This window comes from Chlorocebus sabaeus, chromosome 4 (genome assembly GCF_047675955.1).
Source record: "Chlorocebus sabaeus isolate Y175 chromosome 4, mChlSab1.0.hap1, whole genome shotgun sequence".
Classification (NCBI taxonomy): domain Eukaryota; kingdom Metazoa; phylum Chordata; class Mammalia; order Primates; family Cercopithecidae; genus Chlorocebus; species Chlorocebus sabaeus.
Window position 1 is genome coordinate 93,994,383 of NC_132907.1, and position 143,295 is coordinate 94,137,677.

General features: G+C 50.9%; 2 protein-coding genes across 2 annotated transcripts; both read right to left on the bottom strand.

The window, feature by feature from the left end:
* Window positions 1-3,268: 3,268 nt before the first annotated feature.
* On the bottom strand, window positions 3,269-8,466 carry LRRC14B (leucine rich repeat containing 14B). The gene is made up of 2 exons (XM_007961053.3): window positions 7,368-8,466; window positions 3,269-4,889 (listed from the first exon to the last, which is right to left on the bottom strand). Exons 1-2 carry the CDS (start codon window positions 8,393-8,395, stop codon window positions 4,244-4,246), a joined length of 1,674 nt encoding a protein of 557 aa, XP_007959244.3. The 5' UTR covers window positions 8,396-8,466; the 3' UTR covers window positions 3,269-4,243.
* Window positions 8,467-16,093: 7,627 nt separating this feature from the next.
* On the bottom strand, window positions 16,094-104,677 carry PLEKHG4B (pleckstrin homology and RhoGEF domain containing G4B). Its single transcript, XM_007961049.3, has 20 exons — window positions 104,389-104,677; window positions 83,510-83,707; window positions 56,597-57,830; window positions 54,215-54,424; window positions 53,946-54,069; window positions 52,165-52,258; window positions 45,547-45,633; window positions 42,572-42,688; window positions 42,132-42,230; window positions 41,330-41,469; window positions 40,635-40,773; window positions 35,878-36,039; window positions 34,334-35,145; window positions 30,566-30,818; window positions 28,534-28,623; window positions 28,225-28,455; window positions 27,304-27,474; window positions 26,373-26,553; window positions 19,666-19,797; window positions 16,094-19,471 (listed from the first exon to the last, which is right to left on the bottom strand). The coding sequence occupies exons 1-20, from the start codon at window positions 104,431-104,433 to the stop codon at window positions 19,209-19,211; spliced, it is 4,782 nt and encodes a 1,593-aa protein (XP_007959240.3). The 5' UTR covers window positions 104,434-104,677; the 3' UTR covers window positions 16,094-19,208.
* Between the last annotated feature and the right edge of the window lie 38,618 nt (window positions 104,678-143,295).

The window sequence follows — 143,295 nt, forward strand, 5'->3', positions numbered from 1 at the left end:
GGTGTTTGGGGAGGCAGCTGCTCTAGACGCTGGCTGGCTGTGATGGGGGCAGCCCGCTGTGTAGACAGCGCTGGGCTTGCTCCATCTGCCTTGACCTGTGTGAGTAACTGCGCTGGGTTTTATAGGTTGAGGCTGAAAAGGCTCCTGTCGCTGTATTTCTCTGTTAATTTAGGATTCCAGTTGTAAGCAGCAGAGGTTTCGCGCCTAGAAAGTTAAAGAGGGATTTAAGGCTGTCTCACGAAACTTCAGGGCAAGAATGGAGAATGCAGGTTAGATGTCAGAGAAGAACCAAAAAGGCAAATAAGGGATTCTCAGGGGCTTCGGAGTACTTGTCACTCTGTGTCATATCTCTGCATAGCCGCGCCAATCCCCAAACCAGCTTCTCTGGCCATGTGGTGGGACATGGCGGTTCCCACAGATCCTGAGCCTACCCCTGCCTGTCCTGCTCCAGCTGGGGCCGAGCTGGGGAAGCGCTGGGCTCCACCATCCTGCAGCGTTCTAACGGAGTGGGATGAGCCTGCCCCTGCCTGTCCTGCTCCAGCGGGGCCCGAGCTGGGGAAGCACTGGGCTTCACCATGCCGCGGTGTTCTAAAGGAGGGGGAAGAGTGAAGATCAGGGTTGCCGAGCTTGTTACTTTTGCTAGCTTCATGGGAAATCTTGAAAAGAGAAAACAAAGGGCTTCAGTCAGCCAACCATCGACAGCAGGCATGTGGTGGAAGCCGACGGGCTTCTGTGGCAGCTTCGCAGGCCGCTCATCTTCTGTGGACCCCCTGACAGGCCAAGGGTCTTGCTGTCGGGTAGCAGGACCAGACGAGCCTGAATGTGGCTCTGCGGCTCACAGCACAAGTGCCCCTTGAGAGCCGCTGCCGCCGCCTGGATGTTTGCTGGGTGAGCTCCAGATTCACAGGAGCCCTTTGTGCCAGCACAGCCACCCCCAGCCCATGGGGAAAGCAGATCTCCCTCACCTGGGGATCTGGCAGAGCCCTCGGGCAGTGCCCCGCCTTTCAGGACCTGCCTGGTCCAGCTGGAGGAGTCAAGTCCTGCTCCAGGGGCAGGTGCAGGGCCTGGCTTGGGTATCGGGAGTGGGGTGAGGAGGATTAACGAAGAAAGGCAGTTGGGCAGAAGGTGCCACACTGGGGCACTCAGATGGCTCTGTTCAGTGTTCCAGCAGGGACACTGGGACCGAGCCCATCCCTGCTGGGAGAGCTTCTCGAAGCTGGTTGGTGGCTGACAGGCAGGGAGGGGGCTGCTGGGGCCTCCTCTGGAGGTGGGGGTGCTGGGGCTCTGCTCTTGACAGCACCATGCCATAGCTCCGAGGTGGCTGCTCCCCGTGGGCCAGGGCTGGTGGTGCCAGAGAATGGGATCTGGGCTGAGAAGCTCTGGGTTGACAGAGGTGGGTGGGTGGGGTGACTGACAGGCTTCGAGATGGGGGCGTCAAGCATGGTGCCCCCACCCACGGGGCTGTGTGGGGCTGACAGATAGCGGGACTCCAGGATGCAGAGATGACAGCTGATGGAGCCTTGCTCCACTCCAAAGAGGGAGAGCAGGAGAGCGCTGGTGGACGACAGCAACCCTGACGTTCCAGGGCCCTTGGCCACGTCCACCACACAGAGGCGCCACTGGGCCTGCATATATCTCCTTGGCCTGTGAGAGGATCATCGTTTCCTGACCTGCGGAACAAGTCATTAAAGCAGAAAGGACTTGAGTCAGAGCCCCTAAAATGGCCCCCACTCCTTGCCAGGATGGTGGACAGGAAGCACTGTCATGTTCTGAAGGAGCTGCACCAGCCCACGCTGCTGTGGAAGACCCAAGGGAGGCAGAGATGGCTCCAGATGGCGGCCCCCGTTGGGACCCTACTGACTTCACCCACTGGCCCTGGAAAGCCGGAGAGGGTCTGGGCAGGTGAACCCTGAGGCTCCACCAGGGGCACCCCAGCTATAGCTGCCATGGATGTTTGCTGGGTCGGATCAGCACTCTCATCTGCTTAATGGTTTCGCCTGATTCCCCCCAGCTTGCCTTGTGTGGGAGGCCGTGTTTTCTGCGGTAGAGAAGTGCTCTCCATAAAAACCCAGCAGGCGTGCTCCTGGGCCCAGCACACGCTGGATGTGTGGCCATGCGACCCAGAACTGGAGTCACAAGATCGGGCAAGGACAAAGACCCAGCGAATACTGAACGGCCATGCAGGAGGGGGCCGATCAGTGCAGTGGAAGCAAGTGCGAGACGTGCACAGGACGGGCGAGGGAGGCGTTGATCCCGCCCGTGCTGCTCCTTAGCCCTGCTGGCCTTATCAGAGTGGGCTGTTGGTAGGGAAGCCCCTGGGAGTCTGTGGAGCCGGATATGTTGGGAGCTTGTATCTCAGCACTGTCCACTGACACCAGTGGGCTCCTGTGTGCCCCACCCAATCCCAGGCCTCAGGACACCCAGCACCCTGGGCCCTTCTCCACTGCCACAGGCCTTCAGGTTGGTCACCATGCCGCCCAGAGACTGAGTCTTACAATAAAAATCCAGACATAAAGCAGTGGCAGCCACTCTGTGCTTTACAGTTAGAAGTCATTACAAATGTTGGCCCAGCACCTTCCCCGCCCCTTTCCAAGAGCTGGCCGCAACATCAAGCCATGTCCCTGGACGAGGCTCCAGTAGCGCTGCCTGCAGTGTGCAGAGGGGACTTCGGTAGTTGCAGGGCAGGCAGAGACGAATGTGGGGAGGCGGAAGTCACCATATCTGTTCACTCGGCGGGGGACCATCCATTCCTGACATGCCCCTGGGAGGCAGGCACTCGTGCTGGGTACCCAACTCCTAGGCAAACCCCTACCCTGGGCAGAGAAGGATCTGGACACACCTGGGGCAGAAGCACAAAGGGGATGAGGACAAGCCTGGGTGGGGGTGATGTGGGGGCGGCTGGGGTGAAGACACCTGGGGTAGGGTGACACGGGGGCCATTGGGGTGGGGACACACTCTGGGAGGAGGTGACACGGGGCAGCAGGGGTGGGGACACACTCGGGGTGACACCTGACGAGAGGGTGACACGGGGCCCCTGGGGTGGGGACACACCTGGGAAGGGGGTGACATGGGGGCCCTGGGGTGGAAACACATGGGGAGGGGGTGACACAGGAGGGGGTGACACGGGACCCTGGGGTGGGGACACACCCGTGGTGGGCGCTGTCATGGGGTGTGACTTTTGAGCAGAGCCATGGGCACACAGTGACTCAGATCCCTGGTTTTGGGTCTGAGGAGGACTTAACCACACCAAGCACTCGCCTGTCTGAACTGCACTGAAATCACATTTTCTTTGCGTTTAGTTATTCCAGTGCTCAGCCGTTTCTTTGCACAAAGTCATTCTCGGTGGACACCAAGTCCAAATGTGTCTTAGGTGGTTGTAGCTTCTCCAGGGGCTGGTCAAGTGCTAGGCCTTCAGGTAAACACCTGGCATAGCTCCCGTCAGTCTGAGCCTGGAGCCCTGCGGGACACAGTGAATGCTGGCGAGAAACAGTGGAGCAGTGGGGCGGAGGCCTCCCCACAGCGCTGAACGCCCTGGTCCGGGCGGCTCTTCAGGGGACGCCTGTGCTCACCCACTCGGATGCCCCTCACAGTTCTGGGGGGCTACACAAAGCGAGAAGAAAAGTCGCTAACAGCAACCAAAAACCCGGCATTCCCTGCAGGCCCACTGCGTCCCGTGAGCGGCAGGTGCAGAAAGCAGGATGTGACCAGCAGCAGGTGGGAGCCTCCTGCTGGAGGAAGCAGGGTCCGGTTTGCTGTTCGTTTTTCACCTCTTTTTCTCGGTTGTTTTTCATGGGCTGCTTGTTTTGTGCAGTTTGTGTGATGCTCTCTGTTCCCCTCCCCCTCCCTGCTGTGGCGCCCAGTCACATCTGTCCCCTGAGGCTTCATCTTGCGGCCAGTGCCCGGATGCGCCGAGGTCAGGTCGGCCGCTCCTCACACCTCCCGGACTTCTCTGCCCTTTGCCATGTGGCGTCTGCCCCCACTGACCCTCAGTCACTCTCTCGGTGGCTTCCCCTGCCTCCAGGACCTTGCTTTGCTGCCACTAAAGGGCACCGCATGGCACCTCTCCTGGAAGGCTTCCTCTTCTACAGCGCTTAACAGGCACGCCTACAATTTTCACTAAGAACTGCTTTTGGTGGTGGTGGTGGTGGGGATGAATGCCGGGCCCAAGCCTCGGATCCAGGACCGAAGCCCAGGGCACCTGCAGGCTGAAATGCAAGACCTGTCGCTGGTGCGAGTGGAGGAACTACTCTATTTGTCTGAGTGCTCTGGAGAAGTTTTCTAGAGCGTTTTTGAAAGCTTGCAGCAAGAAAGTGCCAAGCTCATTGCTTGTTTCTTGAATGTCTGGGTCGAAACTTCCAAAGAGGGGCGTGGAGACCTGGATGTCCTCTCGGTCCGCCCGCAGCAGCACGGCACGCAGTTCCTCGGCGATCTCGTCATATTTCTGCTGGTCGAACTTGGACATGGCCAGCTCGTCCTGGGGGTAGGCGGCACCCTCGGGGTAGCAGTCCTTGGGCACCGGAAACTCGATGCAGCGCAGCTCGGGGAGCTCACAGAGCGCTGTGAAGAGGCGCCGGAGGGCGCGGGCCGACAGCGGGTTCCCGAGGAACTTGAGCTGGCGCAGCCGGTGGCAGGGGCTCAGGCCCAGGATCAGCATGCCAACGTGGCTGTCTACGATGCCACACTCCTCCAGCGTCAGGATCCTCAGTGTCCGGGCAGCCTGGCCGAGCAGCCTGAAGAAGGTCGAGGGGAACAGGCTGACCAGGTTGTGTCCACTCAGGTCCAGCACCTCCAGGTGAGCAGCGTGGGCACAGTCTGCCAAGAAGGCCATGTCTGCGTGGTTCAGGGCACAGTTGGCCAGGTCCAGCACTCGCAGCGGGGTCTGCAGGGGGCTGCAGAACACGGGGAAAAGAGCACAGGTGAGAGGAGGGTCCCATTCGCCTGAGCTGGGAACATTCGCCTGAGATGGACAACCCGTTTGTCCATCACGGGGTCAACACACTGCCATGTCCAGCCACCACCTAATTTCATACAGTCTACGAGCTAGGAGTGGTTGTTATGTTTATATAATAGTTTGTGAAACGTGAAAGTTACATGAAATTCAAACTCGGTGTCCACAAATAACATTTTACCGGAGCACAACCACGTGCCTTCGCTTAGTGTGGGCCATGACTGCCGGCTGCCGCGTGGTGAAGTCAGCTGTACCCAGAGGTCTGGCTTTTGTCCTCAGCACCTAAATGGTAAGTTTGTTTTGTCAACAACTGCTTTTGTGTTGTCTGAGAAAAGTGGTGCATGTGGCCATGAGAATGTCCGCTCAGAAAGCAGACAGCGGGGGCGGTGAGGCCACAGAACAGCACCGCTCCACTCCGACAAAGATGAAGCCCACACAGTTTCAGAGCTGGGAAGGGCCATGGAGGCTTCCAGTCCAGCCTCTGACTCACCTGCTAACCCTAAAACCCCCCCTTGCCCCACATCCCATATTCTGACTTGGTTGGTAGCCCAGCTCCAACACAGGGCAGCTGGAGGGAGACCTGCTCTGGTCCTGAGCTCTCCAAGGGAGATCTCCAGAGCAGTACTGCATTGGGACATGGCCTCACTGTCCTCGCTGAGCAGGGGGACACCGCTGGGGTCCGCCCCATCCCCACCCTCTCCTTCGGAGACTGCCTCACCCTCCACCCACCTGCACCTGCACCCACCTGAATGTCCTGCACCCTCCCCTCCCAGGCCTGGGACCCACCGCCAGGCGCCCCTGCCCCACCTGAGAAACCACCACCAGGCACGCCCCCTGCCCGAGGTCCCACCACGGGGCACCCCCATCCCTCAGGTCCCACCACAGGGCACCCCCATCCCTCAGGACCCACCGCAGGGACCCCCGGCCCTCAGGACCCACCACGGGGCACCCCCATCCCTCAGGACCCACCACAGGTCCCCCCATCCCTCAGGTCCCACCACGGGGCACCCCCATCCCTCAGGTCCCACCACGGGGCCCCCCCATCCCTCAGGTCCCACCACGGGGCCCCCCCATCCCTCAGGTCCCACCACGGGGCCCCCCATCCCTCAGGTCCCACCACGGGGCCCCCCCATCCCTCAGGTCCCACCACGGGGCCCCCCATCCCTCAGGTCCCATCACGGGGCACCCCCATCCCTCAGGTCCCACCACGGGTCCCCCCATCCCTCAGGTCCCACCACAGGGCACCCCCATCCCTCAGGTCCCACCACAGGGCCCCCCCATCCCTCAGGTCCCACCATGGGGCACCCCCATCCCTCAGGTCCCACCACGGGGCACCCCCATCCCTCAGGACCCACTGCAGGCCCCCCCTCGTCCCTCAGGACCCACCGCCAGGCATCCCCCACCAGGATCTACTGCCTGGTGCCGCCCCAGGACCCACAGCCAGCCACCCCCCATCCCAGGACTCACCACCAGGCACCTCCACCACCACCAGCCACTTCCCCCCAAAACCCACTGCCAAGTGCCCCACCAGGACCCACTGCAGGTGCCCCCAGACCCCAGAACCCACCGCTAGGTGCTTCCCCAGTACCTACCAGGCGCCCCTTCCCCCTAGATCCACTGCCAGGTCCCACCCCCAGGATGCAAAACTGGGTGCCCCCCAGGCCCACCGCTAGGTTGCCCCACCAGGAGCCATCACCCGGTGACCCCCCCAATACCCACCGCCAAGTGCCCATCCTTCAGGACCCACCACCAGTCTCCCTCCCAGGACCCACTGCTGGGCACCCCCATTGGACCCACTGCTGGGCATCCCCCTCACCACTGCCTGAGGCTGCCTTGGCCTGGAACCTTCCTGGCTGCTGCCCTCTCTGCCCGCTTCACGCAGAACTGCTGAGAGGATCCTGCATGAGCCTCCTGTCCCACCATGGGGAGGTCCATGCAGCGTGGAGCCCAGGCCTCCCTCGAGGGAGAATGGGAGGATCCCGCCTTCGGATGAGCTGGCACCCTTGGCCGACAGCAGCCCTGAGCCGCGGGCACCGATGGGCTCAGATTTCTGAGCTGAAACCGTGTTTGCTGTTTGAAGCTCCCAGGTATTGGGGTGATTCGTTAATCCACAACAGACAACTCCCCACACCATGTAGGGACTTCCGTTTTGTCTCTTTGGTAATTTGCATATTCTTTTTTTAACTGGCATTCTCTCCATATCCCTTGGTCACACATGGCACCCCGGTTCTTTCCTGGTGGCTCTGACTTTCAGTGCCCTTGCCCCTTGGCGGGGCACTGTCCTGTTGCTCTGGCCACACCCGGAGTAAGAGGCTGGGGGCCACGCAGCCTCATGGTCTTGGAGGTGAGCAGTCCCAGGACTATCTCTGGTTGCCTCTGCAGCCACCAGCCCGCCCTCAGTCCTGTCCCTGAGACTCACCCAAGCAGCGTCGGGATCTTCCCGGTCAGCCTGGAGAAGGCCACGCTGAGCTCGGTGAGCTGCGTCATCTTGCTGAGCTCCAGGGCGATGGAGGCGAGGAGGCGGTCCTCACCGTCGGGAGTGGAGGCGCAGGCGGGGGGTGCATCAAAGGCCTTGGTGGGCAGGGTGAGCGAGGCCAGCCGGGGGAAGCCCACCTGGGCCAGCAGCTGCTGCACGTGGCCCGCATGCAGCCGCACATTGTGCACCACCTCCAGCTTGCGCAGGGCACCCGGGCCGGCGAGACGCAGCACGTGCAGGAGCTGGCTGGGGCTCAGGCTGTCCGCCCGGAACGAGGGGCAGTGCACCCGCAGAGGGGCCGGGCCCGCTGGCCTCAGGGCCTGCACCACCGCCTCGAAGTTGCCCTCAGTGACGAAGAGGTCGGCGAGGACCTCAACGGGGCGCCCGGCTGCGAGGGGCTCTGCCTGCAGCTCGCAGCAGGTCCTGGCCAGCAGCCGGGTGCGGCCCCACTTGCCCAGCGCCCTCCCACACGGGCACCGCTGCACCTGCACGTCTCGGATGCCCGTGAGATCGGCCACCCGCAGCCGCCGGCGGCTCGGGTCCTGCAGCACGTGGTCGGCCAGGCCGCGCACCAGCGCCTCCAGGCAGGCCCGGCAGGCTCGGTCGCGCAGGTCCTGGGGGTGGTCGGCACTGGGACCCAGCAGCGCTCCCAGCCGGAACTCCTCCAGGGGCCAGCGCCCCAGCACAGCGCGCGTCACCGCCGCCTGCTCCAGCAGGTAGCTGGCTTTGAACAGGAGCGGGTAGAGGTTGTGGGCCACACTGTCCAGGCTCTGCCGGGCCACCTGGGGGTGGGACACCAGGGCTTCTGCAGAAATGAAGCGCAGTGACCTCATTGTGCCCATGGCCCGAGACAGGAGGGTGCTCGCTCCCCACGACTTTTCCCCAAGACGTGTGCCCTTCTCGTCTATCTTTAGTTGCAGCAGCTGTGAGCAGCCTGCCCTGGGGGCCCTGCCATGGGGCCTTGTGATCATCTGACTGCTATTTTGGTCCTGGGACGCCTGTGTCTGCCCTGCCTCGGGGCACCCAACCGTTGGGAGTTGCTTGGCTCAGGCACCCAGCCGACACAGAAGGGCAGCCCGAGCCCATGGCAAGGCTGGGCAGAGAGGCCTGTGCTCCATGCCGCAGAAAGCCAGTCTTGGTAGGTGTTTGCGCTGGTGGCCGGTGAGGCCAGTGGGCAGGTCCTGTTTACCATCCAAGCGGGGCTGCTGCCCAGCCCTGGGCCCCCCACAGTCAACCAGGCAGAGAACAGGCCAGGCCCCTGCACCTCCTCACTCGGTAAGGAGCTCCCTTTCCACAGTGACCTCTGGGGCCGCTCCCACACTTTGCCTTGCATCTGGGGTGAGACAAGTGGCCAGGAATGGAGCTGCTGTTTTGCCCCTTCTCGGTGCCTTTCATTCTCCCCAAGGACCCGGTGGGGATGCTTCCCTGCTTTCCATGGAGTGAGTGGCTGGGAGAGGTGGAGCCTCCCTGATGGGCTTGGAAGAGCCCCCGGCTCTCTCTGAGCTGCAGTGTCCTGTCTGCAACCTGTGTGGCAGGGAATGCTGCAGGGAATGGGATACACCTGTGAGCGCTGCCTGTTTGGGGGCAGTGCCTGATGGTTCACTCCCAGCACTGACTGTATTGGATGGCTGTTGGGTGCCTGCACTCACCTCTCCCTGTGACACTGCCACTTGGGGCAGGGTCAGCACACATCGCTGCACACATCATCGCTGCACACCTCACTGCACACATCGCTGCACACATCATCGCTGCACACCTCACTGCACACATCGCTGCACACATCATCGCTGCACACATCATCGCTGCACACATCATCGCTGCACACATCACTGCACACATCACTGCACACATCGCTGCACACCTCACTGCACACATCGCTGCACACATCATCGCTGCACACATCGCTGCACACATCATCGCTGCACACCTCACTGCACACCTCACTGCACACCTCACTGCACACATCACTGCACACCTCGCTGCACACATCGCTGCACACATCGCTGCACACATCGCTGCACACCTCACTGCACACATCGCTGCACACATCATCGCTGCACACATCATCGCTGCACACATCGCTGCACACATCATCGCTGCACACCTCACTGCACACCTCACTGCACACATCGCTGCACACCTCACTGCACACATCGCTGCACACCTCGCTGCACACATCGCTGCACACATCACTGCACACATCGCTGCACACCTCACTGCACACATCGCTGCACACATCATCGCTGCACACCTCACTGCACACATCGCTGCACACATCGCTGCACACATCATCACTGCACACCTCACTGCACACCTCACTGCACACATCATCACTGCACACCTCACTGCACACATCGCTGCACACATCATCGCTGCACACCTCACTGCACACATCGCTGCACACATCATCGCTGCACACATCGCTGCACACATCACTGCACACATCGCTGCACACATCATCACTGCACACCTCACTGCACACATCGCTGCACACATCATCGCTGCACACATCGCTGCACACCTCACTGCACACATCGCTGCACACATCATCGCTGCACACATCACTGCACACATCACTGCACACATCGCTGCACACATCATCACTGCACACCTCACTGCACACATCGCTGCACACATCATCGCTGCACACATCGCTGCACACATCATCGCTGCACACCTCACTGCACACCTCACTGCACACATCGCTGCACACCTCACTGCACACCTCGCTGCACACATCGCTGCACACATCACTGCACACATCGCTGCACACCTCACTGCACACATCGCTGCACACATCATCGCTGCACACCTCACTGCACACATCGCTGCACACATCGCTGCACACATCATCACTGCACACCTCACTGCACACATCACTGCACACATCATCGCTGCACACATCGCTGCACACATCATCGCTGCACACCTCACTGCACACCTCACTGCACACATCGCTGCACACCTCACTGCACACATCGCTGCACACATCGCTGCACACATCATCGCTGCACACCTCACTGCACAACTCACTGCACACATCGCTGCACACATCGCTGCAGGGCACCACATATCCTCGGGCTTTGGAGGGTCATGGCCATGAGAGACAGAGGCTGAGGAAGACTGACAGGAGTGAGTGGAGACAGAGACAAAGGGACAGAAACTGAGAGGGAGAGGGACAGAGAGGGAGATGGAAAGAAAAAGGGAAACAGAAAGAGACAGCCTGAAAGACAGAGAGGGAGAGACAAGAGACTAAGAGAGAGAGAGACTGGTAGGCAGAGACAGAGACCGAGAGAGACAGAAAGGGGGAGACAGAAAGAGACAGAAATGGCAGTGGGAGGGGAAGGCTGCTGAGCAAGCCTGGAGGGTGTTGGTCATGGGTCCCCCACCAGCCTCCCTGTCTGACGCTCCCCGATTTGTTCCCTGAGCCTGAGCAGTGCCTCTCCCTGGGAGCTGACCCATGCGGAAGAGACTGTACTCCGTGGTGGGGCCCAGGGGCCCAGGCACTGTCCGGCAGGCGGACGGGTGTGTGAAGAGGTGGGTAGGCCCCAACCCCACCCTTCAGGGTGGCCACCGTCAGCCGGCCGATGTGGGCCCCGGGGCTCCCCTCAGGAGGTGTGCAAGAGGTTTCCCCAGACACACAGCCCCTTTCCAAGACAAGAGAAGAGAATCTTGGAGGACACAGTAGAAAAACATGTTCCACTGATTTTTCTGATTAAAATTTTTAACAATTCATTATTGATACAGAGTAAACAGTTTACAACAGCAGCAGGTAACACCATTTCCCAGACACCTTTTGGGTTCTGAAAAGTGGTTTCCAGAACCTTCCTTTACCTACTCGGGCTCTGTGTAGCCCAACACCCTGGTGTTGCTGTGGGGCCTCTGGGTCTTGGAGGGCGGAGGCCATGGCTGAGAAGGTTGGCCAAGGTCTGGGGCCCTGCAGCCTCCCTCTCTCTTACTGTTTTCCCTTCTTTTGGAGAGGGGTGGTCCTCTTGGGGTTCCCATTCCAGCAGCACAGGTTGGATCAGTCTCAGGCCCAGCTCTGGCGCTGCTGTCCCAACCTGGGGCCACGGCTTTGGGCTCCTTACAGGAAATGCCACGACTCAGACCTAACTCAAGTGCTGTCCTGCTAACTACACGGGACCTGCTAAAACCGAAATGAACCGAGATTCCAGTTCTGTGCAGAGATGGCCAGACCTGCGTGGGGGACACGCCTGGACCATCGCGCCCACTGGCCCTCACTGGTCTGAAAGGTCATGGGTACACTGGTCCTAGGATGGCTCACCCCGGCTCTGAGACACTCTGAGCCCAGCCATGGGTGGTGGACACGGAGCAGGGGGGTCTGGTGTTCCCACCCTGGGTCACCCCATGACCTTTGCAGGACAGGAGAGTTCCAGGCTGCAGGAGCATGGGGGTCTACAGCTGGCAGGCAGTGCTGGGTCCCTGCTGGACCAGGGGTAGAGGAACCATCCAGGAGGGAAGCAGAGGCCAGGCCTAGGGGGCAAGGCCCAGTACGGGTGACTGCAGGCCCCGGGCAGCAGTGCTGACCATCGGTGTGAACAGTCCCTGCCTGAGAGCTTCATTTCCAGGCCTGTGCACAAGTCTGGCTCTCGAGGACCGGGCTCTCCCTGGAGGACCCACCTCCATCCCAGCTGTCAAAAGAAAAACGTCTGTTACTCACGTTGCACAGGCTTCTCCCCAGGACCCTCTGCCCCTCAAAGCGGTGACAGCACAGACGTGGCCTGGCACCCAGCAAGGCCTCTGACATCACACACACGGTGCGGCCCGGCAGGACCCAGAGCTTCGCTGCACCTGCCTCCGCTCCAGAGCTCGGGCGGCTCCTCTGCGAGGCCACCTTGTGGTGCAGGGCGGATCTGCAGCTTGAGGGGAGCTCCCCGGGGGCCGCACCACCCAGCCGGTGTCAGGGGCCTTCCGTGGGCAACAGGGTTTGGACCCTAAAACATGCCAGTTCTGTCTGCTGCTCCGATCTGGAACAAGAGCGTCAGTCTCATAGCAGCTACACGTTTGACACAAAAGCTCTCGCGTCATTTCACAGGCGGTGTGGAAAACAGTCTCTTTATGTCACAGGCACACAGAACCCACGTTCACCCATCGTTTTGTAATTAAATCTGGGACCGATGCCCCAGGTGGTCAGTTCAGGCTCAGCCAAGGTGCCGATCCCCCAGGGATGGTGGCAGCAGCCTGGGCCCTGGCCGTTTTCTTCTCCTGGGTCTCAGGGTGGGTCCTCTGTGAGCCCCGCCAGGACGTCCAGCAGTGTGAAAACTCTAGCAGTCTGGGAGGCATGAGTAACAAAGCCCCCATGTGGGTGACCTTGGGAGAGGGGTGTTCCCAGGACGGAGCCTTGTCTGAATGGGAGGCCAGAGCTTTCTCCTTATGGGGGCTGCTGAAGGCCCAGGGCAGGCACCAGCGCCGCCAGCCCCAGGACCTCTGGTTGGCAGCAGAATCCGTCCTCTGGCAGTGGCCCTGAGAGCTCCTGTTTCCTGTGGTCAGAGCACCTGGCAGGGGGCACCTGAGAGCAGGGTGGGGGCAGGGGGTGCCAGGGATGCCTGGGTGCCGGGGGAGCCGCTCCTGACAGAGATTCGAATGCTCGAGGGAACCCGGGGAGATGGGGTGGCCTCCTGCTGCCCTCTGACCTGCCAGGCGGGCCTCCTGGGAAGACAACCACCCCGGGACCATGGGCCCCCTGCCGCCGTGTGACCCTGCCAGCCCTCTGGTGCACTTGGTTACCGGGGCACCGGGCCTTGAGACCGTTGGGAGCTACAGGCGGGATGGGGAGTGAGGCTGCCCAGCAGATGTCTGATGGGGTGGGGCCAGGCAAGCGTCGCTTCAGAAGCATCTGGAACAAGGTGGTGAGCTGGTCAGGCAGCCTGGTGGTGGTGGCAGGCCAGGCAATGTGAGGTCCCCTCGGCTACTTTGGGGTCAGTCAGGAAAGGTCTTTCCTTATGTAAGGAGCATTTTGCCTGTTGGGAAAACCAGCCTGAGGCTTGGGGGGTTTGTTCTGACCACAGGGAAGAAACCGTTGGCTGGAATCGTGTTGGCGCGAGGGGTCTGGGGACGTGGACTCTCCAGGGCGTGCCGTGCTCTAAGGCCTGCTCCCCCAGCTTCTCAGGGCTCCCCCAAAACCCAAACCTCCACTGCTGCTGCCGCCCAGGAGGGGCCTGGGTGTCTCCCCAGAACTGGGGATGGACGCAGACCCAGCTGAACCCACAGCCCTCACGACACCTGACAAAAGAGACCTTCTCTGGAAGGTGACAGGGACGCGGTCCTGTCTTATCAGCCTCTCCTGAGTTGCCTCCCTGCTGTCCCCGAGGTGATGACATCTGTACCTGCCTGGTTGTCTGGGGCAGATGCTGGCGCCCCTTCCTTGCCTCTGAATGTAAAAACACTCTTGCTGGGCACTGGGGAGCCGTGTAGACCCACCCACGAATGGGGCCAATCCGAAAGCTGGCACCCTGGGGCCGTGGGAGGGTCCCGGGGAGGGCTAGAGCTCACTGCGGGAGCCCCAGCCTTGTCCACAGCAGAGTCCCAGGATGGCTCCTCCCAGGACTTGGTTTAGAAACCACCTCGCTGACCACCAGCCCTGGGCACTCAGGATAGTGGGACCGACCCCACACCTTCTAGGGGGTTCCCAGTACTGAGGTGGGGGAGAAAATCACACACCTTCCCAGCTCCCAGAGTTGATGCGTGGGCTGAGGATGGGAATCCCACACCCTCCCTGGGGGTCCAGTGCTGAGACGTGGGCCGGGGGTGGGGGTCCCAGTGCTGAGGTGTGGGCCGGGGGTGGGAATCCTCATACCCTCCCTGGGGGTCCAGTGCTGAGACGTGGGCCGGGGGTGGGGGTCCCAGTGCTGAGGTGTGGACTGGGGGCGGGGAGGATCCACACCCTCCCTGGGGGTCCCAGTAGTGAGGTGTGGGCCGGGGGTGGGGGTCCCAGTGCTGAGGTGTGGGCTGGGGGTGGGGTCCCAGTGCTGAGGCATGGGCTGGGGGTGGGGTCCCAGTGCTGAGGTGTGGGCTGGGGGCAGGGAGGATCCACACCCTCCCTGGGGGTCCTGGTGCTCAGGTGTAGGTGGGAGCCCTGGAGCTCACCGCCCAGGACAGCTCAGGCAGCTTGGAAGGAGGCAATGGCAGTGGAGGCGAGGGGGCCGCTGTGGCCCCTCCTGGGCAGGGCTGGGGAGGCATCAGGAAGCGACTCTGGGAGAAGCTGGGTCGGGCCAGGGCTCCAGGGCTGTCCCTCCATGTGCTCGGCGATGACTCCAGGCTGGTGTCACTGTGGATGGGGATGCATTGGGGCTGCCTCCCACGTCCCCTGTGGGGCTCTCAGCTCCCAGCACCCCCAGTGCTGAGCGGGAATGGCCTCATGTGGCGGGGCGAGTGACCCTGAGGGACACAGTGGCCACCTCTCCTTCTCAACACCCACTTCAGCTCATGGGCCCGGAAGTCTGGAGAAATGAGAACTCGTGTTCTCCGTCCAAATGAAACCTTTGTGTCTGTTGGTGAAGCCCATGAGGCCTGATTCAGACAGAAGCATCACGCTGCCTGGGAACAGGTGTTTCCTAACCCTGCCTTCTGGAAATCAGAGCCAAACCCCAGTGTGGACAGAAGGCCAGAGAGAGAGGTGCCCAGGTCCAGCTGGTGTGGATGTAACTCGGCGGGCCTCTTCTGGCAGCAGGAAGCCTCTGTTTCCCAACGGGGCTGGCTCCAGGATGGTCTGGCTGTGCATGTGAAACTCAAAAAACAGAAAATGAGGCCAACGAGCCCCATGGGTTAAATAAAAAGCAGGAGCAAAATGGCCTCCCAGGGCTGGGCGCCTCCTTTCCCACAGGCACCTCAGCCCTGCAGGGTGGCCTTTGCATCTGCCCAGACCAAGCCGCAGGCTGCAGGGTCCCGGCCGTGGGGATGCATCCCACAGCTCGACGGGTCGTGAGGCTCCCATGGGGCTCCCGTGGGGCTGCTGTGGCTCCATTCCCACATCCAGGCTCCATGCTGTCAGGAAAGAGAGAGACCCATCTTTTGACTGGAGGCTTGTGCCAGCCCAGATGGGAGGCACCAAGGTCCTGGGAGGCCCAAGGACATGTTCAGGATGGTACAGTCACTCCTGCTGGCCCTGCTGGACTGGGTGTATCCCCAGCCTTGCTCCCCAGTGGGTTGACCACAGGCATAAACTGTGCCCCTGCACCTGGGCCCTGCCCCCTGCACACCTGGGCCCCCAGCAGCCTCCTCGTCCACAGCCTCTGACCAGGCACAGACGCCTTCTGATTTGAGGCAACACTCTCAAAGTGGCTTTCACGGGGGAAATGGCATTTGGGTTCCTGAGGGACCTGTCCCTGGCAGTGCCAGAGTGAGGCTAGAGCCTGGGCAGCCTCTGGGGCTGTGTGATGGTGGCTGTCCACACTCAGGACGCAGAGGTAATCGACTTCTGTGGGCACAGCCCCTGCCTCCGCGGGGAAGTGCTGTGTGCATGATTGTACTTTATTATTATTTTTATTTATTTATTTATTTATTTTTTTTGAGACGGAGTCTCGCTCTGTCGCCCAGGCTGGAGTGCAGTGGCCGGATCTCAGCTCACTGCAAGCTCCGCCTCCCGGGTTTACGCCATTCTCCTGCCTCAGCCTCCCAAGTAGCTGGGATGGGACCACAGGCGCCCGCCACCTCGCCCGGCTAGTTTTTTGTATTTTTTTTTTAGTAGAGACGGGGTTTCACCATGTTAGCCAGGATGGTCTCGATCTCCTGACCTCGTGATCCGCCCGTCTCGGCCCCCCAAAGTGCTGGGATTACAGGCTTGAGCCACCGCGCCTGGCCGATTGTACTTTAAAAAAGTACTGCTTTGTTGGGATTTAAGTGACATACGATCCACTGCACATCTTTAAATCATGCAGTTTGACAACTCTGGACACAGAACAGACCTCTGAAGTGACTCATGCGGTCACCAATCCAGAGAGCAGGCCTGTCTGTGACTCACATCCTGCGGCCCCATTTGCTGCGACGGCTGCTGCTGCTTTAGTCTCGCCACTTGTTTTCTGTGTCACCCCCAAGTTCGTTCTTCCCTTTCCCTCTTTCTCTACATATTTTTGGACTGGACTTCTAAAAATTCCATTTTATCTCCTCTGTTAGTCTATTAAGCTGTAATTCTTTGTTAGTGGTTGTTTCAAGGGTTTATAAGTACATTTTAGCTTACCACAATCTACCTTCAAGTGATACCACCTCACTTCACATATCACATCCAACGTCTCCCAGCCTTCAGGCCACTGTGGTCACACAGTTCACCTATACGTATAGTACAAACTGCAGATACGTTAATATTTGTGTTTAAACAGTCAGTTAACTTTATTTTTAATAGAGGTGCAGTCTTGCCATGTTTCCCAGGATGATCCCCAATTCCTGGGCTCAAGTGATCCTCCGGCCTCAGTCTCCCAAAGTGCTGGGATTAGAGACATGAGCCACCGCACCCGGCCAAGCCACTCGTCTTTTAACCCATTTTCCGTTCAGAAACAAACGGACAAAAAAACCTGCAGCTCACTGCCAGCGCTCATTTCTTGGGGCAAATGGAAGATGGGTTAAAGGGATTTAAATAACAAGAGGAGAATTTTGAATGGTGCCCATGCTCTTCATTCTTCTTTTCCCTGAAGCACATCCTTTAATGTTTCTTGTAGTGCAGGTCTGCTGGTGACAAAATTATGTTAGCTTCTGTGTGTATGAAAATGTCTTTATGTCACCATTGTTTTGGAAAGATTTTGTCAGGTACAGAATGTGAATTTGGCAGTTTTCTCCTTAGTACATTCCACTGTCTCTCACCCGTGCTGCTTCTGAGGAGTCGGCCATCCTCACCAGCTTTGTGCCTCCCAACAGAACATGCCCTTGTCCTCTGACTGCTTTTAGGATTTTCTGTTTGTCACCGGTTTTATGCAATTGGATTATGATGTGCACTCGTATCTCTTGTGTTTGGAGTTCACTGGGTCTAGGGGACTCCAGATTTACACCAGTGGCCGCCGGGTTCTCAGGCCTTTGGCCTCTGGCTGAGAATTATACCATTGGCTTCCCTGGCTCTGAGGCTTCAGGACTTGGACTGGGCTACACTAGCAGCTTCCTTGGGTCTCCAGCTTGTGGGTGGCCTATTGTGGGGCTCTTGACCTGCCAAAATTGTGTCAGCCAATGCCCCTAAGGCCCCTCTCATCTGTCAGTCTGTCTGTCTGTCTATCAATCATCATCTATCTCCTACTGGTTCCGTCTCTCTGGAGGCCCGACTAATGCAAATAGCTTCCACTGATGCATCTTCAAGGTGCCTCATGGTCTCTTCTGTGAAATCCAATCTGTTACCCCATCCAGGGTATTTCACCGTCAGTATTGTAGTTGCTCATCCCTGTAAGGTCGGTCTGGGTCTTCTTAATCTCTTCCTTGTTATTTCTTAACTTTCTGGACGTCTGGGCTGTGGTTTCAGCCACAGTTTGAGTTCTGTGACTCTAGCACCGATGCTGGCTCCGGGTGGTTGCCTTTGCCGGGCGACTCTCCTTGATGTGTCTGCACTTGGCTGCTCCTCTGCACGCCTGGCATTCAGAGGTCAGGCACTGAGAGTTTACCTCGCAGGGTGTGGACACTTTGGTAACCTATAGATCGTCTGGAGCTTTGTTCTGGGATGGAGTGAATTACCTGGGAATGGTCTGATCATTTCAGGTCTTGCTTTTATGATTTTGTAGGTGGGTGAGGAGCAGGGCTCAGTCCAGGGCTAATTATCCCCACTCCTGAGGCAAGATTTTCTGAGAACTCCACCTAATGCTCACAGATCGCGAGTTTTCCCAGTCTGGCTGGTGGGAGAGGGTCCTGTTCCCAGCCCACGAGTACCAGAAATGGATCTTAGGTCTTTTCAAAGGTTTCTCCCAGCCTTGGTAGCCTCCCTGTCTGAGTGTGAGAATGGCAGCACCACACCGGGTGCCGGAGGGGCTGATCTGGTGAGTCCTTCCCCATGCAGGCGTCTCTCTCTGGCACTCTGACCTGCAAAGTCCTGCTGACTTGGTCTCTCAACTCACGGAGGCTGCTGGGCTCTTCCTGGGCCCCTCCCTGCATGGAGGCCTGCAAACTCTCAAGGCGGAGGGAGGTCTGAGGCCACCACCAGGCTCACCTTCCGTTTTCCTGTCTCTCAGGGATCATGGTCCTTTGTTCCAAATGTCTTGTGTCTTGACATCTTTTGTTTCATGTTTAGTCTGTTTTTTGTCTTGTTTTAGGTCTGTTTCCTATGATGTTGTCTTGGGTGGGAGTGGAAGGTTTGTTTTTCAAATAAGACAACATTTTAAATTTGTTTGAAAGTGTTAGGGAGTGTCTAAAATCCTGGGAAATACCTGGACACCTGCTATGTTGCTCCCTCTGGATTGTTCCAGCCACACGATGGGCACCGCCACCCCCACAGTCGTCAGGCCTGGCATGCTGCTCCCTACGTATCATTCTAGCTACGCGATGGGCACCGCCCCTCCCACAGTGGTCAGGCCTGGCATGCTGCTCCCTACGTATCGTTCTAGCTACGCGATGGGCACCGCCACCCCCACAGTCATCAGGCCTGGCGTGCTGCTCCCTATGTATCGTTCTAGCTACACGATGGGCACCGCCCCTCCCACAGTAAGGCCTGGCATGCTGCTCCCTACGTATCGTTCTAGCTATGTGATGGGTACCGCCACCCCCACAGTGGTCAGGCCTGGCATGCTGCTCCCTATGTATCGTTCTAGCTATGCGATGGGCACCGCCACCCCCACAGTCATCAGGCCTGGCGTGCGTGGCTCACAACACAGCAGGAGCGCCCTCACGCACTGCGGCCTGGGTGCCCGTCTCCGGCTCATCTTCCTCGATGCAGGCTCTGATGTCAGACGACCAGGGGCTGTGGGCTGGGCTGGAGGACACAGGCAGGCCCAGCGACCCCAGGATGGAGGAGGACCGGCTGCTGGAAGAGGAGGTGCTGCTGTCCGAGATGGTGGAGTGTGGTCGCTTGAAGGGGGTGGCATGGTCAGAGGAGGACCCCGTGGTGGGCCCTCTCATTTGTGACTCTGGAAAGGGACAGAAAGCAGGTCAGGCTGGCTTCCTCTCCAGAAGTGCAGCCCAGGTTCAGAAACGGGATCAGAGCCGTCCGAAAGGCTGACCAGGCTGTGCCCCTGCAGTCATGCCCGTCCAACCCAACGTGTCAGCCACAGGCCCAGTGCGCTCTGCAGGGCGAGTGAGGGTGGGGGTGAGGCCACCGTACCTGTGCCCTTGATGATGCTGTTGCAGGCCCGGTCGCTTATCACTGTACCTTTGGGGGCCTGGTCGCTGGGCTTGACGTCCATGAATGGCTGGTTGCCTATCCCCATGGATGCCATTTCTTGGATTCTGAGTTCTAAGACAGAAGAAAGCATGACAGTTTCCAAAGCAACTCGGGGGCTAACGCCACCCCAAAGATGCCCAGTACCCCTAATGCCCTCAGCCCAAACCAGGAGGGTGTACAGGGCCTACCCACCCTGCCTCCCAAGAGGCATGGGGGTCCAGGATGCTGAGGCTTCCCGTTCCAGTTTTCGGCCGCATAGGGAGCTCTCCCAGGGAGCCCAAGGCAGTAACCAAGAATAAGAAAGCCATGAAGCCTTGGAAACGGCGTGTCCAACCTGGGGGTGAGGAAGGGTCCCTGTCTGCTGGTAAGCGGGAGAGGGCCCCACAGCAGGTCCCAATGAGAGCAGGGGTCAAAGGCCTGGGAGCTGTGTCCATGGGAAAGACAAAAGTGACAGGTTTCTAGGAGTTTGAATATTGAGAGGTGAGCTAAGCATAAGGTGAGAGTTTGGGAATGAATTTATTCTTGGTCAAATTAAGCAAAGAAAAAAAATGATATTAATTGTAAGTAAATATATGAGGATAGAAAACATAATTACATTTATGTAGTCCTAATGCATATGCTGAAGAATATTATAGTATGAATTATTTCCAGAGGTCTTGGGAGAACGGGAAGACGTGTAGTGTGTGTGTGCTGCAGGCACAGAGTTACTGATCACCTTCACCAACAGGTAACGTGCAAAGCTGGTTAATCAAGAGTGAGTGTCCCCTCTTGCAGGGAAGGGGCCGAGTGTGGCTGCCCGGGATGCAGGGCTTGGAGTTGGGCAGCGAACAGGACGTTGCTCTTCCCCTGACTCTGAAGCGCTGTTTTAGGGTTAGAGCTGTGCGTGTGGATGTGGGACAGCTTCCTCCTCTGGCTGCAGTGGGATTGCCTGTATACCTTACATCCAAGCCTGCGGCCGAGAACAACCAGAAAAGCTGGACACATGTTTTGAAGGTGTTTTGGAGGTGACGAGGCAATCCAGCCTCAAAGGGCTAACATCCTGGGCAGATGCAGAGCTCACAGACCACTGGACACCTGACACCTTTCTAACCCCTCAGGGCACTGCTGGTGGCCGATGAGCTCGGAGCTTGGAGGCTGAGAGCTTCGGACAACGCACAGGGTAGGGAGATAAAACCTGGAATTTGAGGATTGCCAGGGAGGAAGGGCCTGGGAAACTCCCAGACATTCAGTGGGGACCTGGAAAGGGAGCATGGACTTTGCCAGGAGTGGGACAAACAGAAGCTGGATCAGCTGCCCAAAGGTCTGAGGCGGACTTCACGCAGCCCCTCCCCTGAGTGCGTTCAGATGACCTACCCCTGCTCTTCCCACAAAAATAAATCCTCTGGAGGTGAAGACACCAGCCTGGGCCTCAGATGACCCTTGCACATTTCCTACATCATATCTACTGCTTAATAAAAAAATTATCAGGCACACCAGGAGAAAGGACAAAATGAGGAAAGGGTGAGGAAAACCCCAGATAATTAAACATCCGTGAGATAAAGGTTTGGATGTCTCAGGCTGTGGAGGTTACCAGGATTATGTGGCAGGAAGCAGATCACAGGACAGAGAGTCTCAAAAGGAAACTGAAATCCATCAAATAAAAGCAGGGAATACATGATCGAAACACAGAAATCACGCGAGAAACATAACAACATGGAAAAAGGTCACATGTGTAGTCAGAGTTCCAGGTGGAGCACAGAGAGCAGAGCAGAAGTGATCTAATGTTCCAGAACTAACCCCACGCTGGGACACAGGCAAGGACCGCCATCCTTGGCCATCAGAGCAAAGCTGGCCTGGGGGCAGCCAGACTGCTCTCATTCATGGCAGTGGCTGCCCAGGTCTCTCTGCCTGGGGGGTGTTCCCCCACTTCCTGTGGACGGGACAGAAGTGTCAGGTGGTTCACACCCCAGGAGGAGCCTCAACGATGAGGGACAGGAGTTGGCAGAGAACCACCCAGGTCCCTCAGCATGTGGGGGTCCCTCAGCATGTGGGACAGTGCCTGGGTGTGCCTGTCTTCTAGATGGTGTGTGCAAGGACCTGCCCATCAGTCACCCTCCATGGCCTTCCCCTCCTCTCTCACTTCCCTGTTCTCACCAAACAGGTAGAAAACAAAGAGTAAGATACTCTAGATTTATGCCCGCATTGCATTAAATATAAACACACTACTCCAATTTAAAGACAAGGACAGTCAAATTAGATAAAAAGATAAAAGTGAAATCAAACATATGCCTTTTACAAGAGACGTATCTCAAATATAAGAACACCGAAAGTTCCAAGTAAGAAGATGGACAAGTGTGTGTTGTGTAAACACAACTTTGCAAAAGGAAACTGGAATAGCTACATTAACAGGAAGCACAGTCGGCCTTCTGTATCTGTGGGTTCCATATCCACAGATCCCACCAAGGATCAAAACTATTGGAACAAAAAGCAATTACAACAAAAGTTAAAAATACAAACAAAAACCCAATATAACAGCTATTTATAAGCATTTTCATTGTACTATGGATTATAAGTAATGTACAGATGATTTGCAGTATATAGGAGCATGTGTGTAGGTTATGTGCAACTACTGTGCCATTTTATATCAGTGACTAGACCAACTGCAGATTTGGGTATCTGTGGGGGAGTCCTGGAACCCAGCCCCATGGACACAGAGGGACAGCTGTAGATCTAAGACAAAAGGCATTCCTAAAAATAAAGAGATGCATTTCATTATCATAAAAGAGGCTCTGTTTCTAGGAAGATATAGCAATTCTATATTACTATGCACTTAATAATTTAGCTCCAAAACACAGAAAGCAAAAATTGACAGAACAAAAAGAAAACTAGACAAATTCAAATCTACATCATCATGGGAGATTTTAACACACTTTTCCTAGTGATAGGCAGCCAAAAAGCCAATAAGGATATAACAAATCTGAACAACACAATTTTCAAAACGTGATCAGAACTCTGCAATAACAACTACAAAGCACACTTTCTCTTCATGTGGAAAATTTACCACAATGCCGGGACATACAACTTTTCAAATAACCGAAGCTGTTACAGGTGGCTAGACAGGCATGAGCGGGGCAGGAGAGGGCTCCCCACCCACTGGGAATGTCGGGTGGTGGCCTGGCATATACCACACTGCCTCTCTAAAACGGGTACCTTGGCAGCCAGTGCCAGGGAGAGGGCATTTCCTGATGGTCCACGCCTGCTGCACTCAAGTGTTAACTGAAGGCAGGTGCCAGGAGAAGCAACTGTGTGCATTAAGAGACGAAACGGTAGAATGTCACCTTTTGGGGGCGCCCCACCAGAAAAGGGAAGACAGCCTCAGAGGGGGATGCGTACAACTTCCTAAGCACACGGGGCGTCCTCACGTCCCCCAACGGAAAAGGGAAGACAGCCTCAGACACGGATGCGTACAACTTCCTAAGCACACAGGGTATCAGGGTATCCTCACATCCCAAGGGAAAGGCCCACACTGCGCATGCAGGCAGCCCAGCCTAAGGGGAGAATCACAGGAAATGGGCTGGCCCGGGAAGTTCTAGGATAAGGATAAACGGGGCCCTTGATCTCAGTGTCCACTTGGGTCTCTTCCAAGTGTGCTTTTCTTCCTCTCCTGTTCTAAAGCCTTTTCAAATGAACTTCCATTCCTGCTCTGAAACTTGCCTTAGTCTCTTTTTCTGCCTTATGTCCCTCAGTCAAATTCTTTCTTCTGAGGAGACAAGAATTGAGGTTGCTGCAGACCTGTACAGGTTCGCCACCAGTCACTTGGATACCTTCCATGGATAATAAACTCTAGTGTATATTATTTGACCAAAGCGGTCTTATACTCAAAACTGGTATCACAAAGTTAACTAGAAAATCTTGGAAATTAGGTAATGCATTTCTAAATAATCCATGATGAGTCCAAGAAGAAATTAAAGTGGAAGTTAGAAAATATACTGAACTGACGTTAATAAACATATGACATATACAAACTTGTGGGATGCAGCTAAAGCTTAGAGAAAAGTCTGTATAGTCTTAAATACTGCACAAAAACGAGAACAAAACAAAGGCTAAAATCAATGATCTAAGCATCCAGCTCAAGAAATTAGGTAGAAAGGAAAAGCAAATGAAACACTGAAAAAAGTAGACACAAGAAAATAACGAAGAGTAGGAATTAATTAAATAGAAACTAAGTGTGTAGATAATCCATTAAACCAAAATTCTGTTTTCTGGGAAGACTAATTTGGTAAATCCCTGGCAAAACTGGAGAAGTCAAGAGAGGGCTCAAGTGACCAACGAGGTGATGGGGAGGGGGTGCCAGGTCCTCGACACACCTGAGAAGCATCAGGTTCCACTTTCCAGGCAACCCAGCTGTACCTGCAGAGCCTGGACAGCTCTGTGGGCCACACTGCACATCCCCAGGCCAGGCAGAGTCCTGTGTGCATACCCTGTGCTCAGCCGTCCCCCGACCCTGTTGAGGAGGGCTGTGAAACTAAATAACTTGAACTCGACGCTGTGGGAACTGTAAGATATTCCGAACCCTGAGAGGAGCCCGGCAATGCCCTGAGTCGCGGAGCATCAGGTGCAACTTTCGCTTTTTCCGGTAAGTGGTCAGGGATGACCGGGAGGCACCAGAGATAAGAATCTCTCAGAACATGCCTCCTCCTCACAGAATGTAGCAACCTGGACTAATCGAGCTGCTGTCAAGTTGGCTGCAGCCGTTTCTGCCTCTGTAAGTGAAGCCTCGGCTTCCCCACTCGGGAGCACAGACCCCGTCCCTTTGGAGTCTGCATTCTGGGGTGGCCATTCCCATGCTTTGTGCTTGAATCAGCTTAGTTCTCTTTTCTGAATCTGATTATTCAAGGCTGGCAGGGCCTATTTCCTGCAGGCTCCCAGTGCTTGGAACACAGGAGGGGTTGAAATGGACAGATCATCCCCAGGGAGGCTTTGTGCACCACAGTCAGGTGGACCCCAAACAGGAAGCAGGACCAGTGGGTTACAAAGGAAGGAAAAAGGCCAGGAAGGCTCTTCAGGATGGTGGCATCTTGGAGATGAGGCCTCTGACCAAGTAGCTGCTGCCCATGGGGTGTGGAGTAGCCAGGAGGCTGGGGCCAGAGGGGGAGCTGGCAGGGAGACCATGGGGCCCCTGTACCCGACAGAGCTGGCTCCGAAGAGTTTCGGGGGCTGGTGGGGAGGCAGTGGCTGCACCTGGAGGGGGTCAAGGCTCAGGCGGGGTGTGGGTGTGCAGGATCCCTGGTTGTGTCTGTAGCTTGGGTGCCTCAGTTTCTCAGGTCTGAGAGGCCAGAGCTGCCAGGTGGGCTTGTAGGGTAGAGGTGGACAGCTGGGTTTACAGTGGCTTTGGCTATCTGTGAGGTGCGGGGGCAGGCCCTGGAGTTGGAGCTCAGTGTGGGAGAAGGTCTGGGGTAGGGGGTGGTCGCTGTGAAGGTGGTGTTCGCAGCCGCCAGGCTGGAGGAATAAGCACAGAGAGGCACACCCAGTGATGAAGTCGGGGGAGGGGGGAGCAAACGAGGGTGGACATTGAGGGAGGAGGGAGGAGGCCTGGGGGAGGGGTCCCAGGGTGGGGCATGAGTTCTCTGGGGAGGGCCCTCTCATGACTATGAGCTCAGCCTCCCAGGGCCATGGGGGCCAGACCAGCAGGGCAGGGACAGGAAGTCAACCAGAGGGTTAAATCTGGAGCCAGAGCTGCGGGGGACCCTCTCTGGGGTGGCCGCAGTGTCTTGTTTACGTTCGCTTGTGGACATGAGAGACACGTGTGTGAGTGCCACCAGGTCCGATCCAAGAAGTTTCTCGTAAAGTGCTGACCGAGGGCCCCCAGGTGCCCCAGACAGGGTGTGCCTCTTGGGTGCCCATGAGGAAGAAAATGGACGGTCCGGCTACTGGAGGATCCTCAGAGTGATTAGGCCCTTAAGGAGGTTGACTTTGGAGATCGAGTCACAGACCTCAGCCCCTTAATTTCTGACCTTTTGTTAGAGATTTCCTTGCCTCCTTGCCTCCCTGTTCCTGGCTCAGACCAGACAGTCCTGACACAGAAGACCCTTGACTATTCCGTCCCTAATGTGGAATGCAAAATATACCCTCACCCCTACCAAAAAAAAAATGCTGTCTGTAGTCAATCGAATTGCTGTAACTGTGCCCCAGCCCTGTATAGAAAATGATGTGATCCTGTTACATTTCCCCAGACTGTGCCTATACAAATGGCCCTTAAACCTCCCCACTTCGGGGCAATGACCCCATCCCTTTGAAGTCTGTGTCCTCCCAGGTGGCCATCCCCAGACTTTGTGCTCAAGTGAACTCAATATTTAATTATACCGCCTGAATCTCAGCATTAAGGTCGATAGCCCAGCTCCCAACCCACGCCTCCACTCCCGCCCCACTCCTAGCCTTGGCCTCCCACCCCTGGACTCAAGTCTCCAGCCCCTACTCCAGTCACAGCCCCCAGCCCCTGGACTCAGTCCCCAACCCCAGCCCCAGCCCCAGTCCCAGCCCTGGCCCCCGGCCCCCTGGCCCCCCGGCCCCTGGACTCAGCCCCCGGCTCTCACCCCAGCCCCAGCCCTGACCCCTGCCACTAGCTGTGCCCCTTAGCCGGGCAGGCCCTGCGGCCCCCATCTTCCCACCTCTGCTCTTCAGCGCCTGCCTCCACAGGATCCTCCCTATGACATCGGTCCACGCACGCTTGACCTCTGCCGAGCTTGCTTGGAGAATGTAGGTGTCCTGAGATTTCTGCCGCCTGCGAAACCAAATCTCAAACCTCGAGCCACTGTCCCCGACGTTCTCTGTCATCCCGATCTCAGCCGTCTGCAGTCAGCAAACACCCGTGGCGGCACCATCAGGAACACAGATCTCTGAACGACTGGCTACCCAAATTCCTCAGGGCTGGCAGCCACGTCACCCAGACACCAAATGACAAATGTGTGGGATGCCTCAGGGTGGGCAAAACCTCACTGCTCACTACTGTGTGAGGCTGCCTGTGAGCGTGCAAGGGAGAGCACGTGTGTGCAGGACAGCTGCCCATGAGTGTGCAAGGCTACGCACGAGTGTGGGAGGCTGCTTGTGTGTGAGCCCATGTACCCTCATGGCCTCTGTCAAGAAGGGAGGGACCTGGCCTCCCTCAGCACAGCCGAGTCACAAGCGGGAACCTGCCCACCATGGTGCGTCAGCGACGCCCTCTCTGTGCACCTCCCAGAGCCGGGGGAAGGCCCGTCCCGTGTTCACCCTCTCTGTGCACCTCCCAGAGCCAGGGGAAGGCCCGTCCCGTGTTCATCTCTGTACAGAATCCACAATGTAGTTTCTGACTGAGAATATACTTGTTTCTCAGCCCTTGGACTGGACATGGGACTGGAGAAGACACACGTCTCCTTGCCGATTTTGGAGGGCTAACGTTTTCAAGAATTTACCCAAGAACCACAGAAATCAAAACATCACAGTTCGGCTCCTCCCAGCTTCACTCCCTCCCAGTTCCTCTGCTTGCCTCAGGTGAGACAGGGTCCGAGACCCCCTTGGAGGGCCTGGCTCAGCCTGCGCCCGATCGGACCAGGCGGGTGCTACCTTGAAAGACTGCTTGTACAGGTAGACGTCGTGGCCGCCCTCCACCTTCTGGGTCTTGCTGAACAGGATGAGGTCTTCAAAGAGGAACACGTGCCTCAGATACTTCTTCCTCCCGCAGCAAATGATAAACTCGTCTCGGCATTTCAGCTGCCCCTGCTCCTTCAAATTCACCTGCAGAGGAACAGCCAAGGGGCTGGCCTTGGCTCATTCATACGGGCCCGCGGCCGCTCACACACACACTGCTGCCTGCGACCGGCCATGTGGGTCTCGCCAGACCCCGCCGTGGGGCTTGTGCAGCTCAGTGTAGTGAAGGCTGCCCCAGCTGCCCCCAACCCCAGATTCCCCAAAGGCCATGGGCGAGCTGAGAAATGGCTGGTGCGTGGGGGCGCTGGCTCCACTCCGGCAGGCTGCCGTGTCCCCTGGCCTGGGATGGGCAACACCCCAGTGGCGGAGCAGGGCGTGGAGGGTGGGCCCTCACATCAGCTGGAGAAGGCAGGCCCATCTCGGGCCCCAACACCCATGGAATCGGGGCTTGACCTTAGTGCCTTCCCACAGAGGGCTGGGGTGCAGCGCCCACATCCACCTGTTTTCAATGCAGCCCAGGTAAGCAGACTCCCAGTCACTCAGAGCCAGCCTGCTCTGCATGTCCTGTGCAACTGCAGCCAACACCTGCCAGCCATTGTCACACCCGGGGCTCCAGGGGCCTCAGGCCTTGCCGCTCCCTGACATTGCCCGGACAGGGAAGACCCTCCTCCCAGTGGCCTCCACTGCAGCCGTCAGAAGGCTGTGCTTTGAAGGGCTTCTCCGGGGCAAATCTGCCAGCACGTCACTAAGAAGATGCTGCTGCTGGGCCAGGACTTTCTCACCAGCGGCCTCCAATCCCCCCAGCTAGCCCGAGCTGCCAGCGCCTGGGGCACTTACGTCACAGCCGCGGATGGCGTCCATGGCCAGCAGGTCATTGCTGTGGCGCAGCTGGAAGCAGACCACGACCTCGGCGGCTCGGAGCTCGCCCAGCTCCTGTCCCTGGGCCGGGCCGCGGCTGCCCTCCTTGAGCAGGTCCTGGAGCAGCAGCGCGTACTTGGCCACGCGCTGCACGGGCCGCAGCAGGTAGGAGGCCAGGTCCATCTTGTCACCTAGCTCCCGCTGCTTGTCCTGCAAGGCCGGGGGAGAGGGTCAGCTCCGGCCTGGCTGAGGGCCGCGCAGCTGCGGGGGGTGGGCCGAGGGGATGACCTTGAAGAAGGCGTTGCCGTGGCTGCTGAGCAGGGCGTCCGACTGCGGCTTGTTCTTGCTGTAGACCACGTACATCCCAAACTGCTCTTCCTGGAAAAGCAGAGGCGACTGCTTGGCTGTGGGAGTGACAGGCCCGGAGACGGCAGGCTCTCACAGCCCGGGTCAGACTTGGAACTGCTCCCGTCCCAAGACCCTCCAGGTGCGGTTCGTACCATGACGAGGTGAAAGGGAGACTCAGCCCTTCATTACAGACTATCGCAGTGTCCCCAGCAAGGGGGCCCCAGAGGGGACCAGTTTACCAGCTGCAACCTCAATGCTGAGAATTCTGTAATTTGTCTTTAAAACACAGACTCCAGGAGGCTGAGGGGGGAAGAGGATACAGCTGGCAGTGGGCCTGGGAGGGCGTGGGGGGCAGTGGAACGATTTGGTCAATGGCCAAGAGCTAAAGCTGTCAAGACATTTAAAATTGCCACAATTACGGTCAATATGAATCTGTACTTTATGTCTAAAAGCACCTTTTAAGAAAATGCTGCCGGGCGCGGTGGCTCAAGCCTGTAATCCCAGCACTTTGGGAGGCCGAGACGGGCGGATCACGAGGTCAGGAGATCGAGACCATCCTGGCTAACTTGGTGAAACCCCGTCTCTACCAAAAAAAAAAAATACAAAAAACTAGCCGGGCGAGGTGGCGGGCGCCTGTAGTCCCAGCTACTCGGGAGGCTGAGGCAGGAGAATGGCGTAAACCCGGGAGGCGGAGCTTGCAGTGAGCTGAGATCCGGCCACTGCACTCCACGCTGGGCAAGAGAGCGAGACTCCGTCTCAAAAAAAAAAAAAAAAAAAAAAAAAAAGAAAATGCTGAGGCCGGGCACGGTGGCTCACGCCTGCAATCCTAGCACTTTGGGAGGCCAAGGCGGGCAGATCACAAGGTCTGGAGTTCAAGACCAGCCTGGCCAGCACGGTGAAACCCCATCTCTACTAAAAATACAAAAATTAGCCAGGCCCGGTGGCGTGCACCTGTAGTCCCAGTTACTAAAGAGGCTGAGGCAGGAGAATCACCTGAACGCGGGAGGCGGAGGCTGCTGTGAGCTGTGATTGTACCACAGCACTCCAGCCAGACAGAGCGAGACTCCATATCGAAGGGAAAAAAAAAGAAAGAACACTGAAAAGATGGAACATGAGCTTCTTTTGTCCACGGCTGTTTTCATTGTGATAATTTGTGCTCAATGGTCTGGGACACACGTCCCATCTGCCCACAGCACTCAGCACTCAGAAAGCCTGTCAGTTTCCTTCCAGAGTAAATTAAAAACTTTATTAAAGACTCTCACACAGAGAGATTCCACGTTCATCATTGAGAAGTGACTTACGAGGAGAGACCACTGAGTCTGTACATTCAACGTGCTTCCAGTTGAAAGCCTCACAGGGAATTCTCAGAACGGGACAGGCTGGTCCCTCTGGCAGGTAATGGGGTACCCAGGGGCAGGGGGCTTGCAAAGGGGTGAAGCCTGGCCCCTCCCCAGAAGGTGATTCTGGGAACCGCTTCTGGCCTCTCAGCCAGAAGTGGTAAAGGAGCAGGCTGCTGGCGGAACGGGTGTGATGGTGTCCGCGGAGCCCCCGCCTCCAGGGGCAGCAGGGATGCAGTTGGTCACACCACCTGCAAAGCACTGGGCACTGGAGACCCACAGGTTATCCGTGTGGGGTGTCTGTTTGTTGGCTGGTCGAATCATCCTGTCAGGACCAGCTCCCAGACCTGGGCTGAAGCTACTCCAACCGCCTGACACATGGGCGCTGTAGGCCTCGCCTCCCTGACAGCGGCTTCGCCCACCACGCCACCCGTCGTCCACGCCACCCGTCGTCCACGCCACCCGTCGTCCACGCCACCCGTCGTCCACGCCACCCGTCGTCCACGTCACCCGTCGTCCACGCCACCCGTCGTCCACGCCACCCGTCGTCCACGTCACCCGTCGTCCACGTCACCCGTCGTCCACGCCACCCGTCGTCCACGCCACCCGTCGTCCACGCCACGGCCTGTACTCACGTGTCTCAGGAAACTGCGGCCCACGGCCAAGGGGCAGTGTCGGCAGTGCTCCAGCTCCCGGAGGAAGTGCTGCTGGTGGAAGTCGTGGAGCTTCTCCAAGTTGCCGAAAATAACGTGGTGCTTCCCTCGAAGGCCCTGGGGCAGGTCCATTCTCTCCATTTCCGGAAAATAGTTGTCGATGACGTATCCTAAGCACCGGACGTACTCCCTCTCCGTGGCGATCATTTCGGCCATGATGTGCCTGAGTCGGCTGCTGGAAGACACAGAGATCCCGGGGGCACATGGCCCCCCACGGACGCGTTATTAAAAGCAATTCACGCCTGAGACAGAAACACATGAAGACCCAGAGGCATGAGCACGGTCACACGTGGACCAGAGGCACATGGGCACATGTGGGATTCACAATAAAGAAACTTCTGGCCGGGCGCGGTGGCTCACGCCTGTAATTCCAGCACTTTGGGAGACTGAGGTGGGTGGATCCCGAGGTCAAGAGATAGAGACAGCCTAGCCAACACGGTGAAACCTCGTCTCTACTAAAAATACAAAAATTAGCTGGGGGTGGCGGCGTGCACCTGTAGTCCCAGCTACTTGGGAAGCTGAGGCAGGAGAATCACTTGAACCCGGGAGGTGGAGGTTGCAGTGAGGCGAAACTGAGCCACTGCACTCCAGCCTGGACAACAGAGCGAGACTCTGTCTCAAAAAAGAAAAAAACCTTCCAGTCGACCACACGTCCTCAGCAGGGAGTGACTCACCTGCACCCCGGCTCATTCTCTCCCTGTTACCTGGAGCTGCTCCCCTGATACACAGTAACTTGAAAAGATAAGGACAATATTTCAAAAAGAAGCTTGTCACGTGGAACATTTCCATATTATTGATCGTGGCCTTTTCAGAGGACAGATCCCCTTGGAAACCAAGAAAGAGATTCCCAGGCTCCCTAACGGAAACTCTGAACGTAACGTTTCTCGTTCCAGCCGGTTTGATTTTAGCGGTAACATGACTCAAACACTTCCAGCAGCAGCGCTTCTGCAAGGAAGGCTGTGGTGGAAATTTCGTGAGAAAACAGCTTTCGGATCCACGCCCACTGCTGACCGACCAGGAGATTTTCCTGAGAGTCGGCTTCCGCGGCAGTCACTCCTGACCCAAGGGGCTCAGCACCTTACGCAGCAGCTTCAAGGGGACTCGGGGGCTGCAGCGGCCAGAGAACAAGGCTGGGGGCGCAGGACGGCCCAGAGGTGGACAACAGCAGGCGAGGCCCCAGGGACGGCCGTCGATGGAACCCTCTGCCCCACCCTCGGCTGGGGTCTCCCTGCCTTGAACGAGGGTCCTGAGGAGGGGCCGCCGAGCAGGCTTTGTAGGGGCACTGCTCCCGTGAGGGGTGAGCCTCCGATGCACTGCTGAGTCTTCGAAGAACCCTTCCTGACAACACACGTCTGCAGGAGATGTGGGCTCCTCCGCGGCTGCCCAGAGTCTCACCACCTCTGTATCCCCAGGGCTGGCAGGACCCGGAGGACCCACTCGTGTTGAGAGTGGAGAGGTGGGCTGGCCGGTGTGGTCAGCTTGGCCGGGTGGTTCCTCACATGCAAAACAGCGGTGCTGGGATCATAGAGGCCCAAACCGGGCTTCCCAAATCAGTGCTATTCTTTTGTGCATTTTCCTTTTTTTTTTTTTTTTTACCATTAAAAACATGCTAAGCATCCATTCACCATAAACAAATGCGGGGCGCTTAGGCTGGTGGCTCGGTTTCATGAGCTGGCTGGAGTGTGGCCACCTGGTCGCTCTCGGCAACTGAGCCTGGAGGGCAGGGCCCACACTCGGGCAGCGTGAATGCCAAAGCCTGGCCTGGGCTGTGGGACTCCCCGGGAGAAGGTTCTCTGGGTTCTGCTGGGGTGGGGTCTAGCGTGTCCCACAGCTCTGCAGCTCTGACCACCCATCAACTGCACTTTCAAAGGGCCACTGGTGACCCGGGGGCCCTTCCCTAATAAATAGTGAGGTACACGGCTTTTCTGCTCTACTCGATAGCATCTTACCCCCAACCTTCTTAAATAACTCGATCCTAATGATACCAATGGGAGTTGGAAGATTATTTTTCTACCATTATTTGTATTTACTTGTTTTTTAAGTTGGAAAAACTTAAAAGCAGCTAATGATGGGAAGCACAGCTGAGGGCAGACATGCTGCTGAACGCACATTCCATTCATAGCAGAGCTGCAGAACTTGTCCCCTGCACTCCCGCATCACAGATTTGACAGATTCTCACTGTTTCTGAGAACACAGCACCTCCTGGCTGGTCAGGAACTGGCCCTCACAGCACAGGCGGTAAGGCCGAGGCCCAATGTTGTGACCCACACAAAAGCCTCCTCAGTAAATATCCAGAAACAAAATCAGAACGAGGATGGTCTTGATTTGGTCTTGACCAAATGGACAATGCACTCACTAGGCAGCAACAGCTGGAAATCACACAGGGGTGGGTGGGGGTCCCCCCCTCCTGTGTTCTGCTGCCACCCAAACCTGAAACATGGGCTCAGTGGAGACAGAATCATCAGTGCAGCCACCTGCTGAGACTCAGGGACAGCACTTGGCGTTCCTCTTACCGATTCGGAAGGGCCAGCCTGTACTCAGGCCCAGCCGGCAGATATCCCTGGATCACTCACACCAATGGTAAAAACCAGAACTTCATGTTCTACCTGGAGTTTTACCCTTAACAAGGTAAATACTGAGGTTTGGCAACCTAAAGGTGTGTTTCAGAAGAGTGTTCTGTGGCCTTCTCCGTTCAGATTGAACCTGCGATCAGGGCATGAGGAGGAAATCCTTTCTATGGAGCTTAAGGCAGAGGCCCCCAATCCCCGGGGCCACCGACTGGTGCCCGTCTGTGGCCTGTCGGGAACCAGGCCGCCCAGCAGGAGGTGAGCGGCAGGCAGCGAGTTACCAGCTGAGCTCCGTCTCCTGTCAGATCAGTGGCGGCAGTGGAGTCTCGGAGGAGCACGGACGCTGCTGCGCGCGGGAGGGGTCTAGGTTTCGTGCTCCTTATGAGAACGTAAAGCCTGATGAGCTGAAGTGGAGCAGTTTCATCCCAAAACCATCCCCCCAACCCCTGCGGTCTGTGGAAAAATTGTCTTCCATGAAACCTGTCCCTGGTGCCAAAAAGGTTGGAGACTGTCGGCCCAAGACGCAGAAGCCAACCAAATGACAAAGCATCTCCTGAAATTCTCCACCTCCAGCCCTCACGGCCACACCACATGGGCAGAAGATGGAGGTTCAGACGGCATCCGGCCTACGCAGGGGCCGAGCCCGCCCACCCTTACCTGTGAGTGGAAGCGTCCTTTGCAGGCTCGACAAGTGAGAAGGGGCCTCTTCAGTGAGGCAATGGACGCACGGGTGCACCTTCTTACCCCTAACACTTAGAGACTTTCTAAAACGTATTTTTAAGGTAACTTCTTGGTATCGGGGGTTGATTTGCTGCCTGTAATTTTCTGTAAGTGGGCTGAAAATAACTACAGTTGGTCACACGGTTACTTAACCATCAGAGTGAGTGTGTGCGGGTTCACACACACCATCCAGGCAGTTTTCAGTGGTCCCTTCTGAACACGGGGGCAGGTAACTCATATCTACTTTAAAACTGTGTTTCTTCTTGGACCGGGCAGGTGGACCCAGAGGGATGTCTGTGGATTTACTTTCTACTTTGCAGAAGAGAGTTTAACGCCACAATGGCTTTGGGTTTCTAGATCCCCAAGGGCTGCTAGGACGAGAGGAGGGGGATGTCCACCTTACCTGCCCACCTGCCGCTTCCCGTCCTCCTCAGCAGGGTGGAGCCCCGAGGGAGAGGACAGACTCCGGCTCCCAGTGACCGGGGGGCTCCTGGCCTGAGGCCGCAGCAGGAGCTTCTTCTCTGTGGCCACAGTGCTGGTTACCTCCAGGCCCTTGCTGAAGACACCGGTATGGCCTGGCTGGCAGGAGTCCCTGGGGCCACTGTCGGGCTGAGGTATCTCGAAACTTTGCATTTTCTTTACCATTTTCTTCTGGGGATGTTTCCTGGGGCGGCTGGACGGGGTCTGGGTGGGCTCAGAGGAGCAGGCAGAGCTGTCCTCCGGGTGGGCCGTGGTGGCCGCTGCTCCTGAAAGGCCCCCGAGGGGGGACACTGGGTCCCACGGAGCACACAGCCCTGGGCCCAGGGGCTCCCCGTCCTGTCCACACAGAAGCGCTCGTCCAGGGAGGCCGGGTTTCCAGGCACCATCCTCAGTGTCCGTGCTGGGAACTGAGGGCAGCTTACGGGGCCTCCTCATGGCCTCCTGAGCACACTCATGCTTTGGGGGGCTCTGGGCAAGGGGCGGTAAGCTGGGGCCTGGGGTGGCCTCAGAAAGGGCCTCTTCCAGCCGGAGCCGGGTCTGAGGGCACTGCAGCCACAGGTCTTGCTGCGATGCCCACGGTCTCCCCAGGGTTTGAGGCTTCAGCACTGCCACACCTGCCCCGGGGAAGGCCTCTGCAGCCACCGAGGTAGCCTCCTGGTGACGGCTCCTCAAACACTCAGCCACAGGTGAGGAAGGATAAGCCTCCAGGTCCAGGGGCCCCATCCAGCTGCTCGCCTGTGGGACAAGGAGGGCTCTGCTCAGTGCAGTGGAGGAGGGACCGCCCCAGAGCCAGCTCAGGCACTGCTTTCCCAGGTCAGCCTAGTCAGGGACCAGGGGACCAGACAGCAGAGGGAGAGGCAGCCCCCCCAGCCAGTGGGGGCTGTGGCCGGGTTCAACCGAAGGGCAGGTGGGCTGTGTCTGACCCTACGGGGTCTGTTCTCTATGCCAGAGGGCACCATGGGGGATGTCCTAGGACCACGTGAAGACACCGTGTAGGTGCCACATCCTGTGAGCTGAGAGAGGCATGACGGGGCAGACGGCTCTACCCTGCGCTGGCCACCCCATGACCCCCTCAAATGCTGTCTTGACAGGTGAGCTCCTAATGGCGTGCGGTCCCAGGCGTGGGGGAGTTCACCGGCGTGCGGTCCCGGGCGCGGGGGAGCTTGCAGGCGTGCAATCTGCTGTAGCACTTGTTTGGGGTTTTGGGCAGTCAGTGGAATTTTGTAACTGAGCCACTAAACACACAGAGAAATGTCGGCTGGTCTGTTTGGTACAATATCGAATGCTTCACAGGTCAACTTAGAGCCTTCTCCAGAGAGCTGTGGGTGCAGTGGCCAGGGGCTCCATCGCAGGCACCCGGCCTGTCCCAGAGCCTGGCCCACCCTCTCCAACTTGTGCGGGGAGGCGTAAATGCCCACAGCCTAAGGAGCCGGGATCCCTGGGACGCACACCCACTGGGTCTCTTACCATCTCGCACAACTCGGATGGGCGGGGCCACCTGGCCAGGTCTCCCTCCCCGTACTCAGCCTGGCTGACCACGGCGCTCAGGCCCCTTCTGAAATCCTGGACCATTTCCTCTGTATCATGCGGGTTCTCCTTCACCAGCTGCAGTCCTTTCTGGCAGGAGTGCTGCACCCAAGGAACACATGATCAGTACAAGCCTGGCGCTTCCACCTTCGTGTCTCCAGGTGGGGGCTGGGTCTGCGTGTAGCCACCAACACCAAGGCTGGGACGGCCCACAGTGCTGCCTGCCACTGCCTCCCGTTCTCAAGAGCAGGCACCAAAGGACCGAGGAATTTCTCTAGTTCTTTTCCAAACCGTGATTTGATCTACACAGGGGAAGAACATTTATATTTAAACACATGAAGGAGTCACACTCTAGGATTTAGCAGGACCCAGGGACGGATGCGTCTTGGTCCTGTCCTGAGTACACGCTGCACAGGGCTGACGGCCTGGCTGCGTAACCCCCGTGAATGGACACGACTGATGAGAGGTGGTCACAGGCCTCTGAGGCTCAAGCTCTAGGCTATTTTCATTGTTTGGAAATGGACATTAAAATCATTGAACAATAGACCCAGGACTTTCCACTTTGAAACTGGTTAATATGGTAAACATATTCCAGAAATATTCTTCAGGCAAGTGGCTGCTTGGCCCCTTGAGGCTGCCTGGGAAAGACGGGGGAGCCCTTGGCTGAGCCCTGCTGGGCAGAGCACCTGTGGCTACACACCCTGGTGACAAGACCAAGGTTCTTATTTTGGAGGCGTTTACCACTGGACTCAGTGGAAATGTCAGAGGTAAGCCCTTCATGTTGTCATTAAACAGCAACACCAGGGGCGACTGGGGGTCAGATGCCCAGAGATGAGAGGCCTGTTGTGGAGAAGAGAACAGCTGGCTGGATCCATAACCATCAGAAAGGTACCCAATGACCCCAGACATGCAGCAGGGAAGAGACAGACCAGCGCGTACGCTGTCTTTAAACAGAGCCAGAGTCAAGAAGAGAATCACAGCACCTTGATTCTTAGGAGCATGGGCGGAGCCTTGGAGCTGCCAGGTGAGGGGCAGGTGCGGCATCGGCAGAGCCGAGTGGGGGTGGCGCAGAGCCAGAGCCCAGCCTCCAACCTTGCAGAAAAATCAGCTGTCACTGGTTTTAAGATTTAAATACAAAAATTCAAGTCGTAAAGGTTCTGTGATGAAATATACTAATAATTCTATAACCTTAGAGTGGAAAGGGTTGTTTAAAAGGTAAGCAAAGCTAGAGGACAAATGATAAACTGGGAAAACAAGTGGAACATGAAGGATCCGTATAACACAGACAGAAGTGACGATCAACCCTAGAAAAACTGTCTAAAGCATGAACAAGTGATTCACTACAGAAATAAAAATAATAAACGTGTGAAGAGAATGTCCAGCTGTAGCATAGAAAATCTGAGGGCACACTGCTGAGGGGCTCCATTTCCCCGCGGGGTGGCCGGCAGGAGGCAGGTGCGGCTGGAGTGCCACGGCCCATGCATGGAAACCTCCAAAGACGAATGGCCTGACCCAGCCATCCGAGCCTAGGAATGTATCCAGAGTCAACACCCACGGGCTGTGAAGGAAGCAGAGACACAGAGATGTTCAACATGGGGACGCTTCTAACGGCAGAGAGGGAGGAGCCCAGGACCATCAGTGCGAACACGGCTCGGGGACCCAGCTTGCAGCGCACGCCCACGCACAGGGTGCTGAGGCCACCACATGCATCATCCTGTGTGTGAAAATCTATTTGTTTCTGATTTTCCCACAGTGTGCACGCACTTCTTAGGTTAAATATACAGAGACAGACGTGCACCTATACATAGCTGGACCACCTATCCGGTCACGTGTAGAGTTTCTGTGTGAAGACTGCAGAGCGAGATATGTGTCCTCTTGAGACACCACTAAAGCCCTGCCGGCATCTTCCAAGGTGTGTAACCCTCAGCACAGTGGGCAGAGAGCAGCCAGGGCACAAACCTGGAGGCCAGGAAGGAGGCGGGACTGGCAGGGCCTGAGGAGAGCAGAGGCGAAGTCCCAAGACTCCACGGGACGGCGTGAGGGAGTGCGGGAGGGAAGGAGCCGGGGCGCCTGCTCCACAGGGCCTGGGGTTTGTTCCCGGGTTGGGGTGATCCAGGCAGTGCAGCAAGTGAACACTGAGCTGTGGCCAGGCACCCGCTTCAGGCCGAGATTAGAGGAGAAGAATCAGATCACCAGGGAGAAAATGCTACAGATGCGTGGGCCACAGGCTTCCTAACCAGGGGGGCCAGGAAAGCCTCCGGTGCCAGACCACACCCGCAGAAGCCACAGGCCGTGCACGCGTCATGATTAGTACAGAGAGGGGATCGTTCAGAAAACAAACAAGCCCATGGAGTTAAAAAGCAAGAGCAGAAACAAAAACTCAATAATAGAGTCAGAGGGTAAAGCTGAGAATGTCTGCCTTACAAGGACAGCACACAGCTGGCGGTGGGGAGAACTGAGGCGACAGGACAGAAAACTCCAGGACCAGATTGAAGGGTGGAGCCGTGGGAAACGCAAGCGCCACGAAGGACGAAGGACGTGTCACAGAAGTCCAAGAAGAGAGGGGTGCGGTGCAGATGCAAAGAGCACACCTGCCCTCAGCGAACCTGCCCTCAGCGCACCTGGGCGACCCTCAGATTCCAGAGCCCCGAGGACGACAGGAAAGTCTGCAGCTTCCAGCGAGAAGCAGGGCGCAGGTGGAAGGCCGGGAGTGGGACGGAGGCTAAGCTCGGGTGCAGGGCCTTCCAGCTGGCGAAGGGAAACTGAAGGGACTGCTGGCCGTGAAGGTGGAGTAGAGACACTTTTAGGTACCACGGCCTCAAAAATGCTCATCCCAAGATCCCGTTCTCTGGGAAGTCCTGGAAGTTATTCTGCATAAAACACCAAAGTAAATGAAAAAAGAGGAAGACGTGGGTACAGGAAATAGGAGACCCCACAGGACGGGGCAGAGTCGGGAGGGAGATGGAGGAGACCCCAGGACAGAGCAGAGGGAGGAGGGGAAATGGGGGAGACCCCCGAGGAAAGAGTAGAACGAGGAGGGGAAGACGAAGGAGACCCTCAGGACAGAGCAGAGGGAGGAGGAGAGATGGAGGAGACCCCCCAGGACAGGCAGAAGGAGGAGGGGGAGATGGGGGAGAACCCCCAGGACGAGCAGAGGGAGGAGGGGAAGATGAAGGAAACCCTCAGGACAGGCAGAGGGAGGAGGGGAGATGGGGGAGACCCCCAGGATGGGCAGAGGGAGGAGGAGAGATGGAGAAGACCCCCCAGGACAGGCAGAGGGAGGAGGGGAGATGGGGGAGACCCCCAGGATGGGCAGAGGGAGGAGGAGAGATGGAGAAGACCCCCCAGGACAGGCAGAGGGAGGAGGGGAAGATGGGGGAGACCCCCAGGACGAGCAGAGGGAGGAGGGGGAGACAGGGGAAGATCCCCAGTATGGGCAGAGGGAGGAGGGGGAGATGGGGGAGACCCCCAGGACAGAGGGCACAGAGACAGCCCGGACTGGCTGGTGGCTGCAGCTCTGCCTGACTCCACTTGCCTGGTGTGGGGTTCCTGCTCCCACCCCAGGGCTTGGACCAGCTGGGCCCCTGGCCAACGCCTGGGAGCTGGGGTCAGTAGTGGGGAGGCCAGGAGCGAGCACGTCGCCTCACGTCCTTGTCTGGAGGCTCCCGTGAGGGCGAGCGCGTGGACCTGAAGGCCGGGGGAGCTTGTCAGCAGACGGGATGCCTCCAGCCCCGCTGCACGCCTCTCCATGCTGCCGGCTTTCACCCGCACATTCATTGCAATAACAGTTGTTGATAAAATAATAAGGATTTAAATAAAAATGTGCAAGTTTTGAAGAGTTTATATGCAACAAAACAGAGAAACGTTTCATCTGAGCGTGCGCCCCTTAAACTGTCAGGCCCAGAAGAGCACCAGAGTGAGGCAGCAGCGCTGTCCGTGCCCCCGAGCTAAGCAATCATTTTGCTGGCACCCCCCGAGCTAAGCAATCATTTTGCTGGCACCCCCCGAGCTAAGCAATCATTTCAGAGCCGCTGCTATATGAACCGCAGATTCTGCAGTGTGTCCACCAAGGGCTATCACTAACCCCAGCCACGGCGCACACTGGACACCACAACTCACACCCTGTCGTCCAGCAGCGCGTGGCCAACCCACCAATGCCATTTCTGTGACCCAGAGAATCATGAAAAGCCACTTCTGTCGTCACCCCTCCCAACTCGTCCTCTTTTCTTTAAAACCTCGCGCCTCTCCGTGGCCTCCAGAGCCACTTCCCGAGGTCACCTGGAGGTTGTTTCCCGGCTGCCGTCCTCAGCCTCGGCCCAGACCCTCTACCTGTGCGGTTTCACCTCGGCTCCTCGGCCACCGTGTGCACACGCACGTGGAGAAAGCATCCGGAAGATGATACACCCAGCCGTTCACACGGGTCACATCAGAAGACACAGTGTGAAATTATTTTTCTCCTTGGCCTCCTCTGGATTAAACAAATTTTTTTCTCCACTGATCCAGTATCTCTCAGGTAAAAAATAAAATTTATTTCTTTTTACACAAGCAGCAAGGCATGCCCTATCCTGACGTAATTTCGTTCCAGATGGAAATCAGGTCAAGGCCCTAAAGACGCAGTGTGAAGGTGGGAGGGTCGCCTTGGCCAGCCTGGCCTGGAGGGGACGCTGACCAGGCTGCCTTCTTCCTGCAGCTCTGACCTGGTCATTCCCGTCCTGGAGCGATGCCAGCTCCCGGAGGCGCTCCAGCTGCTGGAGACGACTGTTCGAGGCGAGGACCAGCCTGTGCACCTCCTCATCCACTCGGTCGTACAGGCTGGTGGCAGCCTCCAGGGTGTCCCTGAGGAAGAGAAGGCAGTCCTCAGGCTCCCCGGCGGCCCCTGGAGGAATCTGCTCTTGGTGACAACCCCAGGTAAAAACCCTGCTCTTTCCGTTCCCTCATGCCAGAAGGCACCGGGAGCCCCAGGAGGAGGCCCACAGCCCAGGCGGGCCACAGACGTGCCGCATGCGTTCTGCCAACATCCTGGCCGGCCTGGGATGCAGGCGCCTGGAGGGGACCCATAGCCTAGGCTGGACTGGCTGCGTGCAGCTGAGATACACGGGGACTGCTGGGGGTGGGCACAGCTCCCCAGGAAGCACAGGTCAAGAATGAGCTCGTTCTGGCGCACTCTGGCCACCTCCCACCGAGCGTCCCCAGAAGCCGGCTCCTTGATCTTTGGAGCCCGTAAATGTGGAAAAGCTCAGACCCAGGCAAAGCGTGGCTGTCAGAACGGAGGTCTGGACCCAGCACAGGCAGGGCTCTCCTTGGAGCAGAGCGCTACGCCTCCTGGCTGCAAACTCCCCTGAGCAGCCCCCTTGATGGGCCAGGGCCCAGCGTGGCTCCCGTGAGCACTCACCGGCCATCTTCTGTGCCGAGTTCTTCTCTCCTCAGCCGTGCCAGGACGGTGCCCCCCTCCAGCCTGAGGGACACAAGCAGTGGGTTTTCCAGGACAAGCTTCATCATCGTCTCGTGCTGGTCAATTAACTCGGCAACTTCCTGCATGGGGTGGGGAGGAACACGCCTTTAACCCTCTCCTCCAAGGGGCAGGTCCTCCCAAGTGCAACAGTGGCAGGAATGTGGAGTGTGACCCACGTTCCTGCTTCCGTAAATCAAGCTGCAGGCCTGGTGGCATGACCGTGCCCACTCCTGAAGCTGATGGTCCAGACTGTCCCAGGGAGGGTTGGCCCCAGGGTAAGACCCCTGCGAGGGAGAAGAAGGGGGCTCAAAGCTCAACTGTAGGAGGTGAACCTGCCATTTAGACCAGGGACAGACATGCAGGCCTCACCCACAGACCCTGGGCCCCTCGGCCTGGCGGCTGGGCTGTCAAGAGCCCTGTGGTCAGCCCGCGTCTGTCTTGTTGGAGTGACTCATTCCTGGCAGCCGCCGCTGCTCACGCCGCTGCACACCGTCAAGTGCAGTGACACAGTTTTCCTTCTGGGTACGGTGAACGTTTTTGGTGACAAAGGGGAGGAAATGGTCTTTTGTGAATTGAGAGGGAATTTAAGAGTTCAAGCCTAAACAGGATAATGAAAAAGAATTTGAAAATCTCTGCTACAGATGACGGTGAACCAAATATTTATTTTCATGTTTGGCTAAACCTTTATGCCCCCACCTACCTGTCACATGAAGTGAACTTACCTGCCAGTGTGAGGACTTACCTGGGCTGTACTTGGGGTTCTGTGGGTGTTCAGGGAGCAGAACGAATTCTGTAGAAAAGTGATGGCCTCTTCGCAGTTTCCAGCGAAGTGTTCCAGCCTCTGTCGTGAGTTGAGAGGGAGATTATAAGGACCCGGTCTGTTAGATGCTAAAGTAAGCAGCTGTGAGTTCCAGTTCCTGCATTTAAACTGATCTCGGGTTGGGAAGCTCCCATGTGTGAAGGTCCCTGAGATCTACAGACACTTCCGGGGCAGCAGTGCCCTTCCCACCCAGGCTTGGCATCTCAGATGCACCACGACGTGGTTGTGGAGACACCAAGACCTGAATGGTGACTGTAATAAGCATGAGATCAGGGATGGTGATGTCTTTTCAAATTTGAGTGAAAACATCCACATGACAGAAAGTCCCCAGAGACTGTGGCATGTGCAGCAGCTGAGCCCACCTGACGGCAGCAGATCCAGTCACCGTGGCTGTAGGGAAAGGAGCCGTCGAGGTCTGTGGTCAGCTGGCAGCTGTCGACAAATTTGTGCAGGGCCTTCAGGGAGCTCACGACCTCACACTGCCAAGAAGAGGCACTCGTTGGTCATGGCTCCAGATGCATCTCTTGGGGGAAAACCCTGTAAATGGCTCATTCCTGGGTTCGGAGGATGGAGAGGCTGGCTCAGGGAGTATCGCCCCTGCTTTGCTGGAGGCACTGATAACAGCACCTGTCTGGTGCAGTAATGAAAGTGAGAAGACGGGAAAGCAGGGAGCAAAGAGGAATGAAGGAAAGGCCCTGGTGAAGAAAAATAAAAAAAAAAAAAAACAAAAAAAAAAAACCGGGGGGGGGAGAAAGAAGGAAAAGGGAATGAATGAGTCAAGGCTGTTCTCCTGGTGCGGCAGAGGTGGCCCTTCTCAGATAAAACCCACAAACTCTGGACAAAATATAAGGACAGTTTCCTGAAAGCCCCAGCAGCCGAGACAAGTCAGGCTTATTGGGCTTATTGTGGGGGCACCTAACGCTTGCATGCGGGGCCAGCAGGGGCGAGTTCCCGCTGTGCTCCGTCCTCAGGGCCACTGCCAGCAGGAAGTGGCTGAGCTCCAACAGAAAACAGGCATCCTTTTGACAGCAGGTGGCTTTGTAAAACAAAAGAAAAAGAAAAAAAAGAAAAAGAAAAAGAAAGGAAAGGAAAGGGGCTGGGCACGGTGGCTCACGCCTGTAATCCCAGCACTTTGCGGGGCTGAGGCGGGTGGATAACAAGGTCAGGAGATCGAGAATATCCTGGCCAACATGGTGAAACCCCATCTCTACTAAAAATGCAAAAATCAGCTGGGCATGGTGGCATGCGCCTGTGGTCCCAGCTACTCGGGAGGCTGAGGCAGGAGAATCGCTTGAACCCAGGAGGTGGAGGTTGCGGTGAGCCAAGATCATGCCACTGCACTCCAGCTTGGCAACACAGAACAAGACTCTGTCTCAAAAAAAAAAAAAAAAAAAAAAAAAAAGGAAAAGAGAGGGGCATCTGGCCGGCGTGGAGGCTCACACCTGTGATCCCAGCACTTTGGGAGGCCAAGACAGGCGGATTACTTGAGCCCAAGAGTTCAAGACCAGCCTGTGCAATAGGACAAAACTCCCATCTCTACAAAACAAACTACAAAAATTAGCAGAGCGTGCTAGCGCACACCTGTGACCCAGCTACTCAGGAGGCTGAGGTGCAAGGATCACCTGAGCCTGGGGAGGTCAAGGCTGCAAGTAGCCGTGATCACACCACTGCAATTCAGTCTCAGCAATGGAGCTCGATTTTATTTAAAAACATAAATAAAATATAAAAACAATAAGAAAACGGGCGTCTTTCTGGCCTGAAGAAACTTAGGAAACTTACAATCATGGCAGAAGGCAAAAGAGAAGCAAGGCACGTCTTCCATGGCACAGGTGAGAGAGACAGAGTAAGGAAGGGCCACACTTTAAAACCATCAGCTCTCATGAGAAATTCTCACTATCAGAACAGCATCTGCCCCCACGGTCCAGTCACCTCCCAGCAGGTCCCCCCCTCCACACGTGGGTATTAAAATTTGACAGGCGATTTGGGTGAGGACACAGAGCCAAGCCACATTAGTGAGCTTAACAGCTTAAGAGATGACAGAGTAAGGAACCAGTGACCCTAAGGACAGGATCAATAGAACAACCTGATCTGAAGACTAGAGAGGAAAAAAGTTAGAAAAAGACAGATTCTTAAGAGATCTGTGGGACAATATTAGTATACGCAATTGAAGTACTAGAAAGAGAGAAGAGAGAGAATAAAGCAGGAAAAAAAATTTTAAGAACTAGGCCAGGTACTGTGGCTCATGCCTACAATCCCAGAGCTTTGGGAGGCCAAGGTGGGAGGACTGCTTAAGGCCAGGACTTAGAGAACAGCCTGGGCAACACAGCAAGACCCTGTCTCTTAAAAAAAAAAAAGCAGCTTGGTGTGGGGGTGCACACCTTCAGTCCCAGTTACTCAGGAGGCTGAGGTGGGAGAATCACTTGAGCCCAGGAGTTGGAGATTACAGTAAGCTCTGATTGCACAACCACACTCCAGCCTGGGTGACAGAGCTAGATGCTGTCTCACGAAATGAAAAAAAAGAAAGAAAGAAGAAAGGAAAGAAAGAAAGAAAGGAAGAAAGAAAGAAAGAAAGAAAGAAAGAAAGAAAGAAAGAAAGAAAGAAAGAAAGAAAGAAAGAAAGAAAGAAAGAAGGAAGGAAGGAAGGAAGGAAGGAAGGAAGGAAGGAAGGAAGGAAGGAAGGAAGGAAGGAAGGAAGGAAGGAAGGAAGGAAGGAAGGAAGGAAGGAAGAAAGAAAGAAAGAAAGGCTAAAAAGGTCCTAAATGTGGTGATAGACATGAATTCACCAATTTAAGAGTTCAAGCCAGAACAGGATAATGAAGAAAACCAAGGCCACTCGCATGGCAGTCAGTTTGCTGTAAAGAAAGGAAGTACCTTGGAAACAGCCGAAGGAAAATTAACACACTTCATAGAGATGAACAGTGATCTGAATTATGATGAACTTTTCTTCTAAAATTATGGAGGCCAGAAGGCAACAGAGCAGTATCTTTAAAGTGCTGAGGGGAAAAGCAAAACTCCTCTCAAACCAGGATTCTAGATGTAACAAAAATATCCTTTCAGAATGAGGCCAAATGAAGATGTTTTCCGATAAAAGAGAACAATACACAGAAAGAGAAGGAAAGAAAACGTATGCGGTAGAGAAGAAGGTCACATTTTTAAGTTTTTCGTGGCATACTCTGCAGGGCTCCTGTGAGAACTTACGGGGTAGCAAGTAGGTTTCCAGGCTCCCACATGGATGCAATTAGAACTTATCTAAATTCTTTCATGTGTTTAATCTCATCTAGGTGCCTTAATGTTTAATTTTATCTATCACTCCAGATCCCACAGTCTAAACCATTACCTGAATTATTGCATCCTTGTCAGGCCTAAATGCAGATTCTTTATCTATCAACAGCAAGATACTATGAATTATAGGAGATGTGTTGTTCTGAAATAAATAAGAAATAAATATTACTGATTAGCTTTCTAATTTTTAACTTCATTAACAGAATTGCCCAATTTTGATTGGTACTGCTTCTGTCATAAGTTTCTCAGAGTAACTACAGTGCATAAAACACAGTTGACTTTGCCCTGAAATGTAAATTATTTGCCCTTATGAATTTTAATGTAATCAGGTTTATTGAGGTATAATTTACATACAATAAAATTCACCCTTTTCAGTGAATAGTTCTGTAAGTTTTGATGAAAGCATAGTCATGTAATCATCACGACCATCAAGACAAAGAACTACTAAGCAACCCCAAAATTCTCTCGTGCCTCTTTGTAGTCAAGCCCTCCCCATGCCCAGCCCCTGGCAACCGCTGATCTGCTTTCACCTCCACCGACTTGCCTTTTCTAGACATAAACAGACTAAGGCAGGAGTGGCCTCTCTCACTTAGCGCTGTGCATTAGGAACTCGTCCCTGTATGGAGACTAAGGGTTCGTTTCTCTGTTTTGCTGAGCAGTATTCCACGGTATGCCTCACCACAATCTGTTCATCCATTCACCGGCTGAAGGATAACTGGGTTGTTTCCAGCTTTTGGCAATCGTGGGTAAAGTGACTATAAATATTGTGTGAACACAAGTTTTCATTTATCTTGGATAAATAAATCTAGGAGTGGGATTTCTGGCTCATGTGATAAGCACGTGTTTTCCAGAGTGGCTGTACCATTTTGCATTTCCATCAGCAGTACCAAGCATTTGTTATTGTCAAGCTTCGTTGCTGTTTCTGTGTGTTTCACTTTGGTTTTCAGTTGCATCTCCCCAGTGATTAATGATGTTGGGCAAATTTTCAGGTGCTTATTTGCCATCTGTGTATCGTCTTCAGGGAAGAGTACTCAAGCCTTTCCCATATTTCATTGGGTTGTTTTCTTATTACTGAGTTTTGAGACTGTATATACTCTATATACAAGTCCTTTATCGGAGGTGTGTGTATTTTCAATTGTTTCATTGTGGCGAAACACTATTATCATCATTTTTCAGTGTACAGTTCAGTAGTCTTAGATACATTCATAATGTTGTGCAACCACCACCACCGTTCGTCTCCATAACTCTTTTCATCTTGTAAAACCAAAACCCTGCACCCGTTAAAGAAAAACTGTTCATTACCCCCTGCTCCTGGCACCAGGCAACCCCCATTTTACTTTCTGTCTCTGGGATCTGGGTTACTCTGAGTACTCTTAGAAGTGGAATGTGTGTCTTTTTGTGATTGGCTTATTTCACTCAACATGTCAAGATTCATACATGCTGTGGTATATGTCAGAATTTCCTTCCTTTTTAAGGCTGGATAATATTCCATTGTAAGGAGAGGCCACATTTTGCTTATCTATTCATCTGTTTATGGGTACTAAGGTTGCTTCTGTGTTTAGCTGTTACGAATAATGCTGCTATGAACATAGCTGTATAAGTATCTCTTTGAAACTCTGCTTTCAATTTCTTGGGTATATACCCAGATAGTGTTGCTGGATCATATGGTAATCCTATGTTACCTTTTTGAGGAATTGCCAAATTGTTTTCCACAATGAGTCACTATTTACTGTTCCCACCAACAGTGCGCAAGCGTTCCAATTTCTCCGTGTCTTTGCCAACACTTGTTGTTCTTTTACAATAGCCAACCTAACGCATGGGGAAGTGGTATTTAATTGAGGTTTTGATTTGAATTTCTCTAATCATTAATGACATTAAGCATCTTTTCATGTGCTCTTGGCCATGTATATATCTTCTTTGGAGAAATGTCTATTCAAGTCTTTTGTTCATTTTTGAATTGGGCAGTTTGGTTTTTGTTGTTGTTGAATTTTAGGAGTTATCTATATATTCTGGATATTAATCTCCTACCAGATACATAATTTGCCAAAATTTCCCCCCATTCTGTGGGTTGCCTTTTTACTCTGTTGATAGTGTCTTCTTATTTACTTGTTTTGAGACGGGGTCTCTCTGTCATCCATACTGGAGTGCAGTGGCATGCTCATGGCTCACTGCAGCCTTGACCTCCTTGGCTTAAGTGATCCTCCCACCTCAGCCCCTTAAGTAGCTGGGACTACAAGCATGCACCACCATGCTCAGCTAATTTTCTTTTTCATAGAGACAGAGTCTCACTATATTGCCCAGGCTGGTCCTGAACTCCTGGGCTCAAGTGATCCTCCTGCCTCAGTCTCCCAAAGTGCTGGGATTACAGGAAAGAGCCACCACACCTGGCTGGTAGTGTCTTTTGATACATAACATTTTTTAGTTTTTGAAAAGTCTGATTTGTCTTTTTTTTCTTTTGTTGCTGGTTCCGCTGACGTCATATCTAATAAATCGCTGCCAAATCCAATGTTAGAAAGTTTCTGCCCTATGTTGTCTTCTAAACATTTTTTAGTTTTAGGCCTTACAATTAGGTCTTTGATCCATTTAATTTTTTATATGGTGTTTAGGTAAGGATCTAACTTCATTCTTTTGCATGTGGATATCTAGTTTTTAAGCACCATTTGTTAAAAAAGATGGTCTTTTCTCCATTGTATGGTCTTGGTACCCTTTTCAAAACTCATTTATGTATATGATTGTTAGTTTCATGGCTTTCTCTTCTATTCGATTGTTCTATATGTCTGTTTTTAATGCCAGTGCCATACTTTTTTGATTACTGTTGCTTTGTAGTAAGTTCTGAAATCAGGAACTGTGAGTCCTCCAGCTTTGTTTTTAGTTTTTATAATTGTTTTGGCTAGTTGGAGTCCTTTGAGATTCCCTATGAATTTCAGGATAGGTTTTCCTATTTTGGCAAAAAATGTCAGTGGAATTTTGATAGGGATTGCACTGAATCTATATATCACTTTGTGTAGTATTGATATTTCAGTACAATATTAAGTCTTCCAATCCTTGAACATGAGATATCTTTCTATTTACATCTTCTTTCATTTCTTTCAGCTGTCTTGTAGTTTTCAGTGAAAAAGTCTTTCACTTCTTTGGTTAATTCCTAAGTACTTTATTCTTTTTGATGCTACTGTAAATGAACTGTTTTCTTAATTTCCTTTTCAGATTGCTCACTGTCAAGTATATAGAAGTGTGACTGATTTTTGTGTGTTGACTTTGTATCCTGCTACTTTGCTGAATTAACTTATTTTATTTCTTTTTTTGTGGAACTGTTAGGATTTTCTGCATACAAGATCACATCATCTGGGAATAGAGATAATTTTACTTCTTCCTTTCCAGTTTGGATGCCTCTTCCCCCCACCCCTTTTTCTTGTCCAATTGCTCTAGCTAGAACTTCCAGTAATATGTTGAATAGAACTGGGCATTATTGCCTTGTTCCTGATTTTAGACGAGAAGATTTCAGTTTTTTGCCATTGAGTATGATATTTCCTGTAGATTTTTCATATGACCTTTATTATGCTGAGGTAATTTCCTTCTATTTCTTGTTTATTGAGTGCTTTCATGAAAGATGTTGAATTTTGTCAAGTGCTTTTTTTTGGCATCAATTGAGATGATCATGTGTTTTACCCCCTTCATTCTATTTGTGTGGTATATTACACTGATCAGTTTTCATGTCCTGAACCATTCTTGCATTCCAGGAACAAATTGTACTTGGTCAGGGTGTATAATCCTTTCAACCTGCTACTGAATTTGATTTGCTATTATTTTGTTGATGATTTTTGCATCGACCTTCATAAGGGATATTGCTCTGCAGTTTTCTTTAGTTTTAGTGTCTTTGGTTGGCTTTAGTATCAGGGTTATGCTGGCATCATAGAATGAGTTAGGACGTATTTCCTACATGAATTTCTTTTGAAAAAGTCAATGAGGAACTTACATGCTTGTAAAATATTGTATGGAAACTGAGTTTTGGCACTTCACACTGCGTCTACCTTGTGTTAGAGAAGTTAACTGAGCTTCAGAGCAATGCACTGTGAACCTTTTTTGGTGAATGCTAATAATAAACATATGTATTCTTTTTTCCACCCTGATGTCACTACCTTAGGTTTGCTAAGCAGGTATGGGCTCTTCCAGATTCCTCTTGTGCCCAGGTAACCTCTGGGTCAGCTTTGTTTCCTCCCCTAGAATCTGTCCCTTGACTGCCATTTCTTTGTCTAGGTGAAGCACAGACCACTGCCCAGGTGCCCAACTATGGACAGCTCATGCTCATGCTGTGGTGCAGGGCCTCATGTTCCTTTCTTGGAGGCCTTGAGAATCTCTCAGAACCTCTCTGATCAATGACTCCCCTAGCCCTGGGCCTCCCTGAGGCTTTCCTGACAGTGTCTGTGCACTGGGGACTCCAGTCTAGCCTAGCTGGTGCAACCCAACTCGTGGCACTTCCTGTCTGGACCTCAGCCTGTGCTCTCTCCTCCCAGTGACCCCTTCCTGACCTCGGGGAGTCACCTCAGCCCCTTGCCCAGCCTAAGGTCCCTGTCACTTGCTCCCAGGCCAACCGATTTCTGCTGGCCCAGCCACTCTGCCAGGCAGTTCTGGAGGATGCCACCACAGGACCCAACCTGAGTGGATCCCACTCTGTAAGGCGGGTCATGACTGAGCCTGTCTCCTCCAAGTCTCAGGTAGGACACTGAGATTTTCTAAGAAGAGCCACGTACTGCAAAAGTAAGAAGAAACCACAGGCAGGACTGACAGTAAGGAGAGAGACAAGAGGCAGGTTCACTCTAAGGCGAGAAGAGGCAGGCTCCATGCAAGAGGAGAAGTGTGGGGGAGAGAAGTGGTGGCAGCAGGGTGGAGAGAGAAGAGGGGAGACTGTGGCGGGGGGTAGGAAGGAGGACTGCAGGGTTAGAGGAGGGAGGACCGCAGGGTGGGGGGAGAGGATGGGGGGGCCACAGGGTCAGGGGAGAGAAGGGAGGACTATGGGGGAGGACGGGGGGAGATGAGGGAGGACTCAAGGGAAGAGGAAGGAGGACCGCAGGGTGGGGGGAGAGGAGGGAGGACTATGGGGGAGGAGAGGAGGGAGGACTGCAAGGGAAAGAGGAGGGAGGACTTTAGGTTGGGGAAGAGGAGGGAGGTCCACAGTGGGGACAGGAGGGAGGACTGTGTGGGCGGGAGGAGACAGGATCACAGGGGTGAATAGAAGGGAGGGCTGCAGGGTTAGGGAAGAGGAGGGAGGACCATAGTGGGGAGAGGAGGGAGGGTTACAGCATATGAGAGAGGAGGAACCACCATGGGGGTAGAGGAGGGAGGACCATGGAGGTGGAGAGGATGGAGGACCACAGGGGTGGGGGAGGACGGAGGGTCACAGGGTGTGGGAGAGGAGGGAGGGCTGCAGGGTGGAAGAAGAGGAGGAACGACTGTGGGGGTGGAGAGGAGGGAGGACTGTGGAGAGGGAAAGAAAGGAGTACCATGGGAAGGAAGAGGAGGGAGGACTGCAGAATGCAGGAGAGGAGGGAGGCCCATGGAGGGGGAGAGGAAGGAGGACTCCACGGTGGAGTGAGTTCTGCCAGCACTGTCCCTGACTGACGTCTTTCCTGGCACAACCCGCCACCTGGTGTCCCTAAACTTGAGTTTCCTCAGTGAGTATAGGAGCCTCTGCCTCCATCTTCAGCAGGGACAGCAAGGGCGTAATGGGTTTAGCTTCGTGGAGTGCAGGTGGGGCATGGGAGAGGGCACCCCGGGTTCTGTCCCCGTCCCCTCCCTGTCCCTGTCCCTGGACCCCCCGTCCCTGGTCTCTCCCCATCTCTGGGCTCCCATCTGCCCCTGCTCAGGCAGTGGCATCTTCCCATCTGCAGTGCTTCCCATCTCCTCTGGATGTTGCTTATGGTTCAATGCAGGGCCCCTAGGCCATGCACGGTGGCTCATGCCTACAATCCCAGCACTCTAGGAGGCTAAGGTGGGTGGATCACTTGAGTCCAGGAATTCAAGACCAGCCTGGGAAACATGGCAAAACCCCATCTCTAGTAAACATATAAAAAATTAGCTGGGCATGGTGGCACACGCCTGTGGTCCTAGCTACTCGGGAGGCTGAGGCAGGAGCATGGCTTGAGCCTGGGAGTTTGAGGCTACAGGGTCCTGTAGCAATGGCACCGACCCTGTCTGGGGCTGCCAGGTTCGTCCCCACCCTGGTTTGTCCTTGCAGTGAGCCATGGCTGCCCCTTCCTCCTCTGTCCTTTGTCTGAAGGGCAATGCCGTGCCCTGCATCCTGGAGGGGCATAGCAGGGGCAGCCTACTGGGCAGGGATGGGGCTGTGCTGTCCTCCTGGGACAGGTGCCCCCCACCTGGGCCTGGCTGGCTTTGCTTTTTAGGTTTGCAGTTGCCCCCAGCATGGAGCTTCCCCAAGTCCCCAGTGGATGGGCCAAGCCCACCTTCCCGAGTGTTGTCTGTGTTCTGGCCCCGGAGAGCAAGAGCTGGACTCACTGGGAAGACCCCAAGAAGGAGGGGGCTCTGCACAGGGGCCTGTCTTGAATCTTCACACTAAGCCTATGGACTGGCTACTCCAGAACCACGATGTGGGCGGCCCCAGCGGCACACGGCCCCGAGATGCTCTGCACACCCAAGGGACGTGACGACCCTGCCGTACCTGCAATCCCGCGAGGGCCTGGGAGACGGCAGGGGCGGCTGGACTCCTGCGTGCGTCCACCAGGACGACCAGACCCAGGTCCCGGACCTCCTTCCTGGGGAGGGAAAGACAGCTGGTCTTAACCACCGAAGGTAAAATCTCTTACAAAAACGAGTTTCTCCACCTCCGAGACTAGTTGTTACTGGTTTCCTTTCAGCTCTAGAAGTTAGGGGTTCTCTATACACATCAGCCTTCCACTTCCTGAAGGTGCAGGCCCGTCGGCTGGAGGCACCACCGTTGTTCCTCTTGCTAACCCGCCAGTGACGTCAGTGTCTCGGCTGTGGGGCTGCGACTACTTTCCCCTAAACGCCCAGCCATGCTCCTGGATGGACGAAATGGGCTCTGCTCCATCAAGGGGGCAAGGACTTCAGGGCCTTCTTGCCCTCGTGTATTTGTTTGAGCTTTAACGTAAGCACAGAAGGTGATTCTGATGATTCTGATGGGATGTGGATGGCCTGTTCCCAAGACGGAAGCTTGAGATCAGTCATGAGGGTCTTTACTCTCCAGAGCCAAGCTAAGACTGTTAGAACACCTTTTAAAACTAAAAATACCATCACGTGGTTTTGAAAACTCCAATTTAAAAGTTTTGTCTCTGTGATTGTGACTGGAAACTTCATTCAAAATTTAATAGGAGAAAACAGTAGGTTGGGTGAGGTGATACATGCATTTTACAAAATTTTAGGGTTCGGCTGGTCTGAAGGGAGTGAGTTATCTCGTTTGATTGCTCACGCAGTTACAGATCAAACACCTTGTTCCACTCTTCCCCCCTTCTCACTACTACACTTGACTAGTCTTAAAAAATACATAGCCTGGGCCGGGCACAGTGACTCACGCCTGTAATCCCAGCACTTTGGGAGGCCGAGGCGGGTGGATCACCAGGTCAGGAGATCGAGACCATCCTGGCTAACACAGTGAAACCCCGCATCTACTAAAAATACAAAAAATTAGCCGGACGTGGTGACCGGCGCCTGTAGTCCCAGCTACTCAGGAGGGTGAGGCAGAAGAATGGCATGAACCCGGGAGGTGGAGCTTGTGGTGAGCCGAGATTGCGCCACTGCACCCAGCCTGGGCAACAGAGCAAGACTCCGTCTCAAAAAACAAAAAACAAAAAACAAAAAACAACTATATATATAGCCTGGCGCTGTGGCTACCTGGGAGGCTGAGGCGGGAGCAGGATTGCTTTAGCCCAGGAGGTTGAGGCTACAGTGAGCTGTGATTGCACCACTGTGCTCTAGCCTGGGCGACAGCAAGACCCTGTCTCAAAAAAATAAAATAAAATAAAATAAATTGTGTGTGTGTGTGTGTGTGTGTGTTCTCCGAGAAACTTCTTCAGCTCTAATTCCAGGATTAACTCCCATTCTAATTAAGCTGTGTGTCTGGACACTGATCTTACAGCACTCATGTAGCCAAGAACACAAGAGAACCCTGACTCAAAGCCGGGAGAAGCTGCACATCACACAGATGGCTGAGTCCTGGTCAAAAGAGTGAGTGTGCCCTCCCCGCCCCGTAGCCAGGTGTGTTTAATTTTGGGTGTCACTGGGAAGGATGCGTACAGAAGACAAGAAATGGTGTGTAGAAATCAAGGCTGGAAGAACGCGGGTGCTGACTGTTTTGAAAGATGAGGTTAGGAGAGGCAGAGTCTGGTCATGGAAGCTGGCACCTCCCCGTGCCCCCCACTTTGCCACGCACATGCAGCTGGGGTCCCACGGGTCTGCAGGGTGGGGCCTGGCCCCCCGTCCCACCTGGGGATGCTATGGAAGTACAGCAGCAGTCGGGTCAGCTCGGTGCAGGACGAGTGTTCCCTGGTCCAGAGCGGGCTCCTGGTGCGGACCTGCACCACCGCTCTGCCCTGACGGTCTCGGGTCCCTGTGGAGAGAGACAGGGCAGCTGCCAAGGGTTTGACTCCCACGAGGTGATGAGCTGGGTCTGTGCTGTTGGCTTAGAGGTGAGATCCGCCCTGACAGGAGAGCCTGGTGTGTGCTCACCTGGGCAAGCGGCAGCCCATGCTCACCTGGGAGGGTGATGACCCCGGACTGCAGCAGCTCCTGGTTGACGTCCAGCACCCGCTTGGGCACCTGGCTGGGGAAGTCCCCTGTGCCCAGCGGCCACCCTTCTTGCTCAGGGCGTGGCTGCTGGGCAGGCGCATCGGAAAGCCCGCTGGGGTTGTGGTAATGGAGGCTGCCGCCGTCTGTGCTGACGCAGGCTGAGGACGCAAGAACGTCTGGACAAAGGAAAGAGGCCGTGTCAAAGATGAAAGTTTTCCTGCGTGTTGAAGGCAGCTGCTCTGCTCAGCTTGCTACGCACCACGGGACAGAAACACGCATGAAAATAGGCGGTTCCATGAGAACTTGTCCCAGTTCACGTGGGAAGTGAAAGCGTGTTCCACTGCACAGGGCACGCGGCGTCATCACGGAGACGCGGTGTCATCACAGACAGAGACATATTCTCCAGCTCACAGACAGCTCCCTACCTGCAGACCCCTCAGGAAGAACGCGTCATCTCATCCCTACTCATCTGCTCAAAGTGCAGCGTGTGTGACTGCACGCGGTGTGTGATTGCGTGCGCGTGCGTGGTATGTGTAACTCGGGCACGTGTGATTGTGTGAGGCATGTGACTGTGTGGTGTGTTACTGTGTCTGGTATGTGGAACTCTGGTGTGTGTGTCAATCTGGAGAGTGTGATCATGTGAGGCATGTGACTGTAGTGTGACTGCGTGTGACTGTGTGTGGTGTGTATGTGCGTGTATCACGTGAGGCATGTGACTGTGTGTGGTGTGACTGCATGTGTGATATGTGTAACTCTGGAGAGTGTGATCATGTGAGGCATGTGACTGTGTGTGGTGTGTGATTGCGTGTACACGTGTGTGCTATGTGGAACTCGAGCGTGTGATCGTGTGAGGCATGTGACTGTGGTTGTTACGGTGTGTGTGTGACTGCGAGGGGTGCTGCACGATTGTGTGTCTTCTCTGCCCAGTACAAATGGAAGAAAATCAATACAAAGGAAAGGTGAGGGGCTGGAAACCACGGGGGGGGGGCTGGGACTTCTCACTTTAGCTGAATTGCAGTGAGGTGACAGAACACTTTCAGGAAGTGTTGCCCCAAGTGAGTACTTTTGTTACAAAAAAGCTCCTTCTGCAGTAGGTCCCGTGTGTGCGGCACTCTGGGAACGTCAGAAGTTCCAGGCACAGCAGCCTAACTTCGAAGGCGAAAGACCCTCGTGAGGTGGCTGGAACGGGCCGGGCCACACTTCTGTCTCCACGGGCCGTGGTGCCTCCGAGCCCCTGGTTAGGCCAGGCGGGTAGAGGGTGGGCGGCCAGGCAGCTGTCTCCAGGCACCGCAGCGGGCGGCCCACAGAGAGGAGGGCTCAGCCCGTCCATTTCCCGAGGTTGGGTGGCCCCGCTCGCTGGAGCCCACATCAGTATGTTCACATGTTTTCCTTCTTTCCAACATCACTGGTTGTGTTACTTACAGGCTATTTCTTTACTCAAAAAAAAAAAAAGAAAAAGAAAAAGAAAAAGAAAAAATATTTGAAATACTTGATTTAAGAAACATGTTGTCATTCTTTTCTTGCTTTATGCCCTACAAACAGTCTTTAAATCGTCCCATTTTCTCTCCTAACCCTTGGAAACTGTGAATGTGGCCTCCAGTTGGAAACCGAGTCTGGGGATCTGGATGTGAGGTCGCACTGGGTTTACAGGGGCCCCGAATCCAGTCATGGATGCCCAAGAGCAAGAAGAGGGAGATTCGAGTCAGAGGCAAAGGGGAGGACGGTCAGAGTGCTGCAGCAACAGCCCAGGACACCTGGAGTCCCGGAAGCCGGAAGAGGCGGGTGGGTGCCCCTGGACCTCGGAGCGGGGACTCTGCCCACAGCTTGACGTTGGACTTCTGGTCTCCAGAACATGAGCCCAACATGAATGTGGAGACTGGCTTCTTGTGGATCAAGTGACCAAACAAAACTGTTACAGGGTGGGAGGGGGACAGCGCAGGGGGAGGCTGTGGGGGTGTGCAGGGGAGGGGTGGGTGTGCGGGGGAGGGGTGGGGGTGTGCAGAGGAGGTTGTGGGGTGTGCGGGGGAGGGTGGGGTGTGCAGGGGAGGTTGTGGGGTGTGTGGGGGAGGTTGGGGTGTGCAGGGGAGGGGTGGGGTGTGCGGGGGAGGGTGGGGTGTGCAGGGGAGGTTGTGGGGTGTGCGGGGGAGGTTGGGGTGTGCAGGGGAGGTTGTGGGGTGTGTGGGGGAGGTTGGGGTGTGCAGGGGAGGTTGTGGGGTGTGTGGGGGAGGGTGGGGTGTGCAGGGGAGGTTGTGGGGTGTGCGGGGGAGGTTTGGGGTGTGCACAGGAGGGAGTGGGGGCGTGCGGGGGAGGTTGTGGGGTATGCAGGGGAGGGGGTGTGGAGCATTTACCTTCCTCTTTGATGCAGCCGGGACCCTCTACTGGGACACAGTTTGGGGTCCCCACAGCTTGTCCTCCTAGGTGGCCCCCAGGCCTAGCACCAGCTGAGTGGTGGGAGGTGTGGCAGGCTGCAGCCTGGGCCCCTCTGGAGCTTCTGGGCGCCCTTTCCCGGGACCGAGACCTCCTGGGAAGGGTCCGCCCCGCGGCTCCTGGACCTGCCCGGCTGGGCGTGTGCCTCTCCTTCTCTAGACTCGGGGTCTGTTGGGGGTCTCCCCAGGTGCCAGAGGTTTCCTCCTGAGTCCCACTGGCTGCTGTCCCAGTCCCCGGGTCCCTGCTGGCTCCAGCCAGAGAGCTGCAGGCCGGGTCCCCGAGGGCCTCCTCAGAGCTGCCCAGGGGCATGGGGTTCCGCAGGGCCTCCATGTACGACTCCCTGAACCAGCGTCTAGGCTGCACACAACTGGAGTCCCCTGGCGGCCGCCTCCTGCTGCTCGGGATGTCCAGGTCTGTGTGGAAGGTGAGGGTCTTGGGGCCGTCCTCCTGGTTCATGGGGTCTGGCTTCTGCCCCAACTCCCCACAGTTCTCGGGGGGCATCCGTGGGCCCTGCTCTGAGGGGCTGACCTTTTCGAAGTCCCTGTCTGAGCTTCCAGACAGGGTCCGGGGCCTTCCCAGCTCAGCTGTTTCTGGGTAAGGAAGGTGCCTGAGCTGGTCGCTGCCCACACACCCTCGGCGGCAGGGTGGGGTCAGGGTGTCGGGGGAAGGGGTGCTTCCCTGGAAATGGGGGCCTGCCATGGCTTGGGTGGGGGCTGGGGCCTCTGAGGGGCTGCTGGGCAGTTGCTCGGGACCTGTGCAGCTGGAGCAGCTCTGCAGGATGGCTCCAGGGCTGGGGACAAAGACAGGGTTAGTGATGTCGCTCCACGGGGCTCGGTGGACAGCCAAGCCTGAGGTCAGCAAGCAGGTGTGCAGGGGAACGTGGCTCCGTTCCTGGTTCACCCACTCCAGGAACGCCCCCGTGAAGACACAGCCATACATGGCCTCAGGGATGGTGACTTCCTCTGTGCCCCTTCCCAGCTGGGACAGGCATTTCAAGACCAGTCTAGCTGACTGCTTCCCCGCCGATGTGACCTGCAGGTAGAAGTCTCCAGGCTGGAGCCGGACTCCGTGCAGGGACGCCAGCTGCACCACCACCTTCTCGTGGGCACACAGCGGCCAACCTGGGTGCAGGAAGACCAGACCCCTGTACCTGGCCTGAGACAAGAGAGAAAGGAGGTTACTGGTGGGCACGGCCATGGCCTGGGCTCTTCCGTGCCGTGGGTCTCCACCCTCAGGAGAAGGTCGGTGACTGAGCTCCCACAGGGAAGGCGTCTCACGGGGACTGGGATGCACTGTTCCTTGGAACATAAAACAGGTCATTAGGACTAGAAAAACCATAGGCTTCTCTTTGGTTCAGGGGTCAGTTATAAAAGCAATTGTATAGTTCCACCTGGAGGCTGGGGGTAGGTGGCAGGACAGGGGAGAGGAGGCTGCTCGAGGGTCACAGCCAGAGCCCACCAGGCGCTCTGAAGGGTGAGTTGTCCCTCAGAGTGGTCCCAGCCTGGGCAAGGGGCCGGGCGCCCACACTTGCCAGCCCTGGTCAGGACCACCCTAAGGGGGGCTCCCTCCTCTGCACTTCCGGTGTTCCCTGCGGCTCCCGGCCGCTGCGGGCGCTACCTCGGCCTCCTCAGCGAGGAGTGTGGGTGCCAGGATGCTGGTGAATTTCACTTCAGAATTTTCTCCATTCCCTTTAAATGGCTGAGATCCCACTCCATTTACAACTGTGTACTTTAGCTATTTGCACCCAGCGTGATTTCACGAGCATTTCCTGTGCTGTTAGAAGCTGCAGACAGATCACGTAACTGTTGGGTATTTATTTTCCCCAAACTGTGCTCTGACAAACTAAAATACAGTAAACATCTTGGGGCCTAGAGCCCCGCCTGGGTTTCAGTTGCTTCTGCAGAATCTTATACCAAGTTCATGCTCAACCTACCCACCAATCACGTTTTGCACTGGTAACAAACAGGCCTGAGATGTTAGTGTCTTTTCTCATTCGCAGCTCAGCTTTACTACGCTGGCCTCAGGGACTCCACGGAAGTCACAATCCCAGCTTTCCAGAATGGCAATAAAAATGCACTGAACACTTGAAAGTGCATTTGCCACTGAAAGGGACACATATTCAGATGGTGAAAGGTTATTCTCAAAAGCCTTTTTCTAATCATTTTCATCTATGGGCTTGAATTCTTGGAATGTGAAATCGAGTATGACCATCCTAGGTGGCTGAGGGAGGTGAAAACAAGTTCCTCAACTTTTATCAGAATTTAAGCTCAAACTTCACTCAAGGGGAGGGTATACTGAACAGGGGCATAAAACGGAGCCATCATTGATATGGCAAATCTGACTTAAAGAATGTAAAGTTACACCCTCATTTCAGAAAATAACCTGAATAGATGAAAGTAAAGTAATGCAGAAAACTAGAAAATATTCATCTACTTCAGAGGGAAGAAATTAGCTGGGGGGGGATGGGGGGTGCATCCCAGGGTCTTCTGTGAGCCACTGGCAAATCCAAGTGGTCATTTAATGGTCTGATGTCAGGGCGGGCCCTGGAGCTGCTGCACTCCAGACCCACAGTCCATGCAGACATCGGCCCACCCAGTTTTCAGAAACGTCTGGTGTTCCTCACCTTGGTGAGCAAGCCATTCAAAAAGCAGCTCCTTGACACCCTCCCAGGTGCTGCGAGGCAGCTTGTCTGAGGAGCTGTGTCCTGGGCTGGACGCCTGGTGGGGCCACCTCCGTCCCCTCCACAGGTTTCACCCCAGAAGAGACAGGTACCTGCTGGTCCATGAGGACCTCCCTGAGTCTGACCCCAGAGCCCGTCCCCGATCCTACTGCCTGGCACAGCTGTACTAGTGCCCAGGACACGTTCCCGTGGAGAGGTGATTTGATGTAAAATGCACAACTGTTGAAAAAATCATTGTGACTTGTCCTTGTAATTGCACTACCAGATTTTTTTCAGTGTTAGGAAACAGAAGTGGGAGGGTGTTGGAGCCTTGCATGTCTTTTGCCCTCCCATAGGGTCTACAAGTCTCTACATATCAAATACTTGATGAGACAAACCCTATTTCCAACATGCATAGGGTTTCTTCGCTGTGGAAGGAACTGGTCCGGGTTAAGGCAGTGGCACAGCCCAGAGCAGGAGGGAAGTCAGAGACTGTGGGGAGGAGGGTGTGTGTGCACGTGTGAGTGTTAAAACAGATACAATGTGAAGTTCACCAGCATAACCATGATTACGGGGTACAGTTCAGGGGCATTAAGTACATTCACACAGTTATGTAACTATCATCACCAGACCTTTCCATCTTCCCAAACTGAAACAGTGAACCCACCAAACACCAGCTCACCATTCCCCTGCCCCTGAGCCCCCGGTACCCACCATTCCACTTCCTGTCTCGATGAATTTGACTCACTACTTCCACAAGTGGAATCATCCAACATTTGTCCTTTCAGTACTGGCTCCTATCCGTTGGCACAGTATCCTCGAGGTCTATCCATGCCGCAGGAGCACGTATTGGAACTGCACTCCTTCTGAGGGTTGCATAATATTCCACTGTGTACACACACTACACTTCGTTATCCATTCATCCACAGCGTTGCACAATATTCCATTATGTGTACACACTACACTTCATTATCCATTCACCCATCCACAGCGTTGCACAATATTCCATTATGTGTACACACTACATTTTGTTCATCCATTCACCCATCCACAGCGTTGCACAATATTCCATTATGTGTACACACTACACTTCATTATCCATTCACCCATCCACAGCGTTGCACAATATTCCATTATGTGTACACACTACATTTTGTTCATCCATTCACCCATCCACAGCGTTGCATAATATTCCATTATGTGTACACACTACACTTCATTATCCATTCACCCATCCACAGCGTTGCACAATATTCCATTATGTGTACACACTACACTTCATTATCCATTCACCCATCCACAGCGTTGCACAATATTCCATTATGTGTACACACTACATTTTGTTCATCCATTCACCCATCCACAGCGTTGCACAATATTCCATTATGTGTACACACTACATTTTGTTCGTCCATCCACGAACACTGGGGTTGTTTTCACCTTTTGTCTATTGTGAATAATGCTGCTATCAACACAGGTGGACAAATACCTGTTTAAATCCCTGATCTCAATTCTTTTGGGTAGGTGCCCAGAAGTGGAACTGCTGGATCACAGGGTGATTCTGTGTTCACTCTTTTGAAGAAGAGTTTCCACAGCAGCTGCACCATTTTACGTCATCACCAACCATGCACAAGGACCCCAATTTCTCCACATTGTTGCAAGCACTTGTTTCCCAGTGGTGTCTTTCCTTTAACAGTAGCTATCACCATGGATGGGAAGTGGTGTCTAACTGAGGCTTTGATTTGTGTTTCCCTCCTGATTAATGATGTTGAGAATCTCTTCACGGGCTTATTGGCCACTTGTATATTTGTTTTGGAGAAATACCTGTTCGGCCCTCTACCCGTTTTTGATTTGCATTATTTTTGTTGTTGCGCTTTTGGAGTTCTTCATTCATTCTGGACATTAATCCCTTATCAGATACACAATGTGCAAATATTTCCCCCATTCTGAGGGCTGCTTTTAGACTGTGTCAATAATGGCCTTTTTACACAATGGTACCCTTTTTAAAAATTCGATGAAGCCTAATTATTTTTCACTTTTGATGGTTGTGCCTTTGGTGTCATATCTAAAAAATCTTTGCCAAATCAGATGTCACAAAGCTTTTCCTCTATGTTTTACTCTAAGAGTTTTATAATTTTAGTTCTGACATTTAGGTCTTTGATCCATTTTGAGTGAGTTTTTGTAAATGGGGTTTAGGTAAGGGCCCTACTTCATTCTTTTGCATGTGGATACCCAGTTTTCCAAGCACCACTGATTGAAAAGACTGTCTTCCCCAGTGAGTAGTCTTGGCACCTGTAGAACATCACTTAGCCATATACGTGAGGGTTTATTACTGGGCTCTGTACTCCATTCCACTAGTCTATGTGTCTGCTTTTATGCCAGTGTCACACTGCTTTGATTACTGTAGCTTTGTGCTAAGTTTTAAAATCAGGAAGCGTGAGTCCTCCAACCTTTTACCTCCTGTTCAAGATTGTTTTGGCTATCTGGGGGTCTCCTGAGATTCCACATGAGTTTTAAGATGGGTTTTTCTATTTCTGCAAAAAACACCATTGGGACTTTAATAGGATTGCACTGAATCTGTAGATCACTTTGGATAGTACTGACATTTTACTATATATATATATATATATATATTTTTTTTTTTTTTTTGAGACGGAGTCTTGCTTTGTTACCCAGGCTGGAGTGCAGTGGCGCGATCTCAGCTCACTGCAAGCTCTGCCTCCCAAGTTCATGTCATTCTCCTGCCTCAGCCTCCCCAGCAGCTGGGACTACAGGCGACTGCCACCATGCCCAGCCAATTTTTTTGTATTTTCAGTAGAGACGGGGTTTCACTGTGTCAGCCAGGATGGTCTCGATCTCCTCACCTGGTGATCCACCCGCCTCGGCCTCCCAAAATGCTGGGATTACAGGCGTGAGCCACCGCACCCAGTCTATTTTACAATATTAAAGTCTTCCAATCCATGAACATGGGATGTGTTTAAAATTATTTACATCTTCTTTAATTTCTTTCAGCAATGTTTTGTATTTTCAGTGAACAAGTCTTTTACTTTTTTAGTTAAATTTATTCCTAGGTATTTCATTCTTTTTAATACTATTATAAATGAAATTTTTTTTTTTTTTTTGAGGTGGAGCTTTGCTCTGTTGCCCAGGCTGGAGTGCAGTGGCACGATCTCAGCTCACTGCAAGCTCTGCCTCCCGGGTTCACACCATTCTCCTGCCTCAGTCTCCCCAGTAGCTGGGACTACAGGCGCCCGTCACCATGCCCAGCTAATTTTTTATATTTTTAGTAGAGACGGGGTTTCACCATGTTAGCCAGGATGGTCTCGATCTCCTGACCTGGTTGTCCGCCTGCCTCGGCCTCCCAAAGCGCTGGGATTACAGGCATGAGCCACCACGTCTGGCCTGAAATTGTTTTTTTAATCTTTGGATTGCTCGTTGCAAGTGTATAGAAACACAACTGATTTTTGTGTGTGGATTTTGTATCCTCAAACTTTGATGAATTATTATTTCTAACAGGTTTTTCTTTTCTTTTCTTTTTTCTTTTTTTTTGAGACAGAGTCTCACTCTGTTCCCCAGGCTGCAGTGCAGTGGCACAGTCTCAGCTCACTGCAACCTCCGCCTCCCAAGTTCAAGTGATTCTCGTCCCTTAGCCATCCGAGGAGCTGGGACTACAGGCACACGCCACCATACCCAGCTAATTTTTGTATTTTTAGTAGAGAGGAGGTTTCACCACGTTGGCTAGGATGGTCTTGAACTCCTGACCTCAAGTGATCCACCTGCCTCAGCCTCCCAAAGTGCTGGGATCACAGGCATGACCCCCCGTGCCTGGCCTTTTTTTTTTTTATATTTCAATAGGTGTTCCGGAGAACAGGTGGTGTTTGGTTACATGAATAAGTTCTTTAGTGGTGATTTCTGAGATTTTGGTGCACCCATCACAGTGGAGAGTGTACCCAATGTGCAGTCTTTTATCCCTCACCCACCTCCCACCCTTTCCCACGACTCCCCAAAGTCCACTGTATTATTCTTATGGCTTTGCATTCTCATAGCTTAGCTGCCACTTACGAGTGAGAACATACGATGTCTGGTTTTCCACTCTTGGTTATTTCACTTAGAATAATGGTCTCCACTTCCATCCAGGTTGCTGCAAATGCCATTATTTTGTTCCTTTTTATGGCTGAGTAGTATTCCATCATATATATATATATATTCTATCATATATATTCTATTATATATATTCTATCATATATATATTCTATCATATATATATTCCATCATATATATATATATCTATATCTATACATATAGGTATATATCTCTCACATTTTCTTTATCCACTCATTGGTGGGCATTTGAGCTGGTTTCTTGTTTTTGCAGTTGCAAATTGTGCTGCTATAAACAAGTGTGTGCAAGTGTTTTTTTTGTATAACGACTTCTTTTCCTCTGGGTAGATACCCAAAAGTGGGATTTGCTGGATTAAACGGTAGATCTACTTCTAGTTCTTTAAGGAATCTCCACACTGTTTTCCATAGTGGTTTTATCAGTTTACATTCCCAACAACTTTAAAACTGTTCCCCCTTTACCACATCCATGCCAATGTCTATTATTTTTTGATTATGGCCATTCTTGCATGAGTAAGGTGGTATCACATTGTGGTTTTGATTTGCATTTCCCTGATAAGAAGTGATGTTGAACATTTTTCATATATTTGTTGGTCATCTGTATATCTTCTTTTGAGAACTGTCTGTTCATATCCTTAGCCCACTTTTTGATAGGATTGTTTTTTTTTTTCTTGCTGATTTGTTTGCGTTTCTTGTAGAGTCTGGATATTAGTCAGACAAGAGAAAAAAATAAAGGGCATCCAAATCAGTACAGAGGAAGTCAAACTGTTGTTTTTGGTTGATGATATGGTCATACCTAGAAAACTCTAAAGATTCATCCAAAAAGCTCCGTGAACTGGCAAATGAATTCAGCAAAGTTTCAGGATACAAAATTAATGTATGCAAATCAGCAGCTCTACTATACACTAACAATGACAAAGCTGAGAATCAAATTAAGAACTCAACCCCTTTTATAATAGCTGCAAAAAATTAAAATACTAGGAATATACCTAACCAAGGAGGTGAAAGACCTCTACAAGGAAAACTACAAAACACCGCTGAAAGAAATCATGGATGACACAAACAAATGGAAACACATCCCATGTTCACGAATGGGTAGAATCAATACTGTGAAATGACCAAACTGCCAAAAGCAATTTACAAATTCAATGCAATTACCATCCAAATACCACCATCATTACTGACAGAATGAGAAAAAAAATCCTAAATTCATATGGAACCAAAAAAGACCTCACAGAGCCAAAGCAAGACTAAGCAAAAAGAACAAATCTGGAGCCATCGCATCGCCCGACTTCAAACCATACTATGAGGCCAGAATCACCAAAACAGCGTGGGACTGGTATAAAAATAGGTGTACAGACCAATGGAACAGAATAGAGAACCCAGAAATAAACCCAAATACTTACAGCCAACTGATCTTCCTCAAAGCAAACAAAAACAGAAAATGGGGAAAGGACACCCTATTCAACAGATGGTGCTGGGGTAATTGGCAGCCACATGTAGAAGAGTAAAACGATCCTCATCTCTCAACTTATACAAAAATCAACTGAAGATGGATGAAAGACTTAAATCTAAGACCAGAAACCATAAACATTCTAAAAGATAATATCAGAAAAAACCCTTCCAGACATTGGCTTAGGTAAAAACTTCATGACCAAGACCCCAAAAGCAAATGCAACAAAAACAAAGATAAATAGATGGGACTTTATTAAAGTACAAAACTTCTGCACAACAAAAGAAATAATCAGCAAACAGATGACCCACAGAATGGGAGAAAATCTTTACAATCTATATATCCAACGAAGAACTAATAGCTAAACTTTTTATAAAATCTTTAGGGTTTTCCACATATAAGATCATGTCATCTACAAACAGATAATTTTACTTCTTAATTTCCAGTTTGGATGCCTTTTACTTTTTTTTTTTTTTTTTCCTTGCCTAACTACTCTGGGAAGAACTTCAAATACCATGTTGAATAGAAGTGGTGGAAGTGCGTATCCTTGTCTTGTTCCTGATATCAGAGGAAAAGCGTTCAGTCTCCCACCACTGAGGACAATATTTGTTGTGGGTTTTACATATATGGCTTTTATTACGTTGAGATAGTTTCCTTTTATTCCTAGGGTATTTTGCTTTTATAATGAAAGCGTGTTGAATTTTGTCGAATGCTTTTTCTGTATCAATTGAGATGATCAGAAGAAGCTTCTTCCATTTATGCAGCCAACAGAAACATGAAAAAATGTTCATCATCACTGGTCATCAGAGAAATGCAAATCAAAACCACACTGAGATACCATCTCATGCCAGTTAGAACGGCGAACATTAAAAAGTCAGGAAACGACAGATGCTGGAGAGGATGTGGAGAAATAGGAACGCTTTTACATTGTTGGTGGGAGTGTAAACTAGTTCAACCATTGTGGAAGAGAGTGTGGAGATTCCTCAAGGATCTAGAACCAGAAATACCATTTGATCCAGCGATCCCATTACTGTGTATATACTCAAAGGATCATAAATCATTCTACTGTGAAGACACGTGCACACGTATGTTTATTGCGGCACTATTCACAATAGCAAAGACTGGGAACCAACCCAAATGTCCATCAGTGATAGACTGGATTAAAGAAATGTGGCACATATACACCGTGGAATACTATGCAGTCATAAAAAAGCATGAGTTCATGTCCTTTGCAGGGATATGGATGAAGCTGGAAACCATCATTTTCAGCAAACTATCACAAAGACAGGAAATCAAACACTGCATGTTCTCAGTCACAGGCAGGAACTGAACAACGAGATCACTTGGGCACAGGGTGGGGAACATCACACACCAGGGCCTGTCGGGGCTGGGGGGCTGGGGAAGGGACAGCATTAGGAGAAATACCTAATGCAAATGACGAGTTGATGGGTGCAGCACACCAACATGGCACATGTATACCTATGTAACAAACCTGCACGTTGTGCACATATACCCTAGAACTTAAAGTATTTAAAAAAAAAAAAAAAGCAGCAGCTTCTTCAGGGGGAACCTGCAGAGGGGTGGGGCATCAGCCGTGATTTCATAATAATGTACATAACATGAACAACTGAACTACGACAGGAGTATTCCAAGTGGAATGTACATCAAGGCTTTGAAAAAGAAACAAATAGAGAAAGAACACTATTCTTCTTTGCCTCAATACAATTTAGAATTCTGTGATTCTCCTCGGCCAAACTAGCCATGGTTTAGATTGTACATCTTTTGGCTACCCTGGAATTGCTGCCAAATTAGACCAGATACAATAAATCTTGTGGTCATGTTCTGAATAGCTCCAGTCCTGAGAAAACTACAGATCACACAGGGTAAATCTTTCTCTCATTTTGATGCCTTCTCTAAGTGGTGCACTCTAAGTTGTTTCGACACAGTGTCAAGGAGAGTGTCAGAACTAGATTTTCTTATTTAAAAGGAGGCCACTGGACTTCGCTGTTCACGTGCTGCAGCTCAGCTGCTAAAAACAAGCAAAGGGTCCTTCTTTACAACGAGCTTTCACAAAGCTGTCCAGGAGCCTGAAATTCCTGAGACAATGAACAGGCTTCGATCACAACAAAGGCGTATCACACCAGGAATGCCAGTATTCCTGAAAGTTCAGCTTCATTCTGGGCAATGGGAGAGGTGATCTCCCAGGGCATGAGGAGGCACTAAGGGACGAGCTTCCCTCTACTGTGGTATGAAACAAATTTACACTTCTTTTTTGGCTTAAAATTATTTCATTACCATTTCCTTATGTATTTTTTAGATGTTAAATTGTAACATCTCTTCTGTAAATTATCTCTTCAAGTCTGCCAAGTTTTCTGTTGGCTCTTAGTGTTTCGCTTACGTTTATAAGCCCTCGGCAAAGACAATATAAAGAATAGCTTTCATTTGGTTTGTTTTTTCTTCTGATGTTTTAGAACCGTAAATTTTCTAGATGTTTCTGCCATCAACCAATTTCCTTCCCTTTGTGGTGTCACTCTCTGCTTGAGCGAAGTAAGTCTGTCTTTTTCTGATGAGAAAGCATGTTCCTCTCTCTCTCTCTCTCCATATTCACTCTGACATCTGGATTTAATGTGCTCTTGGGTGGGAAAACCTACACAGACATTTTCCTGAGTGACTTACGAGCATGTGTGACTCTTAATCACATTCCGGGTGAAGCCTGTCCTCTTGCCCACTGATTTTACTGCCTACTTGGCAACGTTCTAAGTTGTACATCCTTTGATGCCTCCAGCTGTGAGTGGTCAGGACTGGCAATTAGTTCGTTAAGGCAGGCAATGAGTGAAAAAGAATGGTCGTACATGCCCTAAATAGTTTATTTGAGCTTTAAATACATAATGCACATTCGCCCACCACTATCTTGATGGGGACGAGGAAGGCTTACTTCCTCTTTGGGAGCTCTCCCTCAGTCCTAGGGAATACTTCATAGCTCTCATTGACCCTTGTTGATGAAGACCGCAAAGCTCTATGAAGTATTTAAAGAGGCTTACTCTGAGCCAAGTGTAAGTGACCACTGCCTGGGGTACACCCTCAAGAGACCCTGAGAATGTGTGCCTGAGTTGGTCTAGTTACAGCTTGGTTTTATACATTTTAGGGAGATTGAAGTTACAGGCAAAGACATACATCAGTACATGTAAGGTACATATTGGATCCACCCAGGAAGGCAGGACATCTCAAAGGGGGAGCGCAGGGGCGGTGGACTCAGAATTTTTCTGATTGGCAGCTGGCTGGAAGAGGTAAGCTCTGCCTAAAGAATTGAAGTTAGCAGAAGGAAACACTCGAGTTAAGACAAAGGGGGACAAAGCCAAGGCTCTTGTTCTGTCGACAAGGCTTCTAAGCAGCAGGCTCCAGTGAGAATGACGGCAAACGTCTCCTCTTGTACCTTAAAAGGTGTCAGACTCTTGGTTAAACCCCTCTCCTGGGTGAGGAGAAGACCTAGAAAGGGAAGGAGACTCTCTACAGAATGCAGATGTCCCCCACAAGAGACAGTTTTGCAAGGCCACCTCATAATATGGCAAATAGACCTATTTTGGAGTAAAATAATTTCATTTCCTCAGGACCTGTTGTCATGTGACGCCGCAGGTTCAGAGTTGGCATCTTATTGCTGCGGAATCTGTTTTGTGAGTCTTTTGATCTCTGTTTTAATACTAATGCTGGTCAGTTGTACCTAAACTCCAAAGGGAGGGGGTATGCGCCAGGCCTCTGAGCCCAGGCCAAGCCATCGCATCCCCTGTGACTTGCATGTATATACGGCCACATGGCCTGAAGTAGCTGAAGAATCACAAAAGAAGTGAAAATGCCCTGCCTCGCCTTAACCGATGACATTCCACCACAAACGAAGTGAAAATGGCCGGTCCTTGCCTTAAGGGATGACATTACCTAGTGAAAGTCCTTTTCTGGGCTCATCCCGGCTCAAAAAGTTCCCCCACTGAGCACCTTGTGACCCCCACTCCTGCCCGCCAGAGAACAACCCCCCTTTGACTGTAATTTTCCTTTACCTACCCAAATCCTATAAAACGGCCCCACCTTTATCTCCCTTCGCTGACTCTCTTTTTGGACTCAGCCCGCCTGCACCCAGGTGATTAAAAAGCTTCATTGCTCACGCGAAGCATGTTTGGTGGTCTCTTCACACGGACACGCGTGACAGAATGACAAGGCCTGTCTGAACCCCTTCCTTCATGGCCTGAACTCGTTCTTGCAGTTCCTTTGGGATCCCCTTGGCCAAGGGAGTGGGGGGTCTGTTCAGTTGGTTTGGGGACTTAGAATTTCATTTCTGGTTTACACCCTTTATGGTTCATCCTGTTACTAGATAACAGCTCTCCGCATGAAGCTCTCCTGATTAAATTTCTGTGTGGTGTTTGTCTCCTGATAGGACCCTGACGAGAACAGAAGGCCCCAAGCATTATCTTCTGAATTGAAGAGCTCTACCATCTTTCTTGAGTTAACCACACCTATACTGTTTTGTCTTACAGTATCTTGAAAATGCAGCAAGAATTTAAAAAAACCTTAAGGAAGAAATATGAATGTAGAACCTGTCTAGATTTTTTTTTTTTTCCAAAATATCCCAGTTGCGAGGAGGATTCTGGGAAGACGGTGGAGGAGGAGACACCTGAAGTCTGTCTCCCTGTCTGGACGACACCTGCACTGGCAGAATCTGTCTGCCGTCACTGTTCTGGAACTCTGGCGTCTACTAAAAGTGGTTGATGGTGGTCCTTTTCAGCTCTTGGACCCGCAGGCAGCCCCACCTCTAGCCCCACAGGCAGCTGTACATTTGTTCCTGGAGCAGCCTGTGAGAACCAAAGTGGCCACAAAACCCCAAGAAACAAAAAAGACAAACCCCTGACATCCAAATACAGTGGATCAGTGCTGAGGACTAAGCCCTGATTTTTTTTTTTTTTTTTTTTTTAACCTTGCCTAAATGCCTATCTGAGGGGTCTGGGAAGCTCACGCCCTACAAACCATAAATTCTCATCATGGAGTTTTTATCTAACCCTACAGATCATGACTTACTTTCCATCTGACTCTGGCATAACATCATGTGACAAAGAAAAAAGTCAAAATATTTTACCGTAAAATACGTTTCTTTGCCATATTTTGAAATGGGCCTGCAACGCTGTCCTTTGTGGGGGAAAAATTGTATCTGTGAAGACCCTCTATTAACATAGCTAGACCCTTTTCTTCCAGGCCTCCCAATCCTGAAGAGATTAACCAAAATCTAGCACCTTTTAGAGGTCTGAATGGAAACATTTGCCATCTATTATCCCTAAGGGCAGCCACTATAAGATTCAAAAGAACCTTTGTCTCCACAATCTTTCATCTTTAGCTGATGTCTCCGTTCTGTTGATCCCAGGTCTTTAGAAGAACTCAACCCACTGTCAGCCAGAAAAAGTTTAAATTCACCAAACCCCCTAGTTGTCATGGCTTTCTGGACCAAACCAATGCACTTCTTAAATGTATTTGATTGATATCTCAATATCCCTAAAATGTATAAAACCAAGCTGCACCAACCGCCTTGGGCCCATGTTCTCAGGACCTCCTGAGGGCTGTATCAGGGGCCATGGTCTCTCGTGTTTGGCTCAGAATAAATCTCTTCAAACATTTTACAGAGTTTGACTCTTTTCCTTAACAGTGCTCTGATCACCGTGGCTGGTGGCCACAGAGGCGCAGACAAAGAGGTGCACGACCAGCATGGTTGCACCTTTCCCACCGTTCGGCCGCCACCCACCACTGCCACTGAAGTGACTTCCAGGGGGTTAAAGAGGTGGTGCCCTTTTGCCCCTCCTTTCATTTTTTTCTCTTTCCCCCTTTTGTGAGCCAGACATTAAAGACTAGGACATTTTTAAAAAATGCATATACAAGGAAAGTTAGAAAATGACCATGTATGCTCAAAGAAAGGACCAGGCTCAGAAGGAACTGAAATGACCTTAAGGTTACACCTCGGGCTGGGCCTTGGCACGGATGCAGCCTATAATAATAATAATATTAATACCCAACAATAAGCAGAAACAATGATCTAGGAATTAAGAAGAAATTAGGCAGATAGTGAGGGAAAGAAAGTCTAGTAATGTTTCCTTTCAATGAAAAGCAGCTCCCAAATCATTTTCTTTTCTAACAAATAGCAGCCTGTAAAATCGAGCTGCAGACACAGACAAGGAAGCTGGAAGCTCACACAGGTGAATGGTGGCAGTTGTGCCAATAGGAAAAGGCTACCTGGGACTAGACATGTTCAAAATGGCAGCTCCATCTTCCCTTCTTTGCCAGCCACGTGTACAGTAAGGAGCAGGCAAGATGGCGCTGGCCAAGCGGAAAGGCCATTTGCATAATAAGATTAGGGTGGGGTGGGCAGCCTCCCCAGCCCACACACTATGTAAATGTCACACCTGGTCCAACCAATCTGTGGGCCCCATGTAAATGGGACACCACCTCCTCAAGCCTGCCTGTAAAATCTGGGGCTCTCTGCAGCTGGCCAGATTTCCCTTCTGGGCACTCCTCCCTGTCTTGACGGTAAGAGCTGTTCTCCTTTCTCTTTCTTTTGCCCATTAAACCTCCACTCCTAGACTCACTCCTCATGTGTGTCCATGTCGTTAATCTTGCTGTGAGATGATGAACCCCGGGTATTCACCCAGACAAAAATGCTGCTTCAACAACATACAAAGCAAATCCCCCAAGGGAGGAGGAAAATCTGACAAGCAAAGCTGTCACATAGTTAGGTTCAAATGTCCAGTTTTCAACAAAATGTCACGAGGCCTTCAAAGAAACAAGAAAGTATGTTCCATTCAATGGAAAAAATAATCAGAAACTGTCCCTGGAAAAGCCCTGATAGCAGACCTAACAGGAAAAGACTTCAAAAGAACAGTCTTAAAGATGCTCAAAGAACTAAAGATGTGAAGAAAATAAAGTGATGTATGAAAAAATGAAAATATCAACAAAGATATTAAAAATCCTAAAAAGAAGCCAAACAAATTCTGGGGCTGAAAAGTATAATAACTGAAATGAAAAATTCACTAAAGAGATTCAAAGGCAGATTTGAGAGAGGCAGAAAAAAGAAAAGTGAACAAAGCCTAAAAGACCTGTGCGACACCATCAAGCAGCCAGCACATGTAAAGTGGGAGTTCCAGAAGGAGAGTAAAAAGGCATAGAATATTTGAAGAAATAATGTGTGAAAACTTCCCAAATTTGAGGAAAGACATGAATACAAACATCCAAGAAGCCTGATAAGCTCCAAGTAAAGGAACTCAAAGAGACCCACACCAAAACACATTATAATCCAACTTTTGAAGGACAAAGGCAGAATCCTGAAAGCAGCAAGTGAGGAGTGACTCATCCCGTACAAGAATCCTTAATAAGATTGTCGGCATATTTTGCATCAGAATCTTTCAGTCCAGAAGGCAGTGGGTCAAAACGTTCAAAATGATAAAAGAAAAAAATCCTGTTGACAAGGACTCTTATATCTAGCAAAACTATGCTTCAAAAGTTAGGGTGAAATTAAGACATTCCCAGATAAACAAAAGCTGGGGAGTTTGTTACCACTAGACCCACCCTACAGAATACAAGGGAGTCCAGCAGGGTGAACTCAAAGAACACTAGACAGTAACTTGAAGGACTATGAAGAAATAAAGATCTCAATACAGGTAATTATATGTAAATTATGAAAGCTAGTATTACTGTAACAATGGCTTATAACTGCCCCTTTTGTTTTCTACATGACTTAAGACACTAATATATTTATAAGAATTATTACTTTATGTTTAATACTTTATACTACTAGTAATAACTAGTAATACTTTATACTAATAATGTATAAAGATGTAATTTTCTGACATCAGCAACCAAAAGGGGTAACACAGAGCTATAAAGGAACAGAATTTTTTTATGTTATTAATGTTAAGCTAGTATAAATTCAAATTAGTGTTATAACTTTAGGATAATAAATGTAATCCCCATGGTAATCAAAAGGGAAATAGCTATAGAATGTACACAAAATGAAATGAGGAAAGAATTTAAGCCTTTTACTACAAAAATCAGCTAAACACGGAAGAAGACAGCAATGCAGGAAATGGACAAAGAAGCTGCACAGCACATAGAAAACAAATGGCCAAATGACAGGAGCCCGTTTCTCAGCAACTACTTTAAATACAAATGTGTTATCTAATCAAGAGACAGAGACTGGCAAAATTGAATTTTTTATTTTTTTTAAGTCTCTGTCACCCAGGCTGGAGTAGAGTGGCGTGATCTCAGCTCACTGCAACCTCTGCCTCCTGGGTTCAAGTGATTCTCGTGCCTCAGCCTCCCGAGTAGCTGGGATTACAGTTGCAGACCACCATATCCAGCTAAATTTTTGTATTTTTAGTAGAGATGAGGTTTCACCATGTTCGCCAGGCTGGACTCAAACTCCTGACCTCAGGTGATCCACCCACCTTGGCCTCCCAAAGTGCTGGGATTACAGGTGTGAGCCACCACATCCAGCCTGCAAAATGGATTTTTGAAAAAATCCCACATGATCCAACTATACGATGTCCACAAAAGACTCACTCGAGATTCAAAGACATTAAACAGATCCAAACTAAAAAGATGGAAAAATATATCCATGCAAATAGTAACCAAGAGACGGGAGGAATGACTACACTAATATCACATAAAATAGACATTAAATCATAAAATGTTACAAGATACCATGAAGAACCTTATATATTAATAAGAGGTTAAATACAGCAAGAAGATATAACAATTATAGACATTTACACACCTAATGACAGATCATCAAAATGTATGCAGCAAAAATTAACAGAATTGAAGAGAGATACAGGCAGCGCTACAATAATTGTTGGAGACTTCAGTACCTCACTGTTTCACTGTCAATGGACAGAAGAACCAGACACAAGAGATATTTTTTAAAATGGAGGACTTTACCAACACCATAAACCAACTCAAACAGACATGCAGAACATCTACCCAGCAGTGTCATTATTCTGCCTTCATGTTTGAAAGGTATTTTTGCTGGACATACACACGCTTCTCAAGTGCACATGAGAGACAACTTCCAGGGTAGAACATACATTAGGCCACAAATTCAGTCTCGATAAACTTAAAAAGATAGATATCATACAAATTATCTTCACCAATCATAAAGAGATGAAGTTAGAAGTCAATACTAGAAATAAGACTGAAAAATTCACAAAATTGTGGAAATTAATCAACAATGGATCAAAAAAGAAATCACAAGAAAAATGAGATGTTTAGAATGAAATGAAAACAAAAACATAATATATTACAATTTATGGGAGGCAGCACAAGCAGTGTTGAGGGAAATTTATAGCTATAAATGCTTATATTTTCAAAAAGTAAAGATCTCAAATCAACAACCTAACTTCACAACTTAAGGAACTAGAAAAAGAAGAAAAAAACTAAACCCAAAGCTAGCAGATGAAAGGGAACAATATAGAACAGAGATAAGTGAAACAGAGAATAGAAAAACGAGATACAAAATGGATGAAACCAACAATTGGTTCTTTGGAAAGATAAAAAAAGTTGACAAACCTTTAAGGTAGGTGGACTAAAAAAAGATTTATGTTACTAAAATCAGATTAAAGAGGGGATATTACTATTGATTCTACAGAAATAAAAAGGATTATGAAAAATTATTAACTGTACATTAATAAATTGGATAATCTAGATTAATTCCTAAAGACACAAAGCCTACCAAGACTAAATCAGGAAGAAATTTAAAATGTGCATATATCTGCGACTGCTAAGTAGATTGAATCAGTAATTTAAAAATCTCTTAAAGCCTGGAACTGATGGCTTCATTGGTGAATTTTACCAAACATTTAAAGAACGGCACCACCCCTTTTCTAATTTTTCCAAAAAATTAAAGAGGAGGGAAACTCATTCAAAGAAGCATTACCAAGATGTCAGACAAAAGAAAAATATAGGCCAATATCCCTTATGGATATTGTAATCTTTTCTACCCATGGATTATTCAGAAATACATAATTTCCAAGTATTTTGTGAGTTTCTAGTTATCTCTTTTATGTTATTGAGCTTTGGTTTAATAACACTGTGGTCAGAAAAAAAAACTCTGTATGAGCTCTGTCCTTAGAAAATTATTGATACTTTGAAAAAAATTATCTACAGTATGCAGTTTATTTTGTGTGAGCTTGAAAAGAATGTGTATTCTGCATTTGTTGTGTACATTGTTCTATAAATGTCAAATAGGTCAAGTTTATTATTAATGTTCAGATTTTTGATATTCTTAGATTTTTTTTCCAATTGTTCTACCAATTGCTGAGAGGAGAGTATAAAAAATCTACGGTTACTGCTGTCAATTGTTTGGCTTTATGTATTTTGAAGCTCTATTATTAGGCAGTACTCACGGTCTTGAAATCTTACTTATCTGATATTAATACTACCACACACTTTCTTATGCTTAGTGGCATTTTTCCCATTCTTTTAGATTCCATCTTTGTGTGTCTTTATATTTAAAAGGCATTTTGGCCGGGCGCGGTGGCTCATGTCTGTAATCCCAGCACTTTGGGAGGCTGAGGCGGGCAGATCATCTGAGGTCAGGAGTTCGAGATCAGCCTGGCCAACATGGTGAAACCCCATCTCTACTAAAAACTAGCTGGGCGTGGTGGCGCACACCTGTAGTCCCAGATACTCGGGAGGCTGAGGCAGGAGAATCGCTTGAACCCAGGAGGCGGAGGTTGCAGTGAGCAGAGATTGCACCACCGCACTCCAGCCCAGGCGACAGTGCAAGACTCCATCTAAAAATAAATAAATAATAAAAAATAAAGGGCATTTTATACAACAAACGTTTAGTTGCTCTTGCCTTGTTTTGAGTCTGTCCATTCCTGCCTTTTACATGGAGTGTGTTTGGTTTACATTTAAAATAATTATCGATATGGTTGAATCAAATCTATCATCTTGTTATATAATTTCTATTTGTCTAGTCTATTCTTTGTTCTTCCTTTCATCCTCTCTTTCTATTTTTTGGATTTCTTTTTATCTCTTGAATATTGAGTTGTATCTCTGTGTTATTTTTGCTCTCAAGATTACAATGTGCATCTTTAACTCACTACAGCCTCACTTCAATTAATATTTTAAAATTCAAAACAATGTAATAACCTTTCAGTGGTCTAATTTCATTTACTTCCCGCAACACTTTGTGCTTTTGTTGTCATATATTTTACTTCTACATTGATTAAAAACCCCATGATACACTGATTTAAGTAGTTAATCATCTTTTAAAGACATTCATTTTTACTCACGTATTTAGCCTTTCTTGTACACTTCACCTACCTAGTATCATTTCCCTTCAACCTAAAGACCACCCTTTAGCATTTCTTGTATTGCACCTCTACTGGTCTATTCCTTTGTTAACCCAAAAGTGTCATTATTTTGCCTTCATGTTTGAAAGATATTTTTGCTGGATGTAGAAATTTATTTTTGCTGGATATAGAATTTTTTTCTTTCAACATTTAAAAGACATATATAAAAGACAACATAAAAAGACATTTTCCATTGTCTTCGGAAGCCCAGTGCTTCTGAGGAAGACATCGATCATTCTCACTGTTCCCTGCTGTATGCAGTTTGCCTCTTTCCTCTGTCGGCTGATGACGAGCTTCCTGGATCCAGGTGTTTATGGTTTTAAACAAATTTGAAAAAAATTCCAACGATACTTCATTTGTCCTGCCCTCTTCTCACTTTCCTCCCCTTCTGTAAATGCAATTATACACATTTTGACTGCTTGATAATCACACTAGTGACTAAGGTTTTGCTCTTTTTTTCCTCATTCTCCTTTCTCTCTGTGCTTTCATTTGAATGACTTTCTTTGACAGGTCTTCAAATTCATGTATCCTTTCTTTGATGTGTCCAATCTGCATTAATCCCATTCATTAAGCATTTTAATTACAGATCTTGTATTTTTTAGTTTGGAGATTTCCATTTTCTTCTTCTTCTTTTTTTTTTTTTTTTTGAGATGGAGTCTCACTGTCACCCAGGCTGGAGTATAGTGGCGTAATCTTGGCTCACTGCAAGCTCTGCATCCCGGGTCCATACCATTCTCCAGCCTCAGCCTCCTGAGTAGCTGGGACTACAGATGCCCACCACCATGACCGGCTAATTTTTTTGTATATTTAGTTGAGATGGGGTTTCACCATGTCAGTCACCATGGTCTCGATTTCCTGACCTTGTGATCTGCCCGCCTCAGCCTCCCAAAGTGCTGGGATTACAGGCGTGAGCCACCACGCCCAGTCCATTTTCTTCTTTCAAAATACTTTCCAAATCTGAAACTCTCCACCTCTTCATCTACTTCATCTGCCATATTTACTTATAGTTATTTAATATATTTATTATATATATATATTTTTTTGAGACGGAGCCTCGTCTGTCGCCCAGGCTGGAGTGCAGTGGTGCAATCTCGGCTCACTGCAAGCTCTGCCTCCCAGGTTCACGCCATTCTCCTGCCTCAGCCTCCCGAGTAGCTGGGACTAAAGGTGCCTGCCACCACGCCCGGCTAATTTTTTTGTATTTTTAGTAGAGACGGGGTTTCATCATGTTAGCCGGGATGGTCTCGATCTCCTGACCTCATGATCCGCCCGCCTCGGCCTCCCAAAGTGCTGAGATTACAGGCGTGAGCCCTGCGCCTGGCCAATTTATTGTAATTTTTAAGAAGTCTCTGTCTGATAATTCCAACCCCTGGGTGATCTGTTTCTATCAAGAATTTTGCTGTTGTTTATGAATTGATAAAATCTGGCACCTCTGCAAATCACACAATTCTTAAATTTTATCTCAGAGATTTTGTCTAATGCAGGCATGTTTCTTTTCAAGAGGAAATGCTCTTTCTTCTGTTAGGCAGTTAGGTGAGGGGCTTATCAGTGTAATGCATTCGGAAACAGAGCCAAATCAGGGCAGGGTTGTGGCTTTAATTCCTCTATGAAAGCCCTGGAATTAAAGCTACAGGAGTGCAATGAGATCTCTCTCCACTTTTCAGCCCAGCCTCAGACTTCACTGGCCACCAGGACCTTCTTACCAGATTTTATTTGGGTGGAGTTTGGTTTCAAGGTTCATGAATTTCAGCCTATCTCTAGTTTCAAATCCTCTGATGGTAAGTCCATCTCTCTCTCCAGGGGGAGCCTGGAATAAGAACTGAGACATGTTGAAACCATGGGACTGAAATTTTAAGACTGTTAGACGAGATTTTGAGACCAGGAGACTGTATGAGTTGGAGATTACAACTCTTTGGTACGGTATGACTATAATTTATTTTTTGAGGCGGGGTCTTGCTATGTTGCCCAGGCCCAGTGCAGTGGTACAATCAGAGCTCATTGCAGCCTTGATCTCCCAGGCTCAAGTAATCCTCTTACCTGGGCCTCCCGTGTAGCTGGGACCACAGGCATGCACTACCCACCATGACTGGTTAAGTTTAAAAAAAATTCTGGTAGAGATGTGCTCTCACTATGTTGCCCAGGGTGCTACTGAACTCCTGGGCTCGAGCAACCCTCCCCCTCAGCCTTGCGAAGTGCTGGGATTACAGGCATGATAATGCCAGTGCACCTGGCCCATGTGACTATAAGACTCTGAGATTTCTTTTTGCTTTCTAGTCCCACCCTTCAATTTCCACTTCCTCAGCAAAATTCCCTCTAAGAGAATTACTTGGCAGAGAAGATTATTCTGCATTCAAGGCTCCTCCAGATGCTAATCTGTCAGCTCAGAGGTTTCCTAAAGCTTGCTGATTTCTCCTTGTCTCAGCAAAGAAGGTCCTTCTCTGGTAGGCTTGCTCCCCTCTCCATCCTCCTCCAGCCTCAGTGACTGGCCACAGGCATGAAAGCGGCTTCTGTTATTTACTCATTTAGGAAGGCACTGTCTCTACAGTTTGGTCCTTTCAGGTGCTTTCCACATCCATGCCTCGTGGGTGGCTCTGAAGGAAGACGCAATGGTGTGGGCTTCTCTAGGTTTCTCATTGTTTGGTGGTAAAGTCTTCATGTTCCTCCACATTGTAACTGGACACATCTGTTCTTTGGCTCTAAATATTCTGACAATTTCCTTGGTGGTTTTGTCATCCTTTTATTTAGCAATACATTAACCCATTTATGCCGGAGGTTGCAAATTTTTGTGTGTGTGAAAAATCAGACCTTGGCGATGACCTTCAGCAGCAGGATATAAAAAATTCCCACAAGCTTAGTGTTCCAATAATGGAACATTAGCCATAAATGGGTTAAAACATTTTCCAAATGTAAGGGTTTCTTGTTGTTGTTGATTTCTAGTTTTATTGCACTGTGGCCTTTAGATACAAATTCTTTGGTATTTGTTGACACTTTATGGACAATGGTCGATCCTGGTAAGCTACATGTACATTTAAGAAGAATGTAGGCCGGGCATGGTGGCACACACCTGTAATCCCAGTGCTTTGGGAGGCTGAGGCAGGAAGATCGCTTGAGCCCAGGAGTTCCAGACCAGCCTGGGAAACATAGTGAAACCCAGTCTCTACAAAAACTTTTTAAAATAAAAGAATTAGCCAGGTGTAGCGGTGCATACCTGTAGTCCCAGCTAGTCTGGAAGCTGCGGCGGGGGGATCGCTTGAGTTCAGGAGGTCAAGGCTGCAGTGAGCCATGATTGTACCACTGGACTCCAGCCTGGGTGATAGAGTGAGACCCTGTCTTAAAAAACAAGCAAACAAAAAACAAACAAAAACGGAGGAGGAGGAGAAGAAGAGTGCGGGCTCTCCAATATTCTCTAATCATATATCCTTGGGATAAATGTTTTCAAATGGGCAAGAATTTTATCAGATTTTGGTTAACCTTGGAAAGTGTTCCATGTGTACTTGGGAAGGATATGGATCCTAAAGTTGCGGGGCTCAGCACTCTATGTATGCCCCTTAGTGGAAGAAAGTTACTGTGTTTAATGTATATCCCAAGCAGTGTGTGGTCTGCTTACCCCGTCTGCTTTGGAGAGAGGTGAAATCTCCTACGGTAATTCTGGATTTCTCCTTGCAATTCTGTCCATTTATATTTCACACATTTTCAGACTATGTTGTTAGGGGTTCACAGATGATGTCTTCCTGGCTTTTTGTCACTAGTATTATTATTGAAAGATCTTCTTTGGACCCAGCGATGCACTTCGCCTTTTATGATATCCGTTTGTTATAAGCGTTGCCACCCCAGTAATGCTTTGAATTTTGCTGCTCTATTATTTTCTGGACCTGTGTCAGAGACTGTGCTTTTCACTGTTCATGGCTTTATTCTGTTTACTCCCTCCTCCTTTTCCGATTTCTATTTGATTGATTTCATTTTTTTTATTCTAATTCCCAGCTCACTTCCATCTCTCTTTTATGGAAACATCCTATTTCTATATTTTTCTGATTACTTTTCCCTAAACTATTTTTTTTTCTTTTTGAGACAGAGTCTCACTCCGTTGCCCAGGCTGGAGTGCAGTGGCACAATCTCGGCTCTCTGCAACCTCTGCCTCTTGGGTTCAAGCCATTCTCCTGCCTCAGCCTCCTGAGTAGCTGGGACTACAGGTGCCTACCACCATGCCTGGCTAACTTTTGTGTTTTTAGTAGAGATGGGGTTTCGCCATGTTGGCCAGGGTGGTCTTGAACTCCTGACCTCAGATGATCCACCTGCCTTGGCCTCCAAAAGTGCTGGGATTACAGGCATGAGCCGCCGTGCCCGGCCCTTTTCTCTAAACTTCTCCAGACACATTTTTGTCCCAAACTGTGATGAAACAAAGTGACAAATAACTTGATAAGTGATGAAGCATGTCATTTATTGACTGAGGGTTGGGAGACAGGCAACAGTAATCACTGAAGTCTTAGCTTCACATGACCATTTATCTCAATATTAATATTATTAATAATGATTTCCCAACCACATATTTTGACAATAGTGGATAAATGAATAAAAACAGAATTGAATTTATATTAACTAAAATATGTTTGTATTCATATATTCACAGTAGTCAAGGCAAATGCATTTTTCTCCTGTTATAGAGATGAACAAACTTTATTTTTATCATTCAAAAGCAAAAAGTAATATAAATGTCAAGCAGACTGTCTCTAAGTTTTGTGTTGTGCTTATTAAATACTAACACATACGCATTCATATTAAAGTACCATAATTCACGACTTTTCCAGAAGACAAGCGATTCGGTAGGTGGGGAGAAGGACGGTTTTGATTAAAATGAGAGCAAAAAGCAACTTCCCGGAAAGAAGGTGAAACAGGCATGCCTTCGAAAGCAGCCAGGCGTTTTCAGACCCAAGGAAAGCAGCCAGGCTCCCTGTGCTGTCATCCAGCCTCCCGGCAGGCACCTCCTGTTTCTTCCCCACATCAGTCGACATCTTTGAAATGTGCAAAAGATACATCCTCACAAAGGAAAACGTCTTCTGAACAGACCACCTCACACAAGGCAGCAAATCTAGGCTGTGCCTGGCCCTCCCCTAGCCCTGTCATTCTAACCAAAAGACATTCAAGGAGTCTAATAAACCAAGTGGCCCAGGGGTAGTTTCAAAACAATGTCCTAATTCACTTTCACTGGAGTGCGAAGCGGTGCTGGTTAACAAAGGCCGTGCTTCTTAGAACCTAGCCAGGCACCTTCCTTTGCTGCAACACCCGCAACCTGGCGATCACTACAGTTTTATCCTGGCCTCGAGGATAAATATCTTTATTTATTCTTATATGCTGATGCTTACGGACCATTCTGAACATCCCGGGCCCCTGAGAATCATGCTCAGTCTACTCGGCCTTGCTCTATAGACAGAACAGGAAAGCCTGGATGACAGCACGTCTGTTTACAGCACATCTCCACAGCATGGTTTACTTGATATTTTAAGCCCACTGTTGAGACCCACTACTCAGAAAAAAAGATTCCTTTCAAAATATTACTGCTCGTCAACAATACCTGTGGGCACCCAAGAGCTCTGACGAAGTGTACAAGCAGATAAATGTTGTTTCCATGTATGGTAACACAACGTCCATTCTGCCACCTAAGGCTCGAGAGTACTTTTGACTTTCAAGTCTTATTATTTAAGAAATACATTTTGTAAGACTACAGCTGCCACAGAGAGTGATTCCGCTGATGGATCTGGGCAGAGCACACTGTACAGCTCTGGAAAGGATTCACCATTCTAGATGCTACTATGAACATGTAAGATTCATGAGAGGAGGCCAAAATATCAACATGAAGGGGAGTTTAGAAGAGGTTGATTCCAACCCTCATGGATGACATTGAGGGGTTCAAGCCTCCCATAGAGGAAGGAACTGCAGATGTGGGGGAAACAGCAAGAGAACTTGGATTAGAAGTGGAGCCTGAAGATGTAACTGAACTGCTGCAATCCCAGGATAAAACTTGAACGGATGAGGAATTGCTTCTTATGAATGAGCAAAGAACATGGTTGATTAAGATGGAATCTGTTCGGAGGCCAGGGCGGGTGGATCACCTGAGGTCAGGAGTTTAAGACCGGCTTGGCCAACATAGTGAAACTCGTCTCTACTAAAAACACAAAAATTAGCTGGGCGTGGTGGCGTGTGCCTGTAATCCCAGCTGCTCAGGAGGCTGAGGCAGCAGAATCGCTTGAACCCAGGAGGTGGAGGTTGCAGTAAGCTGAGACTGCACCACTGTATTCCAGCCTGCGTGACAGAGCAAGACTCCATCTCAAAAAAAAAAGATGATACTGTGAACACCGCTGAAATGACAACAAAGGATTTAGAGTATTCCATAAACTTAGTTGATAAACAGAAGGGTGTGACAGGATCGACTCCAATTCTGAAAGAAGTTCTATGGTGGGTAAAATGCTGTCAAACAGTATTGCCTGCTGGAGTAATTGTTCTTAAAGGAAGAGTCAACGTGGAAAACTTCACTGTGGTCTCATTTTAAGAAGTTGCCACAGCCACCCCAACCACTACCGTGATCGGTCAGCAGCCATCAACATTAGCATTTTTTAATCACTATTTTAAAATTAAGGTATAATGCTGTTTTTAGACCTAATGCTATTGCACACTTAGACTATAGTGTAAACATAACTTGTATACACGCTGGGAAACCAAAACCTTTGTATGTCTGGCGTTAGCATGGTATCTCCTTACTTTGCTGGTCTGGAACTGAGACCACAATCCCTTCCAGGTGGGCCCGCACAGTGACTTAGCTCTGAAGTGCTCACTACTATCCCTTCCAGGTGGGCCTGCACAGTGACTGCCGCAGTAACTTAGCTCTGAAGTGCTCACTACTATCCCTTCCGGGTAGGCCTGCATTGTGACTGCTGCAGTAACTTAGCTCTGAGGTGCCGGCTCTGGAGAATGACTTGTTTCCTTCCTTTGAAGAGTGCAGTGCAAGTTTATTGGGGGTGGGGGACAAAGACGGCTCCACACTCCTGGGAAGCCTGAGAAACCCTTGTTTCTGGGACATGCAGCCTTGTTTGACCCTTCATTTGGGATAAGGGTGGGAGGAGCCAGAAGCCAGAGGAAAGGACTGAGCCAGTGCCCTGATGGGCCCAATCCCAGGGAAAGAGCAGGTTCCTCCAGGTTGGCCGCAGTCTCAGAGCTACAGGGGAGGTACTCACACAGGCTTCCTGCTGCAGGCGCTGCAGGGCCCTCCTGGCTGGGAGGAGGAAGCTGGTGAGGCAGTGCAGCCCGTCCCCACCATGGCACCTCTCGGCCACACTGAACAGCTGCCAGAGCACCGTGGCTGCCGTGGCTTCAAAAGGTGGGTACAAGGCAGAGAGCGTCCTCTGGATATAGGCATCAAGAGATTCCAGATCCTGAAATGGAAGAGAGAATTCACAAACTTTAGGGACAGAACTCAAGACAGGTGCACACGACGGTCCAAGGCTGGCACTGAAGGATCCACACCGAAGTCCCATGCCCTGTGTCTGGCATGATGTGAGTTAACTGAGAAAGACAAAAGGTGCAAGCGAATCCATGGTGCAGGGCGAGCTCCTGGTGGTTCTTCCTGTGCTGTCCCACGGCAGAGGGGCAGGTGTATTAGGCAGACCCGTGGCCTTGTCCTGGGGCGGGGGCTCTATATACCACCTCTGTAAATATGGGCTGCCATTCCTATCACACTGAGGCACAACCAAGCTTAGATCTGGGGTAAGTTTCATCCCCTGCACCTGAACAGCATAGGGTCTCTGGGGTGGGGCTGTGAGTCCTGCGGGAGCTGCTCCTCCCGGCTCTCCTGGGTTTGTACAGGGAGGAGGGGACAACCACCCACGGGGAGGACAGAGCTGGCCCACGCGCCACTTTGCTCTCAGAAAACAAGCTCATCCACAGCAAATACATTTTAATTGTGTTGATGACTTTGTTGTCATTTAAACAGTACTGACGGTGAAACCCTCAGGGTGCCTTCCTCAAGGCTGCTGAATTGTGCCCATTTGGCACCCTAAAAACAGTATCATCGGCCACTGATTTCTCCTTGGCATTTTGGTGCAACATGCTTTTACGAAGAGACAATGACTTGTTTAAAAATTTGTGATGCTGTTTTTGGAGGTAACAGTCCCTGAGGAAATGCCACAAGGTTCACGTGTGTGGAAAAGAACTGCCAGGCAGTGAAAGCCAAAGAAGTTAAAAATTGTGAAATCAGTTTTTAATGGCACAACAGTTACATCAGAGATGCCGCTGAACAGCTAATCACACAGATAATGTCCTAAGGAAACTGAAAATAAAACAGGGACTCCTCTGGCCTACAGTGGGAGAAGGGTCTGTCTTGTCGGCTGGGCCTGCGACTGGAGGTACCTGCAGCAAGCTCAGCTTCTGGAAACTGTGTGGGTCGGGGACGGTCAGGACTGGGGTCCTGAGTTCTGCATCCCACCAGCAGAGGCCCCTGCCGGCCCCGTCACCCCCCGGGGCAGCTCCCTTCCCCGCGCGCACTGGCTCGTTCCCACCGACCCGACAGGGCCACTTACTTGTTGACAGGAATGATCTAAATACAGTCTGAGTTCGTGCAGAAATGCTGATGTGATCTAATTTCCAAAAACTCAGATCACACCTGAGCCACAGCAAACACACAGTCCATGAGAATGAGTGGGCCTGTCTCAGGCCGGGGACAGAATCACCCACCGGGCACCGGGACGGCTGTGCTTCGGGATGTGGGGCAAATGCTTAACTGACACATGAGAGATGGGCAGGAAGGACGAGGAACATGATCTGGGACAGGTGTCTTGAATGGCCTGTTCCGCAGGAGCTGAAATGCCAACCCTGGGCCATCCCCGGGAGAGGCGTCCTCCTACTTCTCTGATCCCCAAATCCAGGCCCATTCCTCCCCCACCCTCAAGTCCAGATGTGGTCAGCAGCCCAGAGTTCCATCCAGGGCCACCGTCTGAACTGCCCGACGTGAGGAAGGAGACGGCCGGTGCACTTCGCTGCCAAGCCCTGGCCCTGCCTCTGATTCCACGATGACTGGGGCAGGCCCCATGCTCCACTCAGCGGGTCCCACCTGCACCCCCTCCTCAGAACAGCTCCCACTGGGGCCACTCAGGGCCTGGGCCAGGCCAGAGCTGCCCCAGGGAAGCTGCCTGCAGACCGAGAGTCGGGTAGGTTGAGGCACTGAGTAAGCCAAGTGAGCCACGAACCAGGTCTATTCATAGCAGCCTTCGACTGCTCACGAGTCCTGTGTCCCTCGAGGGCAGGGTGTGCGCTGTCTCCTGGCCTGGTGTGTGCAGCACCCCGATTCTGGGGACCGCCTTTGGGGGTGCCGCCAGCAGATGGCTGCTTGTGATGAGGGAGCTGCAGTGTGTGTGCGGGACTCTGAAGGAGTGTGAGCCTGGCCAGGCACGGTGTGTGTGGACAGAGGAACTCCTGCCAGCTGTGTCCAGGCCTCGGGGCCAGGAGAGGGAGCAGACAGGGCAGGGGACCTGCAAGCACACGCCCACTAGCTCAGCTCAGCCCAATTTCTTGTCTTTGTAGAAATCAGGATTCTTGTTTCTGCCAAATTCAAACCCGAGGGCCTTCCGGTTTACAAGCTCATGAGCCTCACGGAGGCACAGACGGTGCGGGTGTGTGCGTGTGTGTTGCAGAGCGGCCAGTGTGTGCGTGTGTGTTGCAGATTGTGCAGATGTTTGCGTGTGTGTTGCAGAGCGGCCAGCGTGTGCGTGTGTGTTGCAGATTGTGCAGATGTGTGCGTGTGTGTTGCACAGCAGCTGGTGCAGTTCCGGTGCCCGCCAGTCCCTTGGCACTTTGCTGAGCTTTGCCCTGAACTCTATGCAATCACTTGGCCAATGGGGCGGTGGTGGTAGAGCAGGAATGGAAGAGGGTGTCTGAAAACCCATCTTAAAGCTTCACTCTTCAATGAAGAATTTATTTTTCCAATGAAGTTTAAAGTTTTATGGAAACGAGGGTGATATTTTAAAGTCAAGATGCTTGTTTCTCACCCTCTCTGCATTCCCTGGCTCGCAGCTCCACGCCCAGAGCGGACACAGCCTGGCCCAGCCCCAGCTTCTGTGTCACCCGTGGTTTCGCGTGTCCCTCTGGCACCAACACACAGTGATGCTCACGATGCTGCAGCCCAGGGTGTGGTGCCTGGAGGGGCATGGCAGGTACTTCGAATTCACTGCTGTGCCCTTTGCCTCTGGCCGGATTTTTTTTGTTTTTGGAGACAAAGTCTCGCTCTGTCGCCCAGGCTGGAGTGCAGTGGTGTGATCTCGGTTCACTGCAACCTCCGCCTCCCGGGTTCAAGTGATTCTCCTCTCTCAGCCTTTCGAGTAGCTGGGACTACAGGTGTGTACCACCATGAACCGTGCCTGGCTGATTCTGGTATTTTCGGTAGAGACGGGGTTTCACCATGTTGCCCAGGCTGGTCTCAAATTCCTGACCTCCTGATCTGCCTGCAAAAAGCAGGACACCCATGGGCAGCAGACATCTGTGGCTCCTTCAAGCAGGGCCCCGGGGACAGTGGGGGCACCCACACTGCCCCTGCTCTGCCCCAGTTCCCATCAATGGCCACTTTCTCAGCACAGCACGGTGGTGAGTGAGAAGGCCAGGTGTGAAACCCACACCCCCCAAGAGGCTCGCTCTGGGCTGCTACCTGGTCACAGCCGCTCAGGCCCATCAGGACCCAGTGATGGCTCCTGGCATCCGGCCCAGGTACCCGTGCCCATCTCTGGTTTCCTGTCTGTGCAGACTCAGAAACCACCATTGAATCAAAACCTGTCTAGGAAGCCTCGTCCCAAACAGGGCTTGGTGTGCAGGTCGGTCTGTCTACACCCAGCCGTCTGCACCCGGTCTGTATACACCATCCCCGCTGGGGATGCTGAAGGTGCTTCTAAGACTAAAGGTTCCGTTGGCCCAAAGTTGGTACAAGAGGGTGCTAGGAAGGATACGAAGGATGGCAAGGGGGAAGGAACGGAGCATGCCTTGCCTCCCTGGGTGTCTGTTCTACATTCTTTGAAGAGTTCAGCAATCACCAAAAGCCACGTCATCCCTGGTTCCCAACGTACTGACTTTATCACCTGAGTAGATTTAGGAAGATTCCCAGGTCCTGGTGAAAAGCTTCACCCAGTGAAAGTCTTACTCCCCTGAAATGGTTTTCCGATTCCCATATCCAACCCAATCCACGCGGGAAGCCCCCTGGAGACGCAGGCCCTGGCGGCAGGGGATGGCCGAGTGCTCCCGAGTCTGGGGTCAAGCTGGGAGCCTCTGTTTCGAGGCCTCTTCTCCTAATTCCCTGAGCCTACGTGGTTACTGTTCCGGAAAGGTGCTGCTCCACCACACTCCAATTCCTGTCTCCCCGAAGCCCAGGTATACACACCCGGCACACCTGAACCCAGGCTGGTGCCCCAGCCCCACCCGGATCACTGGATTGGGAGCTACTGTGCCAGGTGGTGATGCAAGCTGCCCTCTGCTGAGCCCCACCGAGGTCCAGCCAGAGCTCCTGGCCACACCAGGGCAAGTGCGGGGCAAGCCTTGGCTCAGTTCCCCTCCTCACTGACACACGCCCACCAAGCCCCTGCCCAGGGCAACCCTGCCCTCCAGGGACTCACAGTCCAGGGTGAGGCCAGACCCAGGGCAGGGATGGGCAGGTGGGATCCCAGGGTGAGGCCTCAGCAGTGCCCAGCGTCCAGGCCAGTTTCCCAGAAGAAGGGGCGTCTGAGCAGGGCCCAAGGGTGAGAAGGTCTCGCTGTGTGAGGAGACGGGGAAGGGAGCACCCAAGACTCTCCCAGGTGAACCTTCAGGCTTGGTTCACCTTCCTCCTGGGAAGGCCAGGGCTGTCCAGGCTCGCTGGAGGCCTCAGGGGCAATGTCGTGGAACTTACAATGGCAGGACAGAGTGGAGCCAGGGCCTGGGTGCCCAGGATGGGGCCCAGAGCACAGGACAGCAGTGGACCTCAGAGGGGCCAAGCATGGGGTCTCTGGGGCCAGGGTCCCTGACAGTAAACATCAAGTAGGCCCTGTCCAGTGAGCCCCAGCGGCTGTGCCTGATGGCTACATGGGCCGCCTCAGCAGGACTGGCACCTCCTCCAGCGGGCAGAGATGGGCAGGACCTGGAGCCAACCCTAAAGCCCCAGAGAGGGGGGTCTGCATCGGCACGTCCCAGCGGGCGGCCCCTGAAGCTGCACATTCCAGCCTCTTCCCACGTCTGCACTGAGCAGCCCGTGGGGGGAAGAGAATCGGGTAAGAACTGCACCCTGCACGAGTCTCCACACATGGGTAACATCCAGTACCTCCACACCTGCGCATGCGCACACACGTACACACGAGAACTGTGCCCTGCACCTCGTCTCTCACCACACACACGTGCACACACACACACACACACACAAGCTGCAGGTGGCACCTCGGTCTCCCTGTGGACACACACGTGAGCGTGCACACACACACATAGAAGCTGCAGGCGGCACCCCGGTCTCCCTGTGGGCACACACGTGAGCGTGCACACACACACATAGAAGCTGCAGGCGGCACCCCGGTCTCCCTGTGGGCACACACGTGAGCGTGCACACACACACACACACACAGAAGCTGCACGCAGGACCTCGGTCTCCCTGTGGGCACACATGCACACAGAACTCAGAAACTGCACCTACACTCCTCCCACCCCTGCCTGTGCAGCCACCCTGGGCTCCGGCTCTTGCTCCCACATCTACATCTGCTCTCAGCCCTCACCCTGCGGCAGGGGGAGCCATTTGTGAATTCAGCAGCGCGTGGAGTTTGCAGAGTGGTGTCCTGAGAAAAACCTCTACCTTAAATTTGTTTCAGGTTTTGAAATGTGAGCACTGTGGACAATTACAAAGTGGAGTTCCACATGTTCATTAAATTGGCCGCCAAGTACCATCGGCAGATTTTTCTGCCAAACTAAGAACAAAATACCTTGAAATAAATAAATACGCAAGTATTTGAAGATAACTCTGTATTTAGGCCTAAGGTAATTTCTATCATGAAATCTAAACAGCAAAATTTTAATCCGAGGGCTGGAACCTTCTACTGCAAAACAAAGGGCTGGATGGGGGAGCTGTCAGGCCCTCGGAGATGGACCCCAACCTGCCCAGATGCCCTTCCCGGGGCAGCAGCTCTCGTGCTTTCCCAAGGAACTGAAAATAACTAGGAGGAGAACCACAACACACCATGCCCAGTTCTTTCACACTCAAAACAAGGGTCCTCGGAATTTTTACGGTGGTGAAGGCCCTCAACAAGAAGTGTGCAAGACTGATGTTAACCACAATCAGTCCTGAGCTGGATTCTTTATGCGAAAATATGAAGTAAGGATTTGCTCGTTCCAAACCATGACTAGGCAGAAAAGATCACACCAATCTAAAGAAAATTTCCTACAGTCTTAATTATACCAAATCTAACTTTTCTACCATTGTGTCCAATCAGGGAACTTGCTGGCTTCCATCAAGACCTGGTCCCACGACAGTGCAGGAGACAGAGGCAGGGGGTGCACGCTCGGCCCACGGACCCCAGCTTCTGCAGCTGCCGTATGTTACAGTTCTGCAGGACAGCAGGTGACAACCACCATTCTTTCCTGCTTACATTGTCTTGAAGACGATTAGGCAGAAAAAAAAATGTCCTCAAAATGTGTCGGCTTAATTAGACGTACAGCTTCTCAGGTCTCAAAGGGAAAAACGCATTCTTGTTCCTCCAAGGGTCTGCTGGCTTTGCTGCTAGCAGCACTGCTCAATGAAACCAGAACAAACCAACTTCCAACGAAAAGCGAATTCCCTTTTGTCTGGGGCCAGCTGCTTTGCCAGGTCTGTCAGGATCCTGTCTTTAAACAGCACACCTGGCCTCCCCAAACCATTGCCATGCTTGTTTCCAAAAGAGAAATAACTAATTCTGGATGATACCACTGACAGGATGACTGAAACTAATTTTTCTAAATTGTAGATCTGACAGCAGATTCCACCTAAGTCATCAACGTGGTTTCTTTCAAACACCTTCAGATTCCATTTAACAATATAAATATGAGTAGACACAAAAGTGGTAAGTGGAGGTGTGCTGTGTACTTGCACGACCGGATTTGAAATTTCACCTAACATGCTTCCAAAGTAGCCTCTGGGCAGGGCCCCCAGTCATAGCTGGGAATCCACAGCCGCAACGGGAATCAGCCTCATGGAGAAGTCTTCACAACAGGACACAAGAACCCAGGACAGCCCTTACCCACTGTGCAATGTTCCTCCACCTTCAGGACAGGACACGAGAACCAGGACAGCCCTCGCCCACTGCGCAGTGTTCCTCCACCTTCAGGACACGAGAACCCAGGACGGCCCTCGCCCACTGCACAGTGTTCCTCCACCTTCAGGACACAAGAACCCAGAATGGCCCTCGCCCACTGCGCAGTGTTCCTCCACCTTCAGGACAGGAACAGGAGAACCCAGGACGGCCCTCACCCACTGCGCAGTGTTCCTCCACCTTCAGGACAGGAACAGGAGAACCCAGGACAGCCCTCGCCCACTGCACAGTGTTCCTCCACCTTCAGGACACGAGAACCAGGACAGCCCTCGCCCACTGCGCAGTGTTCCTCCACCTTCAGGACAGGACACGAGAACCCAGAACGGCCCTTACCCACTGTGCAGTGTTCCTCCACCTTCAGGACAGGACACGAGAACCCAGGACGGCCCTCGCCCACTGTGCAGTGTTCCTCCACCGTGGAGGGAGCTGGCATCTTGTTCTGATTTGATTTTATCTTACAGCAGGAAGGCTGTAATTTATAGTGTTAGTGAAAAACCACAGATATGATTTAAATTACGCATGATTCTTGTGCTTTTCCTAAAGCATCTTTCATCTTTTAATCTGAGTTGAGCGGCACTGGTGGTTGAAATGCAGCTAGAAGGACGTCAAACAACTTATCAGAGTCTCTGCCTGAGGCCAGGCAGGGCTGCCATGGGGCCTTGTTCACTAGAAAAATGGATTATTATCATAATTACTGTGTATACTGTACAGTGATTAATAGAGCCCTCTTCCTCTTTTCAAAAGTGTGTAAAAAAATCAGGTTTATTATCTATTGAGATGAAGAAAATTATTTTAAAACCACTTTAAATCAAGTTACTGGTTGTCAACGTAATTAATATTGGAACATTTATTCCCCTTTATAATGATTTTCTTCCTTGAAGGATCCCTATTTTTGAAATGTTTATTATGTGCTGGATACGGTGGACACTGCATGTTGACAGCCGGATTTTGTCGTCTTCTTTTAAGAGTGTTGAGTTTTTTCCGGCAATTACATAACTGGCACATGCATATCTGTGAGTGAATCAGTGCTGGGACTGGGCTGAGGGTGTCCAGGAATCAGTGCTGGGACTGGGCTGAGGGTGTCCGGGAACCAGTGCTGGGATTGGGCTGAGGGTGTCCAGGAATCAGTGCTGGGACTGGGCTGAGGTTGTTTAGGAATCAGTGCCGGGACTGGGCTGAGGGTGTCCGGGAACCAGTGCCGGGACTGGGCTGAGGGTGTCCGGGAACCAGTGCCGGGACTGGGCTGAGGGTGTCCGGGAACCAGTGCCGGGACTGGGCTGAGGGTGTCCGGGAACCAGTGCCGGGACTGGGCTGAGGGTGTTTAGGAATCAGTGCCGGGACTGGGCTGAGGGTGTTTAGGAATCAGTGCCGGGACTGGGCTGAGGGTGTTTAGGAATCAGTGCCGGGACTGGGCTGAGGGTGTTTAGGAATCAGTGCTGGGACTGGGCTGAGGGTGTCCGGGAACCAGTGCCGGGACTGGGCTGAGGGTGTCCGGGAACCAGTGCCGGGACTGGGCTGAGGGTGTCCGGGAACCAGTGCCGGGACTGGGCTGAGGGTGTTTAGGAATCAGTGCCGGGACTGGGCTGAGGGTGTTTAGGAATCAGTGCCGGGACTGGGCTGAGGGTGTTTAGGAATCAGTGCCGGGACTGGGCTGAGGGTGTTTAGGAACCAGTGCCGGGACTGGGCTGAGGGTGTTTAGGAATCAGTGCCGGGACTGGGCTGAGGGTGTCCGGGAACCAGTGCCGGGACTGGGCTGAGGGTGTCCGGGAACCAGTGCCGGGACTGGGCTGAGGGTGTCCGGGAACCAGTGCCGGGACTGGGCTGAGGGTGTCCGGGAACCAGTGCCGGGACTGGGCTGAGGGTGTCCGGGAACCAGTGCCGGGACTGGGCTGAGGGTGTCCGGGAACCAGTGCCGGGACTGGGCTCAGGGTGTCCGGGAACCAGTGCCGGGACTGGGCTGAGGGTGTCCGGGAACCAGTGCCGGGACTGGGCTGAGGGTGTCCGGGAACCAGTGCCGGGACTGGGCTGAGGGTGTCCGGGAACCAGTGCGGGACTGGGCCGAGGGTGTTTAGGAATCAGTGCCGGGACTGGGCTGAGGTTGTTTAGGAATCAGTGCCAGGACTGGGCTGAGGGTGTTTAGGAATCAGTGCTGGGACTGGGCTGAGGGTGTTTAGGAATCAGTGCTGGGATTGGGCTGAGGGTGTTTAGGAACCAGTGCTGGGACTGGGCTGAGGGTGTTTAGGAATCAGTGCCGGGACTGGGCTGAGGTTGTTTAGGAATCAGTGCCAGGACTGGGCTGAGGGTGTTTAGGAATCAGTGCTGGGATTGGGCTGAGGGTGTTTAGGAATCAGTGCTGGGACTGGGCTGAGGTTGTTTAGGAATCAGTGCTGGGACTGGGCTGAGGGTGTCCGGGAACCAGTGCTGGGACTGGGCTGAGGGTGTTTAGGAACCAGTGCTGGGACTGGGCTGAGGGTGTTTAGGAATCAGTGCCGGGACTGGGCTGAGGTTGTTTAGGAATCAGTGCCAGGACTGGGCTGAGGTTGTTTAGGAATCAGTGCCGGGACTGGGCTGAGGGTGTCCGGGAATCAGTGCCGGGACTGGGCTGAGGTTGTTTAGGAATCAGTGCCAGGACTGGGCTGAGGTTGTTTAGGAATCAGTGCTGGGACTGGGCTGAGGGTGTTTAGGAATCAGTGCTGGGACTGGGCTGAGGGTGTTTAGGAATCAGTGCTGGGACTGGGCTGAGGGTGTCCGGGAACCAGTGCTGGGACTGGGCTGAGGGTGTTTAGGAACCAGTGCTGGGACTGGGCTGAGGGTGTTTAGGAATCAGTGCCGGGACTGGGCTGAGGTTGTTTAGGAATCAGTGCCGGGACTGGGCTGAGGTTGTTTAGGAATCAGTGCCGGGACTGGGCTGAGGGTGTCCGGGAATCAGTGCTGGGACTGGGCTGAGGGTGTTTAGGAACCAGTGCTGGGACTGGGCTGAGGGTGTCCGGGAACCAGTGCTGGGACTGGGCTGAGGGTGTTTAGGAATCAGTGCTGGGACTGGGCTGAGAGTGTCCGGGAACCAGTGCTGGGACTGGGCTGAGGGTGTTTAGGAACCAGTGCTGGGACTGGGCTGAGGGTGTTTAGGAATCAGTGCCGGGACTGGGCTGAGGTTGTTTAGGAATCAGTGCCAGGACTGGGCTGAGGTTGTTTAGGAATCAGTGCCGGGACTGGGCTGAGGGTGTCCGGGAATCAGTGCCGGGACTGGGCTGAGGTTGTTTAGGAATCAGTGCCAGGACTGGGCTGAGGTTGTTTAGGAATCAGTGCTGGGACTGGGCTGAGGGTGTTTAGGAATCAGTGCTGGGACTGGGCTGAGGGTGTTTAGGAATCAGTGCTGGGACTGGGCTGAGGGTGTCCGGGAACCAGTGCTGGGACTGGGCTGAGGGTGTTTAGGAACCAGTGCTGGGACTGGGCTGAGGGTGTTTAGGAATCAGTGCCGGGACTGGGCTGAGGTTGTTTAGGAATCAGTGCCAGGACTGGGCTGAGGTTGTTTAGGAATCAGTGCCGGGACTGGGCTGAGGGTGTCCGGGAATCAGTGCTGGGACTGGGCTGAGGGTGTTTAGGAACCAGTGCTGGGACTGGGCTGAGGGTGTCCGGGAACCAGTGCTGGGACTGGGCTGAGGGTGTTTAGGAATCAGTGCTGGGACTGGGCTGAGAGTGTCCAGGAATCAGTGCCGGGATTGGGTTGAGGTTGTTTAGGAATCAGTGCTGGGACTGGGCTGAGGGTGTTTAGGAATCAGTGCCGGGACTGGGTTGAGGTTGTTTAGGAATCAGTGCTGGGACTGGGCTGAGGGTGTTTAGGAATCAGTGCCGGGACTGGGTTGAGGTTGTTTAGGAATCAGTGCTGGGACTGGGCTGAGGGTGTTTAGGAATCAGTGCTGGGACTGGGCTGAGAGTGTCCAGGAATCAGTGCTGGGATTGGGTTGAGGTTGTTTAGGAATCAGTGCTGGGACTGGGCTGAGGGTGTCCGGGAATCAGTGCCGGGACTGGGCTGAGGGTGTCCGGGAACCAGTGCCAGGACTGGGCTGAGGGTGTTTAGGAATCAGTGCCGGGACTGGGTTGAGGGTGTTTAGGAATCAGTGCCGGGACTGGGCTGAGGGTGTCCGGGAACCAGTGCCAGGACTGGGCTGAGGGTGTCCGGGAACCAGTGCCAGGACTGGGCTGAGGGTGTCCGGGAACCAGTGCCAGGACTGGGCTGAGGGTGTTTAGGAATCAGTGCCGGGACTGGGCTGAGGGTGTCCGGGAACCAGTGCCAGGACTGGGCTGAGGGTGTTTAGGAATCAGTGCCGGGACTGGGCTGAGGGTGTTTAGGAATCAGTGCCGGGACTGGGCTGAGGGTGTCCGGGAACCAGTGCCAGGACTGGGCTGAGGGTGTTTAGGAATCAGTGCTGGGACTGGGCTGAGGGTGTCCGGGAATCAGTGCCGGGACTGGGCTGAGGGTGTCCGGGAACCAGTGCCAGGACTGGGCTGAGGGTGTTTAGGAATCAGTGCCGGGACTGGGTTGAGGTTGTTTAGGAATCAGTGCTGGGACTGGGCTGAGGGTGTCCGGGAATCAGTGCTGGGACTGGGCTGGGGCTGTTTAGGAACCGGTGCTGGGACTGGGCTGTGGTTCAGTGAAATAAGCCAGGCACAGAAACAAACTTCACAAGTTCTCACTCATGTGGGAGCTAAAAAATGGATCTCATGGAGGTAGAGAGAGTAGACTAGTGGTCACCAGAGGCTGGGAAAGGAAAGGGGAACATGAAAGAAGTTAGTTAAGAGGTACAAAAATACAGTCAGATAGAAGGAATAAGTTCTAGTAGTCTATAACACAGTAAGCAAATTATACACAATAATTTGTTGTATAGATTACTGTATATAGCTAGAAGAGAATCACTATGTTCCCAACACAAAAGAAAAATGTTTGAGGTGAGGAATATCCCATCCACCCTGATTTGATCATAGCACTTTGTATACATGTATCAAAATATCACATGCACCCAAAAATATGTACAACTATTACGTATCAATTTTTAAGAAGGAATAGAAAAGGATCTGGCGGGAATTCTTCAAAGGAAATGGCAGTATATCCACAGTTGAGGGTGGAACAATGTACACAGTTATGTACACAAGCAAGTCTCAGCGATATAAAGACAAACGCAGGGAAAACTGGGGAAACCATTGCGTGCGGCGTGTTCTCTGATCATTGCTGGGCTGAACCCCCTCTTCTCCCAGAGTGGAGGTTGCTAGACTCCCTCCTCAATTGCTTATTGTTTGAATCCAAGCAGAAAAAGAAAAAAAAAAAAGTCCTGAGAAATGTGTCAGCCCATGAACGAAGACGGGAAAGGAAAAATTAGAACAAAGCACCCAGGATAACCCACTCACACGGCATTGAACTTCACAGGACGCGCCCGGTGGGAGCGACAGGACCTGGGCGGGAACATCTGACTTCACACATGGCAGGTGGTATCGGTCCCCACCCCAGGCACTGGCTGTAAGTTCACAGGGTTGAAGACAGACAATGCTGCAGCTATCCCAGGGCAAGGCTCCTGTTCTGGGCCAGGGAAGGATCGGGCCCAGGGAGAGAACAGAGTGGAAACTCTGCAGTGGAGGGGTGCAAATTTCCTGATGCTTCACCTGGAGCCTCAGCCAGACGTGCTAGCAAGAAGACTCCACCAGATCTGCTCACCGTAACCACCCGCTCCAAGACCTGAGGGTCACACGCAGACGGCATCAGCCTCAGCAGAAACAAGTCATGTGTCACACAGATGTCAGCCCAGGCAGGGCCCCAAATCCGCGAGTTCCCAGGGGGCCCGAGCCATTGGTGCAGTATTAGTGCTAGCGTTAGTGTCGGTGCTGTCTGTAGTAGTCTGTTCTCACACTGCTATAAAGAGATACTCGAGACTAGGTAATTTATAAAGAAAAGATGTTTAATTGGCTCAGCATTCTGCAGGCCATACAGGAGGCATGGCAGCCTCTGCCTCCGGGGAGGCCTCAGGGAGCTCTGACTCATGGAGGAAGGCAAAGGGGAGCCCGTGTCTTACAGGCGGGAGCAGGGGCAAGAGAGACGGGGGAAGTGCCACACATTTAATCCATTTGCTCCGAGAATACTCGCCTGCAGCACTGGCAGTTGCAGTGTCTACCCTGAGATAACTTTGCCACCAAAATATCTTGCTTTTATTATTATTTTTACATTGCTCTAGTAGGTCAGCTTTGGAAACAAAAGATATCATTATGTTTATAGCATTCTGGTTTTAGTAGTGGTATTTCCATTTACAAAATATAGTCAAATCCTAAAAAATGTAGCTTAATTGTAACAGTAACAAAATGACAGAAACTGATGTGAGTTCTACTATATGTCAGGTACTACTTGAGGATTTTATATGGATTAACTTCACAACAGTCTTTCTCCTACAGACTTTTTTCCAGTTAGCTACATTTTGAAGTCTTATGCATTAGTTTTACTAACTTTTGCAGACTTTCTAGTAATTTTATACTTTGGCCTTTGGCACAAACTTGTTTCTCAAAGAGGTCATTTCTTATTTCAAAATGTACGTTCTTAAGATGTATTTTCATACAATATAATGAGATTTAAGAGCAGAGTTAAAAAGTTAGTTCTAAATCTTCCACAAAACACTAGTAAACCAAATCTAACAGCATGTTAAAAGGATTATTCACTGTGACCAAGTGGTAATTATTCCCGGAATGCAAGCGTTCTTCAACATAAGAAAACCAATCAATGTAATACACCACATTAATAGAACAAAGAAAAAAGCTCACAGGATCATCTCAAGTGACACAGAACAGGCATTCTGACAAACTCCAACACACTTTCAAGATAACAGACCCAGAAAACCAAGAACAGAAAAAAACTTCCTCAATATGGTAACAGGTATTTATGAAAAACCCACAGCTAATATCACACTCAATGGTGAAAGACTAAAACTTTTCCCCAAGATCAAGAACAAAATAGGGATGCCTGCTTTCTACGCCTCTATTCAATATTGTCCTGAAAGTTCCAGTCAGAGTAATCAAACAAGAAAAAGAAATAAAAGGCATCCAAATTGGAAAGGAAGAAGTAAAACCATTTCTGTGTTCAGATGACATAATCCTTGATATAAAACATCCATAAAAAGCTAGATGGCTAATAAATAAATTCTGCCAAGTTGCAGGGTACAAGAACACCACACAAAAATTAGTTATGCTTCTATACACCAGTAATGAAAACTTTGAAAAGGAAATTAAGAAAACGGTTCCATTCACAATAGCATCTAAAAGAATTAAATACCTAGGAATAAATTTAAATATAAAGGTAAAAGACTTGCTAGCTGAAAACTACAAAACATTGCTGAAGAAATTAAAGAAAACACAAGCAAATGGAAGACATCATGTGTTCATGAATTGGGAGGCTTGACATGTAAGATGTCCAGACTACCTAAAATGATCTGCAAATTCGGTACAATCCCCATCAAAACTGCAATGGTCTTTTCTGCAGAAATGAAAAAGATGATCCTCAATTTCATATAGAATTGCAAGGGCCCCAAAATCGCAATATATATATATACACACACACACACACATACACACACACATACATGCATATACACACATACATATACATATATACATATATATATATATTTTAAGACAGACTCTCGCACTGTCACCTGGGCTAGAGTGCAGTGGCGCGATCTTGGCTCACTGCAACCTCTGCCTCCCAGATTCATGCAATTCTCCTGCCTCAGCCTCCAAGGTAGCTGGGATTATAGGTGCACAGCACCACACCCAGCTAATTTTTTGTATTTTTAGTAGAGACAGGGTTTCACTATGTTGGCCAGGCTGGTCTCAAACTCCTGACCTCATGATCCGCCCGCCTCAGCCTTCCAAAGTGCTGGGATTACAAGCGTGAGACACTATACCCGGTCCCCCCAAAAATTTTTTTTGAAAAAAAAAAATGGAAGAACCAAGTTGGAATACTCAGACTACTTGATTTCAAAACTTATTATAAAGCTACAGCATTCAGCTGGCGGGGTGGCTCACGCCTGTAATCCCAGCATTTTGGGAGGCCAAGGCGGGTGGATCACGAGGTCAGGAGATCGAGACCATCAGGGCTAACACAGTGAAACCCCTTCTCTACTAAAACTACATACACACACACAAAATTAGCTGGGCATGGTGGTGTGTGCCTGTAGTCCCAACTACTTGGGATGCTGAAGCCCGAGAAATGATTGAACCTGGGAGGCAGAAGTTGCAGTGAGCTGAGATCGCACCACTGCACTCCAGCCTGGCAACAGAGTGAGACTCAGTCTCAAAAAAAAAAAAAAAAAAAAAAAAAAGCTACGGTAATCAAACAATGTGGTACTGACAAAAGAAGAACTGACACTGAGGGTACAGAATTGAGGTCTGGAAACAAACCCAGGGTTCAAAGACCCTGGTTGAAAACGGGGAAAAAAATACTTCATTCAATGAAAGGTGCTGACAGAGCTGAATAGCCACATACAGAAGAATGAAGTTAGACGCCTACCCCACACCACATACAAAAGTTAACTAACAATGGATCAGCAACCTAAATACAAGACCTAAAACCATAGAATTCTTAGAAGAAAACATTGGGGTAAACCTTCATGCCTTTGCATGTGGCAAAGGATTCTTAAATATGTCACTGAAAGCATGAGCAACAAAAGAAAATATAGATAAACTGAATAATAGATAATGGGTCAAAAGATATATAGATACACTGAGATAATGGTTCAGATCTACCAGGATGGCTATAACGATAATGTAAAAATTATATATAAGAACAAGTGTTGGTGAGGATGTGGGGAAACTGCACCTGTGCAGTTGCTGGTGGGAATGGAAACAGTGCAGCTGCTGTGGGCACAGTCTGGTGGTTTGTCAAAAAGTTACACAGAACTATGATCGAATCTTGAAATTCCACTCTCAGGTATATATGCAAGAGAAATGCAAACATATATACCCACACACAACTTATAAACACATGTTCATAGCAGCACCGTCCACAAAAGCCAAAAGAAAACGTCCAAACGTCCATCAACAGACGAATGGACAAGCTGTGGTCTATCCACACAGTGGAGAGTTATACAGCCATGAAAAGATATGAAACACTGATACACGCTGCGACATGAGGTTCACAAACATCATGCTAAGTGAAAGAAATCAGACACAAAAGCCTACATATTGTGCAATTCCACTGACGCAAAATGTCTGGAATAGATAAATCCACAGAGACAGAAGGCAGATGAGTTGTCTGGGGCTGCGGAGGATGGAATGTGGACAAACGGCTTGGTGGGTAAGGGGTTTTGACTTTGGAATGATGAAAATGATCTGGAGCTGGAATGACAGGTAAAGGGTTTTGACTTTGGAATGAGGAACACGATCGGGAGCCAGAAGGAGGTGGTGGTTACCCGACATTGTGAACGTACTGACCTCCACTGAACTGTTTACTTTAACAGGGTTGATTTTACGTTATGTAAATTTCACTTTGCTCAATTCTTTTCAGGAAGTTAGTCCTCGTACCTTGTGGAAATTGTGCTAATTTTTTTTCTTATTTGTTGGAACCGTTGCTCTCCCTGCATTTATTACTCCCACCCTAGCTGTAATATTTCCCAGACAACCCCCTTCCCTGTGCTTGTCTCTTACATGCTGTCTTTTGGGGAGAGGGCATCTTTGTCTTGGAGGCTTGAGTGGCCACTGTGACTCTCTGGGCTGCTGCCACGGAATGCTCCCGCCTCCAGCCGCACAAATACTCATTCCTGTGCCCAGTGTGATCCTACAGGCTGACTAAATGCTTGTTCCAAGGAGGTCTTCTTTAATCTTTCTCAACAATCCATAAAGAAAACTCAGGAACCCTGGAACTCAGTGGGGTTCATTGCCTAATAATTTGGGCACTTCTACAAAACACTTCTTTAAAATATTATGTGATTGTTTTGCTAAAACACTACATATTATAGTTGTAATTCCTATTTATTGGTGATATCTTTGAGTATAAACAACATGAAAATAATTTCATTGAATATTTTTCCCTAAGACCTTTGACAAAAAATTGGAACTCATTCTTTTTTCCTTATTTCTAGAAAAATCTCCCTCTCTCTCATGTCAGAATCATAGAATGATACTAACATTTATTGAGCAGTTCCTATGCTCCACACACTGCTCTAAGCACACTGCAAAGCTATTACCACTCAAGACTAAAGGTGATGAAGGTGAGGACCAGGGCCTTCCCCTCCCTCTCACTGGGGAAACCAAAAGTTGACCTGGGCCAGTGTGTGCACAGCCTGAATCCCAAAGCACTGTAGCAGCACCACTCACACCAAACGTCCTATGTCTCGTTCTATTATAACAAGAGTTAGGGACCAAGAGCTTTCAGAAACTCATTCCCATCCCCCGACGTCCCACTGAATGCACGGAAATAGAACTTCAGCAAAAGTTTCCACCAAACTGTACCTCCTGTACTAGACCCCGAGGGAGTGAGGGCATCACTACCAGCAGACACTGAAGAGGTGGGTGGTCTCCTCCAATGGCCACTAGAGAGGTAGGTCATCCCCCTCCAGCAGATGCCAAAGGGGTGGGTTGTCCCCTCCACTAGACGCTGGAAAGGTGGGTCTTTCCCTCCACCAGACACCAAAGGGGAGGGCCACCCCCTCCACTAGACACGGGAGGGGAGGGTCATTTCTATTTTTGACCGTCTCAGGAATGATGTTCAGGTGGGAAGCCTGGAAGGAGAGTCCCACAGGGCAGGCTCCGCCCATCTGCGTAGCAACCAAAGGCAAATCTGTCTTAGAATAAGGCTGGGAAGGGAGGGAATCCGGGCTTTACCAGAGAGGATGGACAGATTGCTGAGCACCACAGAAGCTGGGGAACGAGGCAACCGGCAATGCTGCCTGGGGACACGGGATCTGGCACGAGACAGGGCATGGTGAAGTCCGCTCCGACCATCGTACGCAGACCCTCCTCAGGGCCGGAGAGGCTAATGGGCTGACGATGCAGGCAGGGTGCCCGGAAAGCCCTCTCAAGGTGAGATGCACCGGAGGTGAGGGGCACAGGGTGGACGTGGGCAGGCTTAGCTTCTCCAGGGGAGGCGTGTTCTTGTTACCTGGCTGACGGCAGCGACTCCAGTGCAGAACGCACGTCCACGCTGTGTCAGCCTCAGAAACCTAAGCAGTTTTAACATGTCAAAGAAATTCACCACAAAGTATCTCTTTTGCACAGTGTGATTTTCTGTCAGGGAAAATTTTGTAAGATCAATCTAAAATAATTCAAAAGCTTTGTCTTTGAGAACCTGGGCCCAGGTGTGAACTGCGGCCCAGAAAAGTGTCCCAGATACCACGACGTAGGCAGCTTTCAATTCAGGAACACTCTGTTCAAGGATGGTAAAGTAAGTGAAGAGCACAACTGTGTTTCCTTGTAAAAAGCTTGTGTACATCTCTTTTCAAGTTTGACTCTAGGGTACTCGGACAGGCAGGTGGGGCACAGATGACGCCTGCAAGCAATGAACAGACTGAAGCTCAGAGAGGCTGAGCTACTGGCCCAAAGGACAACAGCTCATGGAGGGTGGATGTGCTGGTTTCCAAGATCCCAAGCCTGTTCTTTGGACACAAGGTCAGGGTCTGAAGCCTGTTACCCACTTCACAGACACCTACCCCCAGGGCCCCCCATACGGTAAAGGGAGACGGTGGGTGCTTTCTGCTCACCAGAGTCCGGACTCCCAGGCCCACGACCAACACTTTCGGGACAGAACCTGCCACCTCTCAACCCCCTCCACCTGCCACCCACTCATCCCAGCCTACCCCTCTTCACTCTCCCCCTGCCCAGAAGCACGTTGGGTTCTCAGGTCAGACAAAGTCTGAGGCTCCGTCTTCAACAGCGTGCTGGAAGAAGGGAACCCCTCACCACACACGTGGCACCTGCGGTCTTGGCTGGACCCAACAGCACTGGCCTGTCCACAGGGAGCAGCGGCTGTGCCAGGTGTGGGGGCACCCAGGTGGGGAACAGAACTGCTGCCCCAGGGCACAGAAGCACTGATGCTGTGTCAGCCAGGAGAGGCACCAACATTTCAGGCACCTTGAGCGGAGGAGGAGAACCAGGGCCTTGAGATTGGCTCAAACCTAGCTTTGCTGCTTCTCGGCAGGGAGACGCCAGGCAGGTGCTGAAGCCTCAACTTCCCCCGTCTACAGAATGAGTAGCCCCACCTTGGAGGTGAGGGTTAGGAGGCTCCAGATGGCCTGACTTTTGTTCAGACGCAAAGAGAGAAAAACTCATTCTGTTTGGAAGGAGGGAGGCAGAGGTGTCTGAGCTGGACTCAAATGATTTCTCACAAAAATCTCTGAGATCTGGGGATCTGGGGCCTCCTGTGTTTGGCTGGATGATACAACCTCTGAACACAGGTCTCAGAGAGCCTTGGGGCAAATTACTTCCTCAGCTCAGCATTTTTTGGATACTTTACAAGTAATTTTTTGGATACTTTACCGGCCGGCCGGAGAGCTAGCCAGGGCCACAGAGCCCACAAAGGCGATTTCAGACTAGACCCACCTACCAGAAAGGTGAGCAGAGCCCCTCTACCAGGCTAAAAGATGAGGGGCCTCTGGCTAACACAGGGGACCAGACACCCTGGCCTCCTGGCTGGCTGCGAGGTCAGAGCCCGTGTGCTCCCAGCCCAGGCCACACCTGCATTTGCACACCAGATGCCACAGAGTGAAATAAAAACCTGGTGTCTCCTCAGAAACAGAAGTCTGAACCCACTTCTCGGTGGGGGTCACCAAGCACTGCTGCCCAGTGGGTTGTGATCCCATAGGGAATGGAAATGCTGAATATCTCACTGAATCTCGGAAACGTCGGCCTCCTAAAGATCTCTGAAGTTCCCCCTGACCCACAGAGCCTGGAATTTTGTGAATTCGAGGCAGGCTCAGGGAAATTGAAAGCTAAAACTCACCTTTGTCCACATTACATGAAGATTTACAGTAAATCTCTTCGGAAGGCTGAGAAACCTACCTTCCCAGGAATCCTGATTCAGGGCCCACCCGCTGCCTAAGGCTCAGCCAAAAGTATCAATTATGCCCCGTTTCAATGACTTTTAACTTAATTTTTAAATTATAGGTTTTAATTCTTAATTAGACATCTAAACATACCAACTAAACTTTTTAGGCAAAAGTGCTGCTGAGTAACAGAAGTAGAGTGTAATTACCACACCTCAACCACTCTTTAGTTTCACACGAAACAGGGAAAGGCAAACCCAACGTACTTTTTGCAACTCACATGAAAACCTGAAAACAGCTTTATCACTCTTTCCCCAAACCTGAAATGACTGTCTTGTTTTACTAGGAAATGTTTCTTGCTTAAATCAACTGGCATTCCAACACAAAAGTCAATCTTGGTATTTTTAAGTAAAAATTCTCTGTTCCGGCCACCACAGATCACTGCTCTGTCCCACGGTCTGAACCAAAGAGTAACTTCGCAACGCTCAGTTCTGGCGATGAGATTTCACAGACTCCCCTCCCCTGGCTCCCCTTCAGGCACCGAGAGGGCGAATCTGTCCCGAAAGCGGATTTCTCCTCCGAGTATTCACGAGGCTACGAGGAAAAGGGCGCCTGAAGCAGTTCCCCCCCGTTCCCGCAGCCGCCGCAGGACCCCCAGGCCGGACGTTCGCGCCCCCGCGCCGGGCCCCACCCGCCCCCATCCCCGCCCGCGCCCCCCGCTTACCCCGGCGCCCCCACCCGCCCCCGCCCGCCCGCGCCCCCTCTTACCCCGGCGCCCGGGCCGCCCCCGCCGTCGGCTGCGCTGAGACCCATCCCGGCCCCGAGTCCCCCGAACTGACTCCGCCGCGGCCGCTTCGCCGCGCGCGTTCCCGGCCCCGCCCGATCCGGGGCAGAGAGGGGCGGGGCCGGGGTCTCCCCGAGGAGGCTCCGAGGGTCCGGCCTGGGCGGGGCGTCTCCCGGGACGCGGCTGTGCGGCTCCTCCCCGAGCGCGGGCGGCGGCGGCTTCTGCTTTTGTTCTCTCGGAGCCCGGGGCTCGGACCTGCCATTTTGTGGCTGCCGCCCGCGGCCCCCGGACGGGCCCCTGGTTTCCATAACGTGGACGCACAAATCCGAATGTTCCAGGGCACAGGCTCTGACCCCTGAGTTCTGCCGGTGTACGCGGACCGGACCCGATTTCCCGGGTCTAGGCCGAAAGGCGCCGCATTTCTGCAGGTGTGGACGGCCCAGACCCTCCCCTCCGTCCGGGGCCGCCGTGGGAACTGCGCGCCTGCCCGCGCCTGGCCTGGAGCTTGGGGGGCTTTAGCGGGGCCCCGATTTCCGTCACCCCCCGCCCAGGGCGCCTCGGGTGTCTGGCGCTCTGGAACGTGCTTTCCCCAAAGGTGCAATTTTGATGCCTTGATCTACAAAGAACCTCCCAAAACAAAGTCCCTCTCCAGGGAGTCCAGGGAGGCGGCTGTAGGGTTCTTGCTCTGGGCACCGGCTTCCTGCTGGGAACTCAGCTAGGGAGGGTCTCATCGAGTCCACCCGTCCAGGAGGGCCTCACAGGGACCTCACCTCCATCTAGAAACCTCCCTCAGCTTCTTGTCTCTCATCCCTACCCTGGCACCATCCCAAAAACTGCAGCACGGATGTGCTCATTTACAGATAATGCTCCGTTTGGTCACAGGTTACAGAGTGGATGAAGGGCAGGGACACAGCGGGGAGCCCCCCTCCTATGCAGTAGGCAGTCTCCCTGGGATCCCTGTCTGCGCCCTCCTTGCTTCTCCATCTACACCTGTGTTCTCACTGTTCCCTGCCCTGCCCACCTGCTCTGCTTCCTAGAACCTCCAGCCCCATCCCTGAGCCCAGGCAGGGAGCTGACCTGTTCCTGCCCTCTGTGCTGGGCATCTGGGTGTCCCTCTGTGCCGACCCCTACCTGACGACCCCGACACCCCTGCCTCATCCCCCTCCCGTCCCCGTGACAGTACTGCCCACGGTGCTGTGCAGGATGGGAACCACCTTTCTAAGCCTGTGTGGCCCCACAGCTGCTGCCAGAGCAGGACCCAAGAATGCTGGCATGCCTCCGGAATAAACGGCTTCATCCCTGTTCAGCACCTCCAGGACAGTCAGCAGCGACCCAGGCGCCTGGTCAGGGTGCAGCCCAGAATCTCACTCTTTCTGGAGTCCGAGAAGCTCACCCCTGCCACGCCTCCACTATGCAGAAAGAAAGTAGGACCGTGTGGGGCTTTCTCAGCCCAGGAGTCCCTTGTGAGCTTCTCCAGCCCCAGTTTCTACGGATCTGGTTCCTTCTTTGCCATGGATCCATGGAATTAGGGATGTTTTCTAGGAAGTTTTTCCAAAACATGGACTACTAACATAGCTTGGTTTATTTAAAAAGTACTTACTCATCAACTACTACTGGTCAGTCACAGCACAGCCCCCATCTTTGGGGAGCTGACATTCCAGTGGAGGGAAATAAACCAATGGACAGAAAACACAAATCCAGTCAAGGAAGGCCTTTCTGATGGGGCAGGCAGAGCAGACACTGAGAGGAAGCTACCTGGGACTTCTAGGCAAAGGAGCCACCTGTGCAAAGGCCCTGTGGGGTGGGGGTGGGGGGACAGATCTGGTGAGCTCACAAACACAGCGAATGTGGGGACACTGACAGGGGATGGGGTTGGAAAGGAGGCGACCTGTTCTGACTTACATTTCAGAGAGCTCAGCAGGCCCAGGCAGGAGATCAGGAAGTGGATGCCTGACCTTGGTGAAAGTGATGAGGTTGGGTTACGGGGGAATGACAGAGGTCGTGGGAAATGGTCAAAGCAGGACCTGTAAAGGCAGAGGGGGCAGGACTGCTGAAAAACTGGCTGTGGAGAGAAAGAACCCAAACAGCATAGAGGCAGACACTGAATTAGTGACCCTGCCACCACCCCCAGTATGCCCTCCGGTGTGCAGAAGTTGGAGGCTGCAATGCCACACTCCAGAATCCCTTGTACCTGGTGTGCAGATGTGCGCATTTTTGCCAGGAGATGCACTACGTGAGATGGAGAAGGAACCCAGGAATCGGGCTGGACACAGCAGATGGGTGGTGAGGTGTTCGGTTCTTCTGGGTCCTGTCCCTGGCATTGTTGGTGCTGAGCAGCAGAGGGGTTTCCCTAACAGTCCCACAGCGTGGCTGGGCGTTTCTCCAGGGTTGTGGTTGTTTCTCACTGTTCTGCTTTCCTGACTCTCCCATGGATGCTATGATCTACCCAATGGCTTAACACATATCCTTCACTGCTTAAATTAGCTGCAGCGGATTCTGCTGTCTGCAGTCAAGAGTCAGCAGCAACACAGCAATTCAAGGATTTGGGGCCTGACCAGCAGGTGGAAGGTGTTGCCATTGACTGAGATGGGAGAGACTGGAGAAGCATGTCCAGGAGGAAATGCCATATGAAGACTGAGCTGCCTATTGAACATACTGAGTGGACTCCCTGCTGCATGAGTTTGGTTCTTGGAGTAGCGGTTGGGTTGAAGATGTGGTTCTAGAACCATCTACCATGCAGGTATGTCTAGACAGGTGGAACTACGTGTGCAGACAGACGGCATGAGGAACTAGGACTGGGCCAGGGAATGTGTCCATGCTTAGAAGTCACAAGAGTGATAGATCTCCTTCCCAAACTCTTTTTAAAAACTGGAATGGAGGGAACGCTTCCTAACATATGGTAGGAGGCCAGCACTTCTCGGATACCAAAGCCAGATGAAGACATCGTGAGAAGGAAAACTACACACCAATATCCCTTATGACTACATGTGCAAAAAACCTCAAAAAGATGTTAGGAAATAGTATGTTAAAAGGACTAGTCACCACGACCGAGTGGGATTTATCCCAGGAACATGGGAGTGGTTCAATATAAGAAAATCAGTCAATGCCATGCACTGCAGCAGCAGGACGAAGGGAGAAAACCCACACGATCATCTCAATCGATGCAGAAAAGGCTTCTGAAAATCCAATACCCTTTCGTAAAAAAGCTCTTGGAAAACAAGGACGGGAGAAAATTCCTCAAGTGATACAAAGTATTTATGAAAAACCCAAGCTAACATCATTCTCAATGGCAAAAGACTGAACATTTTCCCCAAGATCAGGAAGACAAGGGTGCCCACTGCTGCCATGTCCACTCAACACTCTGCCGCAAGTTCCAGCGACAGCAACAGGGACAACCAACAAAAAATAAATAAATGAAAGACTTTCAGATTGGAAAGGATGAAGTAAAACGCTCTCTATTCACAGGTAACATGTTCGTATATAGAGAAAATTCCAAAGAATACACAAAAAGCTACTAGAGCTAATATAAAAATTCAACAAAGTTACAGGGTACAAGATTAACATGTGAAAATCAGTATTTGTGTTCCTATGCAACAGCAATTAATACGAAAAGGAAATTAGGAAAGCAATTCCATTTACAATAGCATCCAAAAGAATTAAATACCTAGAAATAAGTTTAACCAAGAAAGTGAAAGATTCATATGCTAAAAGCTACAAAATATTGAGGAAGAAATTAAAGAAACAAATATATGGAAAGCCAATGTCATGTTCATAGATAGAAAGACAACATTGCTAGGACGTAAATACTAACCAAAATGATCTACAAATTCAATGCAATCTCTTTCAAAATTGCAATGGCTTTTTTTGCAGAAATGAAAAGGCAGGTCCCCACATTCACGTGGAATTGCAAGGGGCCCCAAATAGCAAAAACAATCTTGGAAAAAGAATAACAAAATTAGGAGACTCATACATACTTCCTGAATTTGAAATTTACCCCAAAGCTACAGTAATTAAAACAGTACAGTACTAGCATCAGGACAGACTTACAGACCAACAGAATAGAAAAGACAGCCTGGAAATAAACACTTAACATAGACAGTCAAATGATTTTTGGCAAGGGTGCCAAGAACATTCACTGTGTAAGGGACAGTCTTTTCAACAAATGGCACTGGGAAAACTGGATATCCATATGCAGAAGAATGAAGTTAAAGCTTACCTTACACCTGTAAATGATTAACTCAAAATGAATCAAAGACCTAAACTTAAGAGCTAAAACTATAACACTTTCAAAGAAAACACTGCAGTAAATCTTCATGGCATTGGATTTGCATTGAAGCACACTCTCAAGAAAGCAAAAAGACAATCTTCCCAGTGGAGAAAATATCTGCAAATCGCGTACCTGATAAGGTCCCAATTTCCAGAATACATGAAGAACTAAAACTCCACAACAAAACAACCCAATTTAAAAACGGGCAAGTAAGTTGAATAGACATTTCTGCAAAGAAGATAGACAAATAAGCACATGAAATGATGCTCAACATTAGTTATTACAGAAATACAAATCAAAACCATAATGATACTACTTCATGCCTACTAGAATGGCTCTAATAATATACTTTTTTAATGGAAAGTGAGTGTTGGCTAGGATGTGGAGAAGTTGGTACCCACAGGTTGGTGGGAATGTAAGATGGTGTAGCCACTGCAGAAAAGTCTGGTGGTGCCTCAAAGAGTTAAACATAGATGTACCATAGGACCCAGCAATTCCACTCCTAGTTGCAGACTCAAAAGAACTGCAAGTAGGGACTTGAACAGATAACTGTACACCAACGTTCATGGCATTAATCACTACTGCCAAAAGACAGAAACAAATCAAGTGTCCATCAGCAGAAGAATGGATGAACCATATGTGGTCTCTGCACACAATGGGATATTATTTGGTCATAAAAGGGACTGAAATGCTGAGATCTGTGACAGCATGAATTGAATGGACCTTGAAAACCTTATGCAGACATGAAAGGACAAATACTGTATGATCCCACTTCCATAAAGGAACTAGAACAGGCAGATTCATAGGGAGAGAACGTAGACATTATCACGGCCTGGGGAAGAGAGCAATGGGGAGTTCTCACCTGGGTACAGAGTGGATGTCTGGGATAGGGAAAGTGTTGGGTATAGATTGTGGTGATAGTTACACAACATTGTGAATGTATTTAAATGCCACTAAATGGTACACTCAACAAATGGTTAGAATTGTAATTATTGCATATACTCTACCACAATACAAAATACTAGCAGTACTGTAACCACCCAATCATGAATTATAACTGATTATAAAACATAATGTGCTATTATGACAGATTTCTAGATAAAAACTTTTGGTTGCAAAATCCAAAATATGGATGAACCAACAAGGCTGTTGCAAAGGAGCAGCCAGTGAGGTAGGAAGAAAGGGACTTGAACAGATATCTATACACCAACGTTCATGGCATTAATCACTACTGCCGAAAGACAGAAACAAATCGAGTGTCCATCAACAGAAGAATGGATGAACCATATGTGGTCTCTACACACAATGAGTCCCAGGTCCAAGGAAGCAAGTGTTTTAAAAGGGGGAGAATGACAAACCTTGGCCAAATGCTATTGGTCTATCAAGACGGGAACGGAGAACTGATCATTAGATTTGGCAACAGATAGATCACTGGTGACCTCAGAGCAGCATCCACAGAGTGGTGGGGACAGCTGCTCAATGTGAAGGGGACAGAGCCGATCAGAAAGGGGAGGGGAGCGGGGGTGGAAGGGAGACGGGGGAGGGGAGGAGGAGCAGGGAGAGAGGGGAGAGGGAGCGGGAGAGAGTGCCGGGGGGAGAGGGAGGGGATCCTGAGAGGGGGTGGGGGGGAAAGGGGAGGAGAGAGGGGAGAGGGAGGGGGAGAGAGTGCGGGGGAGAGAGGGAAGGGATCCTGGGAGGGGGTAGGGGAAAGGGGAGGAGAGGGGGAGAGGGAGGGGGAGAGAGTGCCGGGGAGAGAGGGAAGGGATCCTGGGAGGGGTGAGCTGGGAAGGGGAGGAGAGAGGGGAAAGGGAGCGGGAGAGAGTGAGGGGGAGAGGGAGGGGATCCTGGGAGGGGGTGGGGGGGAAGGGGAGGAGAGTGGGGAGAGGGAGGGGGAGAGAGTGTGGGGGAGAGAGGGAGGGGATCCTGGGAGGGGGTGAGGGGGGAAGGGGAGGAGAGTGGGGAGAGGGAGGGGGAGAGAGTGCGGGGGAGAGAGGGAGGGGATCCTGGGAGGGGGTGGGGGGGGAAGGGGAGGAGAGTGGGGAGAGGGAGGGGGAGAGAGTGTGGGGGAGAGAGGGAGGGGATCCTGGGAGGGGGTGAGGGGGGAAGGGGAGGAGAGAGGGGAGAGGGAGCGGGAGAGAGTGAGGGGGAGAGGGAGGGGATCCTGGGAGGGGGTGGGGGGGAAGGGGAGGAGAGTGGGGAGAGGGAGGGGGAGAGAGTGTGTGGGAGAGAGGGAGGGGATCCTGGGAGGGGGGTGGGGGGGAAGGGGAGGAGAGTGGGGAGAGGGAGGGGAGAGAGTGCGGGGGAGAGAGGGAGGGGATCCTGGGAGGGGGTGGGGGGGAAGGGGAGGAGAGTGGGGAGAGGGGCAGACAGAGAAAGACAGGAGGAGACCGACTTTCTACAAAGGGAGTAAACGGTGCAGCATCTGGAGAAGGAAGTGGGGTATCAGACGCCCCCTTCTTGACCTATCAGAGTGGAAAGTCTGTTTGTTCTATACTGAGGAATTGTTACACTTTTCTTGAATATGGGTGGAGTAGATACTTTAAAATTTGTAATTTCATGAAAATGCAAAAACGTCTGAGTTTGTGTAAACATTCTGGCAGACTAGCTCTTGCAGCACTGGTCCATCCAGGACGCTGTGGCCACCCACAGGATGTGGGAGCTCAGAGACCCCCACGCTCCCGTGGAGGAGTCAGGGCAGCCTTGGAAATGGCTGTGTGTTGAGCCCTCACATTATACATGTGGCGCCTGCCCCGGCCTGGCCCTCAGTGACAGACGGCAGCACCCTCACAGACACTGCAGGTGTACTCGCCAGCCTCAGCCGTGGAAGAAACAGGAGTGCTTCAGGGCCAGCCTGTTTTTCTCTGGGGACAAACAGAACCAGGGCCCCGGGCTGTGGACTCTGTAGTGTCTCGAATGTTACTGCATCCGTAACCCACGGACGGTGGCTGGAGCAGGAGGCGTGTGTGAGTGTGAGAGACGGGGCCAGGCCCCAATGCCTCTCCTCCAGCCACAGGCCCCCCCACATGCCACTCAGACACAGAACTTCACCCACGGTTCCCTCTGCCCTGCACACACTCCCTGATCTCTGCCTAGCCCAACCCCTCCCTCCTGCATGTGTCTGCATGTGTCTGTCCACCGGCCTCTCATCCAGGCTTCCCTGTCCACCGGCCTCTCATCCAGGCTTCCTCGTCCACCGGCCTCTCATCCAGGCTTCCCCGTCCACCGGCCTCTCATCCAGGCTTCCCCGCCCACTGCCCTCATCCAGGCTTCCCCGTCCACTGCCCTCATCCAGGCCTCCCCGTCCACTGCCCCTCCTCCAGGCTTCCCCGTCCACCGGCCTCTCATCCAGGCTTCCCCGTCCACCGGCCTCTCATCCAGGCTTCCCCGTCCACCCAGCGTCTCATCCAGGCTTCCCTGTCCACCGGCCTCTCATCCAGGCTTCCCCGTCCACCCAGCGTCTCATCCAGGCTTCCCCGTCCACCCAGCGTCTCGTCCAGGCTTCCCCGTCCACCCAGCGTCTCGTCCAGGCTTCCCCGTCCACCCAGCGTCTCGTCCAGGCTTCCCCGTCCACCGGCCTCTCATCCAGGCTTCCCCGTCCACCGGCCTCTCATCCAGGCTTCCCCGTCCACCGGCCTCTCATCCAGGCTTCCCCGTCCACCCAGCGTCTCATCCAGGCATCCCCGTCCACCCAGCGTCTCATCCAGGCTTCCCCGTCCACCGGCCTCTCATCCAGGCTTCCCCGTCCACCGGCCTCTCATCCAGGCTTCCCCGTCCACCGGCCTCTCATCCAGGCTTCCCCGTCCACCCAGCGTCTCATCCAGGCTTCCCCGTCCACCCAGCGTCTCATCCAGGCTTCCCTGTCCACCAGCCTCTCATCCAGGCTTCCCTGTCCACCCAGCGTCTCATCCAGGCTTCCCCGTCCACCGGCCTCTCATCCAGGCTTCCCCGTCCACCCAGCGTCTCATCCAGGCTTCCCCGTCCACCCAGCGTCTCATCCAGGCTTCCCTGTCCACCGGCCTCTCATCCAGGCTTCCCTGTCCACCCAGCGTCTCATCCAGGCTTCCCCGTCCACCCAGCGTCTCATCCAGGCTTCCCTGTCCACCGGCCTCTCATCCAGGCTTCCCTGTCCACCCAGCGTCTCATCCAGGCTTCCCCGTCCACCCAGCGTCTCATCCAGGCTTCCCTGTCCACCCAGCGTCTCATCCAGGCTTCCCCGTCCACCGGCCTCTCATCCAGGCTTCCCTGTCCACCCAGCGTCTCGTCCAGGCTTCCCTGTCCACCGGCCTCTCATCCAGGCTTCCCTGTCCACCCAGCGTCTCATCCAGGCTTCCCCGTCCACCCAGCGTCTCGTCCAGGCTTCCCCGTCCACCCAGCGTCTCATCCAGGCTTCCCTGTAACACACCCTGTGAATCACTTATGCTGATATCCAGTTATAGTTTCATGTTTAGCATCTCTGTCTCCCACTGGAATATTAGCCCCTAGAATGGTGCCCAGCACACAACAGACACCCATAAAGATTCGTTGAATGAACGAATATATGATCTTAAAAAGTCTCCTGGTTCCAGAAATACTCATGAATTCACGCGGTATTAGTTGCACATGGCCGCTGAGAAACACTGCGCATTACTAAATAATTTGTATAACCCTTAAGAATGACACTTAGTATTCAGCAAATCCCCTCCAGCAACCCCAGAGAGGGGAACTCACACGCAACGCACAAGGACCCCATGTTAACATGGGCGAGGGCCGGATCATCGCCTGCTTGTGCGAGGCAGCTCAGAGCCTCACTAAAGTCAGACAGGAAAAGAGCCGCATCTGCCGAAGTTCTGCTTCCATGCTTAACGTGTTTTTCCTCAAACCACTGGCATTTCAAATTTAAACAAACGTGAAAACTGCAAGAGCAGTAAAATAAAGAAATGGAACATGTTAAAATAAAAGTTTCTAAGGTGAATTTGCCGCCTCTTCTGAGGTACATGTAGGAACAAACCCCTTGATCACTAGCCCCATACTCATGGAGCACATGAATTGAAGTTTTTTCTCAGGTAAAAATAGTTAAAAGCAGACAGTGCCAGCAAAAATCTACCTATTCTTACCCTGCAGACCCATCGCCCCTCCAGGGAGCTCAGTGGGAGACTGGGGCACAGTCTGCTCATATCTTTCATTATGCACGGGGTTGCAGCCCAGCACAAAGCAAGACGCAGACCCGCACAGGGAGGCAAACATTCCACCCTGCCCTGGAATGTGAGTTATTTCGGGGCAGCCTCTGTGTCTCCACACATCAAGCCGGCCAGTGACAGACAGGGAGGGTCAGACACTGCAGAGCAGGACAACCCTGGATTCCGCCTGGCGGTTGCTGTGTGGTTTGGGCTCCAACACTGCCTGAAGACTCAAAAACCACTTCCACACACATTTCCTCGCCGTCCTTAAGTCCAAGCCACTAGCCCTGCCTTCAGTGGAGTGCAAGGGAAAGACACACTGGATGGACCTGAACGAAGGGCCACTCCCGTTCTGCAGGTCAAGGAACTGGGAGACCAGCCCCACCCTGGGCACTGGCTATTCCCTCTAGTGCCATCCAGCTCTGGCTCCCTGCAGAACTCAGCCAGAGCCATCCCCCTGGAAGCCTGCCCTGGGCTCTCTGTGACCAGGCACCTGCTGCACCAGGCTGTGGGTGGGTAGGACTTGTCACGGTGTAAGTTTCATGTGAATACTGTGGTTGTCTGGGTAGCATCTGGCTTCTCCACTAGGGCTCAAGCTCCGGAGGGCAGGATGCTGCTGTGTCCACAGTGCTGACCGTGCAGTCAGTGGAGATGCAAATAGAGCCGCTTCACGGTGAGCCGTGACCAGCACACAGTGTGCAGCTGTGCTCAGCGGGGAAGCCCATTGACCCATCTTCCGAGAGAGTGAGCCATGGTCCAAGGGACCTGCTGGGGGTTAACAGGGTAAAAGGGGGCCCTGGTGGGGAAAGCCACAGTGCCACGTCCCAGGTAGACAGCCAGCTGTCATCAGCAGTGGCCTGCGAAGCCCAGAATGAGGGGTAGGGGTTGCCCTACGTGCTACCCTGGTGTGGCCACGGATGCAGGCCTGGGCACTCGCCACATTTGTTCTCGCACCTGCGCAGCTGGGCATGACCAGCTTTCTCCAGGAAGATGGGCTTGGCCAAGAGCAGAAACGGAGGATGGGAAGGCACCTGAGGAGTGGGACACAAGAAAGGGAGGCTGGAGGTGGGAGGTGCTAAGTCCTGAAAGAAAACGGGGTGGATGTGTAGGTTTCCGGGGGGAAAAGCGTGCCAACACCTAGGGTCTGTGGGGTCTTCAGCACTCACCAAGACCCAGTGCCCCTCCTCCCTGGGCACACATGTCAGTGGGACCACGTGACAGGGAAAGATTGGACATGATGTAAAACGAGGTCCCTGGAGAATACTGGGAACCTGCAGCTGCCTTCACACAGTGACCGAAACTTGACTGCAACACACCTGAGACGAGAGTCGAACACACAGGACACAGGGGCCCTCCTTGGGACCCATGAGCTGAGAACCCGGGACAGGAACACAAAGGAAAGCGTCCTGTATGTTCTTCCACAAGAACAAAATGGTTGTTAGTGGATTTGGGATGCTTCTGCGGAGGTTCCCTGTTGGGCAAAGGTGGCGGGAGGTGAAAAATGGATGAGGAAGCAAAATGAGGCAAACGATGGGGAGGAAAGATGGATGAGGAACGGGGACAAGGGGCTGGATGAAGAAAGGCAGAAACGTATTGTAATTGCCTTGCATGTTCACCCGGGAGCTGTCACCATTGAAAGGAGCTCAATGGAGAATGAGGTGATCCACAGGACCCAGGAATGCCATCCCACAACACAGCTATGGTGTAATTTTCTTGTATGAACAAATGTGAATTATTTATCAAGTTGAAAAAAAACCCTCTAGGAATAGATGGATGCAGGATGTAAGGAAGGTCCACTGAGTCCAGCGAATGCCCCCTCATACCCACTGCAGGATGAGGTAAAAGCCCAGTGCTCTCCATATCCTATTAGAGAACAAGGTGAAAGCCCAGTGCCCTCATATCCTACTACAGGACGGGGTGGCCCAGTGTTCACTACTACAGGATGGGGGCGGGGAGCCCCGTGTTCACTTATTTTCTGCTACATGTCCAAGCTGTGGTGGGTCGTGGGTGTTAGGGCCAGGTTGGCACCCCCAGGTCACATCCTGTAGGGTTCTTCCTGGGCCGCCCGCGAGGATGCCTTCTGCTTTGTATGAGGATCGGTAAACCTGTCCTGTGTGCACAAAGCGTCCAAGTCACCACCGGAATCAACCTACCTCCAAGTACACAATCTGGACTGACTGGCCAGGGCAGCCCATTCCCCCAAGAGTGTGGGCCTAGATAGAGAATTCAAAGCACCTCACTGAAAGTTTCTATGAGCATCTTAAAAAGATAAACAGAGGCAAACATAAACCGATTAACTTGAAAAATATATTTTATGTAACCCAACATAAAGAAAATACTGTTGTAGCAATACCTGATCGATATAAAAGTTATTGAGTTATTTTGCACCCTTTCACACTGATCTGAGAGTGTCGTCTGTCCGTTATGCTCCTGGTGCCTCTCACCACAGAGCGGCCACACTGCTCAACAGACTCATCCTGGATGCTGCAGGCTGACAGCTCGTCCACTGCCCTTGGCCCAGCAGGAGCCACAGAGGGGCCTTGGGCCAGGTCCCTCCGGCCTTTCCGCTCTGTGGTCTGCTGGGGTGGTGGGGACCCCACCCTGAACCCCGACCTGGGGACAAGCCCAGTCCCAACCACCCTCCCTTCCCAGCCAGGTCCTGGCCCCTCTGCTGCCAGTCCCCTGGATCCCATGCAGGCACTGACGAGCCAGGCTCACCGGCAAACGCACACTGTGAACCTGTCAGAGAAACACGCTCCCGTCCCCCACTCTGAACCAAAGCCCAGTTTAACAGCCACTCAGGGCAGAGTGAGCATTTCCACCCTAGGGAATTTTATTTGCAAGATGATCTAATTAGTTTCATGAAAACCACTATTGTTTGGTAATTGCATCCCATGCTACCTAGGACAACCCTCTTTCCTCTGCCATTGCTTCCTTCCAAAATGGCCCCCTCCAACTTCTCGAAGGTTTCTATTCTGGAAATATAAAAAGACACACAGGAACCCCCGTTCCTCGAGATTACTGAGCACAGACGGAAGTGGCAGAGAGTGCCCTGCGCCATGGCCCTTGTGGGAAGGACACGTGGGGCTCCTGTGGGCCGGGCTCTCCGATCTGGAATCATCACCGTGTCCTAAAGGTCAAACATTGTTTGACATCTGTCAGACGGGCTGGGCAGGGGCAGGCTCTGGCAGCCACCCAACTGGTTCTTCTCCTCAGGCATCCCTTTCAGGGCACTGAAGACTCAGCAGATGCAGCAGCCAGGGCTGTGCAGCCTTGAAAGGAAAGGGCCTTCTGCACCGTGAGGCCGGCTGCACCTACACTCAGAAGGATCTAGACACCGGGCAAAGAACACACACTGCACAGCGTTATGGGAGAGACGGTGGCACGGAAACCAGGGCTCTCCCTCCCCTTAACCCTGCTCAGCCCAGCTCCCTGCCCGCCTCTGTGGGCACGCCTGAGACTACACAGAGGAGAACAGCCTTTGCTGTTCTCTTGTTGCGGTGGCAGGACCCCAGGTTTGCTGCTGGTCCTGGTGGCAGGCTGCTGCGTTTCCGTCTTTCTTTACTAACCCGAGGCCGGTCCATCCAGGTTTACCCTCACTCTTTTCACTACTAATCCACACTCTCCTCTCTGCCATAAACCATCTCATCTTCGTTATTCGGATTGACCAACCCTTTGATATATTAGGCAGCTCCTACACAGTCATCTTTTAAAAAATGGCACGTACTCAACACTTAACTGCAATCCCCAGTAACCTATTCCAGATATACTCGGAAAAAATGCATCCAAAACTTTAGAACTGCTTTCGAATATAAATTCAATGCCTAATTAATGCCAGTCATAGAGGGGAAGAGAGGTGCTGAGCAGGCAGACGTGAGGCAGGGCCTCCACACTGGCATTTGAGTTGGGAACCCTGATTCCTAACAGGAACCTGCTGGAACCGGCATCACAGCTTTGCCACCTTTTGCCCTGTAAGAAGAAATGTTGATCAGCAGAGGAGGGTCAAGGAGGGTGGCCTGGGGAGGGCGGCCGGGAGAAGGTGGTCAGCAGAGGAGGGTCAAAGAGGGTGACCAGCGGAGGACGGCCTGGGGAGGGCGACTGGGGGAAGGTGGTCAGTAGAGGGCCGCCTGGAGATGGCATCTGTTCAGCCCCCATGCACCCCCTAGTGGGCAGCACCCAAGGCTGCTGGCTTCACACAAAGTCCCAAGCATTGGCCTCCTCCAGGGTGAACGGGTGACCTCGAGGCAGCCCTAGATGCAGAGGGACAGGATGACAATTCCCAGCACATGTGAGGTGGGTCCACTCACAGAACCTGAGGGCAGCCAACAGGACAGGAGGAAACGGGTTGGAAGAGGAGGCTCCAGGCCACCTGAGCTGCTGTGGAAGATGTGTCTGGAGTTTCCCGATCTGATGCGTCCTACACAAGCAAGACTCTGCCAAGAGGCCAGAGACGCACCGATGTCCTCCTCCTTCCTCCCTTAGGTTGGAGGGGCTTTTCTGAAGTGCCCAGAGTTGGGGGCCCTGGTGGACGACACCAGGGATTCTGTCCCCACTTCAGGCTGCACAATGGTGGTGGTGGCGGGGAGGCACTTGGAGCCTGCCAGGGAGGGGCCTCCTGCCTCCAAGGGGCCCTGGGAGGCTTGGCAGGTTCCACCTCTTTGCCCCTGGACAAAAGTGCCTGGAGCCAGCCTGGAATCAGCCTTTAGAAAACCCATGACAGGGGTGAGAAACCCCTGCAGTGTTCTGGGAATGTCAGGAATTTTTAATAGAACAATGGCAAAGAAGTCCTGGGGCCAGCAGTCTCCACGCCCCCAGACACACAGTGACGCAGATCCCAGCACCTCACAGCAACACAAATGAGACAGGAACGCTAATGTGTAATGCAAAATACCAGGTTAGATTTTTACTTTTGACCAAAAACACCTTTCTAATCTACAGATATTTAAATAGTAGACAAGCAAAGATTATTAACTAAAGTCACATTTAAGTACAGAACATTATTCTGCACTTTTGATGAACGACTTTCAGGTTTGGTAACTTCATGGCAAGGCAGCTGGGCAGCAACGGTGAGTTGTCCAGCCAGGCCTGTGGCCTCCTCTGCTGCCGTGTGGCTATGGGGCACAGGTCTGTCCTGTGGGAGGACCAGGTGTGCCTCCTCCATGCCCTCTTCCCATTTTCACCTGGACACAGATGCCATTGCTCCGGGGAAGGCAGAGTCACAGGCAGGAAGAAACCTGGGTCTCTAAATGGCCCACAGGAAAGAACCACCCGCAGGCCACACACCTGCCATGACCGTGTGAGCAACAAATGAGTAACTGTGTCATGCCATTACCTTAATTCATTGGCATTTTAATGCTGTTGAATCCACCACAAGTCACTCTAATGAACTTTCACCCTTCAGAGTAAAGCAAGATATGCTAACACCTGTCTGTGCGCATCCTCCTTAAAGTTAGTCACTGGATTGTGGCCGCTTCCTTATGAACAAGAAGTTCCCTCAGTGTCTCTCCCCACTGGACAAAAAGGAAAACCCTCCTTGGACTCTCATCTTTCTTGCCTGCACAGCCTCATCCCAAGCCCATCAGGGAGGTCTGCAGGAGGCAGTTTCAAAGGGGCTGCTATTCCTTCCAACTGTTACTGCTCCCCTGAGCCAGACTCAACCTGCTGGGGCCGCACACCTACTTCTGTCCACAACACCAACAGCCTCTGACCCTCTCTCCTGCCCCCTTCCTCCCCTCTGTGTCCCCAGGGGCTGTGGCATGCTGGGGCGGTGATGAATGGTCCTGGCCCCAACTAGCTCAGCCCCGTCCCCTCTTGCCCAGACACCTGCAGGAGGCTCTGCCAGTCAACTCACCCTGCAGCACACGAGGCTGACCTACCAGCATCGTCACGCACACGGGGCATCCACTCCGGGTCACACAGGACGCTAAGCACAGGGGAACAGACACAGAAGGGCGGTGTCAACTCTGCATCTGGGGCAGCGCCAGCTCATGAAACCCTCTACAGCTCCTCACTGCACCCCCAGTTAACTGGGGCTTTAAGACATTGCCCAGTGCACCCTCCATCCTCCACTTCTCTGTGTGGCGCCCTGCCACTTCTGGTGTAGGCTAATTCCCCCACTGCCAACAGGCTCTGCTGAGGAAACCTCCTGACCCCGTCCCTCCTAGGCCTCCTCTTCATGGAGTCTCCCAGTCAGCCCCCACCTCTTTCTCCTCCTCGTATTTATGTCCCCAGCACACGGGTTTCCCCAGCAGCAGAAGTGAGGGGTGGCGATGCCCGACAGAGGAGCTGCTCAGTGACTGAGTTCAGTGGGTCGCAGCTGATACTCAGAAAGCCGGCAGGGACCCTGTGTCTTCTGACTCACTGCCGTGACCGATGCCAGACCTCCTCACTCCCAGCAGCCCTCTGTGGTCAAATGGCAAGGCAGGGCACCTTTTGGGGTGAGGACACCATTTAATCTCCACCTCTTTGATGAGAATGAAAACTCATCATGGCAGAGAATGAAGCCTGGAGGCTGCAGGGGAGCGTGAGGGAGGTGAGCAGGTGGGCTCCCGCCCAGACCCGTCCCTGACCTCCACCTCACAGCAGGGTTGGTTTTTAGGCTTTATCTCCAACTTCTGTTAATAGCTGAGGTCCACATGCCGCAGCGTGAAACACGCCTGTAATTATGGGGGGCCACCACTCACCTCGGGGTTTCCCCACTGGCTCCTGTTTGAGTGAAAGCCACAAAAGCGGCAGAGAGTGTGGGAATGTTGTCAATGCTCCTGTGGGCCGAATGCTCTTACACATCCCCGTGGTGCAAAACGAGGCCACACTGGGTTGCAATCACAGAGCAGCAAGCAAAGGCTGGAAATGAGAAAATCAAGCTTCGCCTAAGCTGCAGAAAGTCCTTCTATGGATAATCATGTTTTGGAAGCAGGATGTGCCAAAGGCCCCATCTGGGCTCCTAGGGGTGCCTGCGTGCCATGTAACAGATGTCCTAACAGTGAAACTGCTCCAGGTTTCAGGTTGACACCAGCTTAAATGGCCATCACGCCGCTCTCTATGGGCCGGAGAATACTTTGCCACGCCAGGGTTTCAGTCGTTTGCAAGCACTAGAGTTCTCCCCTGCCCAAAGTGTGCTCCTTTCCTCGGGCCCTTTATCTCCATGTGAGGTCTGGCCGCCATCCACCCAGTGTTTTCATAGCAAACCCTGTGAGGTTTGTCTCTCTCCCAGGAGGGCGGAACGCAGGCTGAGAAGTCACCAGGAAGGCTCTGCATCAGGAAGGTGTGTTCAGCCTCTGCAGCCACTCACCTCGCCCTCTGCCGCCTCCCACCTCACCCTCTGCAGCCCCTCACCTCGCCCTCTGCCGCCTCCCACCTCACCCTCTGCAGCCCCTCACCTCGCCCTCTGCCGCCTCCCACCTCACCCTCTGCAGCCCCTCACCTCGCCCTCTGCCGCCTCCCACCTCACCCTCTGCAGCCGCTCACCTCGCCCTCTGCCGCCTCCCACCTCACCCTCTGCAGCCGCTCACCTCGCCCTCTGCTGCCTCCCACCTCACCCTCTGCAGCCCCTCACCTCGCCCTCTGCCGCCTCCCACCTCACCCTCTGCAGCCGCTCACCTCACCCTCTGCAGCCGCTCACCTCGCCCTCTGCCGCCTCCCACCTCACCCTCTGCAGCCCCTCACCTCGCCCTCTGCCGCCTCCCACCTCACCCTCTGCAGCCGCTCACCTCACCCTCTGCAGCCGCTCACCTCGCCCTCTGCTGCCTCCCACCTCACCCTCTGCAGCCCCTCACCTCGCCCTCTGCCGCCTCCCACCTCACCCTCTGCAGCCGCTCACCTCACCCTCTGCAGCCGCTCACCTCGCCCTCTGCCGCCTCCCACCTCACCCTCTGCAGCCAGGACTTTTCTGCAGACCCCAGTGCACCTGAGGAGGACGTGGAAGAGGAGGAGGCCCTGTGCAGGTCTGAAGGAGAGGACAGATGGGCCCAGGACCCCCCAGAGCAGCAGGATGCTGTGATCACCCGTCTACCAGTTCTGTCCCCAGATTTTGGGAAGATCAAATGAGGAAGTGTTTATGGAAGTTTCTACTCCCAATATGGTGGCACTAGGGTTGCCATAAAGGAAGGGGGCACGGGGGCTGGGGATAGAGGAAAAGGAACTCTTGTCCTGGGAACTGGAACACTGGGCAGGGCCATCCTTGGAAAACCTATGGGGTATTTTGCAAACAGTTGTTATTATTATAAAAGGAGACGAATATAAGAGAGACTAAATTGTTAAAATGATGGGGAAGAAGAGAAGGAAAGTAAAAAAAGAAGGAAAAAAATGGGGCCAAAGGAAAAAGAAGGAAGAACAAAAACCATGCCAGGAGACTTTCTGTGCACTGAGGGCTGAGGCTGCAGCCCTGCAGCTGGACAGGCGTGATGGGAACTGGATCCATTTCCCAAGTCCCTAGGCCTGCCCTGCCCCCCACAGACACAAACACAACACCTGTGCATACAAGCAAGACCCAAACACGCGTGTACACACACACTCTGCCTTCTGCCTGGGGCGGCCTGGAAGGTGGGGGGCAGACTCCACAAACCACCCTCCCGACCTCTGGATGCACATCCTGGGGCCCCCGCTTTGCATCTCTTCTCACCTTGTGTCCTGGAGGCGTCTTTTCTGCTCCCCTCGGTGGAAACATGGATTTTCCCTGATGACAGCCACAGGGTTATCAAGGGCTCCCCGATGGAAGATGGAGGTCCTATGCTGAGCTCCTATCCCACATCCCCTCAGTTAACTCTCACAACAGCACTCAAGAGAACGGACTCTCAGCACCGCATGTTACACAGGTGAGGCCCGAGACGGAGCGGGTGGTGGAGCTGGGATCGGGTCAGGCCAAGCTGTTCCTGGGGCCTGTGCTCAGCCTCTCCCCGCACCAGCTCCCCACAGCCCAGCCTCCTCTCTTCACAGCTCCTCACCTTCCGACAGCTCCCCAGTTCCCCAGCAAAGACCCTGGCCCGGGAGAGCACTGAGGAACGCTGGGGCTGGAATGACTTAGAGACTTTGTCATCAGCCCCCCTTCTGAGACATGAGGACACTGAGGCCCCACTATGAGAATGCCTCATGGTCATCTGCCTGCGTGCAGAGGGAGCCCTGGTGTCCCCCACTCCACGTCTCACACTCCTTCTGAAATGCTGAGCTGCCTCAGGTCCAATCTCAGCAACCCTTGGCACTACCCGGAGACACTGGACCACAAAAGCACAAGCCTAAAGGGCCTCTGGCCCGGGGAAGACCCAGGGAAGGTGGGGAGTCCGTGACAAGCCATTTAGGAAGGAACGGGCATGTGGGCCTGACCCTGCAGGTCTCCTGGGGCGGGGGCCAGGCAGGTTGATCTGTGAGTGAGGTGAGGCCTCGCTCCAGGCTCTGGCCCTGAAAGCAGAGGATTGAGGGAGTTGAGACCCGGCTCCTGTGTTCCAGGGCCTGCCAGGGAGTGGACAGTGATGAGACCAGGCTCCTGTGTTCCAGGGCCTCCGGGGAGTGGACAGTGAGTGAGACCGGGCTCCTGTGTTCCAGGGCCTCCGGGGAGTGGTCAGTGAGTGAGACCGGGCTCCTGTGTTCCAGGGCCTCCGGGGAGTGCACAGTGATGAGACCGGGCTCCTGTGTTCCAGGGCCTCCGGGGAGTGGACAGTGATGAGACCGGGCTCCTGTGTTCCAGGGCCTCCGGGGAACGGACAGTGAGTGAGACCGGGCTCCTGTGTTCCAGGGCCTCCGGGGAACGGACAGTGAGTGAGACCCAGCCTGTGTTTCAGGGCTTCCCAGCGAGTAGACAGTGGGTGAGACCCGGGCTCCTGTGTTCCAGGGCCTCCGGGGAGTGGTCAGTGAGTGAGACCGGGCTCCTGTGTTCCAGGGCCTCCGGGGAGTGCACAGTGATGAGACCGGGCTCCTGTGTTCCAGGGCCTCCGGGGAGTGGACAGTGAGTGAGACCGGGCTCCTGTGTTCCAGGGCCTCCGGGGAACGGACAGTGAGTGAGACCAGGCTCCTGTGTTCCAGGGCCTCCGGGGAGTGGACAGTGGGTGAGACCCGGGCTCCTGTGTTCCAGGGCCTCCGGGGAACGGACAGTGGGTGAGACCCGGGCTCCTGTGTTCCAGGGCCTCCGGGGAGTGGACAGTGAGTGAGACCGGGCTCCTGTGTTCCAGGGCCTCCGGGGAACGGACAGTGAGTGAGACCAGGCTCCTGTGTTCCAGGGCCTCCGGGGAGTGGACAGTGGGTGAGACCCGGGCTCCTGTGTTCCAGGGCCTCCGGGGAACGGACAGTGGGTGAGACCCGGGCTCCTGTGTTCCAGGGCCTCCGGGGAGTGGACAGTGAGTGAGGCCCGGGCTCCTGTGTTCCAGGGCCTCCGGGGAACGGACAGTGGGTGAGACCCGGGCTCCTGTGTTCCAGGGCTTCCGGGGAGTGGTCAGTGAGTGAGACCGGGCTCCTGTGTTCCAGGGCCTCCGGGGAACGGACAGTGAGTGAGACCGGGCTCCTGTGTTCCAGGGCCTCCGGGGAGTGCACAGTGATGAGACCGGGCTCCTGTGTTCCAGGGCCTCCGGGGAGTGGACAGTGATGAGACCGGGCTCCTGTGTTCCAGGGCCTCCGGGGAACGGACAGTGAGTGAGACCAGGCTCCTGTGTTCCAGGGCCTCCGGGGAACGGACAGTGAGTGAGACCCAGCCTGTGTTTCAGGGCTTCCCAGTGAGTAGACAGTGGGTGAGACCCGGGCTCCTGTGTTCCAGGGCCTCCGGGGAGTGGACAGTGAGTGAGACCGGGCTCCTGTGTTCCAGGGCCTCCGGGGAACGGACAGTGAGTGAGACCGGGCTCCTGTGTTCCAGGGCCTCCGGGGAGTGGACAGTGAGTGAGACCGGGCTCCTGTGTTCCAGGGCCTCCAGGGAGTGGACAGTGAGTGAGACCGGGCTGCCTGTGTTCCAGGGCCTCCGGGGAGTGGACAGTGAGTGAGGCCCGGGCTCCTGTGTTCCAGGGCCTCCGGGGAACGGACAGTGAGTGAGACCGGGCTCCTGTGTTCCAGGGCCTCCGGGGAGTGCACAGTGATGAGACCGGGCTCCTGTGTTCCAGGGCCTCCGGGGAGTGGACAGTGAGTGAGACCGGGCTCCTGTGTTCCAGGGCCTCCGGGGAGTGCACAGTGATGAGACCGGGCTCCTGTGTTCCAGGGCCTCCGGGGAGTGGACAGTGAGTGAGACCGGGCTCCTGTGTTCCAGGGCCTCCGGGGAGTGCACAGTGATGAGACCAGGCTCCTGTGTTCCAGGGCCTCCGGGGAGTGGGTGTTGGGGCTCATCTTGATGGAGACATGGATTCAGGCCAGCCCCTCATGCTGGAGCTGCACCACCAGACAGCAGCTGTGGGGTGGGACGAGACTCAAGGGCTGCACTGAGCAGCTTCACAGCCCACGTCTCGCCACCTTCCCTCTCTGCACACATGGCGCTGAAGGAATCTGCTCAGTGGAGGGGAGAACTAGGCCATGCGGGCAGGCAGCGCAGCAGCCTCACGGCGGGTTTTCTGCGATGCCTGGTGGAGAGGCAAAGGTGGACTCTGCTTGGACTTGCTGGATGCACCCTATTTTCCCCGGCCTCGGAGCACACAGACACTGGGCATCTGGACACGGTCGGCTGCACTGCAATCAAAGGGGCGATTCGCTTCAGCAGCACATCATTGTCGCTCCCAGTTACGGCTTAAGTAGATATGAAAATGTTTTTATTGGTTTTTTTCACGGTGTTTCATATTTACCAATTCAGAAAGTCCCTTGAAAGTGGGAACTTCATATTCTGGACAAGGAGTGGCTCCTATGTCCCAGGCCCGTCTCTGTTCCCAAGCATCAGAGCCCCCACGTCGGTCTGACTCAAGAGGAAGTCAGAAGCCAGGCGCATCTGGCCAGCCCTACCCACTGCGGAAAAGATTAAGGCAAATACAGTTTGAAATAGCCGGATGAAATTACCTGCCTCCAGCGAGTGTTTCTGTAAACCATCCTAAGAACAACATTCCCAGAGAATCAGGAGCTCTGCCTCTTGCTTTACAATGTTCAGACCCTGGTGGTTCTTCATGGCACAAATTACACAAAAAGTACAAAACATTTGGCCTCTGCAGTCTTGAGGCTCCTCCAGGCCCGAATACATAGGTGATGTTATCAGGACAGAGTGGGTTTTAAAAGCCTGTGCCGAGTATCTCAAAGCTGAGCCTGAATCCACTCCTGAGCTCACAGCGTTTGCTCCAAAAGGAACATGGTCGTCACTGTCACACCACAGGACACAGGGCAGGAAAAGGGCCTGGAAAGGCCAACGCGACCAGGGGAAGGGCCCCCTGCCCTTGACTCAGAGGGGTCCATAACAGCCACTAAAATCCACATAGGACCAGGCCTGTCTGGATAGAGAAGGGCCAGTTAGCTGTGGCTCCCCTGGTTGTGGGAAGAAATACTGACTTTCTGAGCAATCCTTATTTCAGAGGCCCAGATTTCCAACATTTCCACTTCCCAGGCATATATGCCAAGCTCTCTTTTGCATCTGAAAGAAACCAAACACAAGTAAAACCCTGTCTGGTCGCAGAATACACAGGCGCAGGCATGTGTTAAAAAGAGGTGTCACTGAGGGCTCTGGAGAAATCACTCGAGAGGCCGGAACTCTGAAAGGAGCCAGACCCTGGGACGGAAAGAAAAAGCTGCCTATCTGAAGTCCTTGGAACACTCATTTCATATAATTGCTGGATGTTTCTACTACTTTTGTGACTTGGTTTTATGCCTTTTTGCCTCTTTGCAACTGTGATCTTTGTTGTTTTGTTTTTGTTTTTTTATTTAAAAATTGTGTGAATGTATGAGGTATAAAGTGATGTTGTAATTTATGAATACAATGTGACATAATTAAATCAAGCTGGTCAACATATCCAGCACCTCAAATACTTAACATTTTTTGTGTTGAGCACACTTGAAATTTACTTTCTTAGCAATTTTAAATGTGTAATACTCTGTTATTAACTAGATTCGCCACACTATGCAATATAAATCAAAAAAGAAAAATATATGTATTCTTTCTGAGATTTTGTACTTTGATAGTCATCTTCCCATCCCCCCAACCTTTGTAACCATCAATCTGCTCTTTGCCTCTGTAAGTCCAATTGTCTCGGATTCCCCATGTAAGTGAGAAGATGTGGTATTTCTCTTTCCGTTCCTGGCTTATTTCACTTAGCATAATGTTCTCTAGTTATATCCGTGTCAACACAAATGTAAGAATTTTTTTCTTTTTTAAGGGAGAAAAGTCTTCAATGATGTATATGCACATTTTCATTATCCATTTCACCTGCTGCTGTTTTTGATTCTATGACTTGGCCATTTTGAATAGTGCTTCAATAAACACTATTCAAACACCCGGAGTGCGGACATCTCTTTGACAAACTGATTTCACAACTTTGGGTAAATAACCAGAAGTGGGATTGCTGGATCACAGGGTAATTCTGTTTTTAGGTTTTGTTGTTGTTGTTGAGATGAGGTCTCTCTCTCTCTTGTCCAGGCTGGAGTGCAATGGTTTATTTTTAGTTTTTTGAGGAACCTCCATGCTAATTTCCATAATGGCTGTACGAAGTTATATTTTCACCAAATGTGTAAGGGTTCCCTTTTCTCCACATCCTTGCCAACACTTGTCTTTCATCTTCTTGAAAAAAAGGCATTCTGACAGGTGAGATATGGTATCTCATTGTAGTTTGAATTTGCGTTTTCTAATGACTATGACGTCGAGCATTTTTTTCTTTTATCTGTTGGCCATTTGTATGTATTCTTTTGAGAAATGTCTTTCTCCTTGGGATGCAAGGATGGTTCAACATAGGCAAATCAGCAAATATGATATATTACATTAACAGAATGAAAAATCATACGATTACCCCATCAGACATAGAAAAAGCATTTGATAAAGCTGAACATCCCCTCCTGTTAAAAAGTCAGCAAATTAAGAATAGAAAGAATGTACCTCAACACAATAAAGACCATTTATGAGAAGTCCACAGCCAACATTATATTCAATGTTGAAAAACTGAAAGCCTTTCCTCAAAGATCTGAAACAAGACAAGGATGCCCACTCTTGCTACATCCATGCAATATATTAATATAAATGGAAGTCCTTGCTGGGGTAATCAGGCATGGAAAAAACCAAAAGACATCCAAATAAGAAAAGAGCTAGTGAAACTGCCATTGTTTACTGACTAAGTGATCCTACATGTGGAAAACTCAGACTCCACCTGTATTAGTCAATTCTCATACTGCTAGTAAAGACATACCTGAGACTGGGTAATTTATAAAAGACAGTGGTTTAATTGACTCACAGTTCAGCATGGCTCGGGAGGCCTCAGGAAGCTTACAATCATGGCAGAAGGGGAAGCAAACACATACTTCTTCACATGGTAGCAGCAAGAAGTGCAGAGCAAAAGGGGGAAAAGCCCCTTATAAAACCATCAGATCTCATGAGAACTCACTCATTATCATGAGAATAGCATAAGGGTAGCTGCCCCCACAATTAAATCACCACCCACTGGGTCCCTCCGAAGACATGCAGGGATTATGAGAACTACAATTCAAGATGAGATTTGGGTGGGGACACATTCTATCCCTGGCCCCTCTCAAATCTCATGTCCTCACATTTCAAAACACAATCATGCCCCTCCAACAGTCCTCCAAAGTCTTAGCTCATTCCAGCATCAACTCAAAAGTCCAAGTCCAAAGTCTCATCTGAGACAAGGCAAGTCCCTTCTGCCTATGAGCCTGTAAAATCAAAAGCAAGTTAGTTCCTAGATACAATGGGAGTACAGGCATTGGCTAAATACGCCCATCGAAATGGGAGAAATTGGCCAAAACCAAGGGGCTACAGGCCTCAAAATTAATCTCCTTTGACTCCATGTCTCATATCCAGGGCATGCTGATGCAAGAGGTGGGCTCCCATGACCTTGGGCAGCTCCACCCTTGTGGCTTTGCAGGGTACAGCCCCCCTCCTGGCTGTTTTCATGGGCTGGCATTGAATATCTGCAGCTTTTCCAGGTGCATGGTGCAAGCAGTCAGTGGATCTACCATTCTGGGGTCTGGAGGATGGTGACCCTCTTCTCACAGCTCCACCAAGCAGTGCCCCAGTGGGGACTCTGTATGGGGCTTCCAACCCTACATTTATCTTCCACACGACCCCAGCAAAGGTTCTCCATGAGGGCTCTACCCCTGCAGCAAACTTCTGCTTGGACATCCAGGTGTTTCCATACATCCTCTGAAATCTAGGCAGAGGTTCCCAAACTTCAGTTCTTGACTTCTGTGCACCTGAAGGTTCATCGCCATGGGGAAGCAGCCAAGGCTTGGGTCTTGCACCCTCTGAAGCTGTACCTTGGTCCCTTTTAGCCACAGCTGGAGTGGCTGGGACGCAAAGCACCAAGTCCCTAGGCTGCACATACCGGGGGGCCTTGGGCCCAGCTGATAAAACCATTTTTCCCTGCTAGGCCTCCAGGCCTGTGATGGGAGGGGCTGCTGTGGAAGTCTCTCACATGCCTTGGAGACATTTTCCCCATTGTTTTGGTGATTAACATTTGGCTCCTTGTTACTTGTGCAAATGTCCAGAGCTGGCTTGAATTTCTCCCCAGAAAATGGGGTTTTCTTTTCTATCACATCTTCAGGCTGCAAATTTTCCAAACTTTTATATTCTGCTTCCTCTTGAATGCTCTGCCACTTAGAAATTTCTTTTGCCAGATACCCTAAATTATCTCTCTCAAGTTCAAAGTTTCACAGATCTCTAGGGCAGGGGCAAAATGCCACAATCCTCTTTGCATAGCAAGAGTGACCTTTACTGCAGTTCCCAAAAAACTCCTCATCTCCATCTAAGACCACCACAGCCTGGACTTCATTGTCCATATCACTATCAGCATTTTGGCCAAAGCCATTCAACAAGTCTCTAGGAAGTTCCTAACTTCCCCACATTTCCTGTCTTCTTCTGAGTTCTCCATATAGTTCCAACCTCTGCCTATTACCCAGTTCCAAAGTTGCTTCCACATTTTTGGGTATCTTTACAGCAGTGCCCCACTCTCTGTGGTACCAACTTACTGTATTCGTCCATTCTCACCCTGCTAATAAAAGACATACCTGAGACTGGGTAATTTATAAAGGAAAGAAATTTAATTGACTCACAGTTCAGCATGGCTGGGGAGGCCTCAGGAAGCTTACAATCAGTTGGAAGGGGAAGTAAACACATCCTTCTTGACATGGCAGCAGGAAGGAGAAGTGCAGAGCAAAAGGTGGAAAAGCTCCTTATAAAATCATCAGATCTCGGGGCTGAGTGTGCTGGCTCACGTCTGTAATCATAGCACTTTGGGAGGCCAAGGCAGGCAGATCACCTGAGGTCAGGAGTTCAAGACCAGCCTGGCCAACATGGTGAAATCTCATCTCTAGTAAAAATACAAAAATTAGCCAGGCGTGGTGGCATGCACCTATAATCTCAGCTATTTGGGAGGCTGAGGCAGGAGAATCGCTTGAACCCATGAGGTGGAGGTTGCAGTGAGCCAAGACTGTGCCACTGCACTCCAGCTTGGGCAACAGAGCAAGACTCTGTCTCAAAAACAAACAAACATCAGATCTCATGGGAACTTACTATCTTGAGAACAGCATGAGTGTAACCCCCCATGATTAAATTACCTCCCAGCAGGTCTCTCCCAAGACACATGGGGATTATGGGGAACTATAATTCAAGATGAGATTTGGGTGGGGACATAGCCACACTCTATCACCACTAAAACACTCTCAGAACTTATAAACAAGTACAGTAAAGCTGAAGGACTCAAAATCAACACACGAAAATCAGTAGTCTCCCCATATACTGACAATGTACTATCTGAAAAAGAAATCAAGAGAACAATCCCACTTATAATAGCTTTAAACAACTACCCAGGAATAAATTTAACCAAGGAGATGAAAGACCTGCCAATGAAAACTATAAAACATTGATGAAATAAATTGAAGATGACACAAATAAACAGAAAGATATCCCATATTCGTGGATTGGATAATTAGTATGGTTAAGAAGTCCATAGTACCCAAAGCAACCTACAGTTTCAATGTAATCCCTAACAAAATCTCAATGTCTGTTTCATAGAAATAAAAAATAGTAATAAAAAATTCATATACAACCTCATAAAACCATCAATAGCCAGGACAACCATGAGCAATAAGAACAAAGTTGTTAAGTATCACACCACCGGCTGGGTGCGGTGGCTCATGCCTGTAATCCCAGCACTTTGGGAGGCCAAGGCAGGCGGATCACGAGGTCGGTAGATCGAGACCATCCTGGCTAATACGGTGAAACCCCAACTCTACAAAAATACAAAAAAAAAAAAAAAAGTATCACATCACCTGACCTCAGAGTATACGCCAAAGCCATAGTAATTAAAATAGCACAAAATTGACCAGAAAAAGAAGAAAAACAGACACGTTAACCAATGGAACTGAACAGAGAGCCTAGAAATGAACCCACGCATGTACAGGTGACTGATTTTAACACTGGTGCCAAGAAGACAAGGACATTCTCTTCAATAAATGATGTTGGGAAAACTGGATTTCCACATGCAGAAGAATGAAAGTGGACCCCTATCTCACACTATATTCAAAAATCAACTTAAAATGGACCAAAGACTGTAACATAACACCAGAAACTCTAAAATGGGTTCCACTTGTTTGGCTTCCCTAGGCCACATTGGAAGAAGAATTGTCTTGGGTCACACATAAAATATACTAACAGGCTGAGCACAGTGGCTCACACCTGTAATCCCAGCACTTTGGGAGGCCAAGGCAGGCAGATCATGAGGTCAGAAGTTCGAGACCAGTCTGGCCAACATGATGAAACCCCTTCTCGAGGCAGAAATCCAAGATGGCCGAATAGGAATAGCTCCAATCTACAGCTCCCAGCATGAGTGATGCAGAAGACAGGCGATTTCTGCGTTTCCAATTGAGGTACTGGGTTCATCTCACTGGGACTTGTTTGACAGTGGGTGCAGCCCACAGAGTGTGAGTCGCAGCAGGGCGGGGCATCACCTCACCTGGGAAGCACAAGGGGTTGGGGAATTCCCTTTCCTAGCCAAGGAAAGCTGTGACAGACGGTACCTGGAAAATCGGGACACTCCCACCCTAATATTGCGCTTTTCCAATGGTCTTAACAAACGGCATACCAGGAGATTATATCCCGAGCCTGGCTGGGAGGTCCCATGCCCACAAAGCCTTGCTCACTGCTAGCACAGCAGTCTGAGATGGAACTGCAAGGCAGCATCGAGGCTGGGGGAGGGGCATCTGCCATTGCTGAGGTTTGAGTAGGTAAACAAAGCAGCTGGGAAGCTCAAACTGGGTGCCTCTGTAGACTCCACCTCTGGGGGCAGGGCATAGCTGAACAAAAGGCAGCTGAAACTTTTGCAGACTTAAATGTCCCTGTCTGACAGCTTTGAAGAGAGTAGTGGTTCTCCCAGCATGGAGTCTGAGATCTGAGAATGGACAGACTGCCTCCTCAAGTGGGTCCCTGATCCCCGAGTAGCCTAACTGGGAGACACCTCCAAGTAGGGGCCGACTGACACCTCATACAGCCGGGTGCCCCTCTGAGATGAAACATCCAGAGGAAGGATCAGGCAGCAACATTTTCTGTTCTGCAATATTTGCTGTTCTGCAGCCTCCACTGGTGATACCCAGGCAAATAGGGTGTGGAGTGGACCTCCAGCAAACTCCAACAGACCTGCAGTTGAGGGTCCTGACTGTTAGAAGGAAAACTAACAATCAGAAAAGAATAGCATCAACATCAACAAAAAGGATATCCTCATCAAAGCCTCATCTGTAGGTCACCATCATCAAAGACCAAAGGTAGATAAAACCACAAAGATGGGGAGAAACCAGAGCAGAAAAGCTGAAAATTCTAAAAATCAGAGCGCCTCTTCTCCAAAGGAATGCAGCTCCTCACCGGCAATGGAACAAAGCTGGACAGAGAATAACTTTGATGAGTTGACAGAAGCAGGCTTCAGAAGATCAGTAATAACAAATTTCTCTGAGCTAAAGGAGGATATTCGAACCCATCACAAAGAAGCTAAAAACCTTGAAAAAAGATTAGATGAACGGCTAACTAGAATAAACAGCATAAAGAAGACCTTAAATGACCTGATGGAGCTGAAAACCATAGCACGAGAACTATATGGCACATGCACAAGCTTCAGTAGCTGATTTGATCAAGTGAAAGAAAGGGTATCAGTGATTAAAGATCAAATGAATGAAACGAAACAAGAAGAGAAGTTTAGAGAAAAAAGAGTAAAAAGAAATGAACAAAGCCTCCAAGAAATACCGGACTATGTGAAAACAACAAATCTATGTCTGATTGGTGTACCTGAAAGTGACAGGGAGAATGGAACCAAGTTGGAAAACACTCTTCAGGATATTACCCAGGAGAACTTCCCCAACCTAGCAAGGCATGCCACCATTCAAATTCAGGAAATATAGAGAATGCTGCAAAGATACTCCTTGAGAAGAGCAACCCCAAGACACATAATTGTCAGATTCACCAAGGCTGAAATGAAGGAAAAAATGTTAAGGGCAGTCAGAGAGAAAGGTCGGGTTACCCACGAAGGGAAGCCCATCAGACTAACAGCAGATCTCTCAGCAGAAACACTACAAACCAGAAGAGAGTGGGGGCCAATATTCCACATTCTTAAAGAAAAGAATTTTCAACCCATAATTTCATATCCAGCCAAACTAAGTTTCATAAGTGAAGGAGAAATAAAATCCTTTACAGACAAGCAAATGCTGAGAGATTTTGTCACCACCAGGCTGCCTTACAAGAGCTCCTAAGGAAGCACTAAACATGGAAAGGAACAATCAGTACCAGCCACTGCAAAAACATGCCAAATTGTAAAGACCATCCATGCTAGGAAGAAATTGCATCAACTAATGAGCAAAATAGCTAACATCATGACAGGATCAAATTCACACATAACAATATTAACCTTAAATGTAAATGGGCTAAATGCCACAATTAAAAGACACAGACTGGCAAATTGGATAAAGAGTCAAGAATCATCAGTGTGTTGTATTCAGGAGACCCATCTCATGTGCAGAGGCACCTATAGGCTCAAAATAAAGGGATGGAGAAAGATCTACCAAGCAAATGGAAAACCAAAAAAAAAAAAAAAAAAAAAAAAAAAAAAAAAGCAGGGGTTGCAATCCTAGTCTCTGATAAAACAGACTTTAAACGAACAAAGATCAAAAGAGAGAAAGAAGGCCATTATATAATGGTAAAGGGATCAATTCAACAAGAAGAACTAACTATCCTAAATATACATGAACCTAAAACAGGAGCACCCAGATTCATAAAGGAAGTCCTTAGAGACCTACAAAGAGACTTAGACTCCCATACAATAACAATGGGAGACTTTAACACCCCACTGTCAACATTAGACAGATCGACGAGACAGAAAGTTAACAAGGATATCCAGGACTTGAACTCAGCTCTGCACCAAGCAGACCTAATAGTCATCTACAAAACTCTCCACCCCAAATCAACAGAATATACATTCTTCTCAGCCCCACATCACACTTATTCCAAAATTGACCACATAGTTGGAAGTAAAGCACTCCTCAGCAAATGTAAAAGAACAGAAATTATAACAAACTGTCTCTCAGATCACAGTGCAATCAAATTAGAACTCAGGATTAAGAAACTCACTCAAAACCACACAACTACATGGAAACTGAACAACCTGCTCCTGAATGACTACTGGGTAAATAACGAAATGAAGGCAGAAATGAAGATGTTCTTTGAGACCAATGAGAACAAAGACACAACATACCAGAATCTCTGGGACACATTTAAAGCAGTGTGTAGAGGGAAATTTATAGCACTAAATGCCCACAAGAGAAAGCAGGAAAGATCTAAAACCGACACCCTAACATCACAATTAAAAGAACTAGAAAAGCAAGAGCAAACACAGTCAAAAGCTAGCAGGAGGCAAGAAATAACCAAGATCAGAGCAGAACTGAAGGAGATAGAGACACAAAAGACCCTTCAAAAAATCAGTGAATTCAGGAACTGGTTTTTTGAAACGATCAACAAAATTGATAGACTGCTAGCAACACTAATAAAGAAGAAAAGAAAGAAGAATCAAATAGATGCAATACAAAATGATAAAGGGGATATCACCACCGATGCCACAGAAACACAAACTACCATCAGAGAATACTATAAACACCTCTACGCAAATAAACTAGAAAACCTAGAAGAAATAGATAAATTCCTGGACACATACACCCTCCCAAGACTAAACCAGGAAGAAGTTGAATCCCTGAATAGACCAATAACAGGCTCTGAAATTGAGGCAATAATTAATAGCCTACCAACCAAAAAAAAAGTCCACAACCAGATGGATTCACAGTTGAATTCTACCAGAGGTATAAAGAGGAGCTGATACCATTCCTTCTGAGACTATTCCAATCAATAGAAAAAGAGGGAATCCTCCGTAACTCATTTTATGAGGCCAGCATCATCCTGATACCAAAGCCTGACAGAGATACAACAAAAAAAAAGAGAATTTTAGATCAATATCCCTGATGAACATTGATGCAAAAATCCTCAATAAAATACTGGCAAACTGAATCCAGCATCACATCAAAAAGCTTATCCACCACAATCACATTGCCTTCATCCTTGGGATGCAAGGCTGATTCAACATATTCAAATCAATAAACATAATCCATCATATAAACAAAACCAAAGACAAAAACCATATGATTATCTCAATAGATGTAGAAAAGGCCTTCGACAAAATTCAACAGCCCTTCCTGCTAAAAACTCTTAATAAATTTGGTATTGATGGGATGTATCTGAAAATAATAAGAACAATTTATGACAAACCCACAGCTAATATCATAACGAATGGGTGAAAACTGGAAGCATTCCCTTTGAAAATTGGCACAAGATAGGGATGCCATCTTTTACCACTCCTATTCAACATAGTATTGGAAGTTCTGGCCAGGCAATCAGGCAGGAGAAAGAAATAAAGGGTATTCAATTAGGAAAAGAGGAAGTCAAATTGTCCCTGTTTGCAGATGACATGATTGAATATTTAGAAAACCCCACTGTCTCAGCCCCAAATCTCCTTAAGCTGATAAGCAACTTCAGCGAAGTCTCAGGATACAAAATCAATGTGCAAAAATCACAAGCATACCTATACACCAATAATAAACAGAGAGCTAAATCATGAGTGAACTCCCCTTCACAATTGCTTCAAAGAGAATAAAATACCTAGGAATCCAACTTACAAGGGATGTGAAGGACCTCTTCAAGGAGAACTACAAACCACTGCTCAATGAAATAAAAGAAGACACAAACAAATGGAAGAACATTCCATGCTCAAGGATAGGAAGAATCAATATCATGAAAATGGCCATACTGCCCAAGGTCATTTATAGATTCAATGCCATCCCCATCAAGCTACCAATGACTTTCTTCACAGAATTGGAAAAAAACTACTTTAAAGTTCATATGGAAGCAAAAAAGAACCTGCACTGCCAAGACAATCCTAACCAAAACGAACAAAGCTGGAGGCATCACGCTACCTGACTTCAAACTATACTACAAGGCTACAGTAAGCAAAACAGCATGGTACACAAAGATATAGACCAATGGAACAGAACAGAGCCCTTAGAAATAATACCATACATCTACAACCATCTGATCTTTGACAAATCTGACAAAAACAAGAAATGGGGAAACGATTCCCTATTTAATAAATGGTGCTGGGAAAACTGGCTAGCTATAGGTAGAAAGCTGAAACTGGATTCCTTCCTTACACCTTATACAAAAATTAATTCAAGATGGATTAAAGACTTAAATGTTAGACATAAAACCATAAAAACCCTAGAAGAAAACCTGGGCAATACCATTCAGGACATAGGCATGGGCAAGGACTTTATGACTAAAACACCAAAAGCAATAGCACCAAAAGCCAAAATAGACAAATGGGATCTAATCAAACCAAAGAGCTTCTGCACAGCAAAAGAAACTATCATCAGAGTGAACAGGCAACCTACAGAATGGGAGAAAATTTTTCCAATCTATCCCTCTGACAAAGGGCTAATATCCAGAATCTACAAAGAACTTAAACAAATTTATAGGAAAAAGTCAAACAACCCCATCAAAAAGTGGGCAAAGGATATGAACAGACACTTCTCAAAAGAAGACATTTATGCAGCCAGCAGACACATGAGAAAAATGCTCATCATTACTGGTCATTAGAGAAATGCAAATCAAAACCACAATGAGATACCATCTCATGCCAGTTAGAACGGCAATCATTAAAAAGTCAGGAAACAACAGGTGCTGGAGAGGATGTGGAGAAATAGGAATGTTTTTACACTGTTGGTGGGAGTATAATCTAGTTCAACCATTGTGGAAGACAGTGTGGTGATTCCTCAAGGATCTAGAACTAGAAATATAATTTGACCCAGCGATCCCATTACTGGGTATGTACCCAAAGGATTATAAATCATGCTACTATAAAGACACATGCACACGTATGTTTATTGCAACACTATTCACAATAGCAAAGACTAGGAATCAACCCAAATGTCCATCAATGATAGACTGGATTAAGGAAATGTGGCACATATACACCACGGAATACTATGCATCCATAAAAAGGATGAGTTCATGTCCTTTGTAGGGACATGGATGCAGCTGGAAACCATCATTCTGAGCAAACTATCACAAGGACAGAAAACCAAACACCACATGTTCTCACTCATGGGTGGGAACTGAACAATGAGAACACTTGGGCACAGGGTGGGGAACATCACACACAGGGGCCTGTTGTGGGGTGGGGAGAGGGGGGAGGGATGGTATTAAGAGAAATACCTAATGTAAATGACGAGCTAATGGGTGTAGCACACCAACATGGCACATGTATACATATGTAACAAACCTGCACGTTGTGCACATGTATCCTAGAATTTAAAGTATTTTTTTTTAAAGCCCCTTCTCTACTAAAAATACAAAAATTAGCCATGTGTGGTGGCACGGACCTGTAATTCCAGCCAACTGGGAGGCTGAGACAGGAGAATTGCTTGAACTGGGAGGCAGAGGTTGCAGTGAGCCGAGATCATGCCACTGCACTCCAGCCTGGGTGACAGAGAAAGACTCTGTCTCAAAAAAAAAAAAAAAAAAAAAACAACAAAACAAAACACACACACACACACACACACACACACACACACACACACACATACACAGAAACAATAGCTGATAAGCTTTAAGAAAATCACCAAAAAATCTCATAATGTTTAAGAAAGTTTACATACTTGTATTGAGTCACATTCAAAGCTGTCCTGGGCTGCATGCAGCCCATAGACCACAGGTTGGATAAACTTGCTCTAAAACTGCCAGAAGAAAACAGAGAGTGAAAATTATATGGCATTGGTCTGGGCAATTTTCTTTTGGACTTAACACCAAAAGTGCAAGCAACAAAAGTAAAACTAAACAAATAGGATTACATCAAACCAAAAAACTTCTACCCAGCAAAAGAAACAATCAACAGTGTGCAGAGATGACCTAAATACTGGGAAAAAGCACCTGCCATATATCCACAAGGGGTCAATATCCAACATCTATAAAGGGTCAATATCCAACATCTATAAGGGGTCAATATCCAACACCTATAAGGGGTCAATATCCAACATCTATAAGGGGTCAATATCCAACATCTATAAGGAGCGCAAACTTAGCAAGGAAACAGAAACCAATTCAAAAATGGGCTAGGGACCTGAATAGACATTTCCACTGAAGTCTTTAAAGCCATGAACACATTTTGGCACAAACACTGTATCACATGCAATTATTTTTTGTAAATGATTTTTTGTGAAGCCGTCAATATATGTTAGAGTGATTTTTCATCTATGAGAGGAAAATGTTTAAATCAATATATAAAGTATCTGTATATTGCATATTTAAATATCTACTTATATATCTATGTATTTAAATCAATGTCTTCAGTATCTGTATTGGCACTTTAGTGCTGCATAGAGAACAGTAAGAGCAAGGCCATTGAGCCTATATTATCGAATGGGTTTCATCATTTGAAATGATAAAGTTGTTCATTGGCAGAATTTCTAATCAAGTTAGTATAGATTTTATGCCATTGGATACAAGATAGCAACAATGAAGTTAATTGGTTTTTTATCTTCAGTATTTGCTTCAAGGGAAAAAATCTCAGGCTCCTAGCAATTTCTGATACCAGGAAACCATGAAATGTGAGACTATATTTAGGAATCAGGGTGGTTTAGCTTCTGGTAATTGGCATTTGTATAGTTATAATCTGTATCACAGTTATACAAACCAATATATTCTTGATCAGGTTGATCATATTGTAAGTAGAAGAATTCTTTTCCCAAGAAATAAGATGGAGAGAGTTTTTGGAGAATGGCCTCACTGAAATGGCACTGGGTTTTGGTGATTTCCCCAGTTCCTCCACAGCTCCTCAGTGCCCTGGCCATTTCTGGAAAGTCATGGTATTCTGGTTGCCTTTTCTCTTCCTCCAAAGTTTGGAAGTTTCCTTGTTTTTTGTTACAAACTGAAAGGCGTCAAGATGCCATTTCAGAATTACACAGGGATTTGTGAAGGCATTCAATAGCCAGAGCTTCTTCCTGCCTTTTCTTCCTCTTGCTGGAGAAGAGCAGGTTGTACCAGCTGTTTTTCAGTTATGCTCTGCAGAGGTTGATGAATATTTCCTTTAAAATAGAAGTCCACAGTCCTGCCATTATAGTTCTACAATGGTAGACAGGTTCCTCTGTAGGCAACACTCATAGCAGCTGGAATTTCCTCTGATATGAAGACAACAGTTGATGAAAGACAGGTAATTTTTGTAATCAAGAGTTCTGAGGATCTAAAGTTGGATGTTGCCTCAGTACCTCAAAAGCATCTTCAAATACTTGACCCAGCTTATGTTGTTCAATCCAAGTCATGCTTCATGAATAAATTGATGATTAGTACAATTAGTTGTGGAGGCTGAGAAGTTCAACATTGAGGGACCAAATCTGGTGAGGGCCTTCTTCTTGGTGGAGACTCCCTGCAGAGTCCTGAGGCTGTGCAGGATATCAAACAGCAATGGGGCTGAGTGTGCTCTGTTTTTTACTGTAAAGATATTTTTATATACCAACATGGGAGCTGGGGCAGGTAGGGATGAGAGTATTTCAGGGACCACTTGCAGAAGGTGGAGCTGCCTTCTCTCCAAGGGACTCTCACACACAGACAGGAAAGAGTTACCAGGGAGACTGAGATGGGGAACAACTCCAGAGAGAGATGGACCAAGCTGAACAAGAAGAGATATGGAGAGGGCAACAGGTAAGAACAGCAGGACCAAATGGCACGAAGACTGTGGGCAGTTCTGAGAGGAGGCAGGGCTCTCCTACCTGGCAGGCACCACCTTCCTTGTTCAAAAGACATGAAAGTGCTGGCCCTTGCCCCTCCGGGCTCCACCATCTGGCTAGCAGTTTATATAACTCAGTTATATTTTATAGATTCTCATCCAATGGTGTTGGGATCATCATTTTATTTTTAATAAGTTATTCACAAAATTGTCCATTTTCTAGCTAAACCATGTCATAATTTAGTTTTTCATGATGCCCTTACATGTGCAAATGTTGCATCTATCCATCTGTTTTGAAACACCTTCAGGGCTCCTACATGGGAGAAATACCAATATGGATGCCATATCAAACCCTATTGGAGTCTGAGGCATTGAGATTATCCACGGGGATCGAATCCTGCCATATACTTAAACGTTCTGGGCCTACCATCTTTTCACGAGTCCTGAAACTAAGCTCCTTGTGACCTCTATCTTAGGTAAAAGTATCAAATTTTAGTATCAATCAAAGAAGAGGGCAAAGCTGATCTGAGAAGGACCTTGAAGCCATTGGAATCCTGAGCAGAGAGAGTTCCCATCTTGAAGTCTGGAGCTCTCCAAGGTCCTGATGTGGGCAGAGCCTCCAGTTAGTCCTTGTCTCACCTGTTTATCTGTCCATCTGACATTTACAGGACAGCTTCTGTGTGCTGAGTTCTGTGAGGCTGTTGCATATACAGAGAGAAACAACTCAGACCCAGCCCCCACCTCTGTTCTGCTTACAGTCTAAGGGAAGCCCTGTTTAGTCTGGGTCTTTTTCTTCTGAATCTGCCCATGCCAGTGGTGAGTCAGAGGTTGTGCTTAAACATTATGTTAGTTATCTAGGGCCACCATAACAAAATATCACAGATTTGGTGTTTCAAAGAACAGAAATGTATTTTCTTACAGTTCTGGAGGCCAGAAGTCCACTATTAAGGTATCAGCAAAGTTGGGGTCTCCTGAGGCCCCTCCCCTTGGCTTGCAAACGACCGCCTCTTGCAATGTCCTCACATAGTCTTCTGTGTGGCCCCTGGTGTCCCTTCCTCTTCTTATAAGAATGCCAGTCCTATTGGATCAGGGCCCTTCCTTATGACCTTATGCAGCCTTAATTACCTCTTAAAAAGCCCTATCACTGGCCAGGCATGGTGGCTCATGCCTGTAATCTCAGTACTTTGGGAGGCTGAGGCAGGCGGATCACCGGGTCAAGAGATCGAGACCATCCTGACCAACATAGTGAAACTCTGTCTCTAATAAAATTACAAAAATTAGCCAGGCATAGTGGCGTGTGCCTGTAGTCCCAACTACCCAGGAAGCTGAAGCAGGAGACGCGCTTGAACCCAGGAAGCGAAGGCTGCAGTGAGCTGAGATCGTGCCACTACACTCCAGTCTGGTGACAGAGCGAGCCTTTGACTGGAAAAAAAAAAAAAGCCCTGTTGCCAAACACGGTTACATTGGGGATTTGGGATTAGGGGGTCCAATATATGGATTTTGGGGGACACAAGTCAGTCGATAATAAACATTTTGAGCTGGAAAGGCCTTCTTTCTTTGCTGATGGATGTCAGTGTCATGTGTGGACCCCCACAAAAAGTTTACAAGCCCATCCTGACCTTCACTTTCTGGTTGTGTAAGTCTGCACATCCATCTAGGAATGAGAAGTCGTTAGAACCCCGTCTGCTTTCCCCTGAGCTTACATGAAGCCCTGTGCTTTTTCCCAGCATCCCAGAACCACCGGAGAACAGGGTTTCTTCTTCTTTTCATTTCTACCTGATCTACTGGTCTGTTGCTTGCCTGAAACAGCAGCGTGACCTCAAGCAGCCTTGATGCTGGCCTTCCTTGGCTGTCTGCCCAACATTCCACTGTTTCTGACAACAGCTGGCCACGGACTTTCCACACTTTCCCCCAAATCAAGTCAGCATTCCTGGTGTCTTGCTCTCCCCTCTAGTGCTACCATGCCATGGACCTGGGAAACAGGAGCAGTCCCCGCTGAAAAGCCACAGGTTCCCACTGTTCTTGCCATGGGTTTCAACGCTTCTCAGTTTCTTGCAAGACTTTAGTCCATTTCCAGAATCCTGAAATGACTGGTTTTGGAAATTCTATTCAACTTTGTGGCTGCTTTTGGGGAAGAGAATTTGCCAAGTTCCTCAGTCATGCTGGAAGTCCTAGGCCCTCTTGTAGTTTACTAATTTGTTTCTAAGCTGGACCTGTTTTCCTTGGGGAAGTGTGTGTGTCTCTGTACATGTGTTGAGTCTAAATGGGATTTATCTGGGCAATACAGAGTGGTTAGTCCCCTTTTGCTTGTCAACTGTCACTTTAGTACATTTTATTGTAGTAATTAAATCACTGCAAATTCTCTCCTTTCATCACATTTAGCATTAAGGGTGAAATGCACAGTCTTTGCTTCTAACACTTACATAGAGGAACTGAACCAGAGACAATCTGTCATCTTGTTGGCTTTTGGACTGCCTGTCTGGTATCAGGAACCTCTCCAAAATGGGGTAAAGGAACAAAAACTGAATGCTAGGCAATCATGGACACATCCAAACTGAGTTATTCCATTATCTTTTCTTGTGAACCTCTAGGAAATAAAATATTAAGCCTCTTAAAAGCACATTTTATCACTTGTCCTAAAATTATCTGTATCTTTTCTTTGTAAGATATACTAATATTCCTTAGAAATTCCATTGAATGTAAAATAAAATGCCCTAAAATTCCACCAATAGAGGGAAGTAGGTGTTAATTATTTTTAGTAAATACCCAAATTCGTCTATGTAAACATGAAAAACAACAATGCACATCTACGTCTGTCATGGAAATGACACCCCTGACGCGCTGTTCCCGGAGAGAGGCAGGACACAGGCAGCAGGCGCCATCTCCCCCATGTGACATCACTCACAAATACACAATGTTATCAGGAGATTATCTTTCCATGATAAAACTGTTAGCTCTGGGTTGACAGAAGGTCTCAAGATTCAAAAGCGTTCCCCCCAACCCCCTCTGACCTCACTCACCTCACACTGCAACACACCCCATAAGATACACCGCCCCACAAACACACCC

What these genes read in the sequence shown, in the direction of transcription:
- PLEKHG4B (XM_007961049.3), bottom strand. Translation starts at nt 104,433, where the DNA reads ATGGGTCTCAGCGCAGCCGACGGCGGGGGCGGCCCGGGCGCCGGG. An exon ending in ACTGGATCTGCTGCCGTCAG is followed by an intron (nt 42,231 to 42,571) that starts GTGGGCTCAGCT and finishes AACTCACGACAG; the next exon opens with AGGCTGGAACACTTCGCTGG. An exon ending in GGGAAGCGGCAGGTGGGCAG is followed by an intron (nt 30,819 to 34,333) that starts GTAAGGTGGACA and finishes TGTGTCTTCCAG; the next exon opens with CAGCCGACTCAGGCACATCA.
- LRRC14B (XM_007961053.3), bottom strand. Translation starts at nt 8,395, where the DNA reads ATGATCACAAGGCCCCATGGCAGGGCCCCCAGGGCAGGCTGCTCACAG. An exon ending in AAGATCCCGACGCTGCTTGG is followed by an intron (nt 4,890 to 7,367) that starts GTGAGTCTCAGG and finishes CGTGTTCTGCAG; the next exon opens with CCCCCTGCAGACCCCGCTGC.